Source organism: Solanum dulcamara, chromosome 5, assembly GCF_947179165.1.
Source record: "Solanum dulcamara chromosome 5, daSolDulc1.2, whole genome shotgun sequence".
NCBI lineage: Eukaryota > Viridiplantae > Streptophyta > Magnoliopsida > Solanales > Solanaceae > Solanum > Solanum dulcamara.
Window position 1 is genome coordinate 79,437,422 of NC_077241.1, and position 113,661 is coordinate 79,551,082.

At 33.1% G+C, this 113,661-nt stretch overlaps 11 protein-coding genes and 1 non-coding gene across 17 annotated transcripts; 5 read left to right on the top strand and 7 right to left on the bottom strand.

The window, feature by feature from the left end:
- Positions 1–7,931: 7,931 nt before the first annotated feature.
- LOC129890204 (beta-amylase 1, chloroplastic-like) lies at positions 7,932–14,418 on the bottom strand. The gene is made up of 4 exons (XM_055965766.1): positions 13,786–14,418; positions 9,341–9,551; positions 9,147–9,263; positions 7,932–9,055 (listed from the first exon to the last, which is right to left on the bottom strand). Exons 1-4 carry the CDS (start codon positions 14,292–14,294, stop codon positions 8,264–8,266), a joined length of 1,629 nt encoding a protein of 542 aa, XP_055821741.1. The 5' UTR covers positions 14,295–14,418; the 3' UTR covers positions 7,932–8,263.
- A 4,185-nt stretch (positions 14,419–18,603) lies between these two features.
- On the top strand, positions 18,604–22,980 carry LOC129890205 (luminal-binding protein). Its single transcript, XM_055965767.1, has 8 exons — positions 18,604–18,781; positions 19,978–20,245; positions 20,331–20,545; positions 20,639–20,881; positions 21,228–21,707; positions 21,813–21,967; positions 22,082–22,164; positions 22,257–22,980. Exons 1-8 carry the CDS (start codon positions 18,724–18,726, stop codon positions 22,756–22,758), a joined length of 2,004 nt encoding a protein of 667 aa, XP_055821742.1. The 5' UTR covers positions 18,604–18,723; the 3' UTR covers positions 22,759–22,980.
- Positions 22,981–23,465: 485 nt separating this feature from the next.
- On the bottom strand, positions 23,466–32,889 carry LOC129890206 (glutamine-dependent NAD(+) synthetase). 2 transcript variants are annotated; one of them, XM_055965769.1, is made up of 14 exons: positions 32,770–32,889; positions 32,412–32,615; positions 31,302–31,607; positions 29,308–29,531; positions 29,035–29,138; positions 28,420–28,554; positions 27,605–27,773; positions 26,774–26,909; positions 25,853–25,991; positions 25,487–25,663; positions 25,048–25,215; positions 24,659–24,754; positions 24,426–24,554; positions 23,466–23,900 (listed from the first exon to the last, which is right to left on the bottom strand). In XM_055965769.1, exons 2-14 carry the CDS (start codon positions 32,603–32,605, stop codon positions 23,682–23,684), a joined length of 2,196 nt encoding a protein of 731 aa, XP_055821744.1. In that variant the 5' UTR covers positions 32,606–32,615; positions 32,770–32,889; the 3' UTR covers positions 23,466–23,681. The 2 variants fall into 2 exon arrangements, with proteins under 2 accessions (XP_055821744.1, XP_055821743.1); XM_055965768.1 differs by having other exon boundaries at positions 32,412–32,620.
- Positions 32,890–35,257: 2,368 nt separating this feature from the next.
- LOC129890207 (phosphatidylinositol N-acetylglucosaminyltransferase subunit A) lies at positions 35,258–42,800 on the bottom strand. 3 transcript variants are annotated; one of them, XM_055965771.1, is made up of 11 exons: positions 42,671–42,795; positions 42,148–42,196; positions 41,904–42,047; positions 41,104–41,676; positions 40,843–40,997; positions 38,974–39,064; positions 38,743–38,859; positions 36,777–36,880; positions 36,146–36,236; positions 35,883–36,041; positions 35,258–35,766 (listed from the first exon to the last, which is right to left on the bottom strand). In XM_055965771.1, the coding sequence occupies exons 3-10, from the start codon at positions 42,021–42,023 to the stop codon at positions 35,955–35,957; spliced, it is 1,338 nt and encodes a 445-aa protein (XP_055821746.1). In that variant the 5' UTR covers positions 42,024–42,047; positions 42,148–42,196; positions 42,671–42,795; the 3' UTR covers positions 35,258–35,766; positions 35,883–35,954. The 3 variants fall into 3 exon arrangements, with proteins under 3 accessions (XP_055821746.1, XP_055821745.1, XP_055821747.1); XM_055965770.1 differs by having other exon boundaries at positions 35,883–36,050; positions 42,671–42,789; XM_055965772.1 differs by lacking the exons at positions 35,258–35,766; positions 35,883–36,041; positions 36,146–36,236 and adding an exon at positions 36,243–36,483 and having other exon boundaries at positions 42,671–42,800.
- A 1,199-nt stretch (positions 42,801–43,999) lies between these two features.
- LOC129890209 (ABC transporter F family member 3) lies at positions 44,000–54,015 on the top strand. The gene is made up of 18 exons (XM_055965773.1): positions 44,000–44,431; positions 46,078–46,296; positions 46,677–46,869; positions 48,886–49,094; positions 49,218–49,373; positions 50,283–50,411; positions 50,521–50,622; positions 50,730–50,876; positions 51,004–51,066; positions 51,241–51,287; positions 51,446–51,505; positions 51,606–51,688; positions 51,946–52,040; positions 52,383–52,469; positions 52,698–52,785; positions 52,932–53,017; positions 53,380–53,442; positions 53,540–54,015. The coding sequence occupies exons 1-18, from the start codon at positions 44,228–44,230 to the stop codon at positions 53,657–53,659; spliced, it is 2,151 nt and encodes a 716-aa protein (XP_055821748.1). The 5' UTR covers positions 44,000–44,227; the 3' UTR covers positions 53,660–54,015.
- A 345-nt stretch (positions 54,016–54,360) lies between these two features.
- On the bottom strand, positions 54,361–54,431 carry TRNAG-CCC (transfer RNA glycine (anticodon CCC)). Its single transcript has one exon. It is a non-coding gene; the product is annotated as a tRNA-Gly (tRNA).
- Positions 54,432–58,314: 3,883 nt separating this feature from the next.
- On the bottom strand, positions 58,315–66,083 carry LOC129890210 (septin and tuftelin-interacting protein 1 homolog 1-like). 2 transcript variants are annotated; one of them, XR_008766990.1, is made up of 3 exons: positions 63,285–66,083; positions 60,804–61,061; positions 58,315–60,236 (listed from the first exon to the last, which is right to left on the bottom strand). XR_008766990.1 is itself a non-coding variant. In XM_055965775.1 (2 exons), exon 1 carries the CDS (start codon positions 65,932–65,934, stop codon positions 63,328–63,330), a length of 2,607 nt encoding a protein of 868 aa, XP_055821750.1. In that variant the 5' UTR covers positions 65,935–66,083; the 3' UTR covers positions 60,702–61,061; positions 63,285–63,327. The 2 variants fall into 2 exon arrangements, 1 of the variants encoding a protein (XP_055821750.1); XM_055965775.1 differs by lacking the exon at positions 58,315–60,236 and having other exon boundaries at positions 60,702–61,061.
- Positions 66,084–67,268: 1,185 nt separating this feature from the next.
- LOC129890211 (probable trehalase) lies at positions 67,269–72,570 on the top strand. Its single transcript, XM_055965776.1, has 11 exons — positions 67,269–68,073; positions 68,842–68,961; positions 69,708–69,823; positions 69,999–70,099; positions 70,196–70,305; positions 70,404–70,476; positions 70,556–70,723; positions 70,815–70,902; positions 71,327–71,429; positions 71,525–71,738; positions 71,938–72,570. The coding sequence occupies exons 1-11, from the start codon at positions 67,505–67,507 to the stop codon at positions 72,019–72,021; spliced, it is 1,746 nt and encodes a 581-aa protein (XP_055821751.1). The 5' UTR covers positions 67,269–67,504; the 3' UTR covers positions 72,022–72,570.
- An 8,455-nt stretch (positions 72,571–81,025) lies between these two features.
- LOC129890212 (short-chain dehydrogenase TIC 32 A, chloroplastic-like) lies at positions 81,026–84,516 on the top strand. Its single transcript, XM_055965777.1, has 8 exons — positions 81,026–81,542; positions 81,619–81,850; positions 81,958–82,037; positions 82,154–82,310; positions 83,044–83,125; positions 83,324–83,411; positions 83,765–83,811; positions 84,043–84,516. Exons 1-8 carry the CDS (start codon positions 81,419–81,421, stop codon positions 84,244–84,246), a joined length of 1,014 nt encoding a protein of 337 aa, XP_055821752.1. The 5' UTR covers positions 81,026–81,418; the 3' UTR covers positions 84,247–84,516.
- Positions 84,517–87,841: 3,325 nt separating this feature from the next.
- LOC129890216 (uncharacterized) lies at positions 87,842–93,878 on the top strand. The gene is given in 14 exon segments (XM_055965781.1): positions 87,842–88,090; positions 88,640–88,905; positions 89,050–89,123; positions 89,241–89,335; positions 90,136–90,233; positions 90,485–90,568; positions 91,853–91,933; positions 92,048–92,131; positions 92,222–92,317; positions 92,558–92,642; positions 92,645–92,686; positions 92,689–92,707; positions 92,784–92,872; positions 92,989–93,878. Coding segments are annotated over 14 exon segments (1,578 nt in total). The 5' UTR covers positions 87,842–87,960; the 3' UTR covers positions 93,324–93,878.
- Positions 93,879–95,105: 1,227 nt separating this feature from the next.
- Positions 95,106–96,507, bottom strand: LOC129890215 (MYB-like transcription factor 4). The gene is made up of 2 exons (XM_055965780.1): positions 96,300–96,507; positions 95,106–95,903 (listed from the first exon to the last, which is right to left on the bottom strand). Exons 1-2 carry the CDS (start codon positions 96,430–96,432, stop codon positions 95,191–95,193), a joined length of 846 nt encoding a protein of 281 aa, XP_055821755.1. The 5' UTR covers positions 96,433–96,507; the 3' UTR covers positions 95,106–95,190.
- Positions 96,508–99,395: 2,888 nt separating this feature from the next.
- Positions 99,396–104,614, bottom strand: LOC129890213 (uncharacterized). 2 transcript variants are annotated; one of them, XM_055965779.1, is made up of 8 exons: positions 104,195–104,614; positions 102,599–103,794; positions 102,396–102,486; positions 102,133–102,290; positions 101,993–102,044; positions 100,444–100,523; positions 100,258–100,351; positions 99,396–100,154 (listed from the first exon to the last, which is right to left on the bottom strand). In XM_055965779.1, the coding sequence occupies exons 2-8, from the start codon at positions 103,769–103,771 to the stop codon at positions 99,616–99,618; spliced, it is 2,187 nt and encodes a 728-aa protein (XP_055821754.1). In that variant the 5' UTR covers positions 103,772–103,794; positions 104,195–104,614; the 3' UTR covers positions 99,396–99,615. The 2 variants fall into 2 exon arrangements, with proteins under 2 accessions (XP_055821754.1, XP_055821753.1); XM_055965778.1 differs by having other exon boundaries at positions 102,599–103,800.
- Positions 104,615–113,661: the final 9,047 nt, after the last annotated feature.

Sequence of the window (113,661 nt, forward strand, 5' to 3'; positions counted from 1 at the left end):
ATCTAAAGGTCAATTAACAAAATTGAAGAATCATTGCAAGAAAAGCTTTACTACCTCAAGTAAATCATTTTTTTGATTTGTTTGTACAAATAAAATTAAGCAGGAGAGCACATAATCTAAAGGTAAATTGACAAAATTGAAAAATCATTGCAAGAGAAGATTTACTGTTTCAGGTAAATTGAATTTTTGAAAAGCTTTACTACCTCAGTTAAATCGAATTTTTGATTTGTTTGTACAAATGAATTATGCAAGAGAGTACATTATCTAAGGGTAAATTGATAAAATGAAAAAATCATTGCAAGAGAAGATTTAATACTTCATGTAAATTAAATTTTTGATTTATTTGTATAAATAAAAATTATGCAGGAAATTAAATTGAGAACTAATAGCAAGAGAAGCTTTACTACCTCAGGTAAATCAAAAATTTAATTTGTAAATGAATTCATTAGAATATACCTATGTAGATTTGACCACTTTATACCAACAAAAATTATAACAGACGTATTTAATAAAATAAGAATAAAATTTTGTTTAAGAATTCAATATACCGAAGATCGAAAGACATCAAAATGTCCTCTAACATTCAATTTGTGAATCATGAAAATGATACTTACCATAAAGCATTAGTTTTCTCATTCTAATCTTTTTGATTTACAAATGCTAAGGACTATAGAGTAATGAAATGATATGAAAAGTTATAAAAAGATAAACTTATGATTATTTTTTTAAAAAGTAAAGAATAAATTTAGTGTGATAGTTAGAGAAGAATAAGAAGACAAGGCAACAAATTGCAAGATAAAAGGAAGAAGATAGTGAATTGAGTAAAAAGGAAAAGGAAGGAGAAGAAGAAAAAGAAAAGAATGTTTTTTAAAATACTACAATAAAGGAAAAACACAAAAAAGAGAAAAAGAATGAAACGTTACTTTTTGTTTTACTTTTCTTTAAGCCACTTCTCTCTTTTCCCATCTTTTTTATTTAACATTTGAAATAGAAAAAAGTTATAAAAATAAATAAATAAAACTATATATTAAAAATGTAATTATAATATAAAGGTGAGTATAACTATGTAAAAAAATAATAAGATAATATTTTATAAATTCTTTTGAATTTTTTTAAGAGAGAACATAAAAGAAATACTTTAAAAGTCAAAAATAAGAGAAAAGATAATTATGATTGGTCAAAGAGATTTTTTTTGACAAATTTTATAGATGAAAAGAAAAAAATTAATAAAAGAATAGAAATTTCATAAATAATAATAAATTCTGATAATATGAAAGAGAGATGAACTATTTTTTAAATTTAATTTAGGGAATTTTACCATATTTTGAAAGACTAATTAAGTTATGTATAATCATCAAAAAATTAAGAATTCAAATATAAAAAAACATGAGAGACAGAGAGATAAAGATTAAAAAGGAGACTCATCAAGGTGTAGCTAATACAATCGTCGTTAGAAAATATCGAAGAGATAAAGAACACAATAATTATGCTCCTAAGAAAAAAATCAAAAGATCATTTAGATGTAGAAAAATATTATATAAAAATAACAATTAAAAGATAGTAGGTTCATTATTTTTGGGAAATGCATATGTATTAAATTGGTGTGAACTAACATTTTTTAACTTTAATTTTTGATATAAGCATTTATATTTGTTATTTAATCAATATATAGAATTCTTATTTATATATGGAAATTCTCTCTCTTATATCTCGATTAAAATTATAAAAATATCATCTTATGATTAATGTCTTCATGATTATTAATAATAACTAAAACTTGAAATTTAATCTATTTGAATTTGAAAACTTAAAAAGATTCTTAAAATATTTTTGATATTCGAATATTAGAAAAAGTTTTATTTCAAATCTTTAATAAGACTTTTTATTCAGCGCAAACAAGTTTCCTAATATTCAAATAAACTTATATAATATTTAAAAATTAATTAGCATTATTGGCTCCTATAGGAGGGTTCCCTTTGCCTGGGGTATGTGACATATTTGGTCCACCTTCATCGTAGTCCACCCTCACATCCACTCCTAAAAGCTTGCGCATATTCATTTGGCTAATCTCCTAACCACAAAAATAGGAAAAATGATTTAATGTATTGGTATACGATAATATGTATCGCCTTATTTCAAAGTAAAAACTTTGAACATGAATTTATATGAATCGAATTTCAAATAAATGTCAAATATCGATGGAAGGTAAAAAGACTATTTGGATATGAATGATACAAAATACAAACCTTTCTTATATAGTGGAAAGCGAAGTAGCAAAAGAAAAATTTCTTTGTCAAGTTTCTGTATTTTTGGTTTTGTATTTGATGGTGTGTTATTTGTACTGAAGCTCGATTATATTTGAATTTATTCGAAAAATCAGATACTAGGATAATCTATTTTATAATATAGACGATTTTATATCCAAAATTTGAATCGACTTTCAGATGAGTACTTATAACTCCATCATGACCCTCGCCCTTAAAAGTTTCATGTATTTATTAAGCATTCACAAAGTGCAAATAATAATCTATAAATATTGATCTACTTGAGAAAGTTACCTCTCTCAGTAGGCTATGTGGCCTTGCCACATCATGTATGCCATTGCTGCAACCTATATAAAACAATACACAATCAATTTGAATTCTCGATTCCAAATTAATAGAGATCGGCTATATGAATTCTCCCTAGTTACATACTTTTTAAATTTAAATTCATCTTAAACTGATATTATACAAAATAAAAACAGGTTAATTTCTTTAATAAAAAAAAGTTGTTAAGTTAATTCACCTGGCCATGAGCAAATGAAGACGAGACATACAACAAAAAGAAGTGTCTTCATATTACCACACACACAATTGCAACTTCTCAAACTAAAAAAATACTTTAAATTGTTGCCAAGATTTGTTTGAATTACTTGAAATTGGTGAAAACCAGGTGCTTCTTATAAATACAATGTATTGTGGATATCATTATTATGCAGAATTCCGATATGTTTGTAATTAAATAAGTTTCCAATCAGATAGGATTGCAATTGGATAAACTTTAATTTTGATCCTATCCTTTACAAGGCTCTTCATTTCTTCAAGTGCAAATTTAGATAAGTGATATTTGTCATATTTAAAATTTAAAGGCGTAGATTATATTAAATTAAGTCCTCTTAACTATAGTTACCGAACAAATTAGGGGGGGTGGGGGGTGGGGGGGACCTCTCCAATTTTGACAAGAAGAATCTCATTTGCCACTAATTTTTGCTCATCACTTTAAATTTTAATTAGACTTTCTGATTATTATTTTTTGATATAATTGATTTGATTTTAATTTTATTTAAAAATTAAATCATAAGTATATATATTCATTTTTAAAATAAAAAAAAATAGTGGATTCATCAGACATTGGGTGAACCCCCTAAAAAATAATTAAAAAAAGAATTAATCCAATTAACAAACGAAAGGAACAGAGAGACGTTAACAAATTTCACAGTTCGCCTGACAATGGGCGAACAATTAGTTTTGGTAGATGTCCTTTTTTGATACATTGCGTAGAAAAAAGGGAAACTTACACAAATATACTATATTAAAAAAATATTTATTATTTATAGCAATAATTTTTTTATTAAATACTTATAATATAATTTTAATACATATTATAGAGAACTCTTTATAAAACATATATAATACAAGTTTTATAAATGGATAATACATTTATCACATACTTTAATAGACTTATAATATATTATGTCAGTTTCTTACTACACAAACATAATATATATTTTAAAACACTTATAATACATTTAAATTGCATGCATAATTTACTTTTAATACAAATGTAGATTTATCATAATATTGCTATTTATTGCTATAAATGATAATAAATAAAAAATATCATTAAAATCAGTAATTAATTTTTTAAAAAATACTCAACTAAGTAATTTTTCCCAGAAAAAATGCCCTTTAGGCTGCCCAGACTCTTGATATGAATGTGGAGTAGCTGAGCATTTTATTTGGGTCAAATCCATCAGTGGCCTCCTAAAATTGACACCATCTTTCACTTATATACCTTAACTAGACTTTGTTCATTCTAGACACCTCATGTCGAATTTCGCTGTGTCATTTTGACATTTTTTGCTTACATGGCAGAGTAAGTGTGATACACTCATTGACCGCGCGTGAAAGACCTGATTTAGTCCATTTTAAAATTTTTTTCCTTCTTCTTCCCCATTTTCATCCACCATTTTTGCTAATTTAAATTCCATCAATGGTGAACGAAGATAGTTACAACAAAATGGTGAAAATTAATAGGAATAGACTCATTTCAAGATTTAAATATTAAATATTAATGAAATTCTTTCTTAAAAGAATTATTTACAGAAAAATGAAAAAAAATTGATTAATTCTAGAGCTATTTAGAACTTGATATTTGATGAAAAAGACAAAAGGATAGGGGTTATTTCAGCAAAACAAGATATTTGGAGAAAACATTAATCAAAAGGGACAGGGGTATTTGGAGAAGAACGCCGGGGGGTGGGGTGCGGGGGTGTGAGCAGATGTATCTGCAAAGGGTTAGGGGTATGTGGAGAAGACAATAAAAGAGGGGGGGCGGGTTGCAACTTTTTAATGGTTTAAATCTTTTTGTTTTTCAAAAATATCACGTGTCACTGATTCATTGGTCACTTTTTATTTTTACTCAAAATTCATTATTTAAGAATTATTTTTGACAAAAATGACAAATGTCGTCGTTTAATTCGTCACTTTACACATCATTCGCGAGTGTAACACACACACATCATATATTTTTGCTGATTGTAAAAAAGTGTCAAAATGACAGCGGAATCCGGCATAAGTTGTCTAGAATGAACAAAGCCTAGTTGAGGTATCTAAGTAAAAGTTGGTGCTAACTTTAGGGGGCCATCGATGGATTCGGCCTTTTATTTGTTAATGTTCCAATATTCCAATGAACGAATGTTGTTTATTAGGGGAGTGCAAAATAGATCATCTGAAGATGAAAAATTACAAATCACTATGATACACTCTCAATATATATATATATATATATATATATATATATTAATTGCAAATCACATAAATAATTATAATAACTGATAAAGCACAATATATAGGAATTTAAATACATTTATTTTTTGCCTCCTAGCATACATGATAATATTTAAATAAACTTAAATAGTATAGTACTATGATATATAAAAATTAATTAGTATTATTGGTTCCTTTAGGAGGGTTCCCTTTGCCTGGGGTATGTGCAGTATTTGCTCCAGCTCCACCATTATAGTCCACCATCACATCCACCTCTAAAAGCTTGCGCATATTCATTTGGCCAATCACCTAACCACAAAGTAAGAGGGCAGGGGATGATTAAGTTATATACACTGATAAATGATTGAGAACTTATAATCGGAGTCCGACAAACTGAAAAAATTGTTATTACTATGGATATCATATTAAACCAAATAAAACTAATAATTAATCGAAAGGAAGAGAGAGCAAAGATAATGAATAATACTTATAATTAATCGAAAGGAAGAGCAAAAAGATATTGCTAACAAGGTTGATCTATTTCCATTACTATAACAATATACGGGCTTATATATATGGATCTATATATTGTTAACACCTTTTTATACGAAGAGATACTATTTGAATACCACTAAATAAGAATACGATGAAGTGATAAGTGTTTTTTTATTTTAATTAAAAGTTTGAATTCGAGCCATCAAGCTGATTCGAAAGCATTTTGTAGCTCCCCTACAATGAAACTTTATGGCACGAATCCAAATTATTAAGTCCAAAAACAGATATCGAGTATCCAGTAAAAACTAAAGTGCAAATAATCCATAAAAAATGATTTACTTGAGAAAGTACCTCTCTCTGCAGGCTTTGTGGCATTGCCACATCTTGTACGCCATTGCTGCAACCTATAGAAAACCAAAAAAAATAAAAAAAATTGATAACTATTAACGAAAGAACTATTTGAGTATATAATGAAGTTAGAACAATAGCCACTCTGTTTTTATTTTATACAAGCTGAGTCAGCTATATAAATTCTATCTCATCACATATTTTTCTGTTTAAATTCATCTTAGGTCAACATTATAAAAAATAATAATCGTAAAATTATTCACCTGGCCATGAAAAAATGAAGAGGAGATATATAACAAAAAGAAGAGTCTTCATATTATCACACACTTGCAACTTCTCAAACTAAAAAAAAAAAAACTTTAAATTGTTGCCAATGCAAGATTTGTTTGAGTTAATTGAAATTGATGAAAACTAGCTACTTAAATAGTTGCTATTTTTTTTGGTACTAGTTCACAAGTTTTACGTAAATTATTGTACTAGCTAGTGCGCCTGTCTGTGTACAAACTTCACTCGATGACTCTTTTGAACTTATTCACAAATGCATTTCAATTCATTTCTCACCTTAAAATAAAAGTCAACTATCCATGCATATTTATATATGTGTCCTAATTTATTGCGTCAATGTACTACGTATCATTGATGATAACATTTTTTAAAAAATATGATTTAAGTGATAAGGTCTACATACATCATATTCAATATTCTCTAGATTTTATTTATAAAATTACACTAACTATGTTATTGATAATTTTAGTTTGACGTATGTTTCAGACCCGTCCATTTTCTAATTTAACAAAGTACACATGTAAATCACATTTTTTTTTTCACGTGTGCCTTTTGTATATTTTTGGAATATTCACAAAAGTTGCACATTAATGTAATTTTTCAGCTAAAATTGCACCCTTTTTTGGGGTGGAGGTGGGGGGTATTCCTTAATCATATTTACTTTAGTGTATCTGGTTTGACATAAATAAATGTAGGTCAGTATAAGTTAGGCAGGGATCCATGTTTTAGTACGAAAATGCTTTTCATTATTGCTTATAAGCATCTTTCCACTTTCTTTTTCCCTTTTTTCTTGGATTTATTTACCAAATAAAGATGCAAAATTGGCTTTCTATTAATTATATACTTTCAAGGTTAACGAAAATAGAAGAAAAACTTAGTTTTTTTTTTCTTTAGCTTATAACTTTTTTAAACATAATTAGTAGAGCTCAATATATATTAGTAAAAAATGTGTCGACGAGATTGCCTTGTGTGTTTAATATTTAAGTACTTGTTAATTAAGTCACCTTAGATGAAAAGTATAATGGAAAGAGTGATAGAAAGAGATGTATTTAAAATTTAAAGTCAATCTATTTGAAATGATTAAAGTATATTGTTGCTATAGCCGGGAATTGGAGGGGACAGCTCTAAGGGGGTTCAGTTGATAAGTAGATGTGGAGTATAAATCATTTAACTTTTTGATGTGATTATTTTTTGAATTATCTTAGTGAAAATTTTAATTCTGTACTGTATAGAGTGTTAGTTATGAGGTTCATCTGGAGCGAGTAGTTTCAACTCAACTTTTATATACGTGTTAGAAAGAAAGTCACTAAATTAGTACAAATAAATGAATAATTGATCCGGACCCAATAAATTAAATGAGTTATGATAGAATCACAATCTCAAACTTATAAAGTTAAAATCTTGAATCTGTTTTGATTAATTTTGTATTGGTGTGTACTATTTCTTATGGATGTTGTGTACATCACCTCATTTTCTTTGTTTATAGTGGACTGACTGATTGATTCCTTTCACTTCAAAATTCACATGGGCTCCTGTTGGAGATGAATGAATCTTCCACCTTTTTGTAATTCAATTTGCTTATCATTAAAATCAGGACCAATGTGTTGCTGCTTTTCTATTTCACTATGCTTCAGACTAACCCAATAACAAAAGGTTAAAACACATCCAAAGTACGTAACATAATCCCTCTTATATTAGTTTAAATTGCTTTCCATTTCACTTAAATATATTGGTCAAAGACTATCCTGGTCACAAATCCCAGATATTATTAAATTAGAATACAAAAAGGTGCTAATTGTCATAACTGAACTGAATTATCTTTACCCAACAGTTTCACCTCTGAGTTGAAATAGAGGGGCCGGCCATCCATCCTCAAAATAATAGGAAGGAAGGCACCGTTATGATACAAAGGAAATACTCATTTTCAACCTGCTAGAGGACCATTACAGTACAAGGACAAAAAATCTAAGCGAAAAAGACCAAGCTTTTGCAACGCAATTCACAATAATAGATCAGAAGATGCTACAGATATACACACCCTTGACTTGTCGCGGGTGAGAATATGCAACTAGCATTAGGAATGCCTACAGGTTGAAGTTTTCTTCCTAGTATGCAAGAACAGCTCCAGCAGTGGCGGATGCTGATAAAGACGAAAGTGGCATATCACCTTCCCCGAAGCCTAGTCTGGCTCGAAAAGTTTTGGCATCAGACATTTGTCTCACAAAACGAGTAAAGCTAACCCAATTCCGATATTCAAACAAGTTCTTGTCCATCCTGACAAAATTGAATGAGAAGGTTGGTGTTCCTGGACCATCCGAGTAGAACTTAGACATCCGTAACACCTGTTGAAACGATCCGTCATCCAAGCTACTTGCAGAGTTTTCACCTTGCAGGGGAATGTCACATATCCTAGCGGCAAGTAAGAGTTGTTTTACAAAACCTTCTGGACTACTGGCAGGATTCATCTGCTGCTCTTCTGCATCTTGCATTTCGAAACATGTACAACACATGGAAAAACCATATCTGCCAAACACGCGAGCAATTGGCAGCAAACCATCTCGAATTGATGTATTGTAGTAGCCAGCCGTTAGCTCAGACGGGTGAGACTGTGTGCCATAATGCCAGTGAATCCCAGCCACTTTCCCTGACAAATTAACTTCAAGACCACGGAATATGGTCTCTGCTTCCCTACATATCCTCTCACCGTGAAGCAGTAACATCCCCGAGTACCATGCAAGGAAGAACTCTCCATATGGTGTGTTCCAAGAACCGTCACTTTTGAAAAACTCTGTGCTTTCAGGATCTTGCATTAAATTACTGGCACCAATAGGTCCACCATTGGCCCACTCACGCATTCCTATCTCCCCAGCACAAGCATTTAAAGATGCAAGCATATACTGCCAGTTCAAAAGAAGACAATCACAATTTTGGTTGGATAGGGATGACATGGAAAATCAATTGAGCTACATAACATCATTTTTTCCACACCTTATCATAGCATTGGAATTCGCCAAGTTCACGTGAGCGCCAAGTCCAAGCCAGCTTCTGTAAAGGGCATGAAGGATATCTCAACTCACCAGCAGGGCCCATTCCAACTTGGATATCCTGCAACATAAAATTCAAATTGCATAGGTATGATACCGTTAAAAATTAGTAGGTGAAGTATTAAGTGAGCATCATACAGTTATGACGCCACCAAGGAATGTTATGAAGGTGTCACGGAAGCTCCTCATAAATTCAGTATATGCTTGAATTGGAGATCGTCCGTGCAGAACGGGAAGAACATCACATCCTAGGGATATATATTCCATATTCCGTCTTCCAAACCTGTCTGAATATGTTAGATCTGGATCTTTATCGATTTCTTCACGAACCCACTGAGGAAGAGGAATCCTAGCAGCAGCAAAAAGGAAAAAAAATTCAGATAGTGAATCATCAACTAGAAGCAATCATTTCTAATGGAACTGCAGAGGGAGAGGCAGAGCAAGATCAAGAGAGCACAATGCTTAAAAAGTTCAACAAGCACCCAAGGGTGTAGCCTAGTGGGAAATGAAGTGGGGGGAGAACCATTAAGTCTCATGTTCCTCTCTACCTAAGCTTTGGCATGTAGAATTACCTGAAACCTGTGTTTGTGGGAGGTAGCAGATACCCGTTGTAATATTTGAGCCACGACCAAGCTGTCCCCAGACACCATCGTAATAAAAAAAACGAAAGAAAAAGAAAGATAGATAACTACCCCGAAACATTGAAATTTAAATAATTAAAATTCCAATTTCCAGTCAAGGTGTACAAATAGAGGAGAGAGCATTCAGTAATAGGGAGTCTATTGTTGGATAGAGACAGTCCAGTGACTCATCAGCTCACAAAACGGCCATCAGAAGACAAATGCTCTTCTGCATAACTAAACACTTACTCTACATATTCTCTTATCTGCCACAAACACAGATAGACTAGGACCAGCTGAAAACAATGCTAACCATTGGTAGAAAAATAACAATCAAACTCATTTCTCTACTTGTGCCGAAGAAGAACTACCACCGATGACTAAATTAACCTAGTCATTGCAACTTTTAGCATAAATATATTTAATCAGTATTAAGATTTTATGTTTGTTTTTTTTAAGATAATTCAAATTTTTCATTAAATAAAACATTGATATCTAAATAGTTTGTTGGTTATGCATTCAACAGGGTATTCTCCCTTTACACCAAAAATACAAGAAATAAAAACCATCTGTTTATGCTTGCTATATCATTCTCGCTATTTTGAAACAATCTTCTGTATTTTTCACTCCACAAACACCGAAAGACAAAAAGATTTAACATAACCCATTATCCGAGAAACAATAGAGAATCCATTCTTTTCAAAAAAAACAGAAAAGAATCAAGTAACCTTCTACTAAACCTCCAAATTGATTGGATGAAGAAAATGCCCTATTCTGAAGCAACAATTCACCTAAAAAGATCAAAGTGAGAATTTCCATAAAAAAGAGAGCAACTTCTGTTGAGCTTTGGTCGTGCAAGGGTACAGCAGAGAAATGGCATTGCTACAAATTCCATAGGGAAGATCGTGATCTTTCTTCCACCATCACATTTTCACACACTACCTTTATAGAGAGCGAGGGGGAGAGAGCGACTTTGTGTGTTCAAAATGGCGAGTATTACATCCAAGTGGAGCTTTTAGCATGTACTCCCTACTTACCAAAGTGTCAACTTAGCAAAAATCACACCCATTAAGAAATCAATAAATACAATATGTAGTTTGTAAACTACCCCTATTTAATAAATGTATCTTGAAAATTGAACATTATTAAGAAGATGGAGTATAAGGGTATAGTTGAAAAAACATATTAATTTGTCTTGAATCCCTAAGGTGACACTTATTTTGGGACAATTTTGTTTGTTACGGTGACACTTATTTTTGGACGGAGGGAGTAAATATTATATTAAACATTTATAATATAGCACATTTGTACAGAAATCCATTGGTATCTGTTAAATCGTGTGACCTCATTTAAGCGGAACAACAATTAATACTACACCTCAATCTCAAGCAAGTTCGGACCGACAATGAAAATAACAACAAGCTCATCTTAGGCCAATACAATACAACAATAATATTTAGTACTAAAAGTTCTCTATATTTTTATAGCATTCTAATCCAGATATGACTAAAGACTAATAGAAAGCAGAAGACCTGAAGTAAACATGGTAATGTGACTAAAGAACAATCCCAACTATTAGCTATCGCCTATATAAATCTTTTACTTTGACTATGTCCTATTTTTTCGCTAGATATAAGTGGGTTCAAGAGATTATAGGTCTTTCGACATAACTTCCTTCCACTTGATTTTAGGTCTGCCTCGTCCCTTTTTAACACCTTAATTAACTATAGCTTCACACCTCCAAACCGGTGCATGTGGAGGTTGAAGCCAGACCTGACTTAACCAACCTTCTCTCTTTAATTATCAATGTGTGCCACATGCACCTTGTGCTAAATGTGATCATTTCTAATCTTGTATGACCACACATCAATGTTGGCAACTTAGCATGTGTATCCCAGTGACACTCATCTCGTGGATATGTTAGATTTTAGCGGCCCAACATTCAGTGTCATTTAACATTGTTGGTTCATTTAAAGAGACGGACACTTTTATTTATTTATTTATTTATTTATGTTTGCAACACGATCCATCATTCACAAGCGTGACTCTTTTACTATGGATCAAGCAGGTGGTACTCTTTTTTGCTCATTGATGACCATGAGAATTTGACTTAGGACCCTGCTTGCTATGATCCCATATTAAAGAATTTGACGACCATTCAACCCAAAAATTATAACGCAGCAAGTGAAGTAGCCCAATAGCTTTATAAAATCCCATAACTCCAAAATCAGGCTACATGTCGAGAAGGGTGCAAAGTTATATAGTTGTTTCATATAGCCATAATTTAAGAAAAAGCACGCACATGTCCCTGTGAGAAAATTATATAACTCAACACCCTCCCGACATGTAACCCGATTTTGATGTACTTAAGTGAGACTTATGAATGTGAGAATGGGCTCACCAATACCTCAATCTACTACCATGTTGAAGAATTTGAGCATGTAGCCTAAAACCTTAAGACAAATGACACATATTGGGAAAAATGAATTGAATTGTTTGATTTTCCCTTCAAGATTTAGAGATCTGAATCATGTTTACAGAGTAACCAAAAAGGTAAAGATCAGATTATATCCTTATAAAAGTTACACAATTACAGAGATTGGGGATCTCTCCATATTGACGAGTTACAAGATCTTAACATTACATATATGAATTATTACTTCACGATATCAACTTCCCATACGTCTTTGCCAAAGATGGTGGAAGATGAATTATGGCACAAGTTAAATGGAGAAAACTAGATGCATAATACTAATAAATCAGATACCAATTATATACCAAAAAGAAACACTTTGTTCAAATAATTATTTACATGGAGGAGGCTGTCAAACTTTCTTGTTCGTCCATTTCTCCATGCAAATTGTGCCACTTTTTTTAATTCCTTTTCACGAAGCCAATCAATTTCGAAACATGAAAATCAATCAGTTTCTTTTCTCACCAATCAAAATTGAGTCAAGTACCTAACAGGCTACTCTCTTTGTTGCAAATCATGTGTCATTTCTTATTTAGTTGTCCGATAATTTTGTCCACTCTCATTAAGGAAGCTTTTGCCCTACAATAACTTTTAAGAGTTTCTACTCCTGAAAAAAACTAACCATGGAATCCACTTTTATATAAAAGAGGATCCACTGTTTTAACTTGTTTGTTAAAAATTTAAGTGCAGTCATAGGCTCATAGAATTGGTTGTTATGGTAAAACTAAGTTATAGACATGCAAGTTATGTTGCTCAAAACAAAAATACATTTCTCTATGATCTTATTTGAAACTCCATAGAGCAGACAGTACAATGCGAGACATACAAGTATGAACATTTTTTTTAGAAATTAATATGTAACAGTATGAAACTTGCCAGAATATACAGAATCAGTCAGTTGAACCTAATTCAAGGCAGTCCAAGCAGCTTCTCTTACTCCATTCCAATATACAATCACAAAAACTAAGTAAAGGTGTTTGAGCTATATAAGGTGAAATTAAACACATATCTAAGTACTGTTTCCAACATTCTGATTTCCAAACCACACAACCCATAAGCTTCATTTACTTGCTTCGCCCTCCAGCAAGCCCTAATGCTTGCTAGAACACACACAAAAAAAAGAAAAAAAAACTACACAATTATGAGTCAAATGGCAACTGGCAAGCTTACTGGAACACCAAAAGAGACGCATATAAAATGTGCATTCCACCATATTACAAGCAAATGCTATTCAAAAGATTCAACTAATAAATGACAAACGCGAAGAAACTTAAATTCATTTAGTCAATCATGTGAACTACTAGCAGCAGCTAGACATTCTACTCTTCGAGTTAATTTGTTTTGTGGTTTGAGATTTATATTTGCTTTGAAAAAAACAAAAAAAACGCGTTTGAACGAGAAAATAAAGCAAATGTTAACTGGAAACAAACAGCATTTTGTTTTTGGTATCCAAACAAGAGTAAAAGAAGAATTTAAGAACGTGTACCAACCAGAAAGGATCATCAGGCCCTGTACCGCACTGATGAAATGCCATTAAAGCTCGAACTTTCAAACCACAACGCTTAGCCAACACCACAATCTCCAAATACCCTTGCCAATTATAAACCCTAGGCAATTCCCTCTCCACCAGTCCCCACCATACCTCCATCACAACTCCTTCAACACCAGCCGCCGCCAAAGCACGAAACGACTGCGTCATCGCCTTCTTCCTCTTCAACGTCCCTACCGGTAAGCTAACAGCATCAACCGGAAGAGTGACGAACACCGGCGAACCTCGCCATCGGTGGTGAGTAGACACTCCGTGCTGAAGCTCGTACTGGAGATCACCGTCGAATCCATTAGATGAAGATGAGTCGAGACGACAAGCCAAAGTGAATCGCCTAGCTTGAAGCCGAGTTTGGATCGGTGAGAATCGAAGTGAACGAACTGGAGTTGAGTCAGTACGAGTACAACAGATAGATGCCGAGAAAGATGGAGCCGATGGCGAAGCGATCGCCATTGTTGAAAAGCTTCTTTAGCTAGGGATTGAAAATGGCGTATTTATAGAAAAGGTAAAAAATTAACCGCTGTGTAAATTAGATGGGAAGAAAAAAGCAAGTATACTGGATGCTCTAGTGTGAGCTTGTTCTCATCAGTACTCATAGATGAACTTTTTTTATTTTATTTTCTTACCTTATTAAAAAAAAAAAAAAAAAATAAGAGGAGTTTATTGAAACATCAACATTTTAGCATTAAATATGACTCTATAGTTATAATCTGTTTAATTGTAGATAATAGCAAGATGTTAGGGAAGGAGGGAAACTAGAGGCGAACGAGATCTGGGACAGTGAGGAGAGAATGTATTTTTTCGCTGATTTTGAAAAAAAAGAATACAAAAATAAATTAATTTATATCAAAATGAATACATATTAAGAGGAGAGGGGCGAGCGAGACCGAGAGACTGAGGAGAGAGGATTGTATTTTGTATTTATTTTGCATTGCAATCTATATTTATTTTATATCAATTGTATTTGAAATACAGTGAATTTAATTGTATTCATCCTCTCTTTGATTGGATACAAATACAACTGACAGAGGGGGTGAATGTATGTTGTATTCGTATGAATGCAAATACAATCAATACAAAAAAATACAAAATATAATTTTTTGAATACAATTGAAATAAAATACAAAACTCTCATCTATATTTATTAATAAAATTGACACATCTATTTTGCATTGTATTCGAAATACAACGAATACAATTGTATTCATCCTCTCTTTAATGGGATACAAATACATTTGACAAAAAGGATAAATGCATATTGTATTCATATGAATACAAATATAATTGATACAAAATAATTTTTTTCAAATACAATTGAAATAAAATACAAAAATTTTACCTATATTTATTGAATACAATTGATACGTAATAAATTTAAATGTATTTCTTCTTACAGGCAAGAGAGAGAGGGGCGATAGAGGAGAGAGGACGAGAGAGAAGAGAGGGCAAGAAAGAGGAAGGAGAGGCAAGGGAGAGAGTGTGCGAGAGAGAGGAGAGGGCAAAAGAGAGGGAATAGAAATATCAAATTAGGATACCATTAATTTGCTAAACAATCAAAAAATTGTTCTTTTTGATATTTTTTTGAAACTATAACTATTTTCCAAAAATAAGTTGATAATTTTTCCTTATTTTATTGGAGAAGCTACCTTATTAGACATATATTCATACCAATGCTTTTATATAATTATGTATCTTACCACTAATTAAGAATTTCCTACCATATATCAAGAAAGATATATCTATACACATGTATTTTTGCTATCAAATACATCAAAAATAGGAAAAGGGGTGAACGAGATAGGAGAAAGATGAGCGAGATAGCCATGTAGCCTAGATACATGCACATCACACTAAACACATGTATCTATATGCATTTTATTCGCATGTATTTGAGATACCTAGGAGAGTGACGAACAAGATTTCTCTATGTATCACAAATACATATGAATCTATTTGGATACAGTGTATTTAAAATAAATTACATCTAATTTTGTTCTCATATATCTCAAGATACATGTATCTAGACGTATCTCGATGCACCAAAATCTGATAAGATTCGTAATATTGCAAACTAGGGTGTATCTAAGTAATTAACTCCTAAATTAGTGAGATTTGTGTAAGTTTGCCTATTTTATTTGGACTATGTTCGTAACTTTAAAATGTATCACTACAATTTAATGTGTATTTCCTTATATACCAACATTTCTCCATGATTGCCCTAATAACTTTTTTATAGATCGATTGAAATTTATTTTATACATATATTTATTGTTGTCAAAAAAATTGTTGAACTCAAGATAGCAAATGCACAGGTCAAGTGGGTATTAAGTTTTTTTTTTTTTCTTTTTTTTTTTTAGAAAAAAGATATTGATTTGAACTTATCATATATATCTTTCTTTTTTTTAAAAAAAAAATGGAGTCAGAAAAAGGAAAAATGGGGGGAGAAATTACAAAATGAAGAATTAAATTCTTACCAATTAAGAATTCCTTGGGGAATAGCCGACAAAATTGAATAGTTAACCAACTGAACTATAAAATTTTTCCCTAGTATATATTAAGTTTTGTTGTTGCCAATAAATTAATTATTAGATCCGAAGACAATGAGTGCATAAGTCAACAATGTAAAGTATATCTAAGAGCCCGTTTGGATTGGCTTTAAGTTGGTCAAAACCAACTTAAAGTCCTTTTTTAGCTTTTGGACGTGTTTGCCTAATGGTGACTTTAAGCCATAAAGTTCTTAAAGTCAGTCAGAAATGAAAAGTTAGGATTTCTAACTTTTTTTTCCAAAGTGCTTAAAGTCATTTTCTTTGACCATGGAAATTACTTTTATATCCTTTATATTTTAACTAAATTCTCAAACTACCTTTTTTTATTCTTTTAACCCTAAAATTCACATCATAACCATTTTTATCCAAACACTCAACTGTTTATTTATAAAAATAACTTTCAGCACTTCAAAGTTCTAAAAGCACTTTATACATAAAAGTTACTTTTTTTAAGCCTATCCAAACGGGCTCTAAATCTATAACTTTTTTGGTGGCAATACATTCGAAGTATATCTCGGTGCCCGTAAAAAGTTGTTACATTTGAAGCAATAAATGCATAGGTTGGTATATTAGGTATAATTGTGACGATAACTTAGTAGTGACAATCAATTCTTACTCTACATATATATTAAATTTCCTCCCTAAGAATTAATCGATCGATAAATTCATTAATAAGGTGGCTTTAGCTTATAGGTTACTGGTGAAAGATTACAACTTATCGATTACAATGTGAAGATTCAAATTTATGTTTTATAATTTTGGAAAAAATTATATTTTTAGGATATGTACTTTTTTATATTTTATAAGCCAATAAGAGTGGGGGTCGAACACAACATAACATAATTGTACGGAAAGCAACGTAACGTATACAATATAACCCTTTTTATTTTGCCTCGTGGCCTAATTTGATTGGCGAAAGTAGGTGGAAAGGTTTTATATATATGTGTAAACAACAATTGTCTTTGCCGTATACTCAAAAATCAATATAAACAATAATTGTCTTTGTTGTATACTCAAAAATCAAAGGGTTTCTCTACACACCTTTTTTCGCCTCTTAATTTGCATCTCAGATTTTTATAACTAGGATTCTTTGAAGATTGAAACTGGCCTGGTGAATTTTTTTTGCCTTATTTTCTACATCTCCTTTTTTTTTTTTTTTTTTTTATGTTGTTTCTTTCTTGTTACTTTCATTGTTTTAGTATTGTTGCATCTCGTCGATACGATAGATTGATTTCCATACTAGTCATATGCCTAAACCTAAAATTTTACTGTTTATATAATTTTATTTATTTTTTAGTGAATTCTTTCTCCATTATTCATTATTTGTAAACAGAAATTTAATAAAAGCATAATTTTCGGATCTTCATTTTTGCATCCTTTTTTCCTCTTTGATTAAAACAACGGAGTTTGCTTCATTAGATTTCTTATTCATAATATATAAACCTAATGAAATGATTTTAATGCATTTCAGAAAGTATCAATTTAGTCCTATATCCTAAGTCTTATAATTAACTATACTTCATTCTTTTGTTGTTAAAATAAATAAAGCTCTCATATGTGTAAAACAAAATCCTAAATTCTTCCGATTCTTCTTGAAATCAATCCAAATACAACAAAATTATTCTCTTAGTAAAAAAATTCTTTCCGATCAAGATTAATTAAGAAATCAATAAACCTCCATGGCTCTTTCAAATTAAGATCATTTTTTTTTATATGAATTATGAAACAAAATTAAACGATATAAGAAGACACAATTATTTTATAAATTGATAGTTCACATACAATAAAAAACCTCTATTTATTTTGACAAAAAATAAGAACTAACTTTATTTTATATAATTTAGTAGTAAAATTGATCAAGTTTAAGATCATATTCATCCAATTTATACATTAAAACCAAACCTCATCATTTTGATTATTTTATCTACTTAGTAACTTATCTCTCTTATGTGTGCGGTCAAAACCGGTGGTGATCCGTAGGCCTACTTGAAATTGCTAAGATCTAACGGTGACTCGTGTTCAGAAATGAAATTGTACGGTCCAGATCATCCCAGCACAAGATCAATCGCCATTGGCGGAAAAATTCACTGTCCTCTTCCTATTGGTCCACGTCATCAGCAAGGACGTGTCTAATGTCACTCGTTGAACGGAGACCCCCTCGGGTCTTTTCTTCAGTTTCTCACAGTATAAAAAGGCTCCCGATCACCTCGAGAGGCTCCATAAATATAACTCTCTCATCATTTCTAGTTCTTCATAACTGAGAAAGATAAACACATTGAAGGATCACGTTGTGTTGTAGCTTATAGGTCTGTACGTTGATACAGAAGGAAGAAGCTATGGCTGGCTCTTTGAGGAGAGGCAGTTCTCTCGTCGTGTTAACGATCGTTCTATTAGGTAAAAATTATGTTTCTAATAGCTTGTAGATCTGTTTTGATTTCTGTTTTTTCCGGTTTATAGGATTTGATTTGTTATGTTTGATCTTAAAAATGTAGTAGATCCTAGATCTGTTAGCTTTTGTGTATAATGTATGCGTTTTTTATTTGTAGATTTGTATGTTAGATGTGTTAGTTTTAGATCTGGCGATAGTTTTCATGCGATTTCACTTAGATTTAGATCTGGCGATAGTTTTCTTGCGATTTCACATCTGTTTGAGGATTTGTATGGTGTTATGTGTGATTGATATGGTTTGTTTATGTCTCCTCGATGATGTTTAATGGCGAAATTATTTAGCATTGGGATAGAATAGTCTATGATTCACATGAGTTATTTGATAGATTGAAAGAACGATGAAGAATTATTAAGTGGAAATAATGCTGGAATGAAATTAGTGTTAGATGCTCCATCATCTAAAATTTTAAACAAATATTTATCCTATCCTCACTGCTATTTGCTCCTGTTATCGTTTTTTATTGTAGAATTACATCATCTAATCAGATGCTGATCTAGGATGTTTGATTGTGTTGTGTGTGTATTTTATCTATTTCTAGTCCATGACAAAGGTAGCTGGTTCATTCACACCGGTGCATTCGTCCATGTATGTTATTCTAGATCAGATTTAACTCCAGAAATAGAGAAACAAGGTCACTGTTACGTTGGCATTGCATATATCCTGAACTTTTACATTTATGTTTTCCTTTTTTGTGGGTGACTAAGCTTTTTAATATTGGTGTTTTGAATTTATACTTGATAGAAAGCTACTAACTTGGGATGCATATATGGAATGTGGTTCTGGATGATGCACATTTATAAGGATTGTTTTCAGAGCCTATGGATAATAGTCCTTTGAATATGCTAAAAGTTACTGGTTTTTGTTGATACCTTATCTATGTTCTATGACCCTTTTTATTTCTACTGAATAGTACGTATATTGACTTGAGTTGTGTGGAACAGGCACGAATGATTTATATAGCTATGCCAGACTAGTTTGGTATTGATAGGCATAGTTAGTTGTTTGAGTGATTGATACTGCAGATACATTCACACACGTTCATAAATATATTCCTTTTGCTGTGTTTATGTCATGAGTTTCATCTAGAACTTGCAGAGTCTGGTGAGCCTCATTTGTTAGCTTACTCTTTTCCTTGAAACAGGCTGTCTTTCTGCACCTTCCAATGCAAAAGAGGAGGCCACCAAACTTGGAACTGTCATTGGAATTGACCTTGGGACAACCTATTCCTGTGTTGGGGTGTATAAGAATGGTCACGTGGAGATTATAGCTAATGACCAGGGAAACCGGATTACACCATCATGGGTTGCATTCACTGATAGTGAGAGATTAATTGGTGAGGCTGCGAAGAACCTGGCCGCAGTCAACCCAGAAAGGACAATATTTGATGTTAAGAGGCTCATAGGCAGAAAGTAATGGACAATTCTAATTAATTTCATTTGTTTTGTTATGATTGTGTAATTGTCGTGCTTAGAGATGCTTTACCCTTTTTTTCAGGTTTGAAGATAAGGAAGTACAGAGGGATATGAAGCTGGTACCATACAAGATTGTAAGCAAGGATGGAAAGCCCTACATACAAGTCAAAATCAAAGACGGAGAAATTAAGGTATTTAGTCCTGAGGAAATCAGTGCCATGATTTTGACAAAGATGAAGGAGACAGCTGAAGCATTCCTTGGGAAGAATATTAAAGATGCCGTGGTTACTGTTCCTGGTATATTAATATCAAGGCCTAGCTATTCAACTTTTTTCGTTTTCATTTTTCTTTCCCATCATTATTTATAGTAACATTCTTTTGTCCCTGCAGCATACTTCAATGATGCACAAAGACAGGCTACAAAGGATGCCGGTGTTATTGCTGGATTAAATGTTGCTAGAATCATTAACGAGCCAACAGCTGCAGCCATCGCCTATGGACTGGACAAGAAAGGTGGTGAGAAGAACATTCTTGTCTTTGACCTTGGTGGTGGGACATTTGATGTCAGTATTCTGACCATTGATAATGGCGTGTTTGAGGTTCTTGCAACTAATGGTGACACCCATCTTGGAGGTAAGGATCTATGGTATAGAAACAACTGAAAGTTGAGACATACTACATTTTGGTACTACTAACCATAATGCTGTTAGGGTGTCCTGATTGTAGTTTTTAATGGGCTTCTCCTCAACTTGATATTAATGAATGAAATGCTAAATGACTTTCTATTGATTGCACATTAGTGAGGTTGATCTTTTAGAGGGTCTGTTATGATAGCTGAGGCCTAATTTTGGGTTTTGACACTGCTGATTGTTAATTGGAATAGATGGTCATTATTCAACTTAACGAGGAAGCTTCAAAATCACCATCTTATGAGATAATTATTCTTAGATTTTTTTTGAATGTCCCATATTTCTTGCAGGTGAGGACTTTGATCAAAGGATTATGGAATACTTCATCAAGTTGATCAAGAAGAAGCATGGAAAGGACATCAGCAAGGACAACAGAGCTCTTGGCAAGCTAAGGAGAGAAGCTGAGCGTGCCAAGAGATCCCTTAGTAGCCAGCATCAAGTCCGGGTTGAGATTGAATCATTATTTGATGGTACTGATTTCTCTGAACCACTGACCCGTGCTCGCTTTGAGGAGTTGAACAATGATCTCTTCAGAAAGACAATGGGACCCGTGAAGAAGGCAATGGAGGATGCTGGGCTACAAAAGAACCAGATTGATGAGATAGTTCTTGTTGGTGGAAGCACCAGAATTCCAAAAGTGCAACAGCTCCTTAAAGACTATTTTGACGGGAAGGAGCCCAGCAAGGGTGTTAATCCTGATGAAGCAGTTGCTTATGGTGCTGCTGTTCAAGGTGGTATCCTCAGTGGAGAGGGTGGAGACGAAACTAAAGGTACATGATCTAATTAGTTTTCTTGCTACAATTTGCTTGTTGGTTTTGATAATGTGTGAGTTTGCAGCTTTTAACGATTGATTCTGGCATGTTTCTTATGTGCAGATATTCTTCTCCTGGATGTTGCGCCTCTCACCCTTGGTATAGAAACCGTTGGTGGTGTCATGACCAAATTGATCCCCAGAAACACCGTTATCCCAACCAAGAAGTCCCAGGTCTTCACCACTTACCAAGACCAGCAGACCACCGTCTCCATTCAGGTATTGCTTTGCTTCATATTTGTGCAATCCTATAGCTCATTGTCCAGAACTGTTCATTAACCTGTGCTCTGGTATGCTCTGATTCTCAGTGTTTTCTCGACATCTTGATGACAGGTTTTTGAAGGTGAAAGGAGTCTTACCAAGGACTGTAGGAATCTTGGAAAGTTTGATCTCACTGGAATTCCCCCAGCTCCAAGGTCAGTTACATTTCTTCTCTTAGATAATTGCACAAACAACTTTTTGGAATCCTATTGGAATCTGAATTGGAATCTTGATATTGTTTGAACAGGGGAACCCCACAAATTGAGGTGACATTTGAAGTTGATGCCAATGGCATCTTGAATGTCAAAGCAGAAGACAAGGGTACTGGAAAAGCAGAGAAGATTACCATTACAAACGACAAGGGCCGCTTAAGCCAAGAAGAGATTGAGCGGATGGTTCGTGAAGCAGAAGAGTTTGCTGAGGAAGATAAGAAGGTAAAAGAGAAGATTGATGCCCGTAACGCTCTGGAAACCTACGTGTACAACATGAAGAATCAAATCAACGACAAGGACAAGTTAGCTGACAAACTGGAGTCTGATGAGAAGGAGAAGATTGAGACAGCAACGAAAGAAGCCCTCGAATGGCTAGACGATAACCAGAGCGCCGAGAAGGAGGATTATGACGAGAAGCTCAAAGAGGTCGAGGCAGTCTGCAACCCAATCATCACAGCTGTTTATCAACGATCAGGTGGAGCCCCAGGTGGCGGTGCATCGGAAGAAGAAGAAGATGATGGCCATGATGAGCTGTAATCTCTTCTAAAAATCTCCATTGATACTGCAAAGATGCAGGAAATGAGGATATATAGAATAGTTTGAAGTGAGGGTTCAAGTTTTGTCAATTTTTTCTGAAAAATCTCCCTTCGCCTAGTTTTTTTAGGTGAAGATTTTACTGAAAGGATGTTTCCGTTCTTTGAGAACGACGACTTGTATGTTGCTTCGATCTGTTAAATAGAACTTCAGACATTTTATTTAGTGCATGTTTATGTGATATTTGAGCATCATAATCTGAGTCCTATTTTAACCAAGTTATTATTGTTGCGCATTTATTAAAGATTTGAGTATTTAGTTTTAACAATTTGTAATGTATTTACACAATCAAAGGAACCACATTATACACTAAAGATGGTATATACTTAAAAAAAACAGTACGTACATTCAAAAACCATATTGATGACCGGTCGGATTACCCAGTATAGTTATTTTTTGCTCTACAAATGAATAAAAACTTAAGTTTGGTTGGAGGAATTAAAAGGACTATTTCGATATAAAATGTGAGAGTGAATCTATCGTATAATAAGTTAATAATATTACTTAAAATCAGGATAAATTTTACATAACAATTGCGATTTTTTTATCCTATATTGAACACGGAATTAATCTTAGGATAACCTGATTTTGATCCAAACGTATCCCTAAGTTCCCATCATAATCCGACAAACTTAAGAAGAATGATAGAATTGATCTCAAAATATAATTTTTTGTTTATACAAACATATCACAAATGATGGGGTTTACATTATTGAAAAATGTTGAACTGATTTTGTTAAATACAGGGAAGTAAAGAGTAAATTCGACGTAAATTAGACTATCTGAAGACTGAATACTTGGAAAGCACTTGGAAATTCAATCTCTCCTTATCAGCTGCATTATGAGGTAAACCTTGTAAGTTAGAATTAGAAGCCAGCTCTTGGATCACCCGAGCCTGCGGCCACAACACCCATCCCTCCATCAGCTGTAACGTTCACATTTTCCCCGTCAATCGATTTTGTGAGAGCAACTTTATCACCATCAAGCTCATTCACAAGTTCATCAATCTTGCGAAATTGATAAGGCCATCGGACATTGTACAGGAACTGGCGCAGATCAAACCTATTGTCCTCGGGTGAATAACTCTGCAATACAAAAAAAAGTCATATGCTTCTCTAATGAAATATCGCTGTCATTTTATTATTATTTTACTGTGAGTAATGATGGTCTAAGATGAACTTAAATGGAGCAATATAGTCAGTGAAGACTCATATAGGCGAATTTGACTTGCTTGGGATTGAGATGTGAATGATGTGATGGTGCTTCGCTAATGAAACACACAGAACAAAAGTATGACAATGTTTTAATCCTTTCTACTGGCTCTGACTATCTGGACTTAAGTTGCATGGATATGGGAATGAGTAGGTATCGATACAGGCATGTGTAAGTATCCCATATCGATACAGGCATGTATAAGTACTACAAATACCTGTGAAGGAATGAACGTTGAGCCTAACTCAAACCCAAAAGCTTTCTCGTGAGTCGAGGATTGCCCAAGACCATATAAAAGACCGATTACCCCATCTATAGACGATGTGGGACTATTCTAACAATACCAGACAGATACTTCAAGGCAAGTAAAGGATCCACGCAACATAGAAGTGAAGTACCTCGGCATGATATGAAGGTGTCAGCACAGTCATCTTGTGTCTATTGATGGAATAGTACTTGAAGAAGTATTTCACTTTGTCAGCCACCTCTGCAGGCGTTAACTTTGTACCCCATTTGTAACACAAATTCTGCATATGATCGTTCAGTACTTGTCAAGGACTACAAAAATATGTGGATGAACTGATCCTACAGCAAGTCTGATTCCATAATGTCTTACAGAAACATGACAAACCTTAAACATTGATAGAGGTCCACAGCGGAAAATCTTGCGCAACCTTCCGTACACTGAAAGTTCTTCATAGGTCATACCCATATCCACTTCATCCAACTGTTCCACAAATATTGTAATGTAAGAACTTTTAATTGCGCTTGATCACTTCTTCATACATAATCAAACTCCAAAGAGAAGTTTGAGAAAGAGGTGACCCAGGGAAATGTGAAAAGTGATGGCAAGATGCCACTCAGAACAGCAAAGACCCCTTTCGTTCAACCATAAGTACATGAGAGCTCTCTCTCCAAAATGAAAGCATAAGAAAATACTAGAAACAGGAAACAATTGTCACCTGCATTACTAGAAAAAACATCATAAACTGAAAATTGGGAGTACACTGAATCAGATACCTGACTGTAATTTGCGCGTATAGGCTCCAGTTCAGCAGTGGGCGGTGCAGCTTCAATCTCTGCCAGGGATGAGTAGCCCAGATGAACGGCAGCCCATTTCAGAAATGTTCGAAGATCCATCTTACTGATACTTCCAATTGGATTTATATCTGCTGAACTACAATCATACTGCAAAGATAGACAGTTATCACCAGGATATGTGTTGGAGAAAAAAGAGATCAGTTTAAGGAAAACCATGAAGCCAATTTGTTACTATCTGTTTATTGACATGCTCCAAGCCTAGAAAAACAACTACAAGGAGAGTTCAAGCCAGCCGCAAATCAATTCAAACAGCACTATAGTAGTAGTTGCCCCAAAATCCTCGGTTAACAAGATGCTATTATAGGATAAATGCTGTTAGTAGTGACACATAATTCAAAACAACAAAAATTTCTTCTACCTTTGTTAAGTAACCACGTAATCCTTCATCCACATTGGAGCTACCCAAAACCAGATAAAAACCAGATTTGTTATGGACCCATGGAAGCAGAGATGCTAACATGAATGCCAGGACCATTCGGACCCGAGCTTGAATGTTTTGCAACCCTAAATTTTCAATGTTTGATCCCCCATCTACCTGCAAACAAAAGAATCAGGTCAAGATTGCACAGTGAAGCAATAGCTTAGTCTTTATTCCAGATATGGTTTCTCTTGGTCCAACCAACTATTAGTTGGCCAAACAATATGAGGTAAAAAGGTTTAAGTTAAGAGAACACATAACAGCAAATAATTAGATAATGGTAAAATTTATTTCAAACTATTCTACCTTGTAACGTGGACGCTTTCCAGTGAGTGTTTGAAACAGAGAGATTAGCGAAGAAACCACTCCATCGATGCTCACATTAAGATGCCATGATCCTACCTCATCAGCCAACATCTTTGCCCGAGTTGTTGTGGCTTCTGAACTGTCACATGCATACACTATCAACAACACAAGTTTGGCTCAATAATCAATTCAAATAGCTCTTTTTTCAAACACAGAGTTCTGGTAAGAACAATGTTAGAGTTCTCCACAAGAGAGAAGAAGCCCCTCAGAGTTCTCTAGTGAAGAAGACATCTATGAATCAATAGAAAAGGCCTGAAATATTATATTTGATCATCTGCTTCAGTTGGGGACGATCATTCTTGCTCTAATTTACCCCACCATATAAAAGTGAAACATGTAAAATTTAAACCCTTAAAGCAAAGGTGTCATTAGATTCATGGGAATATGTACTTCTCAGCCTGCTATTGACTCAATTGATATTAGGGAATAAATGTCATTTAAGAACGCATAGGTAGGGTTGACCCCTAGAATTCTTGAGGAGGGGTATCAGCTTTGGTTTAGCAGGCAGTAGCACATCAGTTAGTCCAGCCAAGAGCTCATGATGACCCCAATTCTCATATTTGCGAATTTCAAATTTCCTACGTTTAGTAAGATAATTAAAAGGCTCCCCAGACCCCAATTACGGGACTACACTGGGTATATTATTCTTGTACTAAAAAGGCTCCCAGTTCTGTACAAGAAGTATGCTGCCCAACGCCAGGCAAATTCAAAAAAACTCCAACTGAAAATTAGCAAAGCAGCTATAAAGGAATTAATTATTACTTGGAGTTCCAATTCCATGCCAATTAAGGAACCAGAGAATACATGTCGATCAGAACAAAAAATCTGAAAAGGACAGAATAATGGGACTTACTTTCTTACCTATTTTCAGATCCCATAAAAACAGTGTAAAAAATGCGTTTAGCAAATTCTTTGCTATCCGTGGGAAATTGACCATCAGCGTAATGGCCAATTCGAATGGCATCTGCTTTTATCTGCTTGTCACCATTTGCAATTTCTGCATAGACATTACTTATAATTAAACTATACAGAAAACAAAGCTCAATAGTCTACTTATCTTCAGACAGGCTGGTCATTCTATTTACTTTGAACTTTTATGACGAAATAGAAACTACGAGCAGCATGAAGCAATTTATCAGTCAGCACAACATAAATGAAGACATAGTACATGTATTGGAGAACATGCCTCTAGAACACTAGATGAAAATAGCTGATCTGTAGCAGAAACAGAACCTTGACCACGTTTACAACAAATCAAGGATACTCCTAAATTTGGCCATTTGTAGCATTTTCAGCTCAGCAGCAATGCCACAGAAAGTTAAATCCTAAGATCCTAAAAGTGAATGATCATTCTTTAGACACTTGTATATTTTAACAACGAAGAAATCCACGCTCACTTTTTAAGCGAAGGAATCACCAGATTTTAATCCAGGTAATAATTTGAGTAATCAAACAGCAAAACAATTATCTATCATTTTCCACTGGAGGCTATTGGTTCACGTAGGAAACTAGCAGAAGGATTAACCGGATATAGGGGAACATAACGACGGTATTTTGATCCTGCACTGTTAAACTAAGGAAAAACCTATGTACTATGACAACAATACGAATGTCAAAGACTAGCTACAAGTACAGGAAAATAGCTAGAACACAACAACAAGTATATTTAGAAGGGCAGGGAGTTCAATAAACCTTTTACCACAAGCTGGCACATTGAACCAACTATAGCAGCAACGGAGGAACTATCAGCACCACCAGAAAGTGGAAGCAGAAAACCAGATGCACCACTTCTTCTTAGATAATCCCACAGCCAGCAAGCAGGTCCAAGTGCTATTTCCTCCTCAGGAGAATGGTATCTAATCTGGAAACAGAAAGCAGTTCACTAAGCCAACTTAATCAAGCAATGGAAGAATCAACAAGACATTACACTCAAATATATGGCTTAAGATGCAACAAAACTCAAAAGAAGATAGAACTAAATGTAGTATATAAAAGGCTGAAATATAAGATGCTTTGAAACATTCAAGAAAGAACTAGATGGAAGTGTAACCCAGTCTTCTTCAGTAGATGGGATGAACCCATTTTAAATTTTGGCCAAGGTTGTGGAATAGACTTCAGAGATTGGCAATTGAATAGAATCATGTGATTAGAGATCGACAAAAATGGAAATGATCAGAATTCATCCCCCCCCCCCCCCCAAGGCCAAGAGGAGAGCAACAACTCATCCTTTCATATAGAGAGACCCTCTTTTTCCTGACAGACATAAAATAATGGCTCCTAAAATGGTAACTGTAAAGTTCAGTCCACAGCAAAAACTCCATTTGGAAGACCTTCATAATAGCTTCTTGTGTCTAGGAGTACAACAAAATCTGTTTATGAAAAAGGGGGAAGGGGCTTGTGCATAAGGTTTTAACTCAGCAGAGCTTCTTAAACAAGAAAAAGTACGGGGATTAGTCATTACATGTACATATGTTGGTTTTCAAAACCATCGACCTTACACAAGTTACCTTGAGTGGACTTGAAAGTGACATTAGGAGGTTAAAAGGTTGGCAAAGCTTGTAAGGCACAAATACTTTGGGAACTTTAGCTTTACAACTTGCTTGCTCTTGAAAGCTACTGACAGATGATCTGAGACTCGCAACCTGGTAAAAAGGGGGAAGTAAGAACCATTGCCATTTAACAAAATGGATAACTAACAACACATACTAGATTTCAGCAGCAAGAGATTTCACACAACTATACATATGAAGCCTCCACCAAATGCAAAATATGCTGAAGTTCGTACCACTACATTGTGTTATTTCTTTCAATAAAACAAGCTTCACATATCAAGATTTGGCTCTTGATTGACAGGCATATCAAAATGTAATGGTTTTCCTCAAATTAGTTGAGCTAGAACAATGTGGAATCAGTACTAAAAAGCACGGATGAGCAACAAAACACATGCAGATTACGAAGTCGAGTCGGATTAATATTTACACCATAATCTGATCCAATTTGTTAGCATTAGTTTGGAAACTGCAAAAGACTTAGACATCCACTTACCAACTCGCAAAAGAGGAACAAGTTAATGATATTATATAACAACATTTTTAGATATTGAGTTCAAAATCGTAACATACCGCATCTAGATCAATTTGAGCAAAAACCATTTCAACATCCTTCAAAGAAAATTGTGAACCTTGTGCTACCATATCTCCATTTACAACTACACAAGAACATCCATCTGCCAAAGGTAAATGAATAATGATTACACGGTCATAACAAAACTGCTAAAACAGGTTACCAAAGTGAGTTGAACACAATTATCTTCATATCACCTAAGCTAAGAAATACAGCTCATATAGATTACTAATATGGTAGATTATTGCAAGGACAAAAAACAGGCTTGCTACCATAATAGAGACGACCACCATCGCATCCTTGGTGATTACTGTACATGTAAACTCCCCCTCGAGTATGTGTGGCACTTATAAAAGCACGATTGCGAAGATCAAGCTTTCGTAATTGATGATGACTTCCACTTGCATTCATAAACACTTCAACACCATTTAATGCAAGCTCAGCATGAGGAGGTTGAGGAGTAAAAAGTTCTTCACAAACTTCAGCTGCAACAGCTCTGAAAGCAACATTAAAATGAAGCTTAAAACCATATAAAATGATGGGTAAAGTCGATAAGCCGCAACTTATCTATTATTACACATGCATGATTTGTTTGATTGCTAAGTTCGGAAATGTGTTCTAAATAAGAGAAATCTCCCATGATATGTGGCCACAAAGAAGAATTTAGGCTAGGCAGAGAATTTTCATTTTTGTTTCTCTTATTCCAATTTTCCTTTGCCAGATGAGCACATTGCAATCAAGAATTTTATCCTTTTCCTTTTTTTGCTTTACAAATATAAAGAAGTTTCACAAAACTACTCAGAAGATAACATAATCTCGAGTTACTAACTAAAATCCTTCAACTTATATCATTGTTAATATTTCAAATATAGAAGTGTTTACAGAGATTAAACTTAGTTAAGTAGCAGTTTCTCAACCACTATGGAAATCACAAAGAATGACAGACACCAAAATGACTAGACTACAAAGTGGGGCTGAAATTTTGTGGGTGCTGAAACATAGCTCCTTTCTAAGTGACTTCTGTACTCTAGTTGATGAATCGATTAATGTTACATATAGACTTAGAATATTGGAGCCTTGGAGTAACTGGTAAAGTTGCTGCCATGTGACCAGGAGGTCACGGGTTCAAGCCTGGAAACAGCCTCTGGCAGAAATGCAAGGTAAGGCTGCGTACAATAGACCCTTGTGGTCGGGCCCTTCCCCGGACCCTGCGCATAGCGGGAGCTTTAGTGCACCGGGCTGCCCTTTTTTATAGACTTAGAATATTCTGGACATAAACTTCTAAGAACTAGTTATGAAAGGATAATCTTGAACAATTATCCCCATCTAATGATAAGCAGAAATGGAGAATTTATATTTCAATCTCTCATGAAGTTGTTTTGTGTCTAATTCAAGGTATGGTCTACCTTTCTCAGAATGTTTTCAATATTTCATGGTAGAAAAAATTTGTATCTAATGTATATGTTCAATGATAGGTAATATTTCATGCATCACCTATTAAACTAGCTGGTTTTTATACTCATACCCTCTTATTCTTATGAGAAAATTTCAAAGTGTTTTGTTCAGATATTCACTTTCAAAAAGATGTTATGCTAGAGGGGAAGAAAAAACTACTATATAAAATGATAAAATGAAATACAGAAAAACTGATGAACCCAAATACATTGAACTAGAACCAAAAAGCAAAAAGGCCAGTTCTTTAACACTTTTTGATTTGTTTTTGGTTTTTGACTTTAAAGTTCTTTAAATATATGTGTTTTGGTTTAGGCAAAAACTGGATCACCAAAACTATGCACATTACGAGTTAAAATGATAATTTCTGAAAATTTAGAACCTTCCCACAAATATGTTTTACCAACCTCAATGCTAAATTTAAGTCACCCAACTTAATATAAGTAAATTCTAAACACATGAGTTTTGAAACTTAACACTGCAATTCTATATATGACTACTTTTCAGTCTTCAACTCATTGTTTGTTTGTTTTTCACAAAGCTTTCTGATATTGAATAACCAGGAAAGATAGGTTCCTTAAACGACATCTAGATCAAATAAAACTAAATAGAGGGATTAAATTCTCTTGTAGATCAAGTCGTCTAAGTGTAGACAGACCATCACCATAAACTAAGCAACCAAGAAGTCATGCAAATTCTGTTTTCAAGCCGCCCAATCCACATCAAACAAGAGAAAGAGCGGCAGAAAAGCAAAACAATATCAAAAAACAAATACAATGAACGTGTATTAATGACTGGGAGAACAGTAACATACGTGTCTAGAAACTGGACATAGCCATAACCAAAGGGTACTGTTGTCTGAGACAAAGCATCTGAAACTTCACTTGGGAGATGAAAGTCCTCAAGATGATCTTTTGATTTCCATGCCGTAAACCATCGGAGTTCTCGATAGTTGCCATCATTTGCTAGCCACATCTTTGGCCTTATCATGATTATTTTTCTGTTTAGGCACAACACTTGACAGTTGTAACGTTCTGAATCTTTGATAACAGGCATACCGAAGCTACATAATATGCCATCAGTCCAATCTCCTAACAGTAATTCTTTCAAGCATTCCCACCTGCAAGTTTGTGAAGACATTACAAAAGGGGAAAGAGCTCAAATGGTAATTTGGTTTCCTCATGAAAAGCTCCTCTACTTTTTCTGATGCCAACTTCAGCAATTGTTTCTTTTTAAACATCAACAAATATTTTGATAATGAGAAACATTGATGATATCACCATAATTGAATTGCTGCAATTGTTGTCAGGGCCTTAAAAACAAAGGGAATTCCATCTCAAACAAAACAATAGCATATTATCAGATGGGAATAAATCACCTAGCGTTTTTGCCTCTGTTGGGATTTGAACTTGAAAAACTCATGGTTCTCGACCCATTTCATAGGTCACACCCTTGATTGGTTCACTTATCTAACAATCTAGACAGCATATATGAGGTGATTCACACAACTCAACAAATTTACTCGAGTGTGAGAGAGTCCTCCTCACTGAGGTAAAAATATTCTTTTCAGTGATACACAAACACTGATATCTGTTTTCAAAGCATTTGGCCATGAATATTTTTTTACTTTTCTTTGGAGTTGAATTCCGAAACTCATGTTTGGCCTTAAAATTCCGAAATTCAACTGTTTGAAATTTGAAAAACACAAAAAAGTCATTTTCACTTTCTCCACTCCAAATCACTCACAAACTTCATGAATAACTCCAATTTGTATTCATACAAAAATTACATTTTCCAAATACGCCAAACGGGTCATCATAACTACCCTACTGAATTGTGTAACGCTAATTTCATGTAAAGTTTGCATTTTTATAGATGAAAACGCTTCTTATTTATCAAATTCAGCAAAAAAAAAAAAACTTACGCATGAGCAACAGTATCGAGTTCCAAAAAATGATCTTCACAACCATATCCAGTGATTTCAAGCTCGGGTCCTAGCCTAATCATAGCTCCGGCAGCTTTAGCCTCCGCAATAGATTCTTTAATGTTACTCAAATTGCAGTCGAAATCCATAGCCCATTGGTTCAAATTACATGTAGCCACTTTCAATAGCCTCATCTTCAATTCACTATTCTGCAAAATTTCAAACTCTATATAAACAAATTCACTTCAAAATTTCAAACTGTATATAAACAAACAAATTCATTTGCTGCTATTTATAGATTTTGCAATGTGAATTGATACAAGAAAATAAATAAATAAAAATTACAACTTTGACGCACCGTTTGAAGGGTTTATGAGTGGAAAGTCCCCAGTCTTGGGAGATATAAGAGTTTTTGACACGTCTAATTCCACACCAATTCTTGATTTTCTATTGGAATTTTTGGGTGCAAATGGGAAAAGATTGATAGATTCCTCTAAAATAAAATATTATTTTATATCTCACACAAGATACTAATTGTTGGGAGGATCATTGACATTTATACCCTTATTTAGTGTCTCATAACAAAAAAAAAAAAAAAAAGATTTTTCGAGTCATAAGTATATATACATTTTATGTCTCATAACAAAAAGAACGATTTTTCTAGTTATAAGTATATATAGTTAGACAATACTTTAATTACTTAAGTATAAAAAATAAAAATCAGTCTATTTTAAGGGGCAAAAATTTGTGAACTCAAAAGTATATGATGTTTGAATTCATAAATCAATGAGATAGGAATTATTTTTACACAATTAGTATCAGTTGTGTAAAATTTTTCGAAGGATAAGATAAGAGTAAAAAATAAAAAAGCTTGAGGGGTATATTCTTTGATAATTTCAAGAAGAGAGAGGAGATGAAAATGAACATGTACAAAAGAAAAAAGGGAAAAGACTCAAATATGTCATCGAATTTTGAGAAAAGGTTCATTTATGCCATCCGTAAGAAAAGACTCATTCATGCCATTATTTGTAAGCTGAAAGTATTTTCTATTTTGCAAAACTATTTTGTACACGTAGCCAATTATGATTCGGCCACATCATTAACTAAATTATTTTTTAAAATAGAAAATGTTCAAATATGCATAGCATCTTTAGTGTCCTAATTTATTCTTCAACTTGTCTGTCCCTAGTTCATAGTGATAGCTACCTTGAAGAGTTCATTTATATGGAGAGGAGTCCTCTCATAGATGTATATGTATTTAGGAGGGATTAGTGTAGGTTCCTTTTTCTCTGCTTCTTTTGTGCAGGTACTGCAGGGCTGCAGCACTCTTGGAGTTCTCCCAATGCAAACCTGTAATCATAGAAGCATCCCCATGAAAATACAATGTCTAAATATTACCATATGCTGGATCATACATAACCAAAGGTGCAGTGGTCAGCTTGTACAATGCAGAGCTACAACACCTTATGCTTGATCACACACACCAAAGCTGCAATGGCCATCATATACACTGCAGAGCTGTAGCATAGACATCAACAAGGCTTCAAGGGAGGTATCATGGTCGAACAGCCACCTAGGAGCAGCAGTCAACAACAACCTGCAACAAATTGCTGGGGAGTACCAACTACAACAACCATCTACAGAAAGTGAAGCTGCAGTCAGGCTCTACAAGATGTCTCCATCAGACTATGATGGCTTCTGGGAGGCACATGGTGGTCAGCACACTAAGCCACCTAGTCCCTATCTTTTGCATCTTTTGCTTCTTTTGTGCAGGTACACTACAGAACTGTAGCACTTGATTCAACTCTTGCAGCTCTCCCAATGCAAACATTCCAAAGGTTACTTCGAGATGGACAAACTAAGGTGGCCAAACTTTAGAAGAACAATAAACGTTAAAAGAACAATCCTGAAAAGGACCAAACAAGGCTCATTGTGCTTTACCTTTAAGTTGCAATGGTCATCTTGTAGGTGTTCTTTTACTTTATGTAATTTTAGCATTCCTTTCCATATTTGCGTAGACTTTTCCTTATATTATGTAAGGGGAGAGTCTCTCTTGTATATGCATTCTTAGAACTATTGTATCGAGAGAAGTCCTTTCTTAGGCGCATAGTCTAAGTTTGCTCCATCGTGTATATGGGGATAAGTCGAATGGCCTTAGTAGGCTACTCGACTTATGAACCACCACAGTTTCGGAGGTATGGTTTATGCCCCCTCTTTGTACTTTTGAGTTTTTTATATTATGTTAAGGCTTGGGGTGTTCGGCTCAACCCCTGACCGCCACGAGGGGTGAGATCCTTGGGTAAGGTCCGTTTAAAAATAAATAAATAAATATGTCATCAAACTTTGAGAAAAGACTCATTTATGCCATCCGTTAAAAGTTTGGGTCATATATGCCATTTCAATTAACAAATAATGATATGAATGAGCCTTTTCTCAAATGAAAATAGCATAAATGAGCCAAACTTTTAACGGATGACATAAATAAGTCTTTTCTCAAAGTTCAATGACATATTTGGGCCATTTTCCAAGGAAAAGAGAAGAAGATATTTTGATGAGAAGCTTTTAAAAAAATTTGTTTTGGTTTTAATAATGCTGGAATCGGAAGAATTTTTTATATACTATATATATTCACATAAATATGTGAAATGAAAAGAATTATATTGTTTATTGTTTGGAATATATTTAGATGATCTTTTCAATCTAATTAATACTCTACGTCCCAATTTATGTAACATTTTTTTCTGCGGTCTCCCATTGTTACTAGTTTTGTTTAGATTGTCCTTTTTTATTACTAACGTTAAGTACTAAGGTTGCCAGTTAATCTTTGTCGATTTTACAACCAAAAGTAGGTATCAAGGATTCTGAATTATGAATTGAAATAAAAGTAAGTAGCATGTTTGAACACAAACTCACATGAAAATTAGTACAAGCAAATTTTTGGTTCTTCTTCACAACACAATCTGATAAACTGGGCAAATCTATGTTCTCCAAGCCCAAACACATATACAGAACTCCTATAAATGCCAAACCAGCACAAACTGGCATATATCGATAAGCAACGTAACCTGACAAGAAACCTACAATGATCCAGGTTGTGTAGTTCAGAGCCGTGGCCGGTGACATCATCCCCAGTGGCTTTTATTAACACTGGCATGTTAATGAATTTGAGCTGTTCTTGTTTAGGGAAAGCCTTGGCTGCTACAAATCAAGAACTGGTGCTACTGCGCCAAATAAGTAGAACCAATTGAACATACCATAGGTTCCTATATCTCCAAAAATCCTTCTTGGTGGCAATCAAACCACAGATCCAAACCATTCTGAACCACTTTCTCCTATGCAACCTGTTGTTGTTTGTCTAACACATAAATGAAACTCAGATTTAAAATTCAAGTTTCGAAGGAATGGGAATCAGAGGAAAGGAATTGACAAGAAAAATAGTTCAAGAAAGAAGTACTATGTAAAACACTTTACTTGAATTCTAATTCCACATTGTGTTTGAATAGTAAATGACCCTGAGCTGCACCAGTGGGTAAAGCACCGGAATCATAAGTTTTCTTCTGTCCTGGAACCAAATGGTGTCTCCTTATGTTGGGACTTCGGAAGTTGAATATCAGGTACCACCTCAATGTCCTTGTCAGGCTTAAAGATATCAAAATGAATTATGGTAGGTCTATTAAAGAAATTGCACTACGAAACAAAATAAATTTGCCAGTACATTCAAGTGAGGAACTTACCTGCCATAGTTGCAAGAGACGCCAGAGCAAAAAATTTACTATCATGACTATGCAAAATATTTTCCCGGCCCAAGTGCCACAAGTAAGGTACCTGGAAAATTAACTTGGAAGTTTAATCAACTGCAAGAACATTTATTCATGTGCAGACTCTATATGGACAATCACTGCTTAATAAACGATACAGACGACAACCCAAAATGAATGTTCAACTGCCTGAAGACCTACAAAATCGAGCACTGAATCTAGGATGCACGCTTCCCGTCTGAGGGCACCAAAGGACCAAACAATCATGTTCAGCTGCTTGAAGGCCTAGAAGTTGTCATGTATACCTGGTGTACCTTTTCATGTACAATCTAGGACATCAAAAGGAGGATAAAAGAATCCAGAGAACTAACTAAACAATTATCTAATCTTACTTGTACCACAAATTAGGTCCAAAAAGGAGAACTCAAATCCAACGATTTTCTGCTCAAGCAATATTTATTTAAGATTCTATACAATAACAAGAGGGTCTTTCACTACTAAAAGAGAAATAGCATATAACTATTTGATTTTATCGGTTCTCAATTTCTTTCTCTAGGTTAATGACATACCTTAACAAACCATTTTTTTCTTCTGAGAAGTAGCATACCTTGACAATCGATCTAGCAAAGGTGGATTGGAGCATTTCAAAGCACGGTTATAAACAATTTCTGTCCTCCTGGCTACATCAGGCCAACTATAAAGTTTTTTCACCTGGCAGTAGAAACCGAATGTCAGTAAATGATATGATCGCTATAATTCTAAAAATAACAAACCCGTAGAAACACTTTTTCACATTATAGTTTAAAACAGTACCCCAAACCAGCTCCCTGCAACTTTTTTCATCATAAATTCTGCCATAGGGTGAACCCACCGATTGAAATGGATTTTGGGTCTAGCTCAACTCAAAAGGCTAGCTCGAGGTGAGGATTGCCAAAGACCATAAAAGGAGACATCCCCAATTCCTCCACCAATATGGGACCCTTAACATCCGCACCCCCTCACTACCAGGAGATTGGACATCTAGAGCACGCCAGCACGGACAACATAATGTGGGGGCCCAAAATTGGGTAAACAAAGAATCAGAATGGGACTGTTCAGACAGATTTTGTACCTAACTCAACCCAAAAAGTTAGCTCAAGAGGTGAGAATGACTAGGTGGAAAAAAGAGCTTTCCACCTAGTCAAATGGAAGGACATTATTAGGAGTAAGAAACAAGGTGGGCTTGGCATTAGAGTTCTGAAACACCAGTGCAAAGTCTTGAAGATCAAATGTCTATGGAGATATGCACAAGAGCCTCAGACCCTATGGGGCAGTGACATAAAAAGTAAGTATGGGGAAGAAGATTGTTGGGTATCCAAGGAGGTCACCCTCCATATGGTGTCAGTTTCTGGAGATACATCAGGGCCTTCCGCCCTTCTATTAAAAAACATTCAATGATCAGAGAGCACAATGGAGTCAGGACCAGGTTCTGGAAAGACAAATGGATAGGGACAACGCCATTGCAAGAATTGTTCTCGGATCTTTTTGACCTTGCCCAAGGTCAACACAATACAGTAGCTGAGATGTGGACTCAACAAGGATGGGATATGAGATTCAGAAGAGGGATGAATGATTGGGAGATCCCAAGAGTGGTTGAACTATTCAAACAACTAGAGAGCTTTCAAGGAATCAAGAAGGTGCAGATTGTTTGTGGTGGAATGGACACCCTAAAGGACTTTATAAAGTCAGCTCAGGGTACAAGTTGTTGAATCAGATAGAACCACTGAATATTTTTTGGCCTCTGAAACATATCTGGAAGGCCAAGATTCCTTATAAGGTTGCATGTTTTACTTGGCTTCTAGCTAAAGAAGTTGTCCTGACTCATGAGCATTTGATTAAGAGGAAGATATCACTATACTCAAGATGTTTCTTATGTGGAAAGGAAGCTGAGACAGTAAATCACTTGTTCCTACACTCTAGCATATCACAGACCAGCTATGGAAGATTTTCATCAATCTTAGGGGCATAGCATGGGCAATGCCAAGCAAGATTGCTGACACTCTTTTTAGCTGGGGGGGAACTGGAGCTGGAGCAAGGAACAGAGAGAGATGGAGGATCATCCCTTCACGTATATGGTGGACAATTTGGAAAGAAAGAAATGATAGGTGTTTCGAGGATAGGTGCAATTCAGTACAAAAGATTAAGCTAAATTGAATTTTGTTATTTTGCTTTTGTTGCACTAAATTTTACTCTGGGGATACAGAATCAATCCTAGTGTCCTAGAAACCATTTAGGTTTGATTAATTATTGGCATACTCTGTATCTAATCTCACTCTTGTAAATATGGTTTTTCAGTACTACCTAAGTACTGACTTGAATACAAAACTTTGCCTGATTCAAATTTTTTTTCTTCTTTTGGACAGAGATTGAATTGGAAGACATCCATGAAAGATTGGGCTTAACCTCAATTTCCTTCAGATCTCACCTAAGATACAAGACTATTCATACATCTCAAGAGAGTAGAAACTAAACAGCCCTTGCTCAAAAAGAAAAGACGAAGAAAAAGGATAAGCAAAAGGAAATGTGGTACTTACACGATTGTGCATATCTTGTGGATCGATCTGAGGAAGCATATATATAGCCCTTGTGATTGCATGAACCATAGTTGTAGGATCTGGCGCAGCCAAAACAACCATATCATCTGGAAGAACCTGGACAAGAGGTACAAAAACATGATAAATAACAACGAACAACTTACAAAGTAGAAGCAAGGAGATCTTAAATTATTAACTAGTCAAGCAAAGAGAAATGAATCATGGACATGCCTCTGGAACACCTCCTACACGTGTACTGACTGTTAATAATCCGCAACTTGCAGCTTCCAATATAGCGATGCAAAATGCTTCTGTTAGAGAACTGGCACAGTAATGCAAGAAACAGCATCATAAATGAGGATTAGAAACGGGGAAGGTGGAAAACTGGTTGTTGTTCAACCACAAATCAGGCGTGTTTAAATATCCTCAGATGATATTCTTTTGCTACAGCTTTTGCAGAAGAAGAATGTGTAAGGAGCAATTTCAATGTTCTCTTTATTATTTTTGATGATTCTGGAAGGAAGGTTGAAACCGATGAATCCGATTTAGCTTATCTGCTGTGACAAGTTCTAATGAGCCACACAGCATTCATGGTTTTGATACTTCAATCTCACATTTGCAGCTGAATATAAAAATCAACTATGTGAAGATTATTTTTTTTTAATTGTGTCATCCAGTGGCGGACCCACATGATGTCCAGGGGGTTCATCCGAACCCCCTTCGGCGAAAAATTATACTATTTATACATGGTTAAAATATTTTTTATGTATAAACAGTAGATGTCGAACCCCCTTCGGCTAGTTCGTGTGTCTACTTTTTCAGATTTTGAACCCCCTTATTAAAAATTCTGATTCCGCCACTGGTGTCACCTAGTTGATTCCTTTATCTTATTAAGCTCACACTCAATGTTGCACCTTGCAGCTCCTTTTTGTTGAGGAAAAAAAGAGACCAAGGAGGATGCAAAATCGAGTGCGTGATCTTAATGAGAATAACACTTCCGTAATGGATTCTCCAACTGAACTCCTTTCAATTCGAGATGTTTGAATTCTTCACTGACTTTTCCAAAATGTCTATTCCATCAATCATATGGACACGGGAAGTACGAACAAAAAACTTTCCTATTGGCCCGTGGCATTCATCTTTGTAAAGCTTACTTATTGAAGAAATCCAATTTCAGTTTTCTTCTCCAGTTCATGATTTCTACATTCAACAAACAGGTACAGACCAACTAAGCATCATATTTCAGTAGATTATTACAGACTGGTGCAACCAAGGTGTGGCATTACGGTCAATGAAGCTGGGATGGATCATGGAGATCGGGGTTCAAATCCTAGCATAGGCAAAAAAAATTGATTTCTAGTCATCCATCTCCACCTTGGTAGACACGATTACCCAATATCTACGTCGGTCAGAAGTAGCATAAACATGGTGGATAAGTCGAGGTGTGTGCAAGATGGCTTAGACACCACCGTAATAAATAAATTTTAAAAAAACTGTGAAGAATTGAGCAACATAATTTGTGTATCAAATAAGGGAAGCTTTGCATTACAAACAATCATCACAATTCAGTGGATTAACATAGACTTGGTGCATGTAAATAAGCACCTAGCATCATTTACTGTGTATCAAGACAAGGAAAAACTTTGCATTACCAAGTCTTTGATGGCAAAAAGAAAAAGGAAGAGGTGGTTTCCACTAGCCAATGCCCAAGACATTCCTCTCTGGTAATATATCTTATTGAAATTTTGCAAAAGCACCTATCAAAAGAACTACTGCCTATGGAAAGAAAAATATTGAACGAAAAGCATCTAAACGTTCCAGTGAACAAAAAACGGAGAAGTTTTCAAGAATTTAAGAAAAAGAAACTGAACATATTCATCAAGCAACAAAATGAATGCGAGTTTGAGCTAATAAAATAAAATATGTAGTTCATGATTGCATAAAAGATCTCTACTCTTTTTTTTTCTGTCAAAACCAATCCAGAAGACAAGATAGCATTGCCTAAGAAGAAAACTAAGACAGATGTTAAATAGAGGAATTTCAAAGAATAAAATCATATAAGTTGTAAGGTGTACACAATAACACTTGAAGGTCTCACACCTGTTCAAAAATATATGGCCAGTTATTAGTACAGACTGTACTTTAGCATGAGGGACAGCCCCCAACATATCAACGCGGTCTTGAAGAGAGTGTTTTTCCCTCATTTCTTCCAGACGCACTCGTTTGGGTCCATCTCCTCCAACAATGAAGCGAACCTTAGAAATGCATCCAAATGAGTTGCCAAAGTTCAGAATTCATAAACAAGGTCAAATTCCATAGACTAATTTTGTAACGAAGACCATGATGATGAAGAGCACTTACATTGGGATGCAAACGGCATACTTCAGGGATCACTTCAACGAGTAAATCTGCTCCTTTCCGATAAACTAACCTACTTAGCACAACAATAACAATTTCATCCCTGCTGAGTCGCTCTGGAGCAGGCGTAAACATGGCCGTGTCCACAGCATTTGGAATAACATAAACCTTTTCAGGCGGCAGACCAGACCTTAAAACTGTATTCTCTTTGCTTGTGTGAGAAACGCATATAGCCTGAGTTACATCGGCTAGAGTAAACTGTAGCACCTTATTCATGTGAATACTTCCAACATCTGAAAACCCATAGAGAGAATGATCGGTGAATACAACTTTGTAACCCATGGTACGAGCATGCATTAGAGCTTCATGACATAAGGTTGAGAAGGCTTGATGTCCATGTACCAGAGATATCTTTTCCCTAATCAGAATTGTCCTCGTAATTGAAAGTGTTCCAAAGAAGGTTGGCAATGTGTTTTGCATGAGAAACGGCTTCCATGGGACATAATAAACTTTCAGGCCATTTGTCATATATCTTACTCCAGAACGATTCTGATAAGCATGAGTCATAACTACCACCTGAAATTTACACAAAGGAACAACCAAAAATGAATTCATAAACAGTATCTGATTATAACAAAACAAGCACTTATATCTCTCTCGATTTCACTCTCTTTTGACAATATTTTTACTTTTGTAGATCAAAACTAAGTCCCTATCATGTACAGACAAAGTAGACTATCCTCACTGGGCAACAATCATATTCAATCAAGAACACTTTAAGACAGGAGGCTGTGGTTACTGACCTTGTGGCCTTCCTTAATCAAGCATTGCGATAGATAGTATATATGATTCTCCACACCACCAAAATTGGGGTAGAAAAAATCTGAGACCATTAAGATTCTATGTTTTCCCGGTTCACCCATGATAACTGACTACCAGGGACACTCCTGCAGCAGAGGAAGCAATTTACACAACAATCGAAAAAAAAATAATCATATAATTACACTACAAAAGATTGTATGGCTTGACCCACGTGATAGAACTTACCGTATTTTGGCCAATTAAGTTTATTTGATTTGAGTGTTGCTGCGTTAGCCTGTAATTGAGTAGAGCTACCATTAAGAAATCATTTCCTAACCCAAAACACAAAATCAAATGACATAGCATAATATCACGTTTGATGCTAAACCATTTCGTCCCAATTTTTCCCCAAAATGTCAATATGCATAGAAATTTCTACTACTTATATTAGAGGATATCTACGATACTGTGCAAAGCAAAAGCCACTAAAGCAAGCAGTACCTTTAGGCCCCCAAAAAATAAGGGCCTCAAAATTACAAATCTCCGAAGGAAGCAAAAAGCCACAAATTCAGTTCAAACACACAACGATATATGATGCATGAAAAAAACGAAGCTCAAATACGAACACCTATACATCCGAAGACACCAAATCGCTCTGAAAATAAATAAATTCGACAGACTAAACGAAGAAATACAAGACGAGATCACACCCAAAAGAAGAGCAAGAATCGAGTAGAAAGTGAACCCAAGAGTTGGAAGACATACATACCTGGGAAGAGATAAACAAGAGAGCTCAACAAATTTGATGTAGTCGATTGTAAAATGTTAATACTCAGCGTTCTATGTGTTTATCGTCAGTATTAACTATTAATTGAAATTTTCTTATTAGTTTGTTGGTAATCTCATATTAATTATTATACACATATTTTTGAATTTTTTTTTCTAAAAAATAATTGATACAATCAACATAATAATTACTTTCTATTCTCTGTGTTTCATATTAGATGATTGAAAATATTAATAGATTTTGTTGTTGAAATTTTATTCGATTTTGTTGTTGAAATTTGGACAACTTTTTTGAAATATTGGCTAATTTCATGGACTCATGGGAAAAAGTTTTTGAAAAGAGAGAAAACGTGATTTTTGTTAATTGATTTCTTGAAAGTCTTTGATCCTCACATCTTCATTTTAAAAAGGAGACAGAAAACAGGAGAGAAAAAACAAAAACAAAAAAGAGAGTTAAGAAGAAAAAAATATATATTTTTACATTTCTTACGTCTCAAATAAAAAAAAAACTTTTAATTTTACACGGTAATTAAGAAATTATTAATACATTGAAAGACTTTACAACTTTGTCTTTTGTTTATATTAATGCAATATATAAAAAAGCTAGTATTGAAAATTGTTTACGTTCAAAAGACCATATTAATTATATGGGTAAAATAAATAAAAATTAATTAATTATATTTTAATTTAATAAGTGATCAAGTAATATAAAATAAATTTTTTAGTAAGATGTCTATCTAATATGAAATAAAAAGAGTACTTCTGAACTTATCTAATTTACTATATATGGTGCTTAAGCAAACTTGCCCTCAATCTAATGACTTCGATCGCAACTTACATTCAAAGACTTGATAATTCATGAAATTTTACGATTAACATCAAGTATCATACTTTACTAGTTTTTCATCAATATGAGAGTCAAGATATTCATTGGTAAAAGTTTTTTGTTTCAAAAGAAGCGCATGTCCACCGCACACACCACAAACGAAGCGATACAAGTGGTAGATTGCCAATTTAGTATATCTTGGCGTTTTCTATGTAAATGTTCAAATTGAATTAATCATGTTTTACAATTGATTGTGTAATCAAAATTTGTCTAATTCTTATTGAATTTAATATTATTATTGTTTATTATATAATTTGTTTTATATTTAATAAATATTTAGGCAATTTATGTATTTCCTTTTTCTACAATATATCAAAAAAATAATAAAAATTGAGATATTTGTGTAATTTATTTGTCCAATTCTTATTGAATTTAATATTATTATTATTTTTTATATAATTTGTTTCATGTGTTTAATAAATATTTAGGCAATTTATGCATTTCCTTTTTCTACAATATATCAAAAAAAAAATAAAAATTGAGATATTTGTGTAATTTCCCCTTGGCCCCTGCTTTCAGGTTTCGCCAGGATTCTCACTTTCTCACCGAGAGCCGCCTCACACTGTACCCGCAACCCGGTCCACAACCCATCTCCCCTTTCATTCCGGTTCATCTTCTCCATCACCGGCAGACGGCGGAAAGTGGAGAACGAAGATGACGGAAGTCGCGAGCAACGTTGTACACGAAATCCTAGGCAGACGAGCTCAAGATGTAGATCAGCCTATTATCGACTATATTATCAATGTTGTCGCCGATGAAGATTTCGATTTTGGACTCGACGGTGAAGGTGCTTTTGAAGCTCTTGGAGAGCTACTCGTCGATTCCGGTTGCGTTACTGACTTCTCCGAATGTCGTGCGGTATTAATACTTCCAATTCATGCTCAATTTCGTTATTGCTTATCCTAATTCTGATATTTTCTGCTCGAAATTTGTTATATTGAATTGATTCTGAAAGATGAGCTTATTATACTGTTAATAGTTTGGATGAGTACAAGTTATTGACTAGGGACGTAATATAAGAAACAAAGTAAGATTTTTGAAACTTGGGCTTTAAATAAGTCATAGACATTTGCATGACTACTAATTATCTCACATTTAAGAGTGGAAAATGAGAAGTTTAAAGTTAAATCCTTTATGGATGTAGGAAACTATCATTCTTTTTAGATAGACCTTGTAAAAAAGTTTGCACTTCTAGGCCCCTTCCGGGCTACAGAATCACGTCAATTAATGTTTATGCGGGAAACTTGAGTAAAACTTTAAATGTTTATAGTGGAAACTTGAGAAAAACTAGCTAAATTTCTATACGTAAATGTTGAATTTATCACTTTTAGTGGATTCTAAATCTTTTACTACAGACTGGCTCAATATTCTGGGGTTTCAATGTATAAAAAATTGAACATTATTGTTTGTATTGATAATAATATGAATGAAGCAATCATGCTAGTTTTATGAAACAAGAAATGTAATTGATTTAGAGAATCCTTAGTTTTAATTTGTTTTGTAAGGCAAATTACCTACAAGAAGTTTTTGTTTTTGGTTGATGAAGTAAGGAGGTTCTATTAAAAGGCATCAAACAGATGCATCAAATGTTACAAGAGAGTGAGTGAATGTGCATATGTGATTGCTCAAGAAGACAAAAAATGTCTAAATTAACACAAGGGGCATACACATTCCAAAAAATTATACAACTACTTACAGGGGCCTGGTCTAGCCAACTAAAGAGACTTAGTAAACATTTTGCTTCGAGAACATGAATTGGAGTCGAAATCCCATCAAAACATCTGTTATTTCTCTCATTCCAGATGCACCAAAAATAGAAGAAGGCACCTTTTGCCATAATCTTTTGATGGACTTTCCAACTCTTCAAGAGCACCAACTTTCACAAGCTTCCTTGATACTGTCAGGCATGACCCAAGCTAGTCTATACAAGGAGAAGAAAATATTCCAAAAGTATCTTGCTACTGTAAACAAGGACAAGTTTTGATGAATAAAATTTTGATTTAAAAGTTTACTGATTATTAGCTTAGGTTTATCATTTATGGAGCAATAATTGTGTGATTTACCTAGAGAGCTTATGATGGTCTCGAAAGGAAAATTATTTATCAGCAAAGTAGAATCTGAGTGATTTGGTCTGAATAGAGAGTGACCAACTTTGTTTTGGACTCAGGTGTTGTCAGTTGAATTGATTCGGTATTAGCTCATTTATGAGTAGGGGACTTCTAAAACCAGAGAAATAAACAGCCATTTACGGGGATCTAGGAATTCAAATGGGTGAATTACTCTCATTATAGAGCAATTTGTGAACTGAAAAGTTTAAGTATAATATGGTGAACAAAATAACAAGTAATTTGTTAGTACCAGAATTTTTGGTTATACCAGCATTATTATTGTGGTTGTTAGACTCCTCTATGAAGGTCTTTGTTGCATCCTGTTGTGTTTGTAAATTGAGTTGTCTGCAATCTATCTTCAGTAGCATAAAGAGTGAACTTTTCCAACCATGACAGGTTTGTAGCAAGCTGTCTGAGAAGTTAGAGAAGCATGAATTGGCTAAACCCCAACCGACGGTGAGAAGCTTAAAAATGCCGATGAGAATGTTTGATGGAATGGATGAAGAGGAAGCTCCAAAGAATAAAAAACCAGAACCAGTTGATGGTCCTTTGCTCACAGAACGTGACAAGATTAAGATCGAAAGAAGGAAGAGGAAAGAGGAACGCCTGAGAGAGGTGAGTGGGAAAATGATATTCTTGACAATAATCAGAATGAACCTGTTTGACACAAATATTGGTTGTTAAATATGTTGGGGAAGCCAGTTCTTATTGTATATGAACTACACTCATTTGACTTGACACTTCACTGAGTTTCCATTTATTAGTCTAATGGAGCGTGTATGTGTGTGACATTTCACAATACTCCTTTTGTTGGATAATGGTTGTGTTCATGAAGTTATGAGACAGAATAAATGTAATCCCTCTCCTATTACTGCTTAAAAAATTGTAACCCTCTCCTTCAGCGACGTGGATGAAAAGAAGAGGGAAAAAAAGAAAAGATGAAAGTGGCTGGTTTACTCCTCCGTTTTTTTAATCTGTATGGCTTGATTCTGCAGGCAGAATACCAAGAACACTTGAAAGAAGTGGAGGAAGTGAAAGCTGGTATGCCTTTAGTGTGTGTGAATCATGATGGGCAGGGTGATGGACCAACTGTTAAGGATATCCGTATGGAAAATTTCAATATATCTGTCGGTGGTCGTGAACTTATTGTCGATGGTTCTGTCACACTTTCTTTTGGAAGACACTATGGTATGCTTGATTATCTTATTGAAAAAATAGATGAAAACTCATTCACATGTAGTTTGATTTTGCGTTTTTTTTTAGACCTTTTAGTATCAAGTAGTTTGTATCTCATCGATATGGTATTAAATCATGAGTTCATGACATCTTTGAACATGTTAGTATATAGAAATAATTTGTTTACTATTTAAATTGGTAGCACTTATCTAAAAAAAGGGAAGCCCGGTGCACTAAAGCTCCTGCTATGCATGCGCAAGGTCCGAGGAAGGGCCCGACCACAAGGGTCTATTGTACGCAGCCTTATCTTGCATTTCTGCCAGAGACTGTTTTCAAGGCTTGAACCCCTGACCTCCTGGTCACGTGGTAGCACTTATCTAAAAGAATGGTAAAAATGATAGTTTGGAATTTGAGGAGAAAGTTGAAAATTCACATCAGATTGGATATAATACAAGATTGACCTAGTTTAAATTCATTCATTTAGAAGTGTTGGAGGGAGAAAATTTTGGCATCAAGGGGAGAAGTCAAGAATATTGGGTTGGGCTAAAAGGAAAATATGCCATTTCTTCAGAGGGTGCAAGTATCTATCTATCTTGATAAACATTTAGGGGTCGTTTGGTAGCATGTATTAGTTCTCTAATACATGTATTAGTCATGGTATTATTTAGGAGTCGTTTGGTAGGGTGTATAAGAATAATGCTAAATAAAGCGTATTAATAATGCTTGTATTAGAGCATGTTTGGATTGGCTTAAAAAGGTGACTTTTAAGCCAAAAATGACTTTTAAGTCAAAAAGGGAAAAGTGGGGGGGGGGGGGGGGGCGAACGTTTAACTTTTGACTTCTTTTTGTAAATTTAACTTATTTTAAGCACTTTTTTGATTTGCCAAACGCTTCCAAAAATTATAAACTAATTTAAAAGCTGGTTTGACCAACTTTTAAGCCAATCCATACAGACTCTTAGTTATGCTTGCATTAATTATGAAGAGATATTTCTTATGCATTGTTTGGTTTGGTGTATTAAAAATAACATGTATTTTATAAAAAAAATTAAAAATATTTATTTACAAAGATACCCTTCAAAAATATGGTGGAAAAGATGTAAAAAGGGTTTTGAGGGGCAATTGGGTCTTTAACCATGTTAATGCATGCATTAAATCCCCTTGCATTACTAATACCTAGAAATTCGTGGTATTAATAATACACACCTTAATACACAATAGAGTGTATAACTAATGCACATAACACGAAAAAGTGTACCAAACAAGTTACTACTTATACACCAAGTTAATGCATGCATTATTTTTGCTAATACACTCTACCAAACGACCCCTTAATCCTTTATTTGGTAGGATTTTCAGCCACGTATTAGTTATACACCGTATTCAGTATTATAAGTGATATAACTAATGCATAGCAAATCATGGTATTAGCAATACAAGGGCTATTAATACATGTATAAGCATGGTTAAAGACATAATTGCCCTCAATAGACCAAACCAAACAGTGGATGAGAAATAATCTCCAGATAACAAATCTCCGCATTATTAATCCCAGTATTACTAATACATTCTATTGATCTATTTCGTACTATTCTTATACATTCTACCAAACGACCCCTTAATGTCTTAAGCAAGTAACTCATCATGCACACATCCATTATTTTGTCACTGGGAAGAAGACTGGAATACATGAATTGGTATAAATGTCAAGGGGGTGAAACTTGGGGGAATATATTTGGCCAAACGGTGTATTCTATGAAAATTAGCTTTTAACTAGAAATCAATGGGATTGGAAGCAATTTATGAACATCAACCAGATGATTCGTTCCAACCGAAGAGCAACAACATAGCCTATAGCCAGTGTATATTGGCATTTTTTGCTCTTTATTTATTAATTAAAATTATTACTTTCTCAAAAAAAAAAAATAGCCTACAGCCAGCGGCGTAGTTCACTTCCTCTTTTTGTTTGTGATTGGCAGTTATGTTTTATGCATCCACAGCCTTACCTGAATCTCTAATTTGGGTGCAGGTCTTATTGGAAGAAACGGTACAGGGAAAACAACTCTCCTAAGGCACATGGCTATGCACGCTATCGATGGTATTCCCAGGAACTGTCAGATATTACATGTTGAGCAAGAAGTGGTTGGTGATAATACCTCAGTTTTGCAATGTATTCTTAACACTGATATGGAGAGAACCCAACTTCTGGAAGAAGAGGCTCATCTGCTTGAATTACAGGTTAGAAACAGTTCAATGGCTAAGCTTTTATGTCATATTATACTGTTTAATTAATATTCCTTTGTGTTTTGTTCTCATTGGATCAAGTATATTCCCATCCTTAGCATTTTCATGATTTTCTAGAGAGTGAGTGACTTAGAAGGTGAAGCTGCAAAGGGTGATAAGTTGAATGAGGGGGTCGACAAAAATTCCCATGCAAAAAGGCTTGAAGAGATATACAAAAGACTTGATTTCATTGATGCTTACTCAGCTGAGTCACGTGCAGCAACTATACTATCGGTTAGTTTGACTTTGCCTAGTGTTTCGGTTTGCAAGCTTTTGATCGCATCAGTCTCTCAATAACTGTTGAGAAAGTTTGTTCACTTTATGTATCTTCTTGATGCTCTTTTTACTGAAATCACTTGCTTCATAAAAATAAAGTTTATTCACTTTATGCACTACGTTTAATTAAAACAGAGTTTGCATTTGATATATAATATCGCACACAAATGTTGTATATTAGAAACAAACTGCACATGTTAACTTATAATGTATGAGCAAGATTTAGACCTACTAATACATGTACCTGGGATACCTGTTCCTTTCCTTTCGTTGCTTCTACGATTATGCTTCTGCTTACTGTGTCTTAAGGAATATGTTTTGGATATGGCTCAGAAGTATGGAAGCTAGTCTCAAGCTAATCTTGCTGTTTTTGCCTCTCCTTGAGTTTAAGTTGTCTTAGCTTCTGTCCTAACTTTACGTTATCTGAACTATCTTGCTGTTTTGGCCACTCCTTAGCGTTTAAGTTGTCTGTTGAGATTATTTTCTCTCTGATAATGTAATGTTGTCTTGTCGTTTTATGCTTCTATTTCCAGAATAGATGTAGTCTTCTTATATATGTATAGATTCAGGCTTCCATAGCTTCGGCATTATACTCTTTATACGTTTAAGCTATGGGTATGTGTACTAGCATCTTAAACTGAAAGTTGCAAATGGGGGAAGATGCTAGAAGTCAATCTATCTTTGGCAATCGAAAGTTAGAACTCATTTATTTAAGAGGCTAGGTTTGATTCTGCTGTAGTTTTGGCGTGCTTCAAGTCGGATGCTTCTCCACCTCAATTTTTCTTATGATGTTTTGCCTATTGGTCGTTTGTGTTCACTCCAGTTGTAATGAATAGTCTAGTTCTCATTGATGGCTATTACTTCCAGGGTTTGAGCTTCTCTCCAGAAATGCAAAAGAGAGCGACTAAAACATTTTCTGGAGGATGGAGAATGAGAATAGCTCTTGCTCGGGCATTGTTCATTGAACCTGATCTATTGTTGCTTGATGAACCCACGGTGTGTTATTTCTTCTTGAGGATGTAGATGTACATCTATTCAAACAATGAACTTGTGTTTTCTTTTGCATGCAGAATATCATAGAACTTAAGTTTTCCTTCCCTTGCAGAATCATCTTGATCTGCATGCTGTCTTATGGCTGGAAAGTTACCTGGTGAAGTGGCCGAAGACATTTATAGTTGTCTCTCATGCTAGAGAGTTCTTGAATACTGTGCGTGTTTACTTCTCTTTGACCTAAAACAATAGTTGGGTTCAGTATGTCTAGATGTTGATGTTTGTTCTGACATCTCATAAACTTATCTTTGCTTCTTTCTTCAGGTAGTCACAGATATCATCCATCTACAGAATCAGAAATTGAGCACCTTTAAAGGAGACTATGATACATTTGAAAGGACACGAGAAGAACAAGTTAAGAATCAACAGAAGGCATTCGAGGCAAATGAACGTACAAGGGCCCACATGCAGGTCTTTCCCAATTAGATTATCTTTTATTGGTGGACTATTGCAAACAGATTATTTGCGACCTTATTTGCAGATTTCTTGTCTAGCTTTTTAATACTTTGATACATTTTTCGGTTATAATGTTTTGCAGACCTTTATTGATAAGTTCCGATACAATGCAAAGCGTGCATCTCTTGTTCAATCTAGAATTAAGGTATTCATTCATTGCTGCTCCTATATATCTTGTCAGTTTCCAGTTGTTATGGTTGTTTGCTCAAGTGATTTAATCAATTGCCAGATCTGATTGTTTAATAATTTAATTAGGTCTACTTTTGATGCCTTAGCATACCATGATCAGTACATGAATGGTTTTCCTTGAATTTGACAGGCACTGGACCGAATTGGTCGCGTGGATGAAGTCATCAATGATCCTGAGTATGTATTCATTCCTTTAACACATTGCTCCTATATATTTCTGTTACTCTGATGGTGTTTAACATGTTATCACCTGAATCTATAAAATTCCGATCTCTTTCGTGTTGCATTTTTTTAATTATATGAACTCGTGGTTATTTTGCATATGCTGTATGCAGCTACAAGTTTGAGTTCCCTTCTCCTGATGATAGACCTGGCGCTCCTATTATAAGCTTCAGGTTAAGCATCTCCTAATCTGTGGCTAAGACATTCCTGTGATCTCTTGTCAGACAGCAAATCTCAGCTAATTAACTTCTTACCTTATTGTAACTAATGCAGTGATGCATCCTTTGGATATCCTGGGGGCCCAATATTGTTCAAAAATTTGAATTTTGGAATAGATTTGGATAGCAGAGTAGCAAGTAAGACCTTTACTGCCTAACAATCAAGTATTTTAAAGTTCTCTTAATTGTTGCAAACCTTTGTAAACTGTACATATTGATCAGTAAATGTCTCTCTGCATTTGCGTTGAGTTTTTCTGTTGGGAAGTAAAATTAGATCTCTCTATTTTTGAATTTGGTAGCATGTGGCTTTGGCATGTGTATCTTTATAATTGTTTCTCAATCATTTTTCCTGTTCTATATATCATGGACCTTGTCTCACCATGTGTATTTTCCAGTGGTTGGTCCTAATGGTATTGGGAAGTCAACAATACTTAAGCTTATTTCTGGGGATCTTCAACCAACCTCAGGGACTGTTTTCCGCTCTGCTAAGGTAAGCTTTAATTGCCAAAGACTTCAGAGATTTTGTGAGTTCTTTTTCTTTTTTAAAATCACTTCCAACATATACTAGTTCTGTCGTTAACATTATGTATTCACCAACTTCTCTCAGTGTACCATATTGTCTGATCAATTTGTGTTTCAGCCGTATTCTAGCATTCTCTCATTACAATTCCTGTCATTTAGTAAGAGTCTATAGACTAATAATTCTGTATGAGCAAATGCTAGTGGTTATCTTTTGACCTTATAATCGAATTCATGCAGGCGAAAGTCTCATTTTGCTCTATTCAGTTACTTTGTCTTAATGCATTCTAAATGCACTTCTCTTTTTGTTTAGGTCCGCATTGCTGTATTTAGTCAGCATCATGTTGATGGGCTGGATCTGTCCTCAAATCCCCTCTTATACATGATGCGTTGCTTTCCAGTAAGTTCTCCTAATTGATGATGATTTTTTTTTGTAAATTCTAAAATATATGTGTAATAAGTTCTCTCTAAAGGTGGGTCTAGCAGTTGATTTTTCTGAATTTATTTGTGTCCGAACTCCTGAATAAGATATTTTAAAATGTTTTATTGCTCTCTTACATCTGATATTGCATAAGTTGATCTGCAAATTATCTCTTTTAATGTATAACCTTGCTCTGGCTTCCTGCAGGGAGTGCCTGAACAAAAATTACGTGGTCACCTAGGTTCATTTGGTATCACTGGAAATCTTGCTCTTCAGCCTATGTACACTTTGTCTGGTATGTTAGCATTCTACTTGTTTTTTCTGGTATGGATCACAATGATTCAGTTTCGCCTTCTGTTATGTGTTGGCATTTGTAGTCAAGAGTTTGTGGTATGATAATAACTTATAGTCCACATTATTGATTGATCTATGGGATCTCAGGTGGCCAAAAAAGCAGAGTTGCATTTGCTAAGATAACCTTCAAGAAACCTCACATATTGCTTCTTGATGAACCATCAAATCACTTGGTAAGTTATATTTTACTTGTTTTAGTTTCTTATTAACCATCCTTTTTCATACATCCGTGATTTTAATGTCTTTTTGTTGCCTATAACATACTTGGTGGGAGTAAAAGTGGAAGCTTTGCAGCCTTCCCTCGGGCACACTGAAAGCCCAAATTTTTAACTGATGCGTGTGTGGGTTTTTATGAGGGGCCTGGTTTGGTTTCATTATTTTTTCATGATGACATTTAACCTCAACAGCTAAAGCAAATGATGTACTTAGTATTTCGTTTATCCAAAGGTTCTTGCATATACGATTGCATTATCTGCTATTGATACTGTTTGAGGGGGAACATAGATATGCAAATTTCTAATCGAGCTCTATGCAGGATCTGGACGCTGTGGAGGCGTTGATACAAGGTCTCGTCTTGTTCCAAGGAGGCGTCCTGATGGTACTATGAAACTTCTGTCAATTATTTTTTGGCTAAATAGAAACATATTTTGGTTTTGCTGGTGTTTAATGCTGCTGCTACATGATGTTATTTATAGGTCAGTCACGATGAACATTTAACATCTGGTAGTGTTGATCAACTCTGGGCCGTCTCTGAGGGCAGGGTGACGCCTTTCGACGGGACATTCCAAGATTACAAGAAAATACTGCAATCATAAACAGTTCTAACAGAGTCTGCTGATTTCTGAAGAGGCCAAACTATTATTAGTTACTTCATGGCCTAGACCCCTACTGTATATGCAGAGATACCTCATGTCCGATGGAAAATTCATTGAAAACGTTATCGACGAGCCAAATTCTGATGAATTTCCTAAAAAAAAATTTAGTGATTTTCTGCTACTACGTATTTCTATTTACAACTGTCCAAATTAGTCACAAACATTTTGTTGGTTTGATCAACTTTGGGTTTCAAAAGGTCAAGAATCAATTATCAAAAAAAACAAGAAAAATGTTGAAAATGATGCAATTTTTAATGACTGAATAAATCTTATGAGCAGCTCAGATTCTAATGATATCTAATTTCTACGTTGAATCGAGCTTACTCATAGTATTAATGAAAAGAGAGAACTAAGAGAGTAATTTCAATCACCTTAGGTAATTCAGAAGGAAATGAAGTTAGAGCTATTGGTGGCAAATGAGCGGGTTAACCTATGAACATATGAAAACTCTTAGTACAATGACAACTATTCATCCATCTCAAACAACTTACTTTAAACAAGTTGAGATTGAGCATTTAGTCTTATCGGGTAAAATTATCCAATTACGCGTGCTTACTTTCTCTTCTTAACTCTTTAAAAAGGAACGCGATTCGTGGAAATTGGTAAACGTGGAGGAAAAAGAATAAGGAGAAACCAATTATTGCGCATCCGGGGAATCGAACCCCGGTCAGTACCGTGGGAGGGTACTATGATACCACTACACCAGATGCGCCTACTTGCAAATACCTTACAGAGAAACAAATGATCTTTGCTCGTGAACTATTCAAAATTGAGCAATGCCACCATGCTTGATCAACGAGGGAATCAAGTTTGGCGAGTTCTCGTTGCTTTCTACTTTTTCTGCTTCATATTAGCTGTTCACTTTCTACTTTACACGCCCCTTAAGAAATCATAAATAAGAAGGATAGTTTAAATAATGTAGAAACTTTTTTGAAACCTTACAAACTATTTAATTGCAAGCGCGAAATAGAAAAAAATTAATTTATTCTTTCTTGATTTTATAAGTTGACAAGTAATAAAGCCTATTTTTTGCAGGTATGATTTCCTACATTGGCCTTTTATGGTTACCAATGCTCTTGAAAAACAGATTTTACTACAATCAAAATCACTTATTTTCTCCCACCAAACAGGCTATATATTAATCATTTTTTCAACGGAAAAGGGTCAAAATTACCCCTGAACTTTGAAAAATAGTTTATCCATGCCCTTCGTTATACTTTAGGGCCAATTATACCCTTATTGTTATACTTTGGGCCAAATATTATAACAGAGTGCCACGTGTCGGCCTCTCAGTGGCCAACTTATTTTCCCTTTTAAATATGTTTTTTTATTTATTTTTAAATCTGTTTTTATTTGTTTTTAAATCTGTTTTTTAAATTTATTTTTTTAAATCTATTTTTTAAAATATGTTAATTTTTAAAAACAGATTTTTTTAAAAAAAGATAAAAAACAGATTTTTTTTTAAAAAAAGATTTTTTTAAAAAAAGATAAAAAAACAGATTTTAAAATAAAAAAGATAAAAAACAGATTTTTTTAAAAAAAAGATTAAAAAACAGATTTTAAAATAAAAAGATTTTAAATCTGTTTTTAAAATTTATTTTTTTAAATCTATTTTTTAAAATATGTTTTTTTTATTTGTTTTTAAAATCTTTCTTTTTTTAAAATCTTTTTTTTATCTTTTTAAAAAAAATCTGTTTTTTTAAAATTAACATATTTAAAAAAATAGATTTAAAAAAATAAATTTTAAAAACATATTTAAAAACAAATAAAAAACAGATTTAAAAATAAATAAAAAAACACATTTAAAAGGGAAAATAAGTTGTCCACCGAGAGGCCGACATGTGGCACTCTGTTATACTCAAGGGCATATTTGGCCCAAAGTATAACAATAAGGATATAATTGGCCCTAAAGTATAACGAATGGCATGAATAAACTATTTTTCAAAGTTCAGGGGTAATTTTGACCTTTTTCCGATTTTTTCAACTCATAATTTAATAGGACTTTGATGCAAAAATTAGCTACAAAATACTATACATAACTAGTAGATGATGTAAAAAATTTCCCTAATGTAAAATAAACAGTTCACACTTGGTGAAGTTGTAGTACTTGGATTAAGCATCACTCTCCCTATTTCCTACGTTACAAAGTCAGCCTAATTAGAAAAAAGTAATAAATACAGGGATGTTAAAATGCATCCACTTCCTATAATATTCTGACTCGAACCTTTGGGTAGACTCTGTTGAACGAAGTAAATTAGAATTCCTCGATACAGTCATTCTAATCGGCACGTTCCCTCCAGCAAAGTAGCATGTATAGACATCGACGAATAATATACAACTTTGCTCTTTTATCTTTCAAAGTCTTTTTTCTTGTTATATAAACTCTGACTCTGGCTCTGGCTTTGGCTTTGGCTTTGGCATTGTTGGATGAAGTTGAAGTTTCTTCCATTTATGTAAATTGCTCTAGATTTTGAGAAATTAGTAGTAGTTTCTTTTAGAACTTTCATGGGAGCTTACACTATAAATAAATAAAAAACATGTCTCAGTTTCATCAGTTTATATTATATATATAATATAGTTAGACCTTTTTTTGGCACTAAACCAGGGGCCTTGTTTCCTGCTTTTCAGTGACTCTTCTTTTTACTGCTGGCATGGCCAGTAATCCTGGTTTTAGGGTTAACTGTTGCCTATAATTAATATGGACAGGTTGAACTGAATTTGAATTAATTAAAATGTTCATTTGAGTTAACGGATTATTAATCTGTTCAAAGTTATTTGAGCTGAAATAAATATGATAGAATGTATGCAAATCTTATCACTACTTCATGGGAATAGAAAAGTTGTTTCAAAGACTCTTGGCTTAAGTGTGACAAATTCAAATAAAAGAATAAGAAAATAATAAAGCAATCATAACAACTAATAAGGACATTCGACTCTTATCAAGATTTAGTTTTCTTGTTTGTTTTGTTCTAATTCGTAAGAGTATATATTTATTCCCTTTGTTCCAATTTAAGTATAATAAGGAGAGTATTTAAATTTTGTGATTTTGAACTTGTTTGTCGAAATTGAAAAACTTAATAAATATAGAAAGGAATAATTTTTTTGGGGACGGATCAAAAAGAAAAGTAAGACACTCAAATTGAAACAGATAAGTAATAATATTGTTTTCTCTTTTTTTATTATTAGATATAACATATCAAATAGAAAAAAATATTTCGATAGGGTTTCTCATGAGTTAATTTGAGTTACATATCATGTTTTAAGATTAATTTTACCACCAAACTTGAACAGAATTATATTTTCATGGACTAATTTAACACGGTCAATAAACCTGGTTTTCTGCTACCTGTAACTGTTGCTCCAGCCTCGAGGACACAAAGGGACTGTTTTGCATAGCCGTTCTTGTTTTTTTACTATATTTTTCACTTAAAGAGTTCACACTTATCCTAAAATGACACAAGTCCATTCATCGTGAGAAATATCATATCGAAATCTTAAAATAATGATAAAATTATTTTCAATGACTATAGTTTGTTCATAGGTTCAAAGTTCAAATTATGAAATTAATTAATTAATAATGTTTATGTTAGGGTAGACGGTTTTTCTAGACCTATGAACATCACAGGACCGTTGTTAATGAATGTGCAAGTTTCAGCTTTAATCAAATATTACATTCGTTAAAATGTGATGATATGTTACAATACATTATAAAATAATACTTGAAAGTTCACTTTAACAGATGGAGAAATATGATTAGAAGGTAGAATTTTAATTTTAGCCTAACTTTGATGACAACTTAAGATTCTTGACATGTGCTTTTGTTTGTCATCTTCGTATGAATCTACAACCATTATAGCATTTTTTTTCTTTTTAAGTAATATTTTAGTAGGGAAAAACAAATTATTTAAGCATAATTATTCCGTATGGTATAATTTTCCTAATTACTTATATAAATGCTTTAGCGAATTATACAAATGTTATACCCATAAATTATTTGAATATCGAAATATACAAAAATTGTGAATTGTATAGCGAAATATATAAACGTCATACAAAAATTGTAAATTGTATAGCGAATTATACAAACATTATACTAAAACTGCGAATTGTATAATGAATTATACAAGCGCTATTGTATAGCAAATTATACAAATGCAATACACGAATTATATAACAAAATATACAAATGAATTATAGCAAATCTCAGCAAAATATACTCACGAATAGTAATAAAATGAAACTATAATCATATGAAGTAATAAACTAGTAATGTTTGTCATCTCGTGTAATTTTCTCATTTTGGTATAGGTTAATTAGTAACCGTTAATTACATTATTATTTAGGTTAAATAATATATATTAGTGCATTAAAATTAAATCCTACTCCTATTTGGAATAAGAATACTAATACTCATACAAAACAAAAGCCAAACCCAACGAAAAAGGTCAAACCAAAGTGGACACTTAACAACAACAACAACAACCCAGTGAAATCCCACAACGTGGGGTCTGGACGGCTGATTTCGAGAGACCCTCGACTAAAAAAAAAGCATAAAAAGGGGTCAAATAAGGTTAAGAAATTCAAAGCGATATAGAAAAATAAATAACGAAAATGTCGCAGATTATGAAGGGGGGAAAAGAAAAGGAAAGCTGATTACATAAGGAACATTAATTTTCTACAACTACTACCCAATTATGTTCCTCCTATGGTATTCCAAACAATGAGACGTAGTATATATAATGGAGTATTTGACTACGTGTTTATATGATTAGTTTGAAATAGTTCACTTTAATAGATGTCATTTGTTGCATTGCTGTATCAGAAATGGTTAAATTTCCAGGCGGAGCTCCCTTTTCCTTTTCTCCTATTCTGCCCTGGACTTCTCATCACTTTGTACTTAGAAAAAGAAAAGTAACATAAAGAAGACGAGTCTGTCAATATTCCTCTAACAGTTAGGTTCAAGATTTGCAGCACAAGCATAAATCACATGACGGCAGCAAAAATATACAACAGGAAAAGATGCAACCAAGTCCATACACAATATGGATTCTAAGATATATGAAGTTGAAATGATGTCTCAGCAAAAAAGAAGGTATGTAAGTTGCAAAAAAGGAATCAAATGGACTGCACAATTTGAATATGTGCCCCTACATCCTACTGTTGCTAACAATGCTAAATCGTCTACCGGTTCTTCTTTTTGTTTTCTTTTTTTCCCCCAAAAAAGATGAAGGATAAGTCTTGTCTTAGTCAACATAGCAGGCACACTAAACATCAGGTACTCACTCTCTGGGTTATATCACAACTTACATCGGCTCTTGAACATGTTTTACACTATGAATAAATACTAGAACGACAAATTCTTCAACCCTTCATATTCTTAAGATTGAATTCAACATGGAAATAATTTGCAAAAGATGCAAGTGGGACGCTAACAATTTATACTCCAAATTAAAAAAGTAACAAAAATGAAATCAATCATGAAACACAAATGACACAGCTAAATATTATGAGTAGCATAGCAACTAACATACCAGTAAATGGCAGCAATATAAGTTTCAAGTAATTCATAAATGGGGGATAAAGATACTGATTACTGAGATGTGCAGAGTCACTGAAAATAATTAAGGGAAGTAAATAAGCAATTACCAATCGAAATGTCAAAACCTAGGCAATTATAATGACAACACCAAGATCAGCATCTAAACAAACATACATACTTTCACAAATTTTATATAACTGTAACTTAAAAATAACATTCACAAACCCTAACCCTTGTCTCAACAAAAAATGGATCAAAATTAAACCCAACTTTCTCAATAAGAAACACACACAAATTAAAGAGAGAGACACAACTTGGTTTCTGCCGGATTCATCATTGAAAACACAAAATCAAGTATCTTTTCTGTGTAACAACCTATTATAATACTCATCGAGTTCCTGATTTTTCAATTAATAGCTTTAGACCATTGAGCCTCCTGTCTTCAATTTACCTGCAACTATTCCCATTGCCGGCCTTTCTGTTCTTACAAACAAACAAAAAAACATTTTTTCCTTCATATAAATTGGTTATGGCATGGATAAAGCTACTATTTTTATGATTTTTAATCTGTTGGTAAATATGATTAAAGCTGAAACTTGCACATCCATTGACAAGGGTCCTGTAATCCCCACAACCCCTTCAGTGATTTTTCTTGAAAGAGTTCAAGAAGCTGCTCTTCAAACTTATGGCCATAAAGGGTTTGACGCTAAACTGTTTGTTGATATGTCACTGAGAAAGAATCTTTCAGAAACGATACATAATATTTGAGCCAAAATTATGACTGTCTTTCCAAAATTTGTATTATAAATAAACATATAAGTGATATGGAAAGCAACACAAAAGTACTACAGATCTCTTCTTTTGATAGGTAGAAATGCACTGAAGATCTAATGCTCACACCTTGGACTGTAAAACACATGACAGCACTTATTCAAAAGGAATTTTGCCCATTCTGAAGTCATTCAACACACATGATATCTGAAGAATTAAGAAACAATGTCATTCAATGAGCAAATGGATGATGCACCTACGCATTTCATCCAAGCAAACAAGAACGTTCAGGCCACAACCAAAAGAAAGAAACTTCAAGGTAATCATAATCATCCTGCCAATAGTGACAGCTTTTCAAGCTATATATTATTGGCTTTCAAGTTGGAAATGTGAAGAATAACATTCAAGGGCATTGTTCTATGTTAGTTTTTGAAGCTGACAAAATAATAGATAATCTTAAAACAACATGACATCACTAACTAAGAAATATGATTCCGCTTCAAGAAGTATTAGTTTTTGAAGGTCACGAAAATAATAGATCATCTTAACACAAAGCAACACTTATCCCTGAATCAAGGTAACTCATGAGTCATGACTCAAGTAAATGAAACCCTAAAACCCAGATAGAGAGAGCACCAGATAAAAAGAGCCAGAGCGGGTAAGAGATTAGTATAGGGAAAAAATGTAAAGATCGTGTCTCTCTCCTATATAAATATAGTAACAGAGTCATGGAGCCTTTGAATATAAAACTTCTGGTCTTCCTTCATTACATACCTCTGGTTTGACGACCGCCATAGGGCCTTCTAACACTAGGAGATCAAACTGGCAAGATTGCTTATCGGCCTTTGCAAACCTAAGGACAAATAAGCCTCAACGTTAAAAGTGCTAATGAAATCGAAATAGGCTAAGCTTTCTTCTCTTCAAAAGACACTTGTCAGACAGAGACCGCAAACCCTTCACAAAGTAACCCTCTCCAAATTCCAGTAAGACAAAATGCATCTTCGACATGATGATTTCATCAGTTTGGAAGCTCTGTACAAAGAAGAACACGGTAGACCAAGATTACATACTTTAGCAATCAATGTAAAATTTTCAAACAGGAACACACACCCCGACAGATTATTAAGAACTCAAAAGGCAAGCAATAGTTGACCAAGAGTCCTTTAAAGGATGATATAAAAAAGATAATAATGTGAAATCACTTCGTTCACTCTTTTGTGTATCTTCAAAACAATAGAACATTGAAGAGAACTAGGAAAAACAGAAGTTAGAACAAAGATGAATTCTTGTCATATGGAAGCTTAATCATCTTTGTTAAAAGCTAATTACACCATGAATTTCTTCAAACATTCCACATGCCATATGGTTTATTATCCCATTTCATTTTCTTCACATTCCCTCCTCTCAGAGTTAAAAATGCAGTCCAATATCAATTGCTTCTCATTCTATCTTCCTAATACCTCCACGAGGTAGTGGCAAAGTCTGCGTACACTCTACCCTCCTCAGACCTCACTTAGTGGGATTTCACAGGATATGTAGTTGTTGTTGTTGTTCTATCGTCCTAATACAACCACAAGGAAATTTCATATATCCTGCCTGTCCCCCCCATTACCCGACCCACCTATGTGCCATTGGAGGCATAGATAACTGAAAGGAATTTTGGGAGACCTGAATAGGCAAAAGCTCGCACACATTCTCCACCCTATACAATCTCTAACAGTCTTCATGCCATGAATATACAACTACTACACACATCAGTTCCACACATGGGAAAGAACATTGTTTTTGGTCTAATGCAAGTTCTTTAAAGTGACTGGGGCTCAGCAGGAAACAAGCAAATTACTTTTCATATTGATAATAATGGTGTCATCTTGCACGCATCTCGACTTTCCACAGGGACGCATGCAAATATATATATGCGCACACACATACATGTGTGTGTGTATGTGCAGATCATAGTTGGCAATAAGTTGTCTTAGGCAACGAGTTACAATGAGTGGAACTGTAGACGAATGTAGAAGCCTCTGAAACACTTTAAAAGGGATAAATTTCTTAGTTATTAAAGAGAGAGGGGAGAGGAAGAGACTTTAAAAGAGATCTGTAACTTCCCCTAATTCTTTTACTTTTTTTTTTTAGGTGTGTGGGGGGGGGGGGGGGAGTGGTGTTTGGAAGTTGGAAGGGACCCGGCTATTTCCAGAGCTCATTTATAGGACTATAGAAAGGCAAGCTACAGTGAAAATCGTTCATAAAAACATCCTGTTATTTTCTGCTAGCTTTCTGTCTTCATATCTGGCATCAATTAACATAGTGCAATTGACTTTTTCATTTGCCTCTCATGCAATTTATTGCTATGATTACTTTGGTTGTTTCAAATCCTCTCAAAGAACATTGGAGAAGCCATTCAAAGCATGGTCACAAAAACCAAGCTTCCTGTCAAGTGTTCTTTCATTGAAATCCTTAATTTATGATCCATATGATTTGTATTTACTAAAGCAAAAGATACAAATAGCTTGTTCATGCCAATGCAAAGAATAGTCAAAATGAAGAAACAAAATTAAGTTTCAAGGAAGTAAACCACTAAACCAACTAGGAATTTCTTTGTTTTGCTCAACATAAAACAAAAGGAAAAAACTAAACTAACAAGGATTATTAGATAGCTAATATTGAGCATCTTAGGTGGATGAACTTTCCTGTCATCATGTCCTTCTACAGCTCATATATGAAATGGATTCGCGGTTAATCGCACAGAAACTACAGAAAGGCCTGTGAAGGCTCACCCATTGAATTGCAACTCTTCTAGCAACATCATCCACCTAGCAGTCTTTTCTAAATCCTAATATGTAATACCCAAAAGAGAATAAACTCCCAACCCAATTAACACCCCTTACAGCTGCCCCAAAGCAAAAATATAATAACAGAAAGTCCAATCATCAATCTCAAACTAGTTGAGGACAGCTATATGAATCCTCAATATCCATTTAGCTCCAAAAATGTCAACTTTATCAAATAAAAAAACATTTAGCTCCATTTAGAGTCGTTTCATTCCAAAGAAGCATGAAATGGAAATGGATGATAACTTTCAATTGAGATTGAAATGTGTTGTCGTTAAATTGAAAAAATATGAAAAGATGAAGCAAAATTTATGAAAAAAAATAAAAAACCGATCTTTTTTAGCTTATAACATGTGGTTATTAGCTAATTACTTGGGAAATTAAGGCATAAAAGTTAAAAATAAAAATGAACAGATTAGCATACCTAATTGCGCCAGAGATAGATAACATTCAAGAACTTAAGACATCTATCGGCGCTTTAACCCAGATCGATTATGCAGGTCCAACAGCTGTTCAAGTGACACAAAAGACCACCTGTCCTCAACTTGCGCAAATACCTTCTGATTGAGAGAATCTATAATAATACTAATGTTACCAAAACCATATATCTGATGACCATCTTGCATCCTGCCAGGTTTAGGCTTGAACAGCAAACCATTCTCTTGAGCATGAACTTCAATAACTTCTTTCATGCTCATGTCAACCCCACCACCTGTACCATCCATTTGGATACCACTGTTAGAGCCCACAGAAGGGCGGGATTGAGCTCGTGCTGCTGTTTTTTTCTGAGTCTCAAATTGCCTTTGTTCAAGAACCCTAAGATAACTTATGTTCTCCCTCATACCAGGCTGAACCACCTCCAAGCCTTCAACAGCCTGGTTCATCATGTCTAGAGCCAGATTGAGTCGATAGCGAACATGTTCATTTGCCTGAAGTTCATGCGGAATAAGTTCCTTCCAACCCAAATACCATTTCGTCACTTCTTCAAAGTTCGGGTTTGAGCATAACCAGTGGTATAAAACTTCTTGCCACTTGTTGAAGAATATATCTAGTATTGGAAGCATGTGATGGATGGGAATAGCAGTAGCCCAAGTACGAACCCAATAGAACTGATCAAGGTTCTGATTTGCTGGATTTATTTGGAATTCATGCATCACTGCTAACAACTTTGGAACAATAAACCGGACCATTAGTTTTTCCCAGTTAATTGCATCAAACACAGTCTTCCAAGGAGACAATATGTAGTATGCAGACATATCACTTGGGTGCCAAGCATGCAGTACACTTTCCAATCTGTTACGTATAGTGTGGTAGCAGCTTTCCAATCTTTGACCCAATAAGGGCAACCATGGATGAACCCAGGAATGGATTGGAACTGTTTCTCGACGTGGATCCCAGTAGTCCACAGCAGCTGATAACTTGGGCAAAATAATGTTTTCCAGTATTGTCTGAAGGACTGAAGAAGGCAACAACTTCTCCCAAGAATCCAAAAAACGAAGCATTGGTTCAGGGTCCCTAGCCTGCCAGGTATTGGTGCCGGATATTCTAACAGCAGGGAACACAACTTCCATAAATAGTTGAGTATAAGGAGATGCAGCATCAGAGATAGCAAAGATGTCATCACCTTGCAAAAGATCCTTCCACAGAGAAACCACTTCCAATCCATGTGTTGGAGTTTGAAGTGGATCCCATCCCTGAAAAATTCGAATAAACAAAGGCAGAGCATATGAGCACGCTATGCTTGACAAGTTGCAGAGTGTGTATTCCTCAACATACTGCTTCTGCAAGTCTGCAAATGCTTTTGCAAGGGAGTCTAGGGTCAGGGTACCAGATGTGCTCTCTTCCCCAATCCGGTCCAATACACCAACAATCTCTTCCATATTATCAAACTGCTTTTTTTGGCGAGCTGCCTCAGCTTGAAGCTTCTCCTTCTCCTTCTGCAAAGCAACAACTGTCTCCATCTCATTTCTCAAATCACTATCAATTTTTTGTATGTCAAGTTCTGCCAAATCCACAATCAACCTGATATTATGCTGAAGTTCGGGCATTGGAACATCACTTTCCCTTGCTTTCTCTTCAGCATTCAAGTTCTCCAAATTCGTCAAGACTCGAACCTGTGGACCTCTCATATCAAACACCTTCTGAACAGTTTCCAGGCCTTGCTCCTGCTTTTTAGCTAACAACTCTTCAGCTGTAACATAAACCTTCTTCACTTTTTTAGCTTGCTTTGACCAAAGCTTCTCTTTTGATCGACCTTCCACGGATAGTATAGCAGGACGAGCAACAGGCTGATTTCCATCTGATTCTTCAAGAGCTGGTGCACTACTAGTCTCCTTATAGTCATTAAATCCCATCCCCATATTCTTCGGCCTCAGCTTCGCCTCTATCGGAGCCACAATTCCTTGCTCATTTTTACCCAACCCACCTCCTTTATAACCCATCTTCTCAAGCAACTTCAGCCCAATCCCCTTGGTAAACTTCTCGAACCCACCGACATCCCCACCAGATTCCCTTCTCCCCACTGATTCAGAAGATGATTTCTTCGCCAACTTCTCCTTCTCCTTTTCCCTTTCCTTCTCACGTCTTAAAGCACCTTCTTTAATCTTCCTACCAAAAGCACTGGGCAAAAAGTTTGCCCCATCAGCTTCAACCTCATCAGCCTTATCATTAACCGAACTATTACTAGTACCAAATCCAAGGCCGCCAACAGAAGCTGCCCCAAATCCCAATCCTAAACCTTTGTTCTCTTCTTCTGGCATAATGTGCTCGTCATTCTCCTCTTTCGAATTCTGATCAATTTCTTTGTTAGGCATAACAATTCCAGTTGATACGAAATTAACAGGTTTAGTTAGGTCAGGTTTTGATGAAAAACCTTTTTTCCTCTTCTTAGATGGTGATCTTTCATAGTCAGAATCACTATCACCAGAAGCAAAAACACCATAGAGTGTATCATCCTTGGTTTGAACTTTCTTTTTCTCTTTCCGTTTCCGATAGTAGAATTCACCACCGATCCACTGTCCATCTTCAAAATCGTTCTCCATACCAAACCTTTCCATTTCCTGATAATCATCCATGTTGTTCAACTTGATAAAGAAAAGAAGCTGATGAAATTAGGGTTATGCTTCACTTTCTGGATTTTAAAATCGATGTGAGAGAGAGAAGTTAGGGAATTTGAGAAATGGAGGAAAGAGGAAGAAGAGGGGCGCGTGGCTTTTCAAGTGCGAGTATAAATAGCTGATGGGATAAATGAATACTACTCGCTTTTGAATGGGTGTTGATGGAAGGTGGGGTCGGTGATAACAACTTTTAGTTAACAATCTTCATATGACTATCATATTAAAAAATAAAATCAAATGTTTTTTTTTTTATTGAATTTCAATAATTCAACATCCAACATCTAAATCTACTTCAAATTAGTTTAAATTTGAAATATAAATTCATGTATTATAAAGAATAAACATTAATTATCATTTTTCAAACAATAATAAATTTAACAAATTCTTTTATTATATTGTGCTTAATCATATTCTCATCAATAAAAAACATGTTAAAATTGATTAAATTTTTTTAGTCACTTATATTTACATGCAGAAACTGAAAAAGCGATGAAGGGTCACGCACTTTTACCTAAAGTTACCTAATACTGAATTGTTGTGAAGAAAAAAAAAACAACTAGTTAAAAAGGATGATCAAAATTAAAGATTTTTTTTAACAGATGGAGAAAGATGATTAGAAGGTAGAATTTTAATTTTAGCCTAACTTTGATGACAACTTAAGATTCTTGACATGTGCTTTCTTTTGTCATCTTCGTATGAATCTACCGCCACTATAGAATTTTTTATTCGTAATATTTTAGTAGGGAAACTTTCATATATAAGGAATTTTTTAACCATAATTATTTCGTTCGGTATAATTTCCCTAATTATTTATATAAATACTATAGCAAATTATACAGATGTTATATCCATAAATTATTTATATACCAAAATATATAAAAATTGTGAATTGTATAGCGAAATATATAAACGTCATACAAAAATTGTAAATTGTATAGCAGATTATACAAACGTTATACTAAAACTGCGAATTGTATAATGAATTATACAAGCACTATTGTATAGCAAATTATACAAATATAATACACGAATTATATAATGAAATATATAAATGAATTATAGCAAATCTCAGGAAAATATACTCACGAATAGTAATAAAATGAAACTATAATCATATGGAGTAATAAATTAGTAATGTTTGTAATTTTTCTCATTTTGGTATAGGTTAATTATTAACCGTTAATTACATTATTATTTAGGTTAAACAATATATATTAGTGCATTAAAATTAAATCCTACTCCTATTTGGAATAAGAATACTAATACTCATACAAAACAAAAGCTAAACCTAACGAAAAAGATCAAACCAAAGTGGACACTTTGAAAACACAAAATCAAGTATCTTTTCTGTGTAACAACCTATTATAATACTCATTGAGTTCCTGATTTTTCATTAATTTTTCAATTAATAGCTTTAGACCATTCATTTTATTCTTCAATTTACCTGCAAATATTCCCATTGCCGGCCTTTCTGTTCTTACAAACAAACAAAAAAACCATTTTTTTCTTCATATAAATTGGTTATGGGATGGATAAAGCTACTGTTTTTATGATTTTTAATCTGTTGGTAAATATGATTAAAGCTGAAACTTGCACATCCATTGACAAGGGTCCTGTAATCCCCACAACCCCTTTAGTGATTTTTCTTGAAAGAGTTCAAGAAGCTGCTCTTCAAACTTATGGCCATAAAGGGTTTGACGCGAAACTGTTTGTTGATATGTCACTGAGACAGAATCTTTCAGAAACAGTTGAAGCTTTTAATAAGCTTCCAAAAACTGTGAATGGTTCAATATCAGCAAATATATTGGATGGTTTTATAGATAATTATTTGGGTAGTCCTGATGAGGATTTGGTTTATGTTGAACCTGTGGATTATGTGGCTGAGCCTGAAGGTTTTTTGCCAAAGGTGAAGAATTTTGAGATGAGGGCATGGGCATTAGAGGTGCATTCAGTTTGGAAGAATTTAAGTAGGAAAGTGGCTGATCGTGTATTTGAAAAGCCAGAGTTGTATACTTTGCTTCCATTGAAAAATCCAGTTATTATACCGGGATCGCGTTTTAAGGAGGTTTATTACTGGGATTCTTATTGGATAATTAGGTTAGTCTATTTTCATGTTTCCCTGTTTTAAATACAGTTAATGGTCAAAAACATATATGAAGTATCGCATTTTTGTGAGTTTTCTACTTGAATTATCAGGTGTTCACTTTGTGCTTGACAAATAGTTGGTGATAATTTAGGTATGAAAAGTGAACACCTAATAGGGAACTTGCAAAAACTGATACTTCAGCGTGTTTTTGATAATTATCTATTTTTAAATACTGTTAATCATCTTTGATTTGTGCTGTTTGATCATTGTTGATTGTTTTCATGAACTAAATTGGTTAAGTTGAAGTGAAAAGGAAAAAAAGTGAAACTGATTGAAGTTCAGCTCACACTTTTCACAAGATCCAATTGCTTTGCTTCCTAAAGTGGTCATATTGCTAAAATCTGAACTTTGATAAAGCTGACACAAAGAATTAGTGTAATGAACATTATCTACTGCTCTGTCCTCTCCGCAAAGTTCCGATCTTTTGTTAGATCTTTAAGTATTGAGGTTTCTAAACACAACTTTACATTTCGGTAAATATAAGTATATTCTTGAGGCATACCTTTTTGACTAATAAGTAATCTTTTCTTTGTTCTATACTTGAATTAACTAGTTGAACAACAATCTAGTCTCATCGTTAAGTGTTTTGTATGAAGTGATGATGCTTGCAACGACGCATACTGTGATACTTCCTGGAGTTTGTGCACTCTTTGTCCTTTTAATAGTTCTCTTCTGGTATGAGAAAATACTATGCATTAAACATATTTATTGTGATGCAGGGGTTTGTTAGCAAGCAATATGTATGAAACTGCAAAAGGGATTGTGACTAATCTGGTTTCTCTGATAGATCAATTTGGTTATGTTCTTAATGGTGCAAGAGCGTACTACAATAATAGAAGGCAGGCATTCTTACATATTGATTCGTAAAACTTACAGCTTTTAAGATGCTTTAACTTGTATGTACTGCCTTCATGCAACAAAAGTTTCAGATTTGGGGGGGAATTTCAAACCAACTTTGAATGGTGCAATTATTCTTTTAATAATACCAATAGAACATGTGAGTCAGTTTAACTTCTGAATTTGTCCCTAATTGAATCACTCACATAAAATGTTGCAGAAGGTGCTAATAACTAAAAACGCGCCTAAGGGTGTAGCCTAGTGGTCAATAAAGTATGTTGAGAACCTTGAGGTCTTTGGTATAAATCCCAAAAGGCAAAAACGCTAAATGATCTTTTTCATCTGTCCATGCCTTGGTGGATAGAATTACCGATGCCTATGCTGGTGGAGTGTAGTAGGTACTAGGTGGAATTAGTCGAGGTGCGCGCAAGCTAGTCCGGATAACATGATTATCCAAAAAAGAAGAATTTGCAGAGGGAAGTAATTGTAGCTCTTTCTTATCTTAGCTATTTTTCTGGAAAATCAGGATGTCCTCTTGTATTTCGGTCGTTTTTTACTGCAAGTTGTCCTCTCCCTAGTATCGCTGTTGTTTTTTAAGGAGTGGGGGGTGGGGTGTTGGTTATTGGCTAGAAAAACCTTATTAGGACTGACTGTGTGTAAGTTACGGTTATATGAGAAATCCAGTGTCATCTAATTCCTCTTTTCATGCTATGACAAATTCTTATTGTACTATGTTTCACGTGTTCAGTCAGCCTCCCGTCCTGGCCGCGATGATTGTTGACATATTCAATCGGACAGGTGATTTAGATTTGGTTAGAAGATCCCTTCCTGCTTTGCTCAAGGAGTATCGTTTTTGGAATTCAGGTACTATCTTGTTTTGTTTTTTATTGGTTCCTATTGAATAGTCCGTTTCCTTTGCTTGTGAATTTACTATAATTTTTAGGCTTTGTTATAGTTCTTCTGGTTGAATTGCTTTTTATTGGAAGCCTAAACGGAATACTTTACTCATTTGTCATTGTCCACTTTTATTTTGTTTAAGGAATACATAAAGTGACTATTCAGGATGCTCAGGGATCAAACCACTGCTTGAATCGGTACTATGCTATGTGGAATAAGCCCCGGCCAGAATCGTCAACAATTGTAAGGCTCAGCAACTCATATTCCTGACTTGATTTTATCATGACCTTTGAAAAAATGTAAATTACCGGTTCTTTTTAAATTTTTTAATTGATATAGGACAGTAAAACAGCTTCCAAACTCCCAAATATCTGTGAAAAAAGGGAACTATACCGCGAGCTGGCATCAGCTGCTGAAAGTGGATGGGATTTCAGTTCAAGATGGATGAGGTATCACATTTCAGAAGTTACGAAGGAGTGCTATTGTTCATTGACTTTCATTATAGTTTGATAATACAAAGCATGACTGATTTTATCTTCTATTGCAGGAACGAATCTGATCTCACAACGACTAGTACAACATCAGTTCTACCAGTTGATTTGAATGCATTCCTTTTGAAGGTAGTTGTGGAATCTCTGAAACTTAAACCTTATAAGTGGGACCTTGCATATAACCTGTGATTTTAACTTTGTATAATAGATGGAACTTGACATAGCTTTTCTAGCAAATCTTGTTGGAGAAAGTAACACGATTACACATTTCACGGAAGCTTCTCAAAATAGACAAAAGGCCATGAACTGTATCTTTTGGAACGCAGAGATGGGGCAATGGCTTGATTACTGGCTTGGAAACAGCAACACAACCGAGGTGCTATATCCTGCATCAATTCTTGCAGATGTCTTCTCACCTTGAAAAACTAAAGCATTCTAAGTTTTGTTACGTTCATTTGTAATTTTAGGATATTTATAAATGGGGAGATTTGCACCAGAACAAGAAGTCATTTGCTTCTAACTTCGTTCCTTTGTGGACTGAAAGTTTTAATTCAGGTCTGCATCCTCTATCTCTAATGTCATTACCTCTGTACTCTCCCATTCTCGGGGGATTTAAGCTGTGAACTTTAGGAATTTGCATGTCAAACCGAGCTCCACCAAGCTGAATGAAACACTTACAAAGTTAATACCTATAACATTCAGAGATAAAGGAAGAAACTGAACTTAAAAACGCATGCAAATCTTATCACCATTCATTGGAGAGACTAATAGAGTTAGTTGCCCTCTAAACTTTTGACCAGGACCTGGACATGTTTGGACTTTCCATGATGTTGTCTTGTCTTATTAATTTTTCAAGAAATAAGCCAATGTCTCGTCTTGTTTTGGTCCCAAAATCAGTAGAATTTTCTAAGTGATATTTATCAATATAGACGTCACTACTTGAACATATAATGATGTTTTTACTTTGTTATGATTGAAGATAATAATATCACAACTCAGAAAGTAGTTCAAGGTCTCCGGACTTCGGGCTTGCTTCAACCTGCAGGGATTGCAATGACATTGTCTAATACTGGACAGCAATGGTACATAGCTTGTCTTAATTCTCATTGAAATAAGGAAGAGTCCATGATACTACCGTGCCTGTTAATCTTTGATCTCTCATATTTGTCTACAACAGGGATTTTCCAAATGGTTGGGCCCCCCTTCAACACATTATCATTGAAGGTCTCTCAAGGTCCGGACTAGAAGATGCAAGAACCTTAGCTAAAGACATTGCTGTTCGCTGGATAAGAACTAACTATGTGACTTACAAGAAAACGGGTGCTATGTTTGAAAAATATGATGTTACAGCATGTGGAGCATATGGAGGTGGTGGCGAATATATAGCCCAAGTAAGTGCAGGACTCAATTTCGGCATCTGTTAATTTACCTGAAATTTATTTGTCTTTTAAAGAATCCAGAACCCATAAACTCAAAATTCTGCCTTCGACTCTGGCTACTCTAGACATCATATTGAGGACACTAAGTCCATTTTTCTTCTATTTTTTTTTTTTTTTTTTTTTAATGAGTAATACTTGTGTCTGAATGCAGACAGGTTTCGGATGGTCAAATGGTGTTGTTCTGGCACTTCTAGAGGAATTTGGATGGCCTGAAGACTTGAAGATTGACTGCTAAAGAGCAAGCAGAGTAGCCAAATCAAATATCATTGAGTTTCATTTTCTTCTGTTAAAATAAGCAGCAGTGGTTTGCTGATAGTTTATGTTTGTTTATTCAGTAGGTTTTTATACCATATCAAGTGTTATTTTCAGAAGGGAGCCTTGGAGTAACTGGTAAAGTTGCTGCCATGTGACCAGGAGGTCACGGGTTAAAGCCTTGGAAACAGCCTCTGGCAGAAATGCAAGGTAAGGCTGCGTACAACAGATCCTTGTGGTCGGGCCCTTCCCCGGACCCTGCACATAGCGGGAGCTTAAGTGCACCGGGCTGCCCTTTATCAAGTGTTATTTTCATGAACTATATTGTTCGAATTCTTCAAAAATTGTCAACTGTGTATTGGATTTTGCAAAAGTAGTGCATTTTTGGAGAATCCGATACGACTGTGTCAACATTTTATGAGAGTCCGAGCAACATAAACCATGTATGATCTATACTTGTAAACAGCTTACTATATTAAGTGAAAATAAGATGATTCCTCTACTTTAATAAATGAACTATAAGTTATTTTTATGACCCTTTTGTCTTTTAAACTTTCACAAGCAGTTTCTCTCTTTCTACTTGCATAAGATAAGGTAAAGGCAAGGAGGCGAACACATTACTGTGGACTAAATACGAAAATCTTTAGAACTTCAAATATATCAGGCACAACTTGGAATATAGGGACTTTAGGAGATGTTTATTTTAAACTCTAAGAAAAATATATAGAATTTCAATTTTATCAGTTCGAACTCTATAAACTTTTTATAGAGTTTGAGTTCACTTTTATAAGTTCAAATTTCATGATTTTACCAAACTCTATGATAGAGTGCTAGAGTTCGAATAAATTTTGATATAATTTTTTTTCTATAGAGACACAAACCTATTTTTTTTTTTCTAGAGAAGTTGAAACTTCATGATTGTATCATTGAGTTCAGCAGATGTACCACGAGATAATATTGTTCATATATAATTTCATGTACCTATTTCATTCACTCATGATACATATTTTAAAACTTATTTATAGTGATACTTATTTTAAGACTTTATCACAACCTACTATGAGTGAGATAATCCTTTAACATTGTTTCACTTATGATGGTTATTTCAAACTCCACTATTTACCCTTCTATCAAAATTGAAATGTCCAAAATTGAAATGGTTTAAAACAATTTTGTTGAAATGTCTTGTGTCTTTTCTCATTTACCAATTTTTTGTGGTTTTGCTTTACCAGGAAAACTTTCCAAATTAGCTCATTTGTCATATCTCCAACTAATTAAAGTTAAGAAAGAAAAATACCAAATCAACTAAAGGAGTTTGGTGATTAACTTGAATGTGAAGAGTTTTTCTCAAAGCATATAGTAATAAAATCATGAAAACTTCCCCAATACTTAATTTACAGGTGCAATAATTAAACCCAAAAAAAATAGTAACTAAGAGTCATCATATAACTTTCTAGTAGTCAATTTAAACAATAATGTGACTAAGTAAAGGAAATACTATTTAATGAATTTCAACATTTATAGCTTCAAAATTTTCAAAAGGAAAAAAAAGGGAAATTTACTTTAAAACTTGGCCCTCATATTGAAATTAAGATAAAGTGAATAACTTGCCTTTTTTGATGTTCTTTATCTACTCCCTCGTCCCATATTTGTGGTGAATATTACTAAAATGTTCGTCCCAAAATATTTGTTAATATATAAAATTAAAATAGAATTAATTATATTTTCTCTATTTTGCCCTTAAAATTGGTGATTTTTTTAAAAGTAAACAATACTATTGATACATTGAAAGAATTAAAATAATATAATTTTTTAATAGACGCATGAAAAAGAAATATGATAACTAACATAGGACGGAGAGTATTTAATTTGCTTTTTCTCAATTTTTTGGGTTGACTTTCTTAAAAGAAAAAGGAAAATATTAATCCTTCCTTTACATGGGAAATTGGCCATGGCATTATATTGATGCCAACCTAACAATAAAGTCTTGTCATAGAGAAAATAATTTAGTGACAGCTCAGTCCACTAAACCAAAATTTTTTCTTATAAATCAAACAGATACATGACATATATCCCCACGACCATAGCGAAAAAATAATAATCATGGTTTGGTTAGATCAAATCAATGTTTTTTTTTAATTGTTGATTTCATTGATCCCTTGATTGAGTACAAAAAAACTAGTCATTAACAGTGATGTCAATGTAGTGGCAGGTCCAATCATAAAGTTCGTTAATTCAATAGAATTCAATGTTTTAGGATTGAATAAAGTTAAATATGTATAATAATCTTTTCAACTCACCAAAGTATTTTATTGATTACTATGCCATTTCTAGTCTCTGGATACCTAAGTATCGACTCTGTTTGGATAAGCTTTTTTAAGTTGTTTATAGGTTGAAAATGTTTATTATAAGCTAAAAAAAGAATTTGGAGGTAACCCAACTTATTTTTTTGGCTTATAAGCTATTTTAGATAAGCTAAGTCAGACAAATCAAATTATTTTTTGGAATTTATTTTAAGCACAAAATGACTTTAAATTGGTCAATCAAACACTTAAAAAAACTGAAAACACCTTATAAATAGCTTATAAGCTAATCAAAACGGACTCTAAGTCCACCACCAACCCCCTCCCTTCACTGTTAAAGTTATATTGTTATAAGGTGATGTTAAATGAAAAATCTTATCAACTCGTTTTCACCTTTTCTAGTGTCCTAGGTGATTGAAGACAATTTAAAACGTTGCTCTATTTATGAATCTTTGAATCTAGACTTATTTTCAACTCTACGGAGGATTTTATTGATTACTACACCTTTTTTATTCTTTGGATGTCTAAATACATACCTATTATAACTTGTATGTCCCTCGCCCTTTCACTTTTAAAGTTACGTTATTAAAAAGTGATATTGAATAAATAAATTTTATCACTAATCATAAAATAATATATTATAAATTTATCAAACAATCGATCTTTTAATTTAAAACGTGCAACATTTAAAATTCTGAATCAGTCATTATGTCAATAATAACATTTCTTTAAAGGATAAGCATTGATTAAAGACATTTTGGTTAAGGATATTGAATTGTTCCAAAGACAATGGAGCTATTTGTCTCCTCCTCTTTTTTTTTCCATCATCAGTAATAATTAATTAAGCTAATTAATGTTTATGCTAAAGTTAATTGTGGATAGCAATACGTAAGAGATGATCTCAGCAGATACATGCATAATTTTATGTTAGTGGTAGGGCAACTGATTATATAAATAATGATTATTCACTTTAACCAACACTTAAAAAGCCTAATTTTTTGGAGATCAGCATTAAAAGATACTGTACTAGTTTGTTTAGGTACTAAGATATGAACTTAATATTATAAATATTATTTTAAATTTTACCCAATCAGCAGTTAGCACCCACAGAATTGGAGAGTTGGGTTTGGTAATCTCTGAGCATTATGTTGATTTTTTTTGAGATTAAGTTATTTAATTAGTGACTTTATGACTAGATAAACCAAATTGTGTTTTTTTTTTCATTTTCATTTATTTAATTAACTCTTCCTTCTTTTTGTTTTGTTTTGTTTTGTGTGTTTGCTTAATTTACTTAATTATTGATTTATATTGCCTTCCAAATTAGATTTAAGGGTTATTGGTCTATTCCGCTTTCAATCCTTGTGATTTTGACTCAACATATATATATTTAATGTTCAATTAAGTAAAATATGAAGTAAAATATAAATCTAACATATAACACATAAGTATGGGAAGATTAATACTTCTCATAAATTAGTGAATATTCACAAGCAAATGGATCAAAAATGCACAATTTAAAAATTAAAGGTTTGATATGCTTAGTTAGATAGCATAAGGATTACAGTAAGAATTGATCAATAATAGAGTGACAATAACTACTATAGCAATCCTAGATTTAATTAAAAGGCATTATTGTCATAGGAAATATATAGTTGGTTTGGTAATGTTGGCTTCTTGTTTTTTTTGTTTTTTTCTTAATGAAGTTAGATTACAAGAAATAATAGTTAATTATTATAATTAAAACTAGCATTTCCCAGAAAATAGACAAATGATAAGTATAATAGAGGCTTAATTCATAAGAAAATCAAAGGATGATTAGTTTATATATCCTTCAATAATTTGCATAACTAAAAGGGCATAATTTATCATCATGGAAAGGTGGTTGTGGGTGCAATAGAGTAGATTAGTCAAATCAAAGGATGATTAATATAATTGGAAAAAAAATAGAAAGATTCCAAAAATTAAAACCTTTATTTATTTATTTTTAAAAAAATAAATAAACTAATTAATTTCAAAGAAGGGTCCAAGGCAAGATCTGGGGTTCCCATAGAAAAAGAGTGGCAATGATTGAAGTATGGTAGTATCGAATGCCTCCATTTTGTGTTGCTTTCATTTTAAAATAAAACTTTTTTAATTTGAAATTTCAGATTTTGTGGATGTATAAAAAGTTAGTGGAAAAACTATGAAAATTCATTAGCATATGGAGTGGAGTCCTATATTTATTTATTATTAATCCTATATTGTTTATGTAAAAAAAAAAGTTCCTTTCCTCAAAATATGCATGCAGTCAACTATATGAGGCTCTTTGCATTTTGCATATTTAAGTTGAGGTTCGTATATAATATTTGAGCCAAAATGACGATACATTATCCCTTATTCTCTTGAATATACATTAACTATATAACTATTGATTCTTTAAAATTGATGTTTGGATCAACTTGTATATATCTTGATCAATTTTACGATGAATTTGCTTTCACGTATCACACAAATACTGAGTAATGTTGCTCATCAAAACTTATATATATAAAAACAAATCAACTATGTATGGAGTATTTGTTATTGTGGGAACATTCTAAAAGAAAGCATGCATAATTACTCAACCCATTGGATTCCCCAAGATTTTTTCTTCCTGTCTCAATTAAGCAGTCCACTGTATGGCTTTCAATGCAAGTCAAAGGGGGAATGAGACATTACAATAGATTCATCAAACCCAATGCTCAATTTGAAACACAATTAATGTAGAAATAAAGTATATATATAGCTCCTTAGCTTATTTTATCTAAATGAGTTGACAATTCAAAAGGGCATATATGTATAAAATTTTATTTTTAAGTGTTCAATATCCATATTTATTCATTAAAAGTTCGATTAATTCGAATTCACATTGTGAGAGCCTTATTCGAGAGTGTGCTCTTTATCAAAGATTTTTTATATCCAGACTCAAATTCAATACCTCTACACTGCACTACATTCTTTGCGGTAAAAGGACATATACAAACACATTAAACTAGAAGCATCATCTTCAAAGCTAGGAATTGCACCTCAATTACTTTTTCTTTAAAAATAAAACATATTTTTATACATACATACACATATGAGTTGGTCCACCTTTGAGAGTTGAACAAATAATGGTCTATGAATGGCAAATTTTTCAAGAATCTCATTTTAATTACACTACATTATAGAGTATTTCCCTATGTGGGAATCTAAGTTGTTAGTCAAAACTTTCCCCATGTGCTCTTATTAGAAAATTCATAATATGATTTCTTTGTATCTATGACTTGTGTTCTTGAAAAGCATACACCCCCCCCCCTTTGAAAATTAACCACTCTTTTCATGTTTAATGTTTTTTTTTCCCTATAAGAAGAGGGGGAGTGGGTGGTGGTTAACTCAATGTGAAGTGTGTGTTGTACCCTTTCTAGAAGGCAATAACCTTCCATTTAGTGTATGAGTAAGTAGTTGTTGTTTAATTTTACTTGTGATTTATTGCAATTATCTTGATCAAATTAAAAGGGCTTGTTTTACCTAAACACTTTTTAATAGTCGATATTTATCTTAAATATCTTCTTTTTTTATTTGGAAACTAAAAATTTGAGTTTACAAACTTAGAAAGTTTCAAACTTAAAATAAGTAGATATGAAAATGAACTTTGGGCCAAATTCAAGACCACGCACGCCTAGGCCAACTAACTAGAGTGTGAACATAACCATATGAGGGTCAAACATTAGGTAAACAAAAACTTGAAATGAGACGGATTTTAGTACCATGATACATATTAATAAATTGATATTTGGCCTAACTCAAGCCAAAAGTTATCTTATGAACTAATAATTGTATAATAATATATAAAAATACTATTTGCACCATCCAACACTGACAGGACTTCCGTCTTCCAACACAAGCATCATCTCATTTCTAGTTTAACCATTCGATTTCTAAAATTTGCATCGCACAAAATTCATAAAAGAGAAAACCACATTTTTTATTAAAAGTTTCTCCATTTCAAAATTTAAAATCAATATTTTAAAATTAAATACGAAAAGAATCTCATCCACATATCTCTTTTAACTAAAGAAAGTTAACAAGACTTGTTGTATACCATGACATAATTGTGGTCATACAAATTAAATATGAGTAGCAAAGATCCTCACGGAATGAGAAAAAAACTGGATATGTGCAAACAACAAAAAGGGCACAGTATTCAATTGCTAATAAACAAATTGCTTTTCTAAGCTATAAATAAAAATACACTCCCCCACCAACTAAAAATGTAATGGTATAATAAATATTTCATTATCTTTAATCATAAATCTCGAATTTAATTTCAACGAAAAGGAAAAAGGAAAAGGTCCCCCGCAGCAAGGCACGGGGATTGAAGAAGTGCTACAAAAAGCTGCATTTTTGTGGCTTCTTTTCCTTTTAATAAGTAATGTATTTTTTTTGTTTTTTGTTTTAAAAAAAGGTCCTACCAATCTTTTTATTATCTCAACTAAGTTGCAAACTCACAAAGGACAATGCCAAACGTGAACTTAAATAATCATTTAATTCTCTTTCTCCCACCTTAATCTTCTTTTTATTTAAGTATTAATAAATAAATTAAAGGTTGATTTATCATAACTAAAAGCTCATTATACATTTGGATCGTAGCGTTTTCTTGCTAGATTACAACCATTATGTATTCATCATATTGGGATCTCATTATATTCATGATTGGAAGGTGATAGCTATATATTCTTCTAGTTAACATAAAGTAGTAACTACTTTACCTCTTTAATTAATAACAATAATCAAGTTGCTGATAAGAATTAAACTATTTTCCTAAATAATCGTTGTTATTAGAATATGTATTACCTTCAAAGGAAAGAGACGAGATTAGAATTATCAATTACTCCTTCATGTTCATGATCTCTTTCTTATACATGAAATTATTACTATTCGATAATTTGAACAGTATTTGAGTCAGCTTCTACTTGCATCAATTGATTTAATCAACAACAACAACAATCCAGTGAAATTCCATAACGTAGAGTCTGAGAGGATAAAGTGTACGTAAATCTTACTCTTATCAAGATAGCATGACTGTTTCCGAAAGACCCTCGACTCAATAAAAGCATAAAAAGAGGTTGGATAAGACTAAAAAATTCAAAGCGATATGGGAGAGAAAATAACGAAAGCGATACAGATAAAATAGAGTAATTAAAGTACCAAAAGTAATAAATAATAACAAAAATCAGAGCACAAGATTGTGACAATAAAAATTAAATATTGTGATCATTATCTTTTAAATCTCTTTTTATTTCCTCTATGAAGAAAAGGAAAATAATGAGAAAGATTTTAAAAAAGAAGATATATTGTAATAAAAAAAATTAAAATAAAGTAGAAAGTGAGAATGATTGACCAGTAACTTTACTATCCCTTCGAGGCCGTAGATTGACTCATCTCCACCCTCACGTGCGATTCTTCTTTGACGATAAGATTAGATTATTATTATTATTAATTAATTATATTATTGATTAATTAATACTCTGTAGTAAGTTAATTTTATTTTTTAATTACTCGTAGAAGTCCTCTACAGTTCATCTTGACACCTGTGCCACCTCCTTAATTAACTTTTCCCTTCTCCTTTAATAATCGCCGACTGTTCCTTATTGGCCAATTAATTTATTTTTTTTGTTTGAAATATTATTAACGGAATCCTTTATGATTGTTCATTGCTTTAATGATGGTATTACAAACTTTAATCAAAAGGTATTTGACTAAAAGTGCAGATAGATGCTAGCATCAAGAATTTTTAAATATGCTTCTAAATTCATATCCTAAAAATCACAAATTTATTATTATATTATTAATATAGATGATACATTAGTTAGTTTATGAACTTTGGACTCCATTTTTTTTTAATTAATTGAATTTTGAGTAGATTGTTTTTACTTATTAGGATATTTTTAACACAAATATAAAATTGAGCTAAAATTAGAAAGTTCTGCCAAAATCGTAAACTTCACAATGGTTTCGCTCCTGATATTTATATTAATTTATTGATGACAACAGAAATATATATATGTAAACACAGACTAGGCCCTTGTTCATTTTTAATTGGTCAATATATTAAAAATATTTATTCAATTTTAATTATTTAATTTAAAAAATTAAAAAATAATTTATTATTTTATATCTATTTTATCTTTGTTATTACATACTAATATTTATTATTCAATATTTAAATGACTTATAATTAATAAAAATGGTTTAATAAAATTATTCGTTATAAATATTTCTTAAAGAGCATACCAAATGGCCGGAGGGAGTATTATATAACACGTGTCGTATATGTTATATTGATTTGAACCAAAAGCTTGGACAAGAGTGAACGTATTATTTGGACAAGAGTCTGAATCAAAAGGTAAACATAACACTTAATTATAATTAAGCAATAAAAATGTGACTTCTTAGGGTAATATTTTGACCACTAAACTATATGTAAATCAATTCCAAAACTGTAAAAAGTGTTAGTGTGGGGGTAAAGTTCGTTAAGATTCTAAAGAATATTATAATTAGTAATACAATTAAAAAATTAATCTCAATCAGTGACAAAGATGTAATCCTCTATTAGCGTCTTAAATGATTCCCTTAATCCCTACCATCCCCTTATTATAAAATTCCCACTTCCTCCTCTCCTTTTTCATACACAAATCCATTAGCCACCATAGCCACAATCTCCAAAACTATTCTCTCTCTATCAGTTTCTCTGTATACTGCTAGAGTAGAAAATCGCAGGCCTATAGTTGTGCTAGTTTTGCCTTTTTGTTTTCTGAATCACTGCAAAGTGTGCAAGGTTTTGGCTATCGCATCAACAACAGTCAACAACAACTACTGCACTTTTTTTTTTTGGTGTTCCCAATTGTTTTTTGGTTTATGGACCACTAGTACTGCAAAAAGTTGTTTTCTGTGAAAGCAATTTCTGGAAGGAAAATCAAGTATAGTGTGTTGTTGTACTGCAGTACTGCTACTATAGTTACTAGTAACAAACAACTGTGTATCACATAGAGAGCGTGAAAAACTAACCAAAAAAAAATGCTCGAAACGGTGAAGTACCTGCTTGGTTCCGCCGGGGCTAGCGGTTACGGTTCCAAATCTAACGCCGAGAAAGTAACCGAACAGTCTTCTGATCTTCGGTCGGTTACCGCTATTATCACTGGTAAGGATTTTCATTGAAAAAAATGATTAGTAATTTTTTTTACCTCATTTCTGATCTGAGCATGTGATTTATGCAGGTGCGACGTCAGGAATTGGAGCGGAGACGGCGAGAGTTCTGGCGAAACGTGGTGCTAAGCTGATTTTACCAGCGCGTAGCATAAAAGCAGCGGAAGAAACAAAAGCTCGAATCCTATCTGAATCGCCGGAGGCGGAGATTATTGTTATGGCTCTCGATCTTAGCTCTCTCAGTTCCGTACGGAAGTTCGTCGCCGAATTTGAATATTTGAATTTTCCTCTCAATCTTCTCATGTAACTTCATTCATCATAAGCTCTTTAATTCCGATCAGCTGTATATATTAGTTAGTGATTAGTTTTAAATTTATTTTAAGATTCACGTTTTATCTGTTTGATTGCAGAAACAACGCCGGAAAATTCGCTCACCAGCACGCCATTTCTGAGGACGGAATTGAGATGACTTTTGCTACTAATCACTTGGGTAAATTTTCAGCTAAACGAAACCGTCATCTCTTTAATTTACATGCATGTGAAGAATTTTTTGATGCCGATTAAATTAATCATTTTTTTTTTTAATTTATGTGTGCAAAACTTCAGGCCATTTCCTTTTGACAAAGCTGTTACTGAAGAAGATGATCAAGACGGCTTTTGAAACCGGCGTTCAAGGACGAATAGTGAATGTATCGTCAAGCATCCATGGCTGGTTTTCCGGCGACGCGATTCAGTACCTCCGACTTATCACTAAAGACAAAAGGTGAACTTTTATTATTATTATCTCTTTCGTAACCGCTTTGAAAAATCGGGAAAAAAGTACAATGCGTTACTTTCATAGGACTTTGTACTGAAATAAATGCATTATTGGTAGAAGATAATATAGGATTTAAGTATATATTCCTGCATTCACTATTTCTGAAAACCAACATACTACTACCATATAATATTGATATACTGAAAACGGTTTTAAAATAATTATACTGGGACTGCTGGCCTATTGCAATTTTTTAAATTTGAATTTAAAACTGACAATATGAGCAAAAGTTCACACAAATGAAATTACTAAAAATTAAAGTATATCTGTAATTGTTGTTGTATTGAACCCGGATAGATATAAACAAAAAGATATGAAGTTATGAAGAGCATGATTTGTTAGTAAACTTCAACTCATCTAAGAAAATGCTTAATTATTGTTGCAATTTAAAAATATGAAATAGAAATAGTAGATGCAAAATATCATTGCATAGGATAATATATATATTTTTGCTCACAAGTTTAGAGATACATAAATCGGGCTACAATTTACGTGACTATACGTGGTGCATTTCTAGCTAGATATTTTAGTTTTTGAGCTTTGAATATAGATTAATTTATTTTTTTTTGGTCGAAAGTACTTTCCAATGGGCTTTGTTCGAAAAGACTATTGGAAAAAAATATACGTAATTAGTTAGACTTTATTGTGAAGGAGAGTAATTTGTCTTGATCTTGGACAGTCAATACGATGCGACACGTGCATATGCTCTCTCGAAGCTGGCTAATGTTTTGCACACCAAGGAGCTGGCTCGGATATTGAAAGTAGGTCCAAGATTTTCTCTCTCCTTTTCTTTTCTTTTTCTTTTTAAAACCTTTTTGAAAAAAATGTTATTTATTGATTTAGGAAAAAAAGTGAAATTTGTTGCCTTGCTTCTGATTCATCAGAAGATTGAATTATTTGTTTGTGTTGAGATACAAGAAATTAATATTAGGTGTCTTTTTGTCTTTTAAATGTTGCAGAAAATGGGGGCAAATGTGACAGTCAATTGTGTTCATCCTGGGATTGTGAGAACCAGACTCACTAGAGAACGAGAAGGCCTTGTCACTGGTACTTCGTTTTCACCAACCATTAAGTTGGTTGGATTTTTAATTTATTTTTCAAGTAGATTAGATTAATCAAAATAATTGACAAAATCAAAGTTTACAAAAACTACCTAGTGTGTTATATATCTTCTATTAACGGACCAAGCCTTGATGATTGTTAAGTTTTACGGAGATACATAGCACACTAAACTTAAATTAAAATTGAGTGGTCTAAAATTAAGCGTATATAATGCTCTAGACTCTCAAATCTTATGATTTAAATAATCATATAGAATATTAGAAGTATAGAGATTGAACACATGGACTCATTTACATCAAACCAATCCCATAACTTATGATATATTCTTATAAATGCAGATCTGGTATTCTTTTTGACCTCAAAACTCTTGAAGACTATTCCCCAGGTTAGTTTTCTCATATCCAGCATCTCCTCATTTTTCTTTAGTATTACTAAAAGAAGAATTAATTGGTGCATGAGGCATCCCGTATTCACAGGGAATAATCTGCATTCTAATATACGCATTAATGGTTGATTCCATGTATCGAATTCCAATCAGATTATAGAAAATAAAAAATAATGATAAACTATATGCAAGCATGATTACTTATATGTTGTTCATCGATCTATATTTCAGGCAGCTGCAACAACTTGCTATGTTGCTACTCACCCAAGACTTGCAAATGTGAGTGGAAAATATTTTGCAGACTGTAATGAAGTTTGTTCTTCAAAGTTGGGTTCCAGTTCAACAGAAGCAGCGCGAATATGGTCAGCTTCAGAGATTATGGTTACCAAAAATTCAAATGCAAATTTGGATCCATTGGAGGCCAGCATACTCTAAATCTCAAAGATAACAAAACAATACCCTCTACTTATAATATTAGTACTTATATGGTATAGGACTTTTCGTATTATGAGAGAGATATAAGTGAGATCTTGTATAAAGAAAAAGTTTTTGCAGCAACATATAGGATATATATACACAAAATCTAGCTATCTAGGAGTATGTTCATATAGTAAGCTAGAAACTCCTTTTAATATGTTCGTTTAGTTTGTTAATGTGAAATATTATCAATCGTACAAAAAAATGTGATTGGGCAGTTTCGTTCTACATTTAATTTGTTGAAATATTATGATTGGACAGTTCATTTTACATGTAATTGGTGAATAAAGTCGTTATACTAATTTAAAGGTATCTTACTATATAGTTGTAAGTGCAATTAATGTTTTTAATTATAGAATAGCTCAATTGGCAAAAAAATTAAAAAAGGATTTATTAATTTTTTTTAGAGTAGGGAAAGAAATTCAAGAAAGATGGAATCAATAACATGGGTTCGTTAGTTTCCATGTGGATGATAATTTTTATTTCTTTTTGGGTATCTTTGAGGTTAATTTAGGGGGCCTACTAACATGTATCAGGTGTAAGGCAAGCGTGTGTAGAAGCTAAAAAATATTATTAAATTAAAGGACAGCAATATCAGATTTTTTAAAATAAAAAAATAAAATGAAAGTGATCTTATTTGTGTTTCAATTAGAATACGTCGATGTTGATGTCAAATTGATGAGTTTTGAATCAAGGTATCTAAAAGGCAAAATTTAAGCCACATTCAATTTGAATCAATCATGGTGCATATTATTTCATTCCATCTCTTGGAAAATATAAGTTTTTTAAAATGAGAAAATTAACATAATCGATAGGGAAAATAAATTCTATTACATTTAAGAAGTTAATTATTTTTGTATGATTTTTGTTGCACTGTCTTTTTCAATAGGTCACATTAATTGTGTCATTTCCATATCTAAGTAAAACGTATTGTTTCATGCCTTCTCAAAAACAATCAAAAGAAATTGTCTAAAAAATTTTAAACATTCGCCCTCATTATTTATTTATATTCGAAATGCTTTTATGAATTGAGATCACCATTTTAGCAATAAATTCAAGAAACTACAAGCCAATAGAAATCCAATACCGGTTTAGAAACTACTAGTGATTATTCTACATTGGAAGTAAACATAAAATGAGTTTGTTGAGTAAAAAAAAATAACAAAACTTTTTCATAAGAATGATACACTTCTAAATTCTGAGAAAATAAACTAACTTCTTATATTTAATCCTTAACCAGAAACTTTTACAATCACAGTAATTTTACGATCACAAATTTTAAAAGTTTTATAATTACATAAATATTATGACGTGTTAAAGTCCACAAGTGTCAAAAGACTCTATTTATTTCTTAAACTCCATACTGATTCATACTAAGAGCCCGTTTGGATTAGGTTGTTTTCAGTTTTTTTGAGTGTTTAACTGGCCAACTTAAAGTTATTTTGTGCTTAAAATAAACTTCAAAAAATAATTGAGTTTGTTTGACTTAACTTATCTAAAACAACTTATAAGCTGAAAGCCAAAAAAAAAAAATAAGTTGGGTTACTCCAACTTTTTTTTAGTTTATAATAATCAGTTTTCAACTTATACGCAATTTAAAAAAAGCTTATCCAAACAGTCTCTAAGTCATATAAATTAGACGAAAGAGTAATTATTTTATATGAAAATAGTCATATTTACCCTTTTACTGTGAATATATTGTTTAAATAGATCCTCTCTTTGAGTATTCGATTATATGTAGACTAACGGTTACACTCTTGACCAAATTTGCCTCTCAATTGTTAGGAGGTCTAGACCTACCAATTAAATGGACACGTATAGGATTTATACATACATTTTTGAACAGTCGATTCATATATTCAAACATGACCTTGAAATAATTCATTATTCAATCGGTTCAAATTGTGTCTCATAAATTAAAGAAAAAAAAGAAATAATATTTTTTTTTATTTGTAAAAATAGCCCTTTTTTCAAGAATGGATGTTTGGAAATGGTGGACCTAATTTTACCACCCTTTAACCTAACAAGTTGATAGCAACCTCATCTTGTGCAATAATAAAACCAGTTTCTCTTCCACTTAAAGTGCCCCCTTCTCTGTATATATTTTTTCATAATTATGTTTGGATTCCACCACCATATATTGTCTCAAAATTTGTATGGTGGAACATATTGTACCCCTCTCAAATTTAATTTATTTAAATTGGGGGAAAAGGTAAATTTCGTTTGATATGATGTTTCCTTGTGTGTGTTGGAAAGATATATAGACTTTATTTTTTATGTCCCTTTTTATCTTAATCGTTAATGACTAGCTAATTAACCTAACGCATAATGGAAGTTGATGTCATTTTTCTTTAACTGAAAATTGGTGGACTTGCTATCGGTGAATCCTGTTGAACCAATAGCCCACACTTTAGTTTCACCCCCTATTCAATTAAATTATTCAGGACTTGAACAAGAAATTTTACTTTTGGAGTAAATCATTGTTCCTATGGTGTCCAACTAAGCGAGAGAATTTCACAATTTAGTAGAATTTCTTTCGTTTTATAGATAAAGAATAGTATATTCAAGTGAGAATTGACTTTCATTGTATAATTTTTTCTTTCAAATAGATTGGTCATTAGTTTTTGTGCTTTTACAATCGAATTTATGTCTAATGAGGCATAAGTTCTTTTAAGGACAAATATCATGTAAGACATAACTTGTGAAATGTTATGATACAAAATTATAAATTTATATCCTATATATTTTTTTTGGTTACGAGGGGCAACCGATATAGACTAACACAAAAAAGGTGCAAAAGTGAAAATGGGTAGCCTTGAAATGGGCTCTAGTAACTACTCCGGTAAAAAGAATTAAGCTAATTAGCCGTCCATTCAATTGATTAAACTAAAAATAGAAGGCGTATATATAATATGTGTAATTCATGTGTATAATCAATGTATAAATTGTGTATACCAACTAGAAAAATTAAGGAAAAATTACTTGATTGAGTGCTTTTTAAAAATTAATTACTGATTTTAAAGATATTTTTTATTTATTATCATTTATAGCAATACATAACAATATTATGATAAATTTTCACTTGTATTAAAAGTGAATTATGCATACAATATAAGTGTATTATAAGTGTTTTAAAATATATATTATGTTTGTATAGTAAGAAACCAACATAATGTATTATAAGTCTATTAAAGTATGTGATAAATGTATTATCCATCTATAAAACTTGTATTATATATGTTTTATAAATAGTTCTCTGCAATATGTATTAAAACTGTATTATAAGTGTTCAGTACATTTTTTTTTATTGCTATAGATGATAAATATTTTCTTAATATTGTATATTTATGTAAGTTTCCCAAAAATTAAACAGTAAATATGTCCAACTATTTATGTGAAGATCTCTAACTGTAATGGGCTTCCATTTCAAAGAGAATGGATCGGATGAGTTTTATGGACTGTGCTTTATTTTGGGCTTTCCTGATCGGCCCAAATCCTTTACCATAGGCCCATTTCAACCCAACACAGGCAACAGCAAGAATCTACTGCAAATGGAAGATAGTAAACTTCTCAATGGCAGACTTTAAACCCTACCATGCAGTGTGAAAATTCCCAATTCGCCCCTTCTTAGCTACCGGAATCTCGCCGGAAACTTTGAGGAGCCACCAGAAAATGGCGTCAATAGTATCAGAAACCGTTCCGAAGTTCACCGTGGAAGCTCTCAAATCCGCAGCTAAACAATCTGAACGTTGCCATATTGTTCCTATCCGTCTTCGTAGAGCTATCAAAAAGTATCTCCGAGGTAAAATTACAGCCCTTTTTCATGTTCTATACATGTTTATTTGAACATTGATTTCGTTAGAATGTGCCCGTTTAGAGTTTTTGGCTGAAATATTAACTTAAGTATTGTAATTCATTCTTAAAATATCACCTTTTAGCATATATGATCCTTCAAGCATGTAAAAGTTGAATACTCTTTGTAATTAACCGAAAAATTAGCTGCTTTCAGCTGCCCTGTTCCATTCTTTTCTAATATAGAGGTCATTCTTAGTCAACTTTGTCATATTGAAAACATTGCTAAGTACAGCTCTTTTTCTGTTGTTTCCATACCATCTCTTGTTTTACATTAGCTACTTCGCTTCAAATATTTGTCCTTTTTTCTATTGAGATGAACTATTTGTTGTTTGCATTCTTTGTGTTTTTGTATGTCTGAGGAGACGAGAAGGCTTGTTTTGCAATTGTCTGTATATGTGAATGCTAAGGGAAACTTGATAGATGTTGACTGATTGATGCAATTCCATTTGATCTCGCTCTAAAGTTTTGTATTTCGGTTTGATCTTATCTATTACAGAGCAAGAGGAGCCACATATGAAGAGAAAAGTGTTGAGATTATCAGAATCATTCAGCCAAATAAAGGAAGTGAATTTGATGCTTCCAACCTCCACATCTAAGGAGCTTTTTGAAGATCCTCTCAAGTCTGTTGATTGTTCGCAGCGGTGGAAAATCAAAAGTGCCTATGGTGACATTGGCCTTAAGTATAGGGATGATGAAACACTTGCCTATGTGGCGACCCGTATGCCTGCTGTCTACTCTGCTCTTTATAGAGTCCTTAGTGAGGTAAAGAAATTTTACATTCTATTGAAATCCCTTGCAGAATTCCTATGGTGTTCCGTGTCTCAGAATTTTTCGGAATTTGGGTTTTGAAAAATGAATGTAGATTTTGGTTGCTAAAAGTGAGTGCTTTAATGTGATTTTCTTTAGGTACGCAGAAGATCGCCTGGTTTTTCACCTGCTAAGGTGTTGGATTTTGGGGCTGGGACTGGTTCCGCATTTTGGTTAGAAGATTTGATATTTTGTTGTTTATTTGATTTTGTTGGTTAATTATCATTCCCATGTGTTAATTTTTGTTAGATCCTTTTGTTAGATAAGTGTTGAATTGTGTGGTTATGCAGGGCAGTTAGAGAAGTGTGGCCACGGTCATTGAGTAGAATTAATTTGGTAGAGCCATCACAGTCCATGCAGCGTGCCGGACAGAGCCTTATTAAAGGTACATACATTCTGGTTGCCTATGGACTCTTTTTGGTCTGGAAAAATCTTAGACTTTTAGTATGTGTTTTCGAATCCTAATTAGTAGTTATGGCTACTTCGCTGATCAGCTCGTTCAATTTTCTGAGTCACTGGCTTAGGTGGAAGTGTGTTTGTAATTGTGCTCTAATTGCTGTGAAAATATAAAGGAGATGAAGTCTATGCTTCTCACACAATGTAAATTAAGTCTCTGTATTATGTCTTATAAATTTCTGCATAAAGCAGATTCAACTTTAAGCGATTATGCCATACCATGTATGGTTAGTGATGTTATGAAGTTCTGGCCTTGCAAATTTTCTTATCAGAGGACAGATTTTCAACAACATTTTGTATGCTTTGAGCTTTTGGGAAGTGCATCTTGATATGAATGAAATTGGATGAGCTTCATAAACTACAATCTTGATATGAATGAAATTGGATGAGCTTCATAAACTACAATCCGAGATGTCATATCTTGGAGTCATTTGTTGTTGTCCCTGGGACATAATTGCTGCATGATAAGGTAGTGGCCAGTTACTGTTTTTGTACAACCAAAGAGTATCTAAGCAAGTGGTTTAGGATCGCTTCATATTGCTTTACGTTACCTTTTCAAAGAATAAAAAGGATTGTTTTCACATTGGTCTCCAACAGTTTTCACTGCTTTAGTTTTGATGTGTTAAAACCTATTACCTGTTCGCATATATTTTTGTTACTATTATACTGCTGTAATTAGAAAATATGAGGCTGATAAAAATGGCGAAATATATCCTGTAATTGCTGCAGGTCTTAAAAATTTGCCACTCATTCAAAGTTATGGAAGTATTCAAGCACTCTCTCAGGATGTCAAAAAGAGTGACAGACAACATGATCTTGTGATTGCTGTAAGTACAATCTTATTGTGGTGTCAGCTCCTGAAATTTGTGTAAGGAATTTCCCCAGTTTTTCGTATTTCTTTTGCATCCTCTGAATGCTCTCATTATAATACTTTATCACTTCATGTATGAAAATGGCATAATTTTGTTGTGTTTTATTTTTCATTTACTAGGATATGTAGATGCTGTCCTCTAGTAGATCCATATTGATTTGTGAATATTTTTGGTGCTGATATGTTTTCAACTTTGTTTGACCGAAGTCGTATGTACTTGGAGAAATTCCATCTCTGAAGGACAGAATCACGGTTGTACGCCAGCTTTGGGAACAGACAGGAGATGTTCTGGTATGTGTTAAAATCTATTCCTAAGCTTTATATTACCTGATTCAACATATTCCATACATTATTGATGATTTGAAGATTTAGGGGAAGGTGAGAAGTTATGCTTTATTACTTTAGAAGTTCCTGTTATTTCCAGGAATCAGAATATTTACAAGCGTGCATATGAATGACTCTACCACCTAAATGCTAAGCTTCAAGCACTAAGTGGAGCTGAGACGCTCTCCTGCCATCAAAGTTTATCCAACAAAACTTAGCTTTTCATGAAGTTTAAAATGCTAACATTTGTGTGTTATGTTAAGTAGTAGTAGAAGAAACTATGAAAGTAATAACTAATAAATTTGTATCAATTCTAAATATGATTAGTCAGATGAAGTTGATGAATTCTTAAAATTGGTGAAAACCATATGAAATAATATACTTGTTAGAATTCTGTAAAGTATTTGATGCATCCTGGGATGAGAAGCATGTCATACAAATTTGACACGAGAAGGATGTATAAAGCGCAAATCATATAAAGCCTTCATTGCTGTAGGATTTGATTTTTTTAATTCAATCAGAAAACTCTCATAGCTTCTCAAATATGAAGTTCTTCCTCCAACTTCTGCAGATTATGATAATACGCACACATATCTCTCTTGTAAATTAATGCTTATCAAGTGAAGATACTCCTCTATAGTACAGCCTGAGAAATGTGAGCACTGGTTACCGAGCGATTCCACAGAAGAACGTGTGCCATAATTGGTGACTGTTTCTTATTGTAATATGCTCTAGTATGTCTTTCTCTGTGAAGGACAATGAGGGTCAGGACACAGACAGTAAAATTACTGTCATAATTTCTAATGGTCATACAGTTTAAATAACAATAGACTTCACAAGAGGGAGAAAAAGGAAAAAGTAAATGAGGAGCTGCATGCCTAAAGATAGAGACAACTGTGTAAAAGAATCATATCCAGGTACTCATCAAAAACAATCGATAACTGAATGAGTGAGGCAGAGGAGATGGTTGTTGCTCGTGTAGAAGTTTTTGCATGCTATTGGTGTAGTTACTGCTCAATTTGCCGGTTCAAGTGTTACCATACTGATAGCATGATCATGACATTGGAATATTTTTTATGACCCTAATTCCTTTTTGAAGGTGGCCTACATTTCCTTAATGCTGAAGAATACAAATTACTAATCCTACAAATAAAAAAGATAATCTCACTTACACGGCTATTTATATAGAACATTTTCTATTTGTAAGAAAAATAAATGTTATTTCCCCTCTAATAATGTGCTGTTGAGCAGGTCTTGGTAGAACCAGGAACACCACAAGGATCTAATATTATATCTCAAATGCGGTCTCATATTTTATGGATGGAGAAAAGGGTAAAACTCACTTTTCGGGATTTGCTTGGATGGATGGAGGGGTCTGGTTTGTTCCAAGTTGGTATGTGAATTCTTAATGATCTTTTTGCTTTGTTCTTAAATGTCAATTTCTAGAGAAGCCGCAAACTAAAAAGTGCATCTGGCAAAGACTCTAAAGCATTGACGACACTAAAGAATGGGGCATATATAGTTGCTCCGGTAAGTGTTTTAAGTTTATGATTTAATGGATTAAAAATAGATTGGACCAAGTTTTCTGTCTGAATTGATTTATTCTTTTTTATTTTGCAGTGTCCACATGATGGACGTTGTCCTTTGGATAACACTGGAAAATATTGTCATTTTGTTCAACGCTTGCAAAGGACAACATCGCAACGTGCCTACAAGGTTTGCCTCACATTCCTTGCCCTCCTACATGAGCTCTTTGAATTTGATAGTCTCTTCTTACCCCCTCAAATCTCACATAGGGTATTCTACTGTAAGTTCCCAGCTAAGAAATTGATCTTGGTGGCAATATAATCATCATTATTGTTTTCTTCTGCGGTTCTTGAGTGAACTTGCCTTTTTCCCTTCTCTATACTTGGGTATAAATCATGTTTTTCTGACTCTGATGCCATTGTTTGGTAGCGGTCGAAAGGAGAGCCTCTACGTGGCTTTGAAGATGAAAAGTTTTGCTTCATCGCTTTTAGACGAGGAGAGCGGCCAAGGCAAGTGTTCAAGAATACGGAATGCCAATGGTTAAATTATTTTTAGCTTGTTAATCATTACCATTGTGAAGTGAAATTTCAATTGCTTTTTTCGTATTCACCACCTTCATGTAACCTCTATTGAACTGATTTCTTGTTTCAAGTAGAGAGCCTTGGCCACTGGATAGTATGAAGTTTGAGACATTGAAGGAGCAGCATGCCAGAAGAAATCCAGAGGATTTAGAGATTGATTATGGTATTTGCTATCAGTATTAAATCTCAGTTTTGCTTTGCCATATAAAAGCTTTTACATTTATCTAGTACCTGCTGTTAACACATTACAAAGTAGTGACATTTCTCCTTTTATTTCAGAGGACCAATTCATCTCAGAAGATGAGGATGTTCAAGATGAAGAAGACCATATCTCATATGATTCCGATGCTACAGAAACAGATGCCATTACTGAAAATGATGATAGGGAGGAAGAAGGTGAAGAAACGGCCCATGCCGATCTTGGTGGTGGTTGGGGAAGAATCATATACAGTCCTCTACGAAGGGGTAAGCGGATTGAAATGGATGTTTGTCGATCAATGAATCGAGAAGGCAGTGAAGGGTCGTTTGACCGGATTGTTATTACAAAGAGCAAAAACCCAACATTGCATCATCAGGCAAGAAGATCGCTCTGGGGCGACTTATGGCCCTTCTAAATTTTGTTAGAAAAATGGCACTCAAGGCTTTTGGTCTATCAGTAAGAGCCTTACTAGTAAGACCACGAGTTCAAATCTTGCCACAAACAAAATAGTAAGACCACTTGACTGTAAGGAAAGGGGTTTAGCGAGACAGGAAGCCTCCATCGAAGAGAAACTGGGAGACCACGAGTTCAAATCTTGCCACAAACAAAAGGCTGGTATTCAAGTGCAGAAGAGTGGAGGGGCACGTCTATTATCCATCGAGTCTCAAACTATGCGACACTTGCCCTCGTTATCAAAGAAACTATTTTTGTTAGGAAAAATCTTTAAAGTGTAGTTTCTTTTGTCCTTAATCTAATAGATGTATTTTCATGTGTACCTATTTTCTGAAAAAAGAGAAGTGAAGTCAGATGGTTATTCTGTAATGACAGACGATAAGATTGTGCCAAATGGCTGAAAAAGTAAAGTTACTGTGTACATGTGAATCACATGTCCCTTTTTCATAATTTTGGTAATGAATAAAGGTGAATCATCACGTGCCAGCATAGAAGAATGGCTCCACACTTTTGTATATTGACTTGTGATGTGTAATAATTTTGCTCATGTGTTTGATAGAATGTATAAGAAAAGAAATAAATATGGTGTATTAATAATACATGTATTAATTATGATAAATTAATATAGGCATAAATATGGTGAAGAGGATGTAGAAAACGTTTGGAGGGATAATTATATTTTTAATCATGTTAATATATGCATTAAAACATTTTGCAGTACTAATACTATAAATTTTTATGTATTAATTATATATACCTTAATATCAAATAAAGTTTTGAAAAAAATCTATCAAATTAATACACAAAGTTAATGTATTTGTTTTTTTAATGCACTCTACCAAATAATCTCATAGAGGATTTGTTTTTAATGAAGAAAGGAACCAAACATCAGTATCAAATGCAGTTGAAGGACAATTTTTTCTGTCTCCTTCTTTGTATATATTTGTTCCTTATGTACTTGTCACCATCGTGTTTAATTTCTTTTGGTTTCTTCTTCATAAGAGAAATTTAAAATTGGTTTAGGTAAATTATTAATATCATGTGATAATTGTTAATCATTTGTCTAGAATATTATTTAGAATAGTATTTTCTATTTATATATTGAGCACAAAAAAAATAATTAAGAAACTTACTTATTTTTCTAAAAAAATATTTTGCATAAAAATGTCTTCGTTGTGGCTGCTCTTTTATGAACACACGTTTTATTCAATTTTGTACCAATATTTATCCTACATGATATTCCTATGTAACTTTTTTGAGAATTTCCACCTTACTATGTGACCAACAACTTTTTTAAATAATAATGTTTGCGTTTCAAACGAAATGAATTCTCCTCGTTGCTTTATTTAAGTTTAATTAACTTATATCATTACATATTACGAGAATTCATGAATTGATAAGTTTTATACTGGTTACCTTTAACTCTTTCTTTTCCAATCTTGAGATAGATAATATGAACAACGTCACACAAGCAAACTTATTTCATAACTTTTGAAAAAGAACCAAATTTATGAATTGTATTACATGTGTCAGATATTTTTTTTTTAGTTTTACCATTACTAGCTACAATACTTTCGAGATGTTACCTTGAAATATTAAAAAGGTCCTTTGCAATTTCATTTGACAGATTCTCCAACAGAAATCTTATCTTTTTTATCATCAATAAACAACATGTTCCTTAGCAAAATTGAGCCAAAAACTAAAAAACAAACAAACTATAGTAGTAGAAACTATACTAATATACATTTGTAGAAAGAGTTCATCTGAATTAGTCAGAACAATAATTATTTTTTTTAAGAAAAAAAAAACTATCCATACTGAAACTTACATTAACAATTTTGCTCCTTTTGATCTTCTTGAATTTCAGAAAGAAGTAGAAGATATTCTTCATAAACTTTCTCCACCATATTATCATTTATTTCAACTAAGCATTTGTTTGAAAAATTGTAGCTTTCTCCCATAAGAAATTCATCACAAAATCCATCCCCATTAAGTAATTCACCAAACTCTAAGTCCCTTGGAAGTAATTTGACCTCATTTTCCTTTTCTTTTCCAACATCTTCTTCTTCAAAATTACTATTTGAGGAACAAGTAGTAGTACTCAATGTAACATTTTCAAAACTTTTGTCCCTACAAATCACACAAGAAATCCTTATGGGCTTTGGTGCAAATACTTTGATCTTTTCAACTTGTACAATTTGACCCTTAGAGTTTTCATTCTTGCTCTTCTTCCGCTCCTTTTTTCTTGATTTCCCCTTTTCGGGTTGTTTTCTCGATTCCTTTTTGTTGAAATTCTTGTGGGGTTTTGGTTCAATTCCGGCATTTTTGAGCTTCTTGATTAAATGTGTGTTCCAATAATTCTTGATTTCATTATCTGTTCGACCAGGTAATCGTCCGGCAATTAGTGACCAACGATTACCCAAAAGTGAATGTAATCTCACTATAAGATCTTCTTCATCTTCACTAAAATTTCCTCTTTTAATCCCTGGCTTCAAATAGTTCACCCATCTTAGCCTACAACTTTTCCCACACCTAAGCAATCCTGAAATATTTTTCATAAAATAGATGTACTTGTAAGTACGTATGACACGGCAAAAGTTATTTTTCATAAAAAAAAAATTGTTTATAGAAAGTCAGTAGTCAATCATTAACGAGCAATTAGAAGAAAATTTCACTAACAAGTTCATGAACTAAACATACATATTAAAGAAGACAATAAAATTTAATATTTATTATATATACATTAAAAAAAATATCTAAGTATTAGATTAGCTCTTACATTAATTTTTTCAAGCGTAATTAAAGAAGTCATTTTTCGTATTTTGATGAAAAATTTTGGGTAATCAAGTATTGGAAAATGACTTTCTTATATAAAAAAAACAAACTAAAATAACTTACATCGTACCAAACATGTTTTAAATCGAAAAAGAGAAATTACCAGCATTTTTAGGCAAAGATCTCCATTGGCCTTCACCATATTGGTTGATATAATTAATAAGTAATGAATCTTCTTTAGTAGACCATGGACCTTTACGTAATCCCTCTTTAGCACAACATGGTGCTCTCCCCATTTTTCTCTCTCTATTTTTTTTATAGTAAATTTTCAGAACAGAGAGAACTAAGAAGAAGTAAAGATGGGTTGAAGAGGTAGGGGGCAAGAATTAGGAGAAAGGTAGTGATCCTTTATTATATAATACTCATTGTATCGGAATGTTGTTTGATTTGATACGAAGTTTTTTAAAAAAAATTATGATTTAAAATAAGTTATAGATGTTTGTAGGATTATAAATTATTTTATTTATGATAAAATAAATATTTTAAAATTAAATTATTTATTAAATATAAAATTGTATTATTTTTGAAATTGATTAAAAAAAAAGTATGACACATAAATTAGGATGGAAGGAGTAATATATAATAAGGAGTCGTTTGGTTACTAGGATTAGGATACTGATTTCGGTTTAAATTTGATACACTCAATTCTTTTTAATTTGTTTGTTCTACTTTTTTTTTAGTCCATTTCAAAGAAATTGTTTTTTTTTTCCTTTTCTGAAAACTTTTAAATTTCAACTTTTGAAAGGGCACATATAAGATTATAAAATTTAAAAATATTTTAATATATTCTACGTGTCAAATCACAAGATTATAAAATTAATTGAAATTTTCTACCGAGGTGCTAGTATTTTTTAATCTCATATAGGATGTGAGATTTTTATTATTATTTTTGGTTGTTTAGGATGTTCCCTGCTTCATCCTTAATCATAAGTCTCGAGTTCGAGTTTTGCATATGAAATTTTTTTTGTTGAAAATATAACCTCCGAATGAATTCTGCAGTGCGCAATTTAAATTTAGCTAGAGCTCGGCTCCGAATAGGGGGGAAATTAAAAAAAAAAAAAAAAGGTTGCCAAGTCTTTCTAGTTGTTCCTTTTCAATTGGTTATTTATATTTCCCTTCCGAAAAGTAATTTTTGGGAACATACATTCATTATCATGTCGTACACCTTTTTTTAATATTTTTTTATATAGATTGTGAAAGCCAAAAATTGTCTATTATATAATATAAAAAAAGCTAATAAATTTATCTACGTTTTACGTAATGATTAAAAAAAATATAACTTAATAAATACTGTCATATAAAAATAATAATTATCTATTGAACAAACACCTTTTCATAACTTCAACATATATCATTATAATATTATTTATAATAGGTGAAGTAAAAGTATTTTTAAACATCATATTTCAATTATTCGCTTTCTTATATGAAAGATAATGTTTGAATTAATAAAAAACCATTTTGGAATCAAATGAAATATTGATTTGAAAATTTAGATAAATTGAATAATATCACATAAATTGAATCGGTGATAGAATATATATTGTCACGTAAAAATAATGAACGTAGTTGTTAAAACACAGAATTTGATCCACTGTAAAATATTATAATTGGGCAATTATTATTATATTTTATTTTTTTATTTTATTTTTAAAAAAAGGACAATTCGATCTGCTATTTCTTGGACTCTTGGTCTTTCCATTTGCCAACAAGTCCATTATTTACAAGAAAAAAGGTCCACTCCAGTACACAAAATTCATCCACGTGCATACATGTGCTATTATTAAACAAAAAAAACATATTAGTACAAAAAACCTTTAACCAGTGTAAAAAAAAGAAAAATTTAACCTAGTCCAATGTTTGTGGACAGACAAAATTAGTACACGAAGAATGCGACGTACCAATGTATCGGATTATTAATACTATTATTTAAAAAATGGAGACCATTGATAGGTAATTGACACATTCATGACAGAGAGCGGATCGATGAGAACGAATTAAAAGAGATGAACTACTAATGACAAGTTTTTAGACACACGATATTTTAGGTAATTCAGGGAAAGAGTAAAATAAAATATTATTTATTTAAATTTAATGATGCTGTAGTTTAAGGGCTATTATATATATGAGAACATTTTAGCCAAAATTGAATAATACAAGAAATGAGTTTGGATCGTGACAAATATTATATCAAAGTTGAACTCCGATAGTCGGATGGTAGGGATTGACGAGGGTTTATCAAAGAGTCACGAATTAGCAGATTTCTAGAGAATGATTGAACGTTATTTCACGTGTCGTATGCGCGCTCTTGGGCTTGATTTTGGTGTAGCCCAAGAAACCAACAATGTGTGAGCGTTGTGGAGTCAAAGCAAATAATATGTTTCATAAGCTTGGATTGTACATATAATTTCTCACTGCGAAGTTTCTCATTGGTTTATTCATACCAGATGGAACCCTGATGACACATTATGGACTAACAAAAATGTGTAGTATAGGTAGGTCAGGGAAATATTGTTTTTTTTTTGTAATTTTTGAATCTGTAAGATGACTAGATCCAGTCTATGAATATACTATAATATATATATAGAGAGAATCGTAATAACTCATGTGACCGTGTCTTTTTAAAAAAATATTGAGCCAAATTAAAATATGTAGACAAACGTACACATACAATAATTTGGATACTGATATGAGGAAGTGTGGACAATATAAAATTATGGATCAGTGAGAATTATATAGGAAGAAGTTTTGGACTCTTTCCATGTGAGGAAATAGCCAAAAAAAATTCCGCTAATAATCGTAACGTTCGCTCTTTGCATCGTTAGCCGCTTTTCAGTATTTTCTGTCTGAGTCACGCTTTCCACCTCATCCCAACGCTATAGTGTTCTGCGAGACTACCTATAAATGTTCTAGGGAGAATGTCTTCTTTCTTACTTGCCCACTATTTGGATGATTGTTTATTTCATAATGTCTCGTATTGTATCGTACTAAATTGTTTTAAGAAATAAAATATTTGGATAAATTATATCGTTCTCTGTCAATGCATAATGTTACACATTTATAATTTGAATGATAAACATAAAAAAAATAAGGTGCGAGATAGAGCTATTGTAAAAAAGTAGAATAAATAACAGAATAAAATTATTAAATAATAAGTAATTAAGAAGAAAAAATACTAAAATAACAACAAAATCACACTAAATTAATCGTTATACGTGACTTTTCATCATTATATTACCACATTTAATTCAAACAAATAAAAGAATATATATGTATATTCTTGTATGAAAGTGACCAATATATGCCACTTCCAATCCTATACTAGTAACCTATAAACAGTAGGATCTCTTTCCCTTTGAACGACTTTGGTAACAAAGCATAAAGCGAATTTGATCATAATTTACAAACAAATACAGATTTCAAAAACAAATGGGTAATCCATAGTTGAGAAATGTTCTAATACATCCATCCAATCCAGCAGTGACAACCACAAGACCCCACAGATGAGGAGAGCTCAATGCACCTTGCCAGGCATTTTTCAAGAACTTGTACTCAGACTTGCATATCGAGGGGAAGACGGTTACTGGACTCGAAGAATTAGGCAGTTTCTCCTCTGGCCATGTCGCGGAGCCCTTAGATACAGAGTCTACCAAAAATGCACGCCCCAGGGAGAAACAATCCAAAGTCTTTGGCAGTGAGTTCCTGTTGACATTGCCGTTTTCTAAAACACTTCTAGGTAGCGTTCCTGGATTTGTGTTGAAGCCGGACCAAGGTATGGCAACTGATGCATTGTTGGAAAAGAAACTCTCTGATGACCGGACTTTTTTCAGTTTGTTTGTTGTCCGGCCATGGTCAGTGTAGTTCCAGATATGTACATTTGAATCCTCAGTAACTGTGAGAATGTGTTTCCCGTCTGAGGTGAAAGATGCAGGAAATTGGTTCCCCGAATTTCGAATTCCTGGACATGCAGCAGCAAACAATACTGTCAGAATACAACTCTTACATCTCATTGGCAACCAGTTTGGCGCCAAACAGATTTCACATTAAGGTATCAGACACACCTTTGAATTTGCAGATGATATTGGATCTACAAAGTATTCTAACTTGCGAGTCGGCAGAAGTTACCATGACTTTGCTAGAGTCGCTTGGGCAGTACTGCATGAAGTTCACATCAGTTCTTAAGCACATAAAAATAAACAATAAGCCCGAGTTCTTCTAATGAAATAAAATTGAAAGCAAATGGTTACCTGAAATCCAGTTATTCTCTTGCGAGCAAGCTTCTTCTTTCCTGGAAGGCAAACTTGTGAGCCCATCTGCAATTGATTACCTAACCCAAAGTAATGATAGTACAATGTCAATTGCCAGCAAGAGTACATTACAAGCGGAAAATATTATTAAACTATCACCAGGACTCCATAAAGAAAGAAAAAAGAGTGAAGAAGTCATGGAAATAATACATCTACCATGGCACAACTGCCTCAAGAAAAATTTATCACAGAAGCAAAACCTCTAGGCAAACCATAATCACTTTTCAGTGATGAAGTGAATATTTTCGCATCCGTTTGACAATGCTAGAGAGCACACTGGAAGGATCATAGAAGTTGATCTTTGATGGGTCCAGCTCTAACAACTACCCTCTTTCAACAGTAAGGAGACCAAGATCGTTACAGTGTGAATTTTTGGCAACCTTTGTCAGATACAGAGATTTCACACTCTTTCTTTACTATGAAGCATGTTGATCATTTTTTACTGAAAATCCCAATATGTTTCTCTTTCTTTCTTAAGCAGCAACTGCAATATTGAGATCATAACTTGCAAAATGTGATGATGAAATATTCAGAGAATACATTAATTACATGAAATCAGGTTATTAAGTATCCTTTTGGAATAAGTTAAATAGCAATTAATTCCTTTAAGCACAAGCATTTCAGGTTTGCTCCAAGAATTTGATTCATAATTCTCCCATAGCACACATAACAATGCATGTTGCCATTAACATTTCCGTAAGTTCACCATACTATTAACTTGACTCTTTTAAAAGTTCCCTTGAATTCAAGCCCAATATCAGGCAATAAGAAAACAACTTTCAACTCACTCAGCTGTCGAACCCATGTCAAAAGCTACCAGATGTAAATTAGAAACGAAGAACCAACATACTAACAGGACCATAGTCTTGCCTAAACTTACGGAAAAAACACCAAACTCTTTTCTAGCTAATATAGAAAATATCAGCGCTAAACTATTCCTTCATATACAACTTTTTCACCAACAATGAACTGCACAGTACTAAAGAAAGAAACCTTCACTGTGCTTATCTATAGCAATTATAGATTAGGGTTGGAAGTGCCACCCTCAACAATGTAAGTGGGTGGAGAGAGAGCACAATTGACTAAATTCAAGAAAATCCAGAGATCATTTTATGTGTATGATTATCTACCTAGCCCAACCACTTACCCCCAACCCCATATTTTATTCGTATATCATAGCACACCATCACCAGAAAGAGATAAATTGCCATTATAATATACCCCCAGAAGAAATGGTTCCTATCATCCTTTTGCCCTCACCTCAAAAAGGGGACGGGCAAAGAGGGGGTGAAATATGAGAGAATGAACGTGCTAAACAATGAACTTAACTCGCCTCATAAAACACAAAGATAGGTGTATCATAAAACACAAAGATAAGTGTATCATAAACACAAAACACAGAGATTTTGTTAGTTTATTAGACATAGGAATGAGGCCCTATCAGCTTGAGAGAGAAAAAAGAGAAGGTACAAGAAATATGCATCCGTACCTACTACATCATAAAAACGACAATTGCCATCCATGGATCCAACAACGCCCCCCTGGATCAATTAAAAGAAACAAATCAACAAAAGTCCATTGAAAGATGCAGCACAATATTTGAAAAGTGTAACAGCAACGCAATCAAACCTTTCCATCAGGACAATAACAAACAGCAGTCACTATTTCTTTTACATCAGTCCAATCAATTACTCGGCAACCATGTACCTCCCAGAGACGTATTTTCCCATCTATTGAACCACTAATGAAAAGGTTATCATCTGTTGGATTGAATTCTACACTAGTGACTGCATATAGAACACAACATTGACATATTGTTAACATGATCATTTACCAACTAATAGATTATTGAAAGTACTTTAAATAAGGAGTAACCATACACTCAAGCTCACCATAGGTATTATGTGAATAAACGCCAAGGCATTGATCTTGCCCCACTTTCCAGAGACGAGCTGTTTTATCAACTGAAGATGACAGCAGATACTGCAGAAAATGATGTCCATTACCAGAATTACACTCTGTTCACATTGAAAAATATTCCAAGTGGTGACAAAGGGCAGTTAGTGTAATTGAGCAACAAAGATATTATACTAACCCCATTTCTGGACCATGAAAGGGCCAAGACCTCACCCCTGTGTCCATGGAACTCATGCAATGGCTTCTCCAATATCCGGAAAATCTTCGGTGGGAGAACGACACAAGCTGATTCTGGCGATTTCCTCATCATTTTTGACGCACTAATTTTCTCTTTGTTGTCATTCAAAGAAGCTATTTTTGATGTATGAGTCAATGAGAAGTATAAACAAGAGGAGTCCCTATCATGTGCATTCAGGTTGGTTGGAATTTCATCTGCAATCACCCTCCAAATGCGTACCGTGCCATCTTTGCCAGCACTTGCTAGATACTGGCCACAAGGACTAAACTTCATTGTTGAAATTGAGCCCTCATGTGCTAGGAATTCTTGCCCTGTGTAAAGTGAGGACAGTTCTTTTGACTCCTTACCATATGTGTGGACCCGAATGCTCTGAATGTTAGTACCTGTCTTTAAATTGGAAAGATTGCCCTTTACTTTGTCCCCCATTGACTTCACCTTATTATGGATCGCAACAGTTAGCTTTTGAAGCCAACTTCTTTTAGTTTTTGTCTTAGCATCAACAGTATCAATTCCATCCGGCACCCTCCGCAGATATTTCTGAACCAAGGGCGATGGTCCAAGAGTTCTATGGAACTCTTCAGCAGTGAACAACTTATTTGAACCTACTTCACGTACTTGGCTAAGCATACCTTCCTGACTAAATTCATCCACAACAAACTCTACTCCGTCGTCCAAATTCCTAATTTTCCGATGCAATCTTACTTCTCTTGCACCAACCTCATCCAATTCCGAACCTTCATTAGATTGGAAAGACTGAGAAGACCGACCTGAGAAACAGCTGTCTTGAGAATCTGAATTCGCCAGCACAGTTTCACCACCATTCCTAATTCGATCAATGCTCATCTTTCCGTCATCAGCAGTTACATCACCCTGTTCTTGTCCATCAGCTCTGCCCCAATTCAAATTCGAACCTATCCACTTCAAAAATCTATCACGACGTTCATCAACACTTTCTGGATCCTTATTCCAAAAGTCATATCCTAAAACACACTCGTCAACCCAATTCCGACCACACGTCTCGTTGCAATCAGAACCCAAATCAGAAACAGAAGTAATCTCTTCACGGCTATCAAAGAAACATTCTTCTTCAAACTCGCTATAAGTCCCCATCATCCTTTGAACTCAAACTACAAAAACTAATCCTTAAAAAAAAATGAAAAATAAAATCAGAAACATCCATTTAACAAACACAATCAATCAACCAAACTAATGAGGTTTGACAAGATATCAACTTTCCTCATAATTTAACTATTTTCAAGAAAATTGAATTCCCAATCAAATCAAATAAGAAAAACAGCTCAAAAACCAAACACAATTCTTCTATACAAACAAAAGAAATCTCAAAAATCGACAAAGATAAGCATCACAATTACTCCAACATAAGATCTTGTAAAGACTAAAAAGTGATAAACCCATAATCACAAGTGCTTGAATAATTCATCAAAAATATGAAAAGGGGTTCATAATATACAATCAAGAAATAGTAAAAAACAAAAAATCACCATTTTTAGCGATTAAAGACGAGATTTTTCATACCTGAACTGCCATGAAATTATGAAAAAGAACCCCAGAAAAATCGGTTCACCGGAAGGCTGATCTACTGTTAACATCCACCGGAAAAAAATCAAGACTGAGCACAAAATTTGGAACAAACCCAAACAATCCCTAACAATAAAATTAGAAAAAAAAAAAGTCCTGAAGAAATCGATTCCGGAAAAAATGAGTCGTTTATTGTTCTCTCTTACTATTTTTGGCTTTTCCACTGTATATAATATAATTATAATTATTAGTTGACAGTTTTAACCCCAAAATTGATGTGTCCGTTCAACTAACTGTCGTGACCCCGTTTCAATTTTTTTATATGACATAGTTTGATCCGGCCATCAGGATAAGTATCACCCTCGATGAGTAGAAGGGTGCGATGGTCGCTGCAAAACCTTGGTCGAGCCGCTGTTGGTGTAGATTTTGGTTGAAGTAACAAATATTCTAATTTGTTCCATTTTATTTTAACTTATCTCAATTAAATTTGATCCATCCTAAATTTATAGCTATTTTTAATAGTTTAGTGGCATATTTGAATAAATAATATAATGTTTTTGTAATTATAATCATCGTCGGTATAACCATAAAAAAATAATTAAAAAAACGTGAGCCATTATTAAAATATTATAAAATTGATGATTCTCACTATAAATTTGATCACCGGATCGTGCTAATTCCATACGAATTAGTATTGAGAAGCATGTGTCGATCACTCCTGCAATGACACCAAAAATAACTCTAAAACTTGTTTTTATTATTAAGAGTCAAAAATAAATTTTAAAAGTTGATAGTATTATTTTTAGAACGAACTAAAATAGAAATGTAGATATAAATTAAAATTTAAAATGGAGGAAGTATAATATTTCGTTAGTATCCTAATGGATGCATAGAACATGGGGGATATATCTACTGTATTAATTTTTACTCGAATTTTGTATGTATTATAACCAAAGGGTCATTTGATTTCAAATAAGATTTATTCCAAAATTATGGTTATGGTTCGAAATTAAAATAAGATTATGATGTCAAGATTGTAATGATCTAAATCCAATATATGGTAGATAATGTCACAATTACAATCCGAAAAGTCAAATAAGATCCGCAATTTAAAATTCCATTATATAAATTTTGAGAAGAAAAAAAAATACTTAGAAACATTTGAGAAGTTGCCTAAAAATATTCCTACGTGTTAATTGTTGACCAAAATTGGTCAATGAATAATATTATACTCATAATATATCTTCCATTCTACAAAGTACAAACACCCTTTTGAATTTTCATCAATATTTATTTGTTCAAAGCGGATTAGATGTTAATACATAATAATTAATTAGATGATGCCAAAGTCGAATAAAAAAGGTTTATGAAAAATAACTATTATGCATGCGACATGCAACACTCACGTTAGAGTACTCAACTCATTTATAATATACTATTTAAATGCTCATTTTTATGTCGAGTAAACAAATAGTGTGTATATACTCGATGAAATTGGTGGGGTGCGTTCAACAGAGGGGAACCCGTGTGTATATATATATATATATGAGGGTGCATGTAAGGCCGTTAACTTATGTATATATGTGTATATATAGCTTGAGATATTAGATATATTTCATTAGGCATTGTAAGAACACTGAAACTAATTAGTACATTGATTTAAACCCTGCGTCCATCCTCATTTTTAGATGATAGGAGGAGAATCTTAAAAATCGTTGGTGGTGTACAATCATCTGCAAATTTTGTGTTCGCCTCCGACGTTCAAGTTAATTCAAATAGTCAATAAGGAGAAGTAATAACTAATTCAGGAAGACTAAAATGAGAGAAGAATTTGTATAATAATTTTTCTATGGATTTGAATTTAATCTTCGATAATTTTCATTTAATTCATTAATCACCATATCACGTTCTTGAATCAATAAATATTTCACTGAGCATTGCTCTTTTCCTTTGTTGTTTTTGTGTTCAACATGGGCAGATAGAGCTGTCAAAATGGGCTTAGACAGTGAGGTCGGCCCCATCTGACCTTTGAATTAAGTAGGGCTGGGCTAAAAACATTCAACCTATTTAGGAACAAGGCTTTTTAGCTCAACCTTATTTGGCCTGCCAGCCTCATATGTTCAACTCGCGAGCCTCAGAGGCCAGTCCGTGGGTCGTGAATTTTAAAAATATTTATTATATATATTTTAAGTAGTATTTTATTTTATCAAATCTTCAACAACTGGGCAATTGAAATTATTATAACTATGAATCTTTGACATCTTTTACTTTTGTATTTATGCCTAATTTTTTGTTTCTCCTTTCTTATTTAGTTTATGAAAAAAATAATCATGTAATGTATATTGTTCTGATGAATTCTACGAATGTTGACTGTTGTATCTTGCATATTTTGTTATTTTGTAAGTATTCCACTAAAATGTGTACAACTCATGGACATGTGAATTTTTGGCGTATTAGTGTTTCGTTTATCAATGTTCAATAGTTTTTCTAAAAGGCCAATGTTGTCCATCTTTTAATTGAAGGGTCAATCTGTCCCAACCCGTAGTCCGCTTAACACTGAGTTGGGCTGCTATTTTATAGATCTTTTAGTTAAAAGGATTAGCATGTCCTAACTCATTTAACTCACTAGCCCTTTAGTTGACTAAAAGATGGGCAGTGGTAGTTTGTTGGCTTAATATATATATATATATATATATATATATATATATATATAATTAAAGTTAAATTTTTTATTTTATTTTAAATAGTATGGCCAACTTTTTTAGTAATGAGAAAATGTTGTAATGTAGTAAGGTAACCCATGCCAAACAGTGGATTACTATCTTTTTTTTTTCAGGTAATTACTTTATCAATAAAAACAACTTTATTTGCATTCATTACGTAATATTTATTATTCTTTAGGGCCCAAGTCACGTGATTGATATTTGCCTCATTCTTTCTGGTTTTTGATGCCCAATCAACATATTCAATAACGATTTTTTTAAAACAATAATCATTCTTGAGTTGATAATCACTTGTTTGATTAGTTTGAATTTATTTATGTGTGATTTATTTAAAATAACGTTCTCCATTTAGTGTTTTTTCGTTCATTTATGAGATAGTTAGACGGTTGGGATCAAGTTAGCATAATATATATATGCAATCTTCTTTAATTATATGCTTTCGCTTCAATAAGTCGTAAAAGTTTAAACTGTTTCTATTTGAGATTAATGCATATAATTAAAGGAGATGACATATTTTATGTAGTCAATTTAACTAACTAATATACCAAAGAAGTATAGTATTTTTCCGAAATTTAAATCGAAATTGTCTAACTAAAATATTTTATTATGAATTGAGATGTTCAATTAAAATATGACTTAGTGGGAGTGTCTAAATATAATATTAAGTGACTATTTATTAAGCCAAAAATTTATGGACTTTTAGTCAATTCGTGATCAACAAACTACCACCGCCCACCATCTCCCAGCCAAAAACATACTACACATGGCATGGGACATTCACAAAAATAGGTATATATATATATATATATATATATATATATATAATTCATTTGAATTGCAATTTTATGTTTTTAGCTGTTAAGTTGATCAAATGAAATGCATCTCTGCAATATCCAATAAAGGATAGTTGAGGGTGTGCCAACAAATTTTAATATTGATAGCTGGAAAAACAGGAGGAAGAATATATGTATTAACTATTAAGTATAGAAATATTCTTAAATGGTATGCAATTGTTTTAATAAAAAATCATCTAAATTTAATCAAATATTCTGTTAGTGTTATTTTTTAGTCAACTAACAATTGCTTTCTGAGCTTAGTTAAAGTTTCTATCCACAGGGTTAAGTTGTCACATTTATCTCTAACAAATACGATGTAAAAATATTTAATATCTGAATCTCATTTAAGTCTATGAAAGATTAAAATTAAATTATCCAAGGTGAGGATATTGAGATGTTGAATATCTTATCAAACATAAAGATAATCAATATTCAATAACTAAAAGGGTAATACTTAAATTATAATGTCACAAGCGAATACTAATGATAATTCGACTAGTGTTTCTCATTTGAATTTTCCTCTCTTTTATTAATTATGTAAAAATAGTAGTTCAGTACACAAAGCGAGATATTTATGCAAGACTTGAAGAAGAGTCGCACGGTAAAAACTGAGTGATATTAATAATCTATTTTAATGTAATCATTGATGACTAATTCCACAGACTGAATCCATGACTTATGCCCCAAACCCTTAATTATGTAAAAAAGGAATAAAAACAAATAAATTTAGGAAATGCTTAAACAATGAAATTTCATTGAAATAGACCACTTGGAGTTGATTGCAGACGTTGAAAGGCCATAGGACCATATTTACAATTGAAATGGGCCAAATTCTGTAGGAATGATAGTGATCCAAGTGGAATAAGGACCATCATGGCATGTGGGTGGTGGTTGAGAGGCTATTGTAATCAAATCATCAACTTCTTTGTCTCCAATTTACTAATAAAAACGTTTAAATCATCGGATTGAGGATATGGAGATTGAGAATTAGAGTAGAATACTATAAGTAGATAGTTGAGAGTTATTGCATTTGTCTTATCAATGTTAGTATTAGTATTATCTTAATTACTACTTTATTCTCTGATTTTATTACTACATATTGCTTCTTCTACTTCAGTTATTGTATTATTTATTGTTGCTAGTGTTCTTACTGATTTTGATATATTTTATTTGAGTCAAAAGTGTATCGAAAATAATCTTTTTGCTTTCAAAAGATAAGAATAAAATTGCATACACATAATTAGCTCTCTCTGAACTCTACTTATAAAACTATACTAGTATGTTGTTGTAGATTATCCTTATCATTTGTAGGAAATACCTATTTTACTTTCAATATATAAATCTTTCATTTTAAAAAGTATGTCTTATATATAAATATCCTTTGAGTAATCTGATATCGTAATAAATTATCAAATGGTAAAACCAAATTTGTTGGACCCTTCCCTTTTTGTGTCATAGAGAGTGTGGTCCTTTGTGAATTCTAGAACACACAATCTATAGAAAACATGTTTCCTAGTTCCTACACTTTAATTCTTTGAGAACTTGCTTGACCAATCCGATTTTAGCAGGTGTTTGGATGTAAATTTGTTTCTTTTTTTAAAATTAAATTTCAAAATTTATATTTAAATCAAAATATTATTTGGACATGTATTTTATTCGAAAAAGAATTATTAAAGTTTTGTGAACGTAAAGAGAGCTTTCATCGGAAAACTAGTTTGGAAACTTGAAAAACTTGTCTTCAAATGCCAAACGAAAAATCAATCTAATAAACCAAACAATGTTTTGATTTATTTATTAATTAATTTATTTGTAGAGAAAAAGGAAAAAGAGGAAAGCTCTTGTTGGGCTATTGCAGATGAAGCCTTGTGACATTAAGCCCAAATATAGCTAAGCCATGGGTCTACTAAAGCCCAAATCTTCTTGTTGGTTAAAAATTGCACAAATATAGTTTTGAGAAATTACTTTTCTAGATAAAGTGAAATTCATAATTCACATATTGATCAACTTTACAGTGAAAATATTAGACTAGCATCTAATACAATCAAACCTTTTTATAGTTACGGTGTTTGTATGAACATTAATTTCATAACTGCTATAATGAGGTGTTGTTATATATGTGTATTGATATTTGACGTTTAAAACACAAAAACAAATTTAATAATTTTATTTACCAAGAAGGAGGAATGTATTTGTTAATCAATTTAATCAAAATAACAGAAATAGTATGAACATAAAATATGCAAACAACAATAGCCGTTTCTTGTGAATTTATGATCATTACTAATAGATATTATTTAAATACATTTTTTTTTTAATTTTAGATATTCATAAATTTACTGAGTGCATGATCGATTAACATAAATATTTTTAATATTTTATTTTATACATAAAATATTTCTTACAAAATGTTATTACGCAATAGAGTAATTTTAAGTGTTTGGTTACTATAATTAGTCCACTATTTCCTCCAAATATATTATCATGCGCGCATGTGCTTCCGGGCCCCACAACCTAACACCAGCACTACCATCATTTTCTCCTTAAGGGCGTGTTTGGTACGATGGAAAATATATTTTTTATAAAAAATATTTATTTATTTTTAGAATAAATGAGTGGAGTTCTTATTCATTTTCTTGCAATTGATAAATAATTTTTTTAAAAAATATCATCTAAGAATATTAATGCACAATCTAGCAAAATAATATGAAGATAGAATAATATAAGGAGTGAGGATTCAGGGATGACGAGAGGTGGGGGCATCAAATGGGACGGTAAGGGTAAGGGGATACAATCAAAGGTTGAGCCACATGGGTTCAAGGGATTTATACTTCAACGAAAAGTTATAATATATATTTAAGGTAAAAAAAATATTTTTATGTATATATATATATATATATATATATATAATAAACATTGAATCCGTTTCACTTTTTGAAATGTTATTTATGAAACTTGTTTTACCCGACAATTTCTTTGGCTTGTCCTTTTAACATATTATTGAGTCCAAAAGCTTCACCATAAAATACCATCATTCAATGTATTGATACTTCCTACTTCAAACACTGGATCATGGAATAGATAATTAGTTAAACTATCAGTGTAATAAGCAAGCTAATTAAGTGAGATAGTGAATGGGAAACATAGGGTAGTTGCTAACTGATAAGGTTTAGATAAGTAGGATAGCCTAAATATACGATTAATTAGTTGAGCAAGAGGCATCAAGAGTCACAATTAAAAAAATAATTACGAACTTACATTAACCTAATGATAGTACAATCATGAGAAGTCATAAATAACTGTAGTAATATTTTCTCAAAATCTCCCACCCCCCAACCCCCAACCTTTTCTTTTTTTAATTACATTTGGGTTTGATATTATAAGAATTGAATTGAAATTGAATCTAGATAGTAAATTCTGAATCTACATCTATTGGAAAGTTTCAAATATTGCTTTTGAAGTAGTCTGAATGTGATGATGGACTAGTTACACTAACTAATAACTACTACTACAACTGTCAAGCATATCATATAGTATACATTGTCATCAACACCTAACCTTTTTAGCTAGAGATAAATTGCTAGTACTCAAATTTCACATTATTTTGATGATGCACGTGATGTCCAAGTAACTAATAAAGATGCCTAACGTGGTATCGGCCAATTTATATTTGTCCCCGATGAAAATTAAGATAAAACATACTTTTATTTAATGTGGTCTCAAAAATGAAAAATATAACATGACTAAACAAGTATAGAGATAGCATAACGATGACGTGGAGCTCGATTTAATTTTTTTGTCCGTCGACAAGCAATAATTTACTATCTTTACCAGCAATTTTGGAGGTGGAGTCAAAATAAATGGTTAGGTCATGGGGTCAAATAATGAATCCCAAGTGTGACACAAATACTTTTGTTTTAATTAAATCCTTTTCCACCTTTGTTTCTATATATGCATTTAATTAATGTTTTAGGTTTCTTATATAGAGTCATAGAGTCATGTAGGTACAATGACATAATTTAAATGCAATAATTATATTCTATTAATGAGCATTTACTGAAATTAGGAGCATGAATTATTCAAAACCAAATGTGGATTTACTTTCAATTATTCATTGCTAGGATGCGACATTTATATATTGCAGTAAATTCTGTTGTATATATATTTAGCCATTATAGTTTTTTTTGTTAGGCAATTATTTTAAGTTAAAAATAACCTTCTAACTAATTAACATGTGCATTTTAAGCTCCGATAGAATTTAATGGCTTTGATTAAATTTTGTATTTGTGTTAATAAATTCACTCAATATGTATAAATAATTTATAATTCAGAACTCAAAAAATTATCTTTTTTAGAATTCAGAATCCATTAACTTAAAAAATTGGCTTCGCTTCTACTACTTTAAGTCCTTTACGTAAGAAATGTGTTAATTTAAATTATTTTTAAGAACTATATTATCTGTAAATAATTTAGGTTTTGAATAAATTTTTTATATATATCTAGATCAAATCCACTTGTTCAGTATATTAGGTAAATTTTAAAACATAAACACAAAATCAAGATTAAAGATATTGAATTTTATCGAACACGTAAACATAATTGTAACTTTGTCTCCTTATATTGATAAAATAATAATTCATATCTCATTTTCATTTTAAATTTAAAATAGTTGAGCACTCATAATTTAAATTTTTTGAGTATAACTTTTAAATCAAATTAGAAGCGCGCCATTTCATCATTATTTGATATATATTTCAACTAACAAACCGACAACGCATGGATTAAATCTTGACTTATATATAATATATATATAATATTGTCTTTTAACTTTTTATTTACTTTTTTGTAACCATAAAAATGATTATTGTCTTTTCTATAATTTGCGGTTGAAAAAAAAAAAAAAAACAGAAAAAGTGAAGACATTATTTGTCTTGGAGCAAACTGCAGAATTAATCATAAAAAGAGGGCTTTTAAGGGAAAAGGAAGTAAAAAGCAAAAGCTAATTATATTTTTTTTAAAAGTACTAAAAATTAACTTAAGTATTAGGAACTGGATTACGTGTTGATTATAAATTATTTCCTTCGTCTAAAAGAAAGGTATCCATAGCAATTTTTTAAAGAGAAAATGGAAAGGGATTTTTATACGAAATAATTGGACAAATTTATTGTTTATTTTTGTAATCGATAGATATAGATTATACACTTACTGTAGTTATATATTATATATATATTTTTAATTTAATCAATTGTGCAAACGTTGTTTAGGTCAATTCTTTGAAATTATTAAGTTCATGTAAAAACATTGATTAAAAAAGGTAGGAAGTTTCTCAACCTTCATGATTTAGTCACTTTTTATTAGTATGTTTAAATTTATTTATGGAAGATGAGGAAATAATTAATACACGATCGAGGTCACCGTATGATGTTTTAGTTATGAATTTAGGTTATATTATTAATAGTAATCAAGCATAGTTTAAATTATTTATGATATGTTAAATCCTTATACCTCAATGTATAGCTAGTATACGACTTTAAATCCTTATTTCAAAAGGACAAATAAATAATATATTTGCACCAATTTATATTCTCAACCCTTTTACTATTTAATATTTCACATAAACATCTTAAGCGAATTAAAATAAATTAAGTCTTTTAAATGTCACGCACAAAATTGAAAAATGACAAATAACAATAAAGAGAGTTTTAACCATATCTAAAATAAATTCTATCTAATTAAAATATTTAAACCCTAAATTGAATTCATTGATTAAAACATGGTGATAATTAACGTATGTGGCGGCATTTTTTTTTTTTGAGTGCTATTTCTTTTATGAAGGGTCCTTGATGGTGAAGCCTTGTCATTTCTAACGTGGAATGCTATTATATTCTATAGTGTGTGTGTCACCATC

Bases quoted from the DNA above. Each gene is read 5' to 3' on its own strand.
- LOC129890204 (XM_055965766.1), bottom strand. From the start codon at position 14,294: ATGGCGATCGCTTCGCCATCGGCTCCATCTTTCTCGGCATCTATCTGT. The intron at 9,552-13,785 runs GTTGGTACACGT...TGCTGCTGCTAG, and splicing joins GGGCCTGATGATCCTTTCTG to GATTCCTCTTCCTCAGTGGG. The intron at 9,264-9,340 runs GTATGATGCTCA...TTTATGTTGCAG, and splicing joins TCCTTGGTGGCGTCATAACT to GATATCCAAGTTGGAATGGG.
- LOC129890205 (XM_055965767.1), top strand. From the start codon at position 18,724: ATGGCTGGCTCTTTGAGGAGAGGCAGTTCTCTCGTCGTGTTAACGATC. The intron at 20,546-20,638 runs GTATATTAATAT...TTGTCCCTGCAG, and splicing joins TGCCGTGGTTACTGTTCCTG to CATACTTCAATGATGCACAA. The intron at 21,708-21,812 runs GTACATGATCTA...TCTTATGTGCAG, and splicing joins GGGTGGAGACGAAACTAAAG to ATATTCTTCTCCTGGATGTT.
- LOC129890206 (XM_055965769.1), bottom strand. From the start codon at position 32,605: ATGAGGCTATTGAAAGTGGCTACATGTAATTTGAACCAATGGGCTATG. The intron at 26,910-27,604 runs GTTTATTGAACT...ATGTCTATGCAG, and splicing joins GTGCCAGCTTGTGGTAAAAG to AAATTGCAAATGGTGACAAG. The intron at 25,992-26,773 runs GTAAGAAAGTAA...TGCATGTGACAG, and splicing joins TTTATGGGATCTGAAAATAG to TTCAGAAGCCACAACAACTC.
- LOC129890207 (XM_055965770.1), bottom strand. From the start codon at position 42,023: ATGGGTGAACCGGGAAAACATAGAATCTTAATGGTCTCAGATTTTTTC. The intron at 36,237-36,776 runs GTATGCTACTTC...TTAATTTTCCAG, and splicing joins TTGCTAGATCGATTGTCAAG to GTACCTTACTTGTGGCACTT. The intron at 36,051-36,145 runs GTAAGTTCCTCA...GATATCTTTAAG, and splicing joins GTCTCTTGCAACTATGGCAG to CCTGACAAGGACATTGAGGT.
- LOC129890209 (XM_055965773.1), top strand. From the start codon at position 44,228: ATGACGGAAGTCGCGAGCAACGTTGTACACGAAATCCTAGGCAGACGA. The intron at 51,506-51,605 runs GTTAAGCATCTC...TAACTAATGCAG, and splicing joins GCTCCTATTATAAGCTTCAG to TGATGCATCCTTTGGATATC. The intron at 52,786-52,931 runs GTATGTTAGCAT...ATGGGATCTCAG, and splicing joins GCCTATGTACACTTTGTCTG to GTGGCCAAAAAAGCAGAGTT.
- LOC129890210 (XM_055965775.1), bottom strand. From the start codon at position 65,934: ATGGATGATTATCAGGAAATGGAAAGGTTTGGTATGGAGAACGATTTT.
- LOC129890211 (XM_055965776.1), top strand. From the start codon at position 67,505: ATGGATAAAGCTACTGTTTTTATGATTTTTAATCTGTTGGTAAATATG. The intron at 68,074-68,841 runs GTTAGTCTATTT...ATTGTGATGCAG, and splicing joins GATTCTTATTGGATAATTAG to GGGTTTGTTAGCAAGCAATA. The intron at 70,903-71,326 runs GTCTGCATCCTC...TTATGATTGAAG, and splicing joins GACTGAAAGTTTTAATTCAG to ATAATAATATCACAACTCAG.
- LOC129890212 (XM_055965777.1), top strand. From the start codon at position 81,419: ATGCTCGAAACGGTGAAGTACCTGCTTGGTTCCGCCGGGGCTAGCGGT. The intron at 81,543-81,618 runs GTAAGGATTTTC...TGATTTATGCAG, and splicing joins GGTTACCGCTATTATCACTG to GTGCGACGTCAGGAATTGGA. The intron at 83,412-83,764 runs GTACTTCGTTTT...TTATAAATGCAG, and splicing joins ACGAGAAGGCCTTGTCACTG to ATCTGGTATTCTTTTTGACC.
- LOC129890215 (XM_055965780.1), bottom strand. From the start codon at position 96,432: ATGGGGAGAGCACCATGTTGTGCTAAAGAGGGATTACGTAAAGGTCCA. The intron at 95,904-96,299 runs GTAATTTCTCTT...AAAATATTTCAG, and splicing joins ATCTTTGCCTAAAAATGCTG to GATTGCTTAGGTGTGGGAAA.
- LOC129890213 (XM_055965779.1), bottom strand. From the start codon at position 103,771: ATGATGGGGACTTATAGCGAGTTTGAAGAAGAATGTTTCTTTGATAGC. The intron at 102,045-102,132 runs GTTTGATTGCGT...TAATTGATCCAG, and splicing joins GTTATTGTCCTGATGGAAAG to GGGGGCGTTGTTGGATCCAT. The intron at 100,155-100,257 runs GTGTGTCTGATA...CTGCATGTCCAG, and splicing joins TATCATCTGCAAATTCAAAG to GAATTCGAAATTCGGGGAAC.